Genomic DNA, 144,179 nt, shown 5'->3' on the forward strand with positions numbered 1-144,179 from the left:
AATCACGGGGGCTGGTCTTTCCCGTGCTATTTTCATGATAGTGAATAAGTCTCACAAGATCTGATGGGTTTATTAGGGGTTTCTGCTTTTGCTTCTTCCTCATTTTCTCTTGCTGCCGTCATGTAAGAAGTACCTTTTGCTTCCTGCCATGACTCTGAGGACTCCCCAGCCATGTGAAACTGTAAGTCCAATTAGACCTCTTTTTCTTCCCAGTCTTGGGTATGTCTTTATCAGCAGTGTAAAAACAGACTAATACAGTTAATTGGTACCAGTAGAGTGGGGAATTGCTAAAAAGATACCCAAAAATGTGGAAGCGACTTTGGAACTGGATAACAGGCGGAGGTTGGAACAGTTTGGAGGGCTCAGAAGAAGACAAGAAAATGTGGGAAAGTTTAGAAAGCCATAGAGACTTGTTGAATGGTTTTGCCCAAAATGCTGATAGTGATATGGACGATAAGGTCCAGGCTGAGGTGATCTCAGATGGAAATGAGGAACTTGTTGGGAACTGGAGTAAAGGTGACTCTTGTTATGTTTTATCAAAGAGACTGGCGGCATTTTACCTCTGCCCTAGAGATTTCTGAAACTTTGAACTTGAGAAAGATGATTTAGGGTGTCTGGCAGAAGAAATTTCTAAGCAGCAAAGAATTCAAGAGGTAACTTGGGTGCTGTTAAAGGCATTGAGTTTTATAAGGGAAGCAGAGCATAAAAGTTTGGAAAATGTGTAGCCTGACTATGCACTAGAAAAGAAAAACCAATTTTCTGAAATTCAAACTAGCTGCAGAAATTTGCAGAAGTAGCAAGGAGCCTAATGTTAATCCCCAAGACCATGGGGAAAATGTCTCTAGGCCATGTCAGAGACCTTCCTGGCAGCCACTCCCATCACAGGCCTGGAGGCCCAGGAGGAAAAAGTGGTTTTGTGGGCCAGATCCAGGGCCCCTGTGCTGTGTGCAGCCTAGGGACTTGGTGCCTTGTGTCCCAGCCGCTCTAGCTGTGGCTGAAAGGGGCGAACTTACAGCTTGGGCTGTGGCTTCAGAGATTGGAAGCCCCAAGCCTTGGCATATTCTATGTGGTATTGAGCCTGAAGGTGCACAGAAGTGAAGAATTGAGGTTTGGGAACCTCCACCTAGATTTCAGAAGATGTATGGAAATGCATGGATGCCCAGGCAAAAGTTTGCTACAGGCACAGGGCCCTCATGGAGAACATCTGCTAGGGCAGCATGAAAGGGAGATGTGGGGTAGAAGCCCCCACACAGAATCCCTGCTGGGGCACTGCCTAGTGGAGCTGTGAGAAGAGGGCCACTGTCCTCCAGATGCCAGAATGGTAGATCCACCTACAGATAGCACTGTGTGCCTGGAAAAGCTGCAGACACTCAATGCCAGCTTGTGAAAACAGCCGGGAGGGAGGATGTACCCTGCAAAGCCACAGGGGTAGAGCTGCCCAAGACCATGGGAACTAACCTCTTGCATCAGCATGATCTGAATGTTAGACATGGGGCAAGGGAGATCCTTTTGGAGCTTTAAGATTTGACTGCCCTACAGGATTTTGGACTTGCATGGATCTTGTAGTCCCTTTGTTTTGACCAATTTCTCCCATTTGGAATGGCTGTATTTACCCAATGCCTGTACCCCCATTGTATGTAGGAGGTAACTAACTTGCTTTTGATTTTACAGAATCATAGGTGGAAGGCACTTGCTTTGTCTGGGATGGATGAGACTTTAGGTTGTGGACTTTTGAGTTAATGCTGAAATGAGTTAAGACTTTGGAAGACTGTTGGGAAGCATGACTGATTTTGAAATGTGAGGACATGAGATTTGGGAGGGGCCGGGGTGAAATGATATTGTTTGGCTGTGTCCTCACCCAAATCTCAACTTGAATTTTATCTCCCAGAATTCCCACGTGTTGTGGGAGGGACACAGGGGAGGTAATTGAATCATGGGGGCTGGTCTTTCTGGCACTATTCTCGTGACAGTGAATAACTCTCATGAGATCTGATGGGTTTATTAGGGGTTTATACTTTTGCTTCTTCCTCATTTTCTCTTGCCGCCTCCATATAAGAAGTACCTTTTGCCTCCCGCCATGATTCTGAGGCCTCCTCAGCCATGTGGAACTGTAAGGCCAATTAAACCTCTTTTTCTTCCCAGTCTTGGGTATGTCTTCATCAACAGCATAAAAATGGACTAATACAATCTTCTTTATAAGGCTGCTGAGCCTTGAAAGCAGGGCCTGGCCTATGTGAAGCACCATCTAAGCACTCATCCCACTGTTGCTGCTGGGTGGGGTGGCAGGGCATATTTACATATGCTGAATGAAGAGCCCTAGTACCACACGTGTGTCCAGAGGGCAAGTCATTTGAGGGAAGTGTCAATGTCTACATTTTTTTTTATCTTTGCTCTTGCATTGCTTCTGTGCTTTCGTAACACTTCCTGTTACAGTTTGAACATGCACATTTCTTATGTCCACATCTCTGTAGCTCTCCCAGTTCCTGATACATGGTGGGCACACAGCAAACAAGTTTCAGGTTGAACTGAATTTAGATCTGTTGTAGGGTATTCAGCAACGTGCTCAGGTCTGGTCAAGGGCTTTCTGATGAGACTGATTGAAAAACAATCACAATGATTTATTAAAAGGCCTAAAATAATGTGGTTCCTTGGTCAAAAGGAAAGCAAGGTACAAAGAAAGTCATTACTATAAGGTCACATGGATATTTAGAGGCTGAGTCGACTTCCTGAGGTTTCCTGCTCAAAAGCCTCCAGGTTTGAGGAACCAACTAGAGCTTTCTTCAGAAAGAGCAGCCCAAGGCCAGAAGACCTTTGTCAAAGAATTCAAAGGAAGCCTGGGTTGCCTCTGGCCCAGATGTTGGGGAAGGGGGTCAGCTTTCGCAGTAAGCAGAGATTTCAGCGGGGACTGGATTTGTTAACTAGAATAGCTGATAAACTTTTCTTTTCCTCCTCCAGTCATAGCAAAGCATCTAGCCAAAGATGCTATTCTTCAATTCAGAGGGAGGAATTTCTGCAACTTTATGGCTTAACAGTTAACCGAGTATCCTTGTAACAGCTAAGTACCATTTGCTTAACAAATAAAAAAAATGAAATGTGTTTGGAAGGACAAAAGCTACATAGCAAGAGTCGACTTTCTGGATTAATATTACGACAACATCAGCAACAACCAACATTGATTGGACACTAGGTTCTGTGCTGGATTTGTTCAAGTGTCATTTCATTCAATCCTCACAGGAGTCCAAGGAGACACACTATTATTTTCTTCATCTCACAGATGAGGAAATGAGGATGAAGTTGTCAAGTGACTATTCCAAAGGTATAATAAGGAGTACCCAGCCTTTGAACCCTCCTTTCTGAATGGAAGTTTTTCTGTAATCATCCTTGCTAAATATAGCTTCAAAATTAAAGAATGGCCAAATTTGGCCACAAAGGAGTAGGAGTAAATAAAGATGATGACTGGAGCTAAAATATAGTCACTTATCTCTGAAATAATGGTCACAGTGAGTAAGAAGTTCAAAATCCACACTTTAACTTTTGTTGTTGCGGTTTAGTCTCTATCAAGGTTAAAATTATAGCATTTAAAATGCCAGTGTTAAGAGAAAAAAAAAGGAAAATGCCATGTGAAGTTAGCAAGAGCAAGCGGACCATTAAAACAGCAGGAATGAATAAAACTCAGAAAGCATGAAACAAGATGAGCTCAGTCAGCTCAAGCTTCCCAGTCAGGACTGCAGGGAGAGGCCAAGCTCTATTTCCGCATTTAACTGTAAATCCAGACAAAGTGACAGAGAAAGGTTAGAAGTAAAAGGTAGAGCAAGAGGTTACCTTAAAAATACAAATAAAAGAAGGCCAAGGACATGTTATCATTAATATCATATATTGTCGAAATCAAAGGAAAAACAAAGGGTTAAGCAGAGGACAGTTTTTAAGTGAAGGTTAGAGTCTCCAGTGAAGAGATGACAGGGGGCCCTTATGCACAATAGTAGCAAAACAAACGATTCTCTAGACTAGCCCAGCCTTGGAAACCACAGACCCTGCTGGTTTAGCAACAGTATTTTAGACACTTGGCCAACATATCCTCCTGCCCTGGGGCCCAAGCCCTACAAACAGTTCCAAGGGATTTCTTTATTTGCTTCCTTCCCTAACCCTTCTTGCGACGCCTGTAAATACACTGGACAATTACAAAGTCGAGCAGCCCGCAATATTGGAACAGAGACACCCTGTTAAATCTGTTCCTGACAGCTGCGAGCCCCTTTTATATTTCAATTATAAGATCAACAACTGTAACTCCTGGCAGACCATTACCACCCAGAGTTTGGGGAGTTCTGGGGACAGCACGGCTGTGCCCTGCTCACTGTGGAATCCCCTGAGGGAGGAGGACTGGCTGGGAGGGGCTCCCCATCTCCTCAGCTGGCCAAGCCCTGTGTCACACCTGAAGGACAAGCTCAAGAGCAAACATGAAAGGCTCAAGGCCGCAGCGACTGAGATCATGGGGCTGGAGGCTGCACCAGCAGCCCCACCAGAGCCCTAACTGTGCTTTGGTGTTCTTTCATTTCACCTTGCTCAAACTTGGACACTGAGATTCTCATACTGGATGTTAGGAAAGAAAAAGATATAGTATTCCCTCCTAGTTCTTAATTCAAAAGGACTCTAAAAATTCTGCTGGAAAGGCCAGACCCATGCTCTCCCTGTGTGAAGGCAAAGGGCCTCATGCTGCCGCAGCGGCCATGGCAGCCAGCAATTTCCCCACTCAGTCATGGGCTCTGGTCTGTGGTGTAGGGTCCTGTGGGCCTTCCTCCACAATGTCAGCAAATGGGGATATGCCGCCTGGTTCATGTGAGTCTCCACCTGTGCTCACACCTGCTGGATCATCAGCCAAATGGAGCTCCTGACAGTTCCAAAATAGATAGCGACAAGGCGGGTTTCCGTTGAAGGCCTTGCTTCCTAGAACCTCTGTTCCCATCCAAATCGCCCCTGTTCTTTACTTTTAAAACTTAAATTAAACTGACCCTCAACCCAAAAAGATTTCACTGAATTTTCTAGTTTAAATGTCATTTGAAATTAAGTCCAGTTAGCAAAGTTATTGAGCTTCTGCAAAGATCTGGTTTCTTCGTCTTCGAGGAGCTTAGAGCCAGTAGAAAGAAAATTTACTATCCATTACCTTACCTTTTGGTTATAAAGCACAGATGTATGTATCTTTTTTAGAAATTACACATTCAGAAGTGTTGCTTGCCAAAGGCCTCCTACGATTTCACCCAGAGCTCATTTAGCCATTTGCAGTATTTCCTAAAGAGAACAACCTGCGGTTGCTGCATTCACTTCAAAACCCTGGCCACCCGTATTCATTCCCTTGAGAACTCTGAAAAGCTACATTTCACAGAATAAGACTTTTATAAAGAAGCCCTACTAATTAGCTTGGCTCTCCAAACCTGGGTCCTAAAAAATCAGGCCTAGGAGGAATCAAAAAGTACATGAGATGTTTTTTAAAATCTCACATTCTTTACGGCATTCTTTTTAAAACTAACCATGTCCTTTGTGTACAGAAACACTCAGTGCTAACATTGGTTTTCATGTATGGGATAAACTGAAGAGAATATGGTCAGGGTGGTGTGTGTCTTTGAAATAGATTTGTGGAGAGCGCTTCGTTCGTATAACTTGGATTCTTTTCTTGCCAAATGTATGTTTATGGCAAAACACATGCAAATTTGAGTGTGTGTGTGTGTGTGTGGGGGGGGGGTCTTAGTCAGATGCATTATTACAGAGCCCTCCTTCAATGACCCAGGGAAACCTGCACAGTGTGTGAGAATGTGCGTGACACCCTGAGAAAACCATTTATATTCAAAAATCTGCTTTCACAGGAATCAAATATTTAAACCAATATCTTTTAGGTACTTAAATCATTGCCTGGAAAAAAGTGTCTTGTTCCACATACTAAATTCTTATTTGAATCTAGTCTGTATATCAGTATTTTGATGGTGAGCTTTTTTTTAAAAAAAGGAGTTTTTAAGGTAAACTTCTAATTTAAAAAAATTAGAAGTTTGTAAAGTGTTTTGGCAATAAAGATTTGAAATTTGAATTTGATAAAGATAGGCTGGAGAAAGATGATCTTCCACAATAATCAGGAGTTCTTTGTGTATTGGATAAGTAGCTATTAGTAATATAAGTCTGTATTAGTCTGTTCTCACACTGTTAATAAAGACATACCCAAGACCGGTAATTTATAAAGGAGAGAGGTTTAATTGACTCACAGTTCAGCATGGCTGGGGAAGACTTAGGAAACTTGCAATCATGGTGGAAGGGGAAGGAAACACATCCTTCTTCACACAGCAGCAGCAAGGAGAAGTGCTGAGCAAAAGGGAGAAAACCCCTTATAAAACCATCAGATCTCGTGAGAACTCACTATCATGAAAACAGCATGAGGGTAACTGTCCCCATGATTAAATTACCTCTCACTGGGTCCCTCCCAGGACGTGTGAGGATAATGGGAACTACAATTCAAGATGAGATTTGGGTGGGGTCACAGCCAAACCATATCAAGGTCCACTACAATTCTAAAACTCCAAAGCCTTAAACTTTTTGGAATGTATTTGGCAGCAAAATCTAAGCTAAACCAACATGACCCTACTTATAGCTTTATTTCTTCTACTTTGTGTAAAGAGTCATGTATTTCACTGCAGAAACATTAAGCGTTGATTCTGGAGTGCTGCCCCACACCCTGTCGGGTGTTACAGAAGTTCGTGCACGACATTACCTTTTTAGGCTCTAAATAATTCTAGATTCTGAAACACATCTGGCCAAAGGTTTCAGATGAATTTCAGTCCTATAAAATCATACTGTAGTGGACACTATTACATTTTTCTGTAGGGTTCTATCTCACTATTTGTTCTTACAGGGAGAGCCCATTTATGCATGGTAGTTACACACAATTTGCGCCTGGTTGCCCTGAGGATGGGGTTTATTTTCTGGAGATATTATTTCCTTACCAATTTCCTCATCAATTTTCCTCCATCTTTATAACTACTGGGTATTTTACCCACATCTTCAGTTCAGTTCAGCATGTGTTGCTTGCCTGGTCTGTCCAGGCACCATGCTTAGTGCCAGGAGGGATGCAGCCATGAGCAAGATACTGTGAACCATTTAAGAGCAACCTGGTGGCAGTTGTAGACATGAATAACATTCATCTTTTATGAAAGGTTAAATGTTATAAAGGGCAGAATTACAAACAAAATGCTGAGGGATCAAAGAGGAAGAATAATGCATGTCAAGGCAGGCTTCATAGAGGAGGTAACATTTGAGCTTAAGCATCCATGCCTTGAATGATCTTGAAATTTTCACATGAGAAGAAGGGAGAAGCCCTGGCCTTTATTATGTTTTTAAGGACACTTATATTAAAAAAGAAAAAGAAAACAGACATTTCAAAGCAGGGCTACAAAAACAGAGATATATTTTAATGTTTACTTTGAATGCTTTTTGCATAGAAAATGCAATGCAATAACATTGTAGTCGTGGCATAATTGGATTACCCCACGGCTATAATATCCCAAGTTGTTGGATTGCAGAAAAAAAATGTTTATGTCAAGTATTCTATAGAGTGATCTGGTTTAAAGTGATATAATGGACCCCATCTTTGAATCCCATCAGTTATCTCTATGACTGTATGTATTGACTTACTTGAAGATGAGATAAATGTCTAAGTTTAAATGTATCATTCAGGATATGCTGAATTATGTTACAAGCGAACTCCAAATTTCAGTGACATAACACAAAGTTTATTTCCTGCTCACATCACATGTCCATTGAAGGCAAAAGAAGGCCTCTGGTACTTGTCATCACCCAGGCATCGGGATGAGGGAGGCTTCATCTTGATGTGTGTTTCCAATGACCACCACAGCAGTGTGGCAAATCACACAATGCTTCTTAAACATCTTGCCCTTTGTCGCTTCCACTCATGTTGTATAGACCAAAGCAATTCACATGGCCACACTTCATTTTAGAGGAGGTAGGAAAGAACAATCCTAGAACAATCCTATTCTGGAAGTTCAGAGGCCAGAATGATCAGGTCAAGAGAACAAATGACAACTTCAGCAGGGAACAGGGAGTCATACAAAGTTCTTTTAAAAACAGAAAACTGGAAACATATGGTTGAGAATACAAATAAGGTGTGAAGGAGCACATAGATTACCTGAAATTGGGTGCTTGGGGAAAGAAAGCTGGGAGACACGTCGGACTCACAGAGAGCTAGGAGTTTAGGGATCTCTTAGCAGTCCTTGCATTGAACTGTGCCTTCACATTAAGCAAGATACTTATTCTGGCTTCGCTTCAGTACCTCCAAGGGAAAAAGAGATACAACAATGGTAATGTATACCGCCTTCCTGTTAGTCTGAGGGTTAATGAAAGTTGGGGGATGAGGCACTTAACTCCCCGTTTGCTATTCAATTCTGGAGAGAGCTGCCTCTTAAACAAAACGAGCCTTTTTCTTTGAGTCCATAGTACATTTCCACAGTGACAAATTCTGCCAAGCTCACCAAAATTTGAGCTAAACCTGAATAATAAGTTGACCATTTATTTTATGAATTGGATGATCATCCTGCCAAGTTTTCCAAGTGGTTATGACAACAGAATCCCTCACCTATAATATCCATCCACAGCTCTCATCTATAGCTCCCTTGTTTGTTCTGAAGATAATATATTGATTGTGTCTCTTTCGATGGCATTCCTTGCATGCTTCTCACATGAGGAAGAGTTACTGCTGTTTTCCCCAGGAGACCTAAAATGGCTGCATTTTTACATGTGTTATTTACTGTATACATTCTAATATCAAAATGGTCAATTCATTTATAATCTTTTTAACATGCCTTAGAGAATAAAGGGTCTGTTATTATGTTTTGCTTATATGGGGAGCTTTTTTCTTTTTTTGCATGTAAGTTTTACTTTACAACTCATAATTGATCTTGTGCCCATGAATAGTTAACATTAATTATGCACATGATATGTGCATAATTAGCATATGATAATGAATGACACACGTTTCGAGCAAATATTAGACAGCATAATTATGCTGAATATTATTGCGTTCAGCTATGCAGATTCACAAAATATGATGGATGATGTGTTCATCTCTACTGAATCAATTTACCTGGACTAAAGTGATGACTTAAAAATGAACACAGCAGAAAATAAATGCACGTAAGTCAAATACTGCTAAGCACTAAAGAATATTTCCAAGTGGCAAGAGCTGGAGGTCAGTAGACCAATTCTTTTGCTTGCAGCTAGCAGAATATTTTAGATGCACATTGTAGGATTTTGGAGCTCAGTTTAAAAATCCTTCAGAATTCAAGGGTTGTTTTATGTAAAGTGTTCTGACAGGCAAAATGATTTCTTTTTAAACATAATTTACCTCTGCTCTGCCGGACTCTTGTGGATAACAAAAACATCTATGCAGAGTAACAACTATTTTTGGCATGTGCAGAATTTAAGGTGCTTAAGAAGATGGGAAGCCCTACAACATTATGCCGTTGGTCTAAAAGCACCAGATGAAATCAAGCGAGAGAAATAAGGCTTGGAGAAATCCTCTCACTGGCTAGAATTATCAACAATAGTTTGCCTGTCTTTTCAAGTGTTCTTTCATTATGGCACTTACTTTTTTTTCAAGTAAAAACAGGTAAACAAGTAGGCTGTGATTGAACTTTGACTTTCTAGTTAAGAATTCGCTATTTGAAGAGTCTATTCGCCTCACAAAAATGAGACTTCCTTTATAAAGAACCACAAAAGCCCAAAGTAAAGATAACCTTATATTTCCCAGATTGTGAGCATAGAAAATTATTCCAAGTCATCACACAAACCAATTTTTGCACCTGGACTTGATCCAGGTACACGGCTGATAGAGGTACACACTCTGCCCTCCTCCTTCTCTCTTTTCTGTGTACTCACATTAACTTTGAGGAACCCATCTTGAGAGCTCTTGGCTGACTTCTATTTTAAGAACCTATTTCAGCCATTATAATTAGTCCCTAGTTTGTTTGGAATCCTCTCAGGCATTCAAAATGTTCCAAAGATCTTAAACGAGTCATTTTTCAAAAATTTCCACTGGAATATCCCTAACGGCAGAAGAAAGTCAACTTACCTTTGGGGGCCTGGGTCCCTAACTCAAAACGGAAAATGCTGTTGAAGTCCTTTCTTTTGCCATAAAGAAATACAAAGTTCTGTATACACTTTGTGTTTTTCCATATAATAGATCTGAATTGTATTTCATTTTTAAAAACCATTAATATTTTAAATTACTTACCATTGAGTAAAATGGATGGTCCAGGATGACACACTGTGCCTATAGCTTTCAGCAATCCCCAGCACACTGTTGAAGCATGTTCTGAGGTACCAGTTCTCAGAATGGAGGCCTAGTCTGTTTCGTGGAAAATCTTTTCATAAAACAAGCTAATCATTAAATGTTTGCAATTTCAAACAATACTGCAAAGCAAGTGTTCATCAATAGGGAACAGATGACATTTTTCATTGTGCCGCATCCAGAGAGTGAATGTCATACAACTGTTTAAAAGGATAAATACCACCTATTGTATTGTCAAGTAAAGATGTCCATAATGTAGTGTCAACGGAAAAAGTCACAGAATGATATTATAGGGTGATCCCATTAATATATTTGTATAGTGCTTTTAAAGTCTTTGTATGGAGTAGGGTCTGGGAAAATTTCACTCTCTGTGGGAATGCATTAATTATTTTGCAACAACTATGGATTATTGCAAATCTAAAACAATTTATGTAATCCCATTTTGAAAAAAAAGAAAAAGACTTTGCACAGATGGTACCTGTGGTAAACCTAAACAAACAAACTCTCTAGATTCAGTTTTTTTCATGCGAAATTTGTATAATCTTAACACTAGAAGAAAAGACAAATTCTAGTGTTCTGTACAAATTAGGATTTTTTTCTTTTGAGATGGGCTTACTCTGTTGTCCAGACTGGAGTGCATTGGCATCATCATGACTCACTCCTTTGGGGATCAAGTGATCCTCCCACCTCAGCCTCTGGACTAGCTGGGGCCACAGGTGAGTACTACCATCTCTGGCTATTTTTTTTTTTTAGAAGTTCGGCCTCACTATGTTACCCAGGTTGGTCTCGAACTCCTGGGCTCAAGCAATCCTCCTGCCTTGGCCTCCCAAAGTGTTGGGATTATAGGTGTGAGCCATTGCACCAAAGATAATTCCAGCCAGGAATTCTTTTTGTAGTACTCCTGATGAATTGCTATAAGGATTCATTTTGAATAATTCCATCTGATGCCTTGGTGCACTTTGTGATGGAACACTTAGGCCATGTAGAAGAGGACCAAGAAAAAAACAAAAATTGCCCATATTCCTACCATGCAAAGACAACTTAGAGGTCCTTTCTCACATTGAACCGAATCTGGGCTCCTCTTCTCAATGGTCCTGGTTCTCTGTTCTAAAGATGCATTTTTAAGAATGCTTCTGTGCTCCCTCTTCTGGGTAACAGCCTCTGAACAGGTAAAGGCAGATTGTACATTTCTCTTCGGTCTTCTCTAAATTAAGCAGAATTGACCTTCAAATATTCCTCAAAGCACACAGTTTCCTTTTGAGGCTTATAAATTTGACATTGCTCATCTTAAAGCCTGCTTCCAAATGATTGTGACCTTCTAACTAAGGTTTGACCGTCATGGAGAACAGCGATTGTCACTCTATATCTGTGGATCTAACTCAAAATGGAAAATTTCTTGGAAGTCTTATATTTTACCACAAAACTTCATATGCATTTTGTATTAGTCGGTTTAATTTAAAATTACCTAATGTATTAGTCTGTTCTCACACTGCTATAAAGACATACCTGAGACTAGGCAATTTATAAAGGAAAGAAGCTTAATTGACTCACAGTTCACTTCCATGTGGCTTGGGAGGCCTCATGAAACTTATGATCATGGTGGAAGGGGAAGAGGCACATCTTACATGGCAGCAGGTGACAGAGATCAAGCAAGAGCAGAGAAAACTGCTTAATAAAACCATCAGATCTCATGAGAACTCATTCACTATCACAAGAACAGCATGGGGGGAAACCACCTCCATGATCCAATCGCCTCCCACCTGGTTCCTCCTTCCACACATAGGGATTATGGGGATTACAATCCAAAATGAGATATGGGTGGGGACACAGAGCCAAACCTTATCGCTTACCTAGTAACATGGATGGTTTAGAAAGCCATACTGCACCTATGGTTCTGCATATCCCCTAACAAACTGCCACGATGCCATCCTAAATGGTGTGCTTTCAGAAGCAATTGCTGTATAATTTTGGCCATATTGTCACTAAAATAAAATTCTCTAAGTACAAATGTCATTCTTGTAATCATCCAGTCATTTAATACATATCAATTCTCTATTGCATACAGCTAGGCACTGGGATACCATGAGAACCTGACCACCTCAGCTTCTGCCTCCACAGATGCTCTTGTCAAGAGAGGGATACAGAAAAGCGAACAAGTAATTAATTACAAGGCAGAGTGTGAGACAGTATGATGGGCTGTAGGGGATCACCCATACACTATGATGATCTTGTAGGGGATCACCCAATAGGTGCTCAGGGCTCAGAGGCAGCTTCCTGGAGGAAGGGACACCTAAGTTCAGATTTGGAGGTCCAGGAAGAATTAGCCAGATCATTAAGGAGGGTGAGAAACGTGTTTGAGGGTGCTTTAGGTACAGACCAGCATCAGCACAACCCCAGGGGCAAAAGAAAGCTTGACATATTCAGGCAACTGAAAGAAATTGAATGTGATTGAGAGTGGAGCCTGAAGTGAGAAGTGGTAAGGTTTGCTGTTTGAGTGGATAATATTGGGGCCAGATCATGAAGGACCTTGAGAAACCTGGGAATGAGTTTAGACTTTGTTCTAAAGGTCAAGAGAATCCACTAAGGGTATCCAAGCTGGGGAACAGATTGGAGGTGGTCCACCAGACAGGAGGCAGAAAGGCCAGACTCAGACATTAATTTATTTGGATTTTCTGAGTTTCGATTTTCTCATCTTTGAAATAAGGACAATAGCACATATCTCAAGGACTGTTATGGAACTTAAATAGAATATTAGAAATCAAGAAGCTAAATCAGTGTTTGGCATGTTGGGAGGCCAAGAATATCTCCTGGCCCCTCATAAGTCTATGGTGTTGTATTTTTATTGGTATCTGATTTATTTTGTAACATATGATAATTAATATTGAATTACTGAATGATTCTTAACTATGATCAAAGGCCCACATGTTCGTATGTCCATGCAATGAATGACCATGCCTATCAGCAAAAGGGCAATCAATGTTCTTACAGAAGTTATTGGAATTGTGAACCACATGCTAGCTTTCATGAGTACTGGAAGCCACAATACTGGACATTTAAAAAAAGTCTTTTGTCCTCTTAATTAAGCAAATGTGTTACTCTCTGAAATTTAATTTTCTCTTCAGATTTCATACATTCTGTTTTTAAAATTGCCCAGTTGTTGCTAATACATCAAACCATATTTTTGGTAGAATGGAGAAGGGAGGAAAAGAAGGATTTGGGGAGGAAGAGGGACAGGAAATCGCTGAAGAATGGTACCTTGCTTTGGTTTATGTGACATAGATAACACTTGCTCTTTGGCTATGGAAGGCCTTACACCAGTCAGAAAGTTACACAAAACACTAACCTGTTGATCATTGCAATCTTATTAGCAATATGCATATTTGAAATGTACATTTTAAATGAAATTATCTTTGAGAATGTGATTTTCCCCAGAGCTGTGTAAGTAGATATCTATTTTCTTCATTATTTTACCAAGTAAGTTTGTTTAGAAAACCCATGCAATAGAAACTGTATTATTCTTGAGTATTACTTTAAGAAAATAATCTGGCTAGGGAATACAGTCTGAAATCCAATGTCAAAGTATTCTAACCAGCCTGGAATTCTGCATAACGTACCTGTGAAGAGTCATAACAAGATGTCCAGGAACAGAATGAATACTGTCTAATTCCAGTGGGGAAGTGGGGAAAACAGAATAGAAAGAAAATTCTGATATCTTCCTTTCCAAGTAATAGGCAAATTATGTAATAAAAGACTAGAGATTTAGCAGAAACCACCTGGACCTTAAAAACAAACTGATGTACAGAGAAAACTATTACTTTCTGTGTAGCTATAAGGTTAGTGATTGTGATTCAAGAGTTGACATTTATTTTATTTTTCACATTCCATGGGCAGAATTAGTACCATATGGCAACAAACCATTGGGTGGTTAAAAATCACAAGATGATAAATTTCTGCTTTTAAAATGTAAAGTAGATCAAATGTTTTAGGCTTCTTTTTGTTTTTATTTTATTCCACCTTGTTTTTTCCTTTCCTTTTCCTGGAAAGTTCACAATACAGTATCAGTCACCTAGAAAACATTTAATCATAATAACTGATGATGATAAATATTGTATGCATATGTAAGGCATGAGCTTCGGTTACTAGTGGAAGAAGGCCTTCGTGGAAATACTTCTTTATAAGGGATCATCTACTTTTTACTCACTCTCTCAAAACTTTAGCCAAGGAAAACCAAGCATTTATTTACTTTGAGCTTTAATATTTTCTTTATCATTATTAAAAAGTAATAATTCTACTTAAAGGTGCCCAAAATCTCCTATCACTTAGTGCTCCAAGTTAGACTATTAGAGTTTTATTCATTTAGCTGAATGCTAAATGCTTCTTAAAATACAAATATCCCCATAAGAAGGGTAGCAATTAGTCTTTTTGTACCATACTGGGACTTCAAAAATCTGATGTAGGAAAGGAATCTGAGTGCCTCAGTTTATTAGATTCACCACCACAGAAGGAAGATCTGAGTAAAAAAGTGTCAGAAGAGGGAGGCTGTAGCTAACACAGATAAGCTGTGGCCCAGGTGGTTTGGCTAAGCTTGGCTGCAGGTGCAGATGGTTCCAGGGAAGGTGATTCTTCTTATCTCCATGGTGTGACTATTTGTAGGCAACAATTCTGGAAGATCTGCATCTGAGTCCTGGGGGAGTCTTCCAGGCAGCAAGCGGTGGGAAAGCTTGCTTTGGCTGGCCCCCAAACTGACCCAGTGGGTAGTCATGGGTATTGCAGAAAAGTCACAGTGCAATTACTTGCTTGAATGCACTCACGCAGAAGCAACAAGAAACACTACTAAAGTAGCAGTAGCAAGAGCAAAAAAAAGTTATTGAATTTGTAGCTGAGGCATAACGTTTAAGCTTTAAGAAAACAACTTTGATTAATAAACCTAAAAAACTCTTTGCGGCTGGGCGCGGTGGCTCATGCCTATAATCCCAGCACTTTGGGAGGCCGAGGCGGGTGGATCACATAAGGTCAGGAGTTTGAGACCAGCCTGGCCAACATGGTGAAATTCCGTCTCTATTAAAAATACAAGAATTAGCCGAGCGTAGTAGCATGTGCCTGTAATCCCAGCTACCCAGCAAGCTGAAGCAGGAGAATTGCCGGAACCCAGGAGGCAGAGGCTGCAGTGAGCTGCGATCACGCCACTGCACTCCAGCCTGGGCAAAAGAACAACACTCCATCTCAAACAACAGCAACAACAACAACAACAACAACAACAAAACAGACAAAAAAGAAACACGCAAAAAAAAACAAACAACTCTTTGCAGCTGAAATCAAAACATAACTGAGGAGAACTCAAAAAACCTAGGTGAATATATTATCCAGCCAGCCCAATCTAAAGACCTCCCTAATACCTAGAGAGGCGGGCTCCAGAGTTAACATTTTACAAGCATATTTTAGTTATATGTCTACATGAATATTCAAAATGAGGCCAGGTAGGGTGACTCACATCTGTAATCCTAGCACTTTGGAAGGCCAAGGTGGGTGGATCACTTGAGGTCAGGAGTTTGAGACCAGCCTGGCCTACATGGAGAAACCCTGTCTCTACTAAAAATACAAAAATTAGCTGGGCATGGTGGCACACACTGTAATCTCAGCTACTCAGGAGGCTGAGGCAGGAGAATCGCTTGAACCCAGGAGGTGGAGGTTGCAGTGAGCCGAGATCACGCCATTGCACTTCAGCATGGGGGACAAGAGCGAAACTCTGTCTTTAAAAAAAAAAAAAAGATACTGCACGATTATGGCACTGTAGCAAGTATGTAGCAAGTACTTTATTAAGCTTCTCTCCGTTAATTCTCACAACAACCTGGGCATTAAAATTACCCTTATTTTACACAGGAGGACATTGAGGCTTAGAGGTAAGTAGTTTATCTCAAATTTCAGAGATAAGCAATTGTATTTGCTTGCTGGTATTAATGAGCCACAGTCTGACTGGCTTAAACAAGAGAAGTTTATTTCCTCACAGTTCTAGAGTATAGAAGTCCAAGGTCAAGGTCCAAGGTCAGCTGGGTTGTTTTTTTCTGAAGCCTCTCTCCTTATTGGCTGTCATTTCCCTGTGTCGTCATATAATATTGCCTGTGTGTGTGTCTGTGTCCTACTCTCCTCTTCTTATAAGGATACTTTAGGGTAGACTAAGGTACACCCTAATAACTTCATTTTACCTTTATTATCATTTTAAAGATCCTCTCTCCAAACACAGTCACATTCTGAGGTACCGGGTTTAGGATTTCAACATACGAATTTCAGGGAGACCCAATTCAATCCATAACAGCAATTCTTTTAAGTTATTTTAGGTAGCTATATATTTATTATAGATAACATGATTAAGTTATAATATTATACTCTTATGTCAGCCAATGAAATGAACTACCCTAGATACCTCGAAACAAGAAATCTGTCAAAAGAAAATAGTTTCACGGGTAAAGAAAGAGTTGAGAAACCCAACAGAAATAATCTAGAGGCAAACGAGTATGGAAATACATTTTTTCCTCTGGGGCTGGTAGGATGAAGAGAGGAAGGAGATGGTGTCACGGGAGTAGCATGTGATTAGAGGCCACCCAGTGGACCTGAACTGCCGTGGACCTGCCCCATGGCACCTGGGGCTGCAAAGGACAGGGCTGTTTGGCAAGACATGAAGCCATGTAGAAAATGGGCACCGAGGAGATGCCACCTGAAACAGAGAGGAGGACCAACACCTTGACCTCTTTCTCTGCCAGAGCCTACCCCCAGTTGATTCTCCGCCAAAACTGCAGGGCCCAGGTACCCCGGAAATGCAGTGCCCTTAGTTCCCTGTGAAAAGGAACAGAGCACGGGAAAGTCAAGACATGGCTCTAGGAGCAAAGATCTGAAAACCAATACCACTAACTTATATAGAGTTCATTTCACAAGTTGGAACACAGTGGTTCTTGACCAGTGGTTTTGTGGGCCTGGTGAAGTCATCAGTTCATTTCCTTTAAGAACCATGGAACAGAAATTCCTGAATTGCTTAGAACTGGTTTAAAGCCAGGATTTGGGTGTTTGCTTGTAGAAACCAGAGAAAACCAAAACCAAAACCAAACAAACAAAAAAGTCCACTTTGTACTGATGAGCTTTGTTTCTTTCACCGCCTTGTTTGGATATGCTTAGCCTCTAAGATTGTTCTCTAAATGAGCAAAGGCTTGTAAGCAGCTTTAAGACTGTAAAAATATGACTTACCTGACAATTGCTTGGTTCACTTGCTACCTGTCTTTTGCATATTTTCTCCTCTCATCTGTAGTTTTTTGAGACAGGAACATGTCTTTGAAGAAATCTGTGTCCCCCCGCAACCTTAGGACTGATGATCATAAAGCATCTGTGGAGCCCTTTGTTGGGAGAGGACCGGGAGAAGACCGGGAGAAGTGGGAGCACGTGTTTCATGTGGCCAGAATCCTCTGCAGCCACCAGCAGAAGAAGGGAGGCATGGGATGTCAGACATGTTAACAGAATCTTTTAGAGCAACTTGTTTTCTATGCAGAGACTTTTTCAAGACCAGGGCTATTTTTGCCGCTTAATGTGGTCTACATTTTCTGCAGTCAGATCCCACTGATGGTTAATGACATAAGATCCAGGAAGCTTGGGGATTGCGCCAGTAGACACCAGAGACGGTCAACCTTGTCAAAAAAGAAACAGATGACATACTTACAGCATGGTGAGACACTCAGTTCCTAAGCCCCTAAAGCAACTAGGAAGCAAGAGATTTGATGCAGACACACTAATTACACAGCCAGATTTCTCTGAAGACAGCATTTACCAATGCTCTCTCTTAAAAATGCAGATTGACAGAGGGATAATTCCAAGTAATTTAATGAAACAGCAGGTGATAGTGAGAATTATCCTAGGGGTGGGGCAAGCAAGTAGCCGTGTGCAGTCAGGCACATGCTAAGTTGCCTCCCATGCCCACATTCCTAGGCATAAAAGACCCATCAAAAGGATAGCTGGTGAACCACGACAAACAAGGTACATTGATTAGTATGTATCATTCAGCTGTTGGCACGCTGACACACCCATTGAGTGATATTGGACTCATGGGATTGATATCTGTGACTCAAAAAGCATAAGGATTTCAAACAGGTGACTCAGACATCGCATGTGTAGCTCTTTCCTTATTGGTAGCCTAGGCTGGGCAGGTGCTCAGCCTGCATCTCGCAGGTTCCCCTGTCAACTCTTGCTGTCATCATTGACTCTAAGCCACATTTTGGCAGGGTTCTTTCTACATTTGTGATTATTTTATCCTCAGCATTCAGCACATTGCCTGGCACATGGTGAGTCAAATTCATCTCTAGGACGGTCTTTGAGTTTGCACATAAAATGTTGGAAGTATTTTGCCATCGGTTTCAATGACTACTGTTCTTGAAGTTATTTTTTCTTTCTTAGCAAATGAAATCATAAAGTGAATAATCAGCTTCATTAAATCTATTCTCAAATTCTCTCCCAGATTTTTTTTGGGAAAGAGGAATTTAATTATAAACATGAATTTGGGTGAGAGGCTTTAAGATTAGGGTATCTCAGAGCTTTGTGGGGGCCACAGTGCCTTATTTAGGCCACAGTTTAGGACACCTGAGAGTGGTTGGTATTTAAAATGTTTCAAACCTGGCTGTTCATTGGAATCCTCCTGAGGCTTTAAAACCTTCTGATGCCTTGGTCTCAGGATTCTGGAAGAATCAGTCTGAGGTGTACCTTGGGCATTGGAATTTTTTAATCTTCCTGGATGATTCTAATGTGCAGCCAAGGTTGAAAACCAAAGTAAGAATCTTCTCTTACGCCAATGTGGATACTTAATGGTACTGATGATGAGTCTCAAGTGACCCCATGCCTTTATTTTTATCTCTTAAATTACAACACAGGGAAGTAAGTTTCATCCTCCGTGGAAGTCAGTGTCTTTTCCCACAACACCATGTGTGGCAGGGCGGTGACACGGATTCACCCAGCCTGCTTTCATTTCCTCTTTATGATGGACATCTCTCCCTTTCTGCTTTTGGGTTCTCTCCTCCCCTCCCTACTTATCCCTAGCCCTCTATTAGCTTTGGGGTGTAATAGACTCCCCTTTCTATCCCCCTTCTCAAGAATATTTGGTTTTAAGGAGCATCCTACATTATAATCACTGTGAGAAAACTGATATAGAGCAATGCAAACACAGGGAAGTTAGGAAGGTTCCAGAAATTCCTAACCATCTCAATAGTGACAATCTCTGTTTTGTAGCTCATGTCCCTCCTCTGAGCTGGTGACTGGAAGCTGTGACCCCCACCCAAACCCTTTCTCTGACTTTCAATTTATTTCTCTCTTAGATAAAGAACATGTAAAGGTTCAGCCACCAAAAACTGCTCACTTTTACCCACTGAGGCATCTGGGCAGATTAACAGGTGGATTCTGATCCTATGTGAGCTATTTGATTTGTCTGAGACCCTCTAGCCTAGGCAGGGATTCCCACTTCACTGCCTTTTATTGTGTTAGCCTGGGCACTTAACCTCTTTAAAAACATTACTTCTATGAAAAAATGTATTTCAAATTGTGACCCACATACAAATAAACTTTTTGGAATTCAACCTGTCTGTAAGTTGGAGATAGCTGATAAATCTTATTATAATTCAGTAAATATTATTCAGAAAAAGAAATCACAATATGAATTAATTCATTGTTTTGGTCTTAAGCAATAAAAAGTATAAGCAATAGAAACAAGGTACTGAAAAGTGTCAGAAGGTTTATTATGAGCAGCATTTGCGGTGTTATTGTGTCCTAGCATAAGCCATTGCTGACTGTTCAGGTAATTGTTAATGTCTGAGGAAGTGCCTGATCCTCAGAATTAGCTTAACTTTGGAATAACAATAGTTTACAAGAAGAGATCCCTTACCATAAGTCAAACCCATGCTAAGTATAATTTAATTCCCACAATGACCACATGAATCAGACTCTATTATTACTCACATTCTACAGATGGGTAAACTGAGACATAGAGAAGTTAAATAACTTTCTTACAGCATCCAGCACACAAATGTCTAAGCTATGGTTCTCACTGGGCAATGTGACCTCTGAGTCAGCACACTTAATCATGTGCAATCCGCAAGAGTCAGTAAAGGATATCATCTAAATCATATGTTACACCTAAGGATGAAAAAAAGAAGACATTGTCTTGGCCATAGTGGTAACTTGTATTGACACTGTTGACAGGAGGGAAGTCTTGTGTGTGTGGTATGTACTTGGAAATTTGCATTTTAAACATTTCTGAAGAATTGAGTTTTGAATGCCTTGTTGGTATGATTTTTCTAACATTAGTCTTGCTTGAGCCCGAGGGCCATGTTAGAGAAGCTCTGAGAGCCTACACCTTCTCATGGTCTTGAAAATAACTGATTTTTTTTCGTATTTAAGTATTCATGAGATGCTGTGAACCTTTTATAAATCTCCAAAATCAACTTTAACATTTCCCTCCTCCTCTGTAAAGAACATTCCTTTTAAGAAAAAGATGATCAGAACACTAACATTAACAAAAATTATATTTTGGAAGTATCTGCAATTTTACCTCAAATGAATTGCAAATAAATACTTTATAAGACTCTTGTATAATGAATGCCAGTTTTTAATTTTTGAAGTAGTTTTTATTATTGGTTAAGATTTGGCTATGCCTCTCCTAGGAATAGCTTGTATATTTCCATGGCCTCAGGGTAATTGGAGAATCACTGGTCTATTTAAATAAGTTTCATAAACTAGTGGAGTTTTTCCTGGAGATCAAGGAAAGAAGTGTGAGTAATGTGCACCATAGTGTGAATAAAATATATTAGGGACCAAGAAGTCATGGATTCAAATTTCCACACTTTAAAAAATTACAGCTCTAACATTTTAATCCACAATTCTATAATCCCAAATCCCTGAAAATAGTAAGCATCTCCATAACTCCTTCAGAAGCCAATTTGACCTGAACCTCTATGATATTATTTGTGGTCCTGAAAACTCCTTTTTGTGTGACTGTTCATGCATTTTAGTGCAGAAATGTTCATGTGTTTGATTATTGAGTTGTGCCCAGGCCCTGATGTAGATGTCATATGATATACAATATGTATAGAGTATTAACTTTCCAAAAATGAAAAAAAATTATGCATTCTGAAAAATTCTAAACTCCGAAATCAGACTTTCAGGATGCAGGTATGATTCAGATAAAATTTTTTTAAAAACAGCATTTGACTGACAAGTAACTTTAGCAAAACACATCAGTCTGCTTTTTAAAATTTGTTCATTGATCCATTTAATTAACAAGTATTTATTGAGTATTAAGGCTGGTGATATAGTTGTGATTGAAACTAGAAACAGTCTAATGGGGACGACAAAACATGAAATTGTCACTCAAATGAATATATACAAACTAAGTTAACTGCTCTAAAGGTATTTTGATATCACTCAGAGTGCAAAATAAATGTTTAATAAACTTTTAGGAGCAAGATGGCCGAATAGGAGCAGCTCCAGTCTCCAACTCCCAGCGCCAGCGACACAGAAGACCGGTGATTTCTGCATTTTCAACTGAGGTACTGGGTTCATCTCACTGGGGAGTGCCGGACGATCGGAGCTGGTCAGCTGCTGCAGCCCGACCAGCGAGAGCTGAAGCAGGGCGAGGCATTGCCTCACCTGGGAAGCGCAAGGGGGAAGGGAGTCCCTTTTCCTAGCCAGGGGAACTGAGACACACAACACCTGGAAAATCGGGTAACTCCCACCCTAATACTGCGCTTTAGGAAACAGGCACACCAGGAGATCATATCCCACACCTGGCCGGGAGGGTCCCACACCCACGGAGCCTCCCTCGTTGCTAGCGCAGCAGTCTGTGATCTACCGGCAAGGCAGCAGCGAGGCTGGGGGAGGGGCGCCCGCCATTGCTGAGGCTTAAGTAGGTAAACAAAGCTGCTGGGAAGCTCGAACTGGGTGGAGCTCAAGCAGCTCAAGGAAACCTGCCTGTCTCTGTAGACTCCACCTCTGGGGACAGGGCACAGTAAACTAAGACACACAGACACCTCTGCACAGACGCAAAGGACTCTGTCTGACAGCTTTGAAGAGAGCAGTGGATCTCCCAACACGGAGGTTGAGATCTGAGAAGGGACAGACTCCCTGCTCAAGCGGGTCCCTGACCCCAGAGTAGCCTATCTGGGAGACATCCCCCACTAGGGGCAGTCTGACACCCCACACCTCGCAGGGAAGAGTACACCCCTGAGAGGAAGCTTCCAAAGCAAGAATCAGACAGGTACACTCGCTGTTCAGAAATATTCTATCTTCTGCAGCCTCTGCTGCTGATACCCAGGCAAACAGGGTCTGGAGTGGACCTCAAGCAATCTCCAACAGACCTACAGCTGAGGGTCCTGACTGTTAGAAGGAAAACTATCAAACAGGAAGGACACCTACACCAAAACCCCATCAGTACATCACCATCATCAAAGACCAGAGGCAGATAAAACCACAAAGATGGGGAAAAAGCAGGGCAGAAAAGCTGGAAATTCAAAAAATAAGAGCGCATCTCCCCCGGCAAAGGAGCGCAGCTCATCGCCAGCAACGGATCAAAGCTGGACGGAGAATGACTTTGACGAGATGAGAGAAGAAGGCTTCAGTCCATCAAATTTCTCAGAGCTAAAGGAGGAATTACGTACCCAGCGCAAAGAAACTAAAAATCTTGAAAAAAAAGTGGAAGAATTGATGGCTAGAGTAATTAATGCAGAGAAGGTCCTAAACGAAATGAAAGAGATGAAAACCATGACACGAGAAATACGTGACAAATGCACAAGCTTCAGTAACCGACTCGATCAACTGGAAGAAAGAGTATCAGCGATTGAGGATCAAATGAATGAAATGAAGCGAGAAGAGAAACCAAAAGAAAAAAGAAGAAAAAGAAATGAAGAAAGCCTGCAAGAAGTATGGGATTATGTAAAAAGACCAAATCTACGTCTGATTGGGGTGCCTGAAAGTGAGGGGGAAAATGGAACCAAGTTGGAAAACACTCTTCAGGATATCATCCAGGAGAACTTCCCCAACCTAGTAGGGCAGGCCAACATTCAAATCCAGGAAATACAGAGAACGCCACAAAGATACTCCTCGAGAAGAGCAACTCCAAGACACATAATTGCCAGATTCACCAAAGTTGAAATGAAGGAAAAAATCTTAAGGGCAGCCAGAGAGAAAGGTCGGGTTACCCACAAAGGGAAGCCCATCAGACTAACAGCAGATCTCTCGGCAGAAACTCTCCAAGCCAGAAGAGAGTGGGGGCCAATATTCAACATTCTTAAAGAAAAGAATTTTAAACCCAGAATTTCATATCCAGCCAAACTAAGTTTCATAAGTGAAGGAGAAATAAAATCCTTTACAGATAAGCAAATGCTTAGAGATTTTGTCACCACTAGGCCTGCCTTACAAGAGATCCTGAAGGAAGCACTAAACATGGAAAGGAACAACCGGTACCAGCCATTGCAAAAACATGCCAAAATGTAAAGACCATTGAGGCTAGGAAGAAACTGCATCAACTAATGAGCAAAATAACCAGTTAATATCATAATGGCAGGATCAAGTTCACACATAACAATATTAACCTTAAATGTAAATGGACTAAATGCTCCAATTAAAAGACACAGACTGGCAAACTGGATAAAGAATCAAGACCCATCAGTCTGCTGTATTCAGGAGACCCATCTCACACGCAGAGACATACATAGGCTCAAAATAAAGGGATGGAGGAAGATTTACCAAGCAAATGGAGAACACAAAAAAGCAGGGGTTGCAATACTAGTCTCTGATAAAACAGACTTTAAACCATCAAAGATCAAAAGAGACAAAGAAGGCCATTACATAATGGTAAAGGGATCAATTCAACAGGAAGAGCTAACTATCCTAAATATATATGCACCCAATACAGGAGCACCCAGATTCATAAAGCAAGTCCTTAGAGACTTACAAAGAGACTTAGACTCCCATACAATAATAATGGGAGACTTCAACACTCCACTGTCAACATTAGACAGATCAACGAGACAGAAAGTTAACAAGGATATCCAGGAATTGAACTCATCTCTGCAGCAAGCAGACCTAATAGACATCTATAGAACTCTCCACCCCAAATCAACAGAATATACATTCTTCTCAGCACCACATCATACTTACTCCAAAATTGACCACGTAATTGGAAGTAAAGCACTCCTCAGCAAATGTACAAGAACAGAAATTATAACAAACTGTCTCTCAGACCACAGTGCAATCAAACTAGAACTCAGGACTAAGAAACTCAATCAAAACCGCTCAACTACATGGAAACTGAACAACCTGCTCCTGAATGACTACTGGGTACATAACGAAATGAAGGCAGAAATAAAGATGTTCTTTGAAACCAATGAGAACAAAGATACAACATACCAGAATCTCTGGGACACATTTAAAGCAGTGTGTAGAGGGAAATTTATAGCACTAAATGCCCACAAGAGAAAGCAGGAAAGATGTAAAATTGACACTCTAACATCGCAATTAAAAGAACTAGAGAAGCAAGAGCAAACACATTCGAAAGCTAGCAGAAGGCAAGAAATAACTAAGATCAGAGCAGAACTGAAGGAGATAGAAACACAAAAAACCCTCCAAAAAATCAATGAATCCAGGAGTTGGTTTTTTGAAAAGATCAACAAAATTGACAGACCACTAGCCAGACTAATAAAGAAGAAAAGAGAGAAGAATCAAATCGACGCAATTAAAAATGATCAAGGGGATATCACCACCGACCCCACAGAAATACAAACTACCATCAGAGAATACTATAAACACCTCTATGCAAATAAACTGGAAAATCTAGAAGAAATGGATAATTTCCTGGACACTTACACTCTTCCAAGACTAAACCAGGAAGAAGTTGAATCCCTGAATAGACCAATAGCAGGCTCTGAAATTGAGGCAACAATTAATAGCCTACCAACCAAAAAAAGTCCAGGACCAGATGGATTCACAGCTGAATTCTACCAGAGGTACAAAGAGGAGTTGGTACCATTCCTTCTGAAACTATTCCAATCAATAGAAAAAGAGGGAATCCTCCCTAACTCATTTTATGAGGCCAACATCATCCTGATACCAAAGCCTGGCAGAGACACAACAAAAAAAGAGAATTTTAGACCAATATCCCTGATGAACATCGATGCAAAAATCCTCAATAAAATACTGGCAAACCGGATTCAGCAACACATCAAAAAGCTTATCCACCATGATCAAGTGGGCTTCATCCCTGGGATGCAAGGCTGGTTCAACATTCGCAAATCAATAAACATAATCCAGCATATAAACAGAACCAAAGACAAGAACCACATGATTATCTCAATTGATGCAGAAAAGGCTTTTGACAAAATTCAACAGCCCTTCATGCTAAAAACGCTCAATAAATTCGGTATTGATGGAACGTACCTCAAAATAATAACAGCTATTTATGACAAACCCACAGCCAATATCATACTGAATGGGCAAAAACTGGAAAAATTCCCTTTGAAAACTGGCACAAGACAGGGATGCCCTCTCTCACCACTCCTATTCAACATAGTGTTGGAAGTTCTGGCTAGGGCAATCAGGCAAGAGAAAGAAATCAAGGGTATTCAGTTAGGAAAAGAAGAAGTCAAATTGTCCCTGTTTGCAGATGACATGATTGTATATTTAGAAAACCCCATTGTCTCAGCCCAAAATCTCCTTAAGCTGATAAGCAACTTCAGCAAAGTCTCAGGATACAAAATTAATGTGCAAAAATCACAAGCATTCTTATACACCAGTAACAGACAAACAGAGAGCCAAATCAGGAATGAACTTCCATTCACAATTGCTTCAAAGAGAATCAAATACCTAGGAATCCAACTAACAAGGGATGTAAAGGACCTCTTCAAGGAGAACTACAAACCACTGCTCAGTGAAATAAAAGAGGACACAAACAAATGGAAGAACATACCATGCTCATGGATAGGAAGAATCAATATTGTGAAAATGGCCATACTGCCCAAGGTAATTTATAGATTCAATGCCATCCCCATCAAGCTACCAATGAGTTTCTTCACAGAATTGGAAAAAACTGCTTTAAAGTTCATATGGAACCAAAAAAGAGCCCGCATCTCCAAGACAATCCTAAGTCAAAAGAACAAAGCTGGAGGCATCACGCTACCTGACTTCAAACTATACTACAAGGCTACAGTAACCAAAACAGCATGGTACTGGTACCAAAACAGAGATATAGACCAATGGAACAGAACAGAGTCCTCAGAAATAATACCACACATCTACAGCCATTTGATCTTTGACAAACCTGAGAGAAACAAGAAATGGGGAAAGGATTCCCTATTTAATAAATGGTGCTGGGAAAATTGGCTAGCCATAAGTAGAAAGCTGAAACTGGATCCTTTCCTTACTCCTTATACGAAAATTAATTCAAGATGGATTAGAGACTTAAATGTTAGACCTAATACCATAAAAATCCTAGAGGAAAACCTAGGTAGTACCATTCAGGACATAGGCATGGGCAAAGATTTCATGTCTAAAACACCAAAAGCAACGGCAGCAAAAGCCAAAATTGACAAATGGGATCTCATTAAACTAAAGAGCTTCTGCACAGCAAAAGACACTACCATCAGAGTGAACAGGCAACCTACAGAATGGGAGAAAATTTTTGCAATCTACTCATCTGACAAAGGGCTAATATCCAGAACCTACAAAGAACTCAAACAAATTTACAAGAAAAAAACAAACAACCCCATCAAAAAGTGGGCAAAGGACATGAACAGACATTTCTCAAAAGAAGACATTCATACAGCCAACAGACACATGAAAAAATGCTCATCATCACTGGCCATCAGAGAAATGCAAATCAAAACCACCATGAGATACCATCTCACACCAGTTAGAATGGCGATCATTAAAAAGTCAGGAAACAACAGGTGCTGGAGAGGATGTGGAGAAATAGGAACACTTTTACACTGTTGGTGGGATTGTAAACTAGTTCAACCATTATGGAAAACAGTATGGCGATTCCTCAAGGATCTAGAACTAGATGTACCATATGACCCAGCCATCCCATTACTGGGTATATACCCAAAGGATTATAAATTATGCTGCTATAAAGACACATGCACACGTATGTTTATTGCAGCACTATTCACAATAGCAAAGACTTGGAATCAACCCAAATGTCCATCAGTGACAGATTGGATTAAGAAAATGTGGCACATATACACCATGGAATACTATGCAGCCATCAAAAAGGATGAGTTTGAGTCCTTTGTAGGGACTTGGATGCAGCTGGAATCCATCATTCTTAGCAAACTATCACAAGAACAGAAAACCAAACACCGCATGTTCTCACTCATAGGTGGGAACTGAACAATGAGATCACTCGGACTCAGGAAGGGGAACATCACACACCGGGGCCTATCATGGGGAGGGGGGAGGGGGGAGGGATTGCATTGGGAGTTATACCTGATGTAAATGACGAGTTGATGGGTGCAGCACAGCAACATGGCACAAGTATACATATGTAACAAACCTGCACGTTATGCACATGTACCCTACAACTTAAAGTATAATAATAATAAATAAATTTAAAAAAAAAAAAAAAAAAAAAAAATAAACTTTTAAACTGATTGTGCTCGTGTCAAGTCACCACGGTTGTAGAGCTAAAGGATTCTTTCAATGCTTCAGTGTAAATGCATGTGAAACAAGAACATATTTGGCAGCTCAAAACATGAAATTATGAAACCGTTAATGAAAAAGTCATTTGCTTGAAAGAAAGAGGGCATTTAGGTTAAAGAAAATATACCAAACTCTACCTGTCATGGTTGGTATTTAGAGTACATGTTTATTTAAATATCTAGTTGAGAGAAGGGAAGAAATAACTTGTTTAACCATGATAACAGTCACATAAAATAGGTGATATTATTATTATTATCATCATCATTATAGTAGCCATTTTCTAGATAAAATAATTGAGGCACGGTATAATTGCCCAAGTTGCTTAACCAATCAGTGGCCAAGTCCTAAATTGAACACTATACTTCTCCTGAATGCTAACTGTGCTTAAAAAAGTAAAGCATGAGTCAGTGGGGCCTGAACTGTGGTAGACAGTGTGGTACAGTGAAAAGAACTTTGGGTTTGCAGGCTAGAGAACTGGGCTCACGTTTTGACTTTACAAGTTACATGATTTTGAGCCTTACCTGTAAAACTAGACAATAATTACTTCTGAGGGTGGTTGTTAAGGTTGAATTTACACCCACTAGATTGGCAAAATTATACGTCTGAAAATAATGTGTTGACAAGGATGTCAAATAATGAAAATGCTCTTCATACACTATTGGTGGGAGTGTAAATTGGTACAACCTTGGAAAATAGTTTAGCATTATCTTGCTCAACTGAATAAATATTTACCCCAGGACCAGAAATTTCACACCTAGAGAAAACGTGTGCATATGAACAATAGTATAAATGTACCAGAATATTCTTTGCAGCATTATTTGTATTAGCCCCAAACTGGAAACAAGTCAAATGTCTACAGACAGGAGAATGGATACACCAATTGTGGAATATTCACACCATGGAATATACTAAAATAGTAAAAGTGAATGAATTTCAGCCATGCACAGCAATGTGGTTAAAGTTTAAATGCATCGAGTGGAAAAAAAGCAAGTCTCATGAGAATACATGAAGTGTGATGCCACCATTTTTACAAAGGAATAAAACAAGCAAATTCACAAACATCTTGTTAGAAACAGAGCCATGTGAAGTTAAGTTCGTTTTGAATATTAAGGAAATGATAAAGTCAAAATTCAGAATGTGGTTATTTCTGCGTGGGGCAGGGTGTAGCTAGGTGAGGGGGGAGCTTTAGTATTATTTATCACATTCTAGTTCTTATATTGGGTCATAGATGTAAAATTTTAGGAAGTGCATGTTACATATAATCTTTTTGTAAGCATCGAATGTTACATAGTAATCATTACAATGCCCTATTTAAGACTACTGTACATTTCTGAGGAATTCCCCTCCTTGCTCCTGTTTCCCTAGCCTTGTGTCCAGAAGTAGACACACATAGTAGATTCCCAGGAAAGTTTTATTAAGGAAATTAACAGTAGTTGGCTAAAAAGAAGATTAAAAGACACAACATTCATGAAGAATACTTTGTAAATGAAAAACCCTATACAAACCATAGGTATTATTATTAAAAGAGAACACTTACTGTAATATGATTTAATTCTCGCTCCCTCAAGACTGAATTGCTTTAATTGATGTTCTTGTGAGGAAATGCCTGTCAACACTTTCCACGGTAGATGCATAATGCATTGAATCTCTGCCCTCACACCCACTAGTTTCTGAGAGAGCACCAAAGTAAGAGTTTATTTCCAGGGTGTTTCTTCTTTAGATTTTAAGAGTAATTGTTTTCCTTAGTAGCAGTTGGGTGTTCACAATCCAAGGAACACTTGTCAGTCTGAAAATACTGAAAATGATGAGGAAAGAAAAGAAATGGACACTTGCCTTCAAAAACACTTTTGTACATTCCTACGGGAAAAACCCATGGTGGCTGTTAACGCTATCAACATTTTTAAAGCCAAAGAGGAAAAATATAAATGCGCAGTGTACAAAGGTAAATAACATGTGTTGATAGTTTGTGGTCTGTGCCTAAACTTTCTCTTCACCGCCTACTGCAGAGTGCTCTAAGAAGACGGCCTTGAATCTTTTCACCTTTGGCCCACTCAACCAAACGTTATGTCTTTCACTTAGATTTTAAATGTGTTTTCAATTCGATCTCTTTATTTTTGACAATCTCTTTTCTTATGCATTGAGGCATCATTCCTTTCACAAGAATAAAGGGGAGGAACTAAGATAGAAATTCTTTGTTTAATTATCAAATAACAATTAGAATTCATTGTGTCTGTGCCTTTTAATACTCTACTGTATTTTCCTTCCTCAAAACAGAGGCAGCTCTGAAGTGTGGTTATAAGTCTGTTTACACCACCCAGATATGAAATTGACTTGCTAATGGTAACTCTTACTTGGTATCCATGGGTTACTGTGTCATGTGATTTGACATCAAGTACAGACAGTGCTGATTAGGAGCATCCAGCTCTGTCCATCTCCGTGCATCACTGAACCATCTGGTCATTTATTCACTAATAAGCCCCTAATGGCCCAAATATTCACCGGCCTGTCATTGTGACATGGCATAAAATGCCTACATCTTTCAACTTGCTTTGACATGTTGCTTGTTTCACATCAAAACCCGTCATTTACAGGAAAAGAGCTCAGAGGGGTAAAAACTTGACCTAATCTACAGTGTTAACACAAAGACAGGCTTGGTTATCTAGTAGCCTGACTGAAAGCATGTAAATGGGCAGGAATTCATTTTGTACATTTTTTTCCATTCTCATTTTACAACATTCTTTAAGTTTGGTATCATCCCTAATATGGGATTTTATGTGGGCTCTGCGTTGAAATATCTATCCTGTATCTGTTTAAATAGTAAAGAGCGCTTTAAAAGGAAAAAGCTTCCTGGAGACATGGGGCTTGCCTGTTTACATTTAAATGTGTCGGAAAAAAAATACAATATGGATCCAAAGAGCAGCTCTTCGCAATTCTCGGAAGACTCTTTACGGTTTGTTATTTTAACCCTCTCTCATTCTCTATTCTTCTTTTGCAGCCTAATATGATTTTCCTCCCCATTATATCTGCAGATTATAAAAATTGGAGATTATCCATGTTTGCAGCATTTGATATTATCACCAGAGCAATAATAAAAGGTTGGAATTCCTGTTTTGACTTATAAGCATTGGAAAAGAAAGGCCAAAACTCTGCAAATAGTCATATTGGCATAAGCAGAATTAAAATAATAAAGATTAGAAGGGAATAGGGAGGGGAGAATATAATATTCTATCATATTCAGTGCTGTTGAAATCTTCGTTCTTAAGTGGAATTAAAACATCATGTAACTGAGGGTCATTAATTGGTTTTAGGTGCTTCATATTTTATAGACACTACTGGTGAACATTAGAAAAAAATCTCCCTACCCCATGTGTCTCCTTCTATTGTCTTGGTCTTTCTTAAAAAAAAGATTATAAAAATCACGGCCGGGCGCGGTGGCTCAAGCCTGTAATCCCAGCACTTTGGGAGGCCGAGACGGGCGGATCACGAGGTCAGGAGATCGAGACCATCCTGGCTAACACGGTGAAACCCCGTCTCTACTAAAAAATACAAAAAACTAGCCGGGCGAGGTGGCGGGCGCCTGTAGTCCCAGCTACTCGGGAGGCTGAGGCAGGAGAATGGCGTAAACCCGGGAGGCGGAGCTTGCAGTGAGCCGAGATCGCGCCACTGCACTCCAGCCTGGGTGACAGAGCCAGACTCCGTCTCAAAAAAAAAAAAAAAAAAAAAAAAATCACATGCCGGCATAATTTAGGTTTAGAACTTCATTTTCCTGTTATCTTCCCCTGTGGTTCACCAGGGCCCAGTTCTGATAATTTCTTCCAGCTCCAACCCAGACACCCATGGAAACCAAACAAAAAGATGGTGGTAGCAGATGCAGGGCTTTCCTATTCATAGGTCAGCTCACACACCTGCGGGGCCAGCTGATCTACAGTTGAGCCGAAACCAACATCCTTTTGCTCCTTGTTGCTTCCAATGGGATGAAGCTAGAAATGGATCCTCCTTTGAAGGATGATGGGCCCCTCTGAAGAATGAGCCTGCTCTGAAGGGTGAACTGCAGGTAAGGTTCACCAAAGTATCTTCCCAAGTACTCTCCTCATTCAGGTTTTCTGATTAATTGATGTTAGAAGAGAGCAGCCCCTTTCTTCAGTGCTGATTTAAAGACAGTCAAAGTTCCCTACTGCCTAAGCAGCAGCTTTATAAACTTTATTTTTTTCTGTATTTAAAAAAAGTCTTCTGTGTTGATCATTAATATCTTCCTTTTCTTGTGACCACTCATTATCCACTTCTAGATGCATAAAAGTTTCAGCACATATACGAGTCAGTCTTTATCACTCCACAGGACTGCATCAAATCCTTGTCTCCTGTGTATGCTGTGAAACTAAATCACATAAACTTAACAGAAACTCTAAAGTCCCTTGTTTCTTTAGGATCTGATATTCCTGATTTCCAGAATATTCCTCATTTAAAATATTCCTTCCTTTCATGCACTGTCTTGTATGTTTTGTGTTGCTATGAAGGAATATTTGAGGTTAAGTAATTTGTAAAGAAAAAAGGTTTATTTGACTCACAGTTCTGCTGGCTGGAAAACTGGCTTCTGGTAAGGGCCTCAGGCTACTTCCACTTGTGGTAGAAGGCAAAGGGGAGCTGGCCTGTGTAGAGCTCACCTGGTGAAAGAGAGGGAGATGAGGGGAGGTGCCTGGCTCTTTGGACAACCAGCTGTCCTGAGAAGTAATAGAGTGAGAACTCACTCACCCACTTCCCCTAGCGGGAGGGAATTAATCGATTCATAAAGGATCTGCCGCCATTCCCCAGACACCTCCCATTAGGCCCCACCTCCAACACTGGAGATCAAATTTTAACATGAGATTTGGAAGGAACAAACATCTAAGCTATGGCATGCCTTTAATCATACTTGAATCACCACAGCCACATGGCTTGATACTTTGTAGAGAGAACTTACACTTATTTATTCACTCATTCAATTGACAAACGTTCAGTTGAGCAGCAGCAATGTTCCAGACACCAGGGATACAAAGATGATTAAGACATTACCCCAGCCCTTAAGGAGCTTAAAGTCCTTTCAGAATATGGGATTTTGTAGCAGGAGGGCAGAAATCAGCAATTGAGTGTATCGACAAAAATATGCTGAGAATTGCCAAAACTTGGTCATACAAAACAAGAAAAAAGTTGAAGGCAATATACAAATACAAAGGAGTGGGTGTGGTACCTATGTGTTCTTGTACCATATTCTTCTATTATAAACAAAGACCCACATAACCCACTAAGTCATCTCCTTCTTTCCTCTCCCTCCTATTCATACTGTCTTCTCTTAGCACCAGTAAGGGAAAGGTGCCTCCAAAGTATAAAAATACTCTAGCTTGGAATGGAAAGAGAAAGAAAGACAGAGGGAGAGAGAGAAGAAAAAGAAAAAGGAAGAGGAGGAGCAAAGGGAGGAGGAGAAGGAGAAAAAAGAACACAGAGAGGGAAGAAGAGAGGGAGGGAAAGATACTCTTGGAGTCCCAAGCCTTCCATACCCCAGAGCCTGTAAATTTAATGCCCAAAAGTCCCTGACTTTGTACAGCAATCAGTGGCTTTCCCCACAATGACTCATTGTCCAATTGTATGTTGTGTTCACCAGGAAAGGAGGAAGGCCCAAGGTAGCAAACCAGCTACTCCCTTCTCTGTCTCATGGTATGCACACTTTCATCTCTCCCTGTTATTTTCGGATACCTATGATGTCTTCACTTGTCTTCATTATGGCTTTTCTTTTTCTTTCTTTCTTTCTTTCTTTCTTTCTTTCTTTCTTTCTTTCTTTCTTTCTTTCTTCTTTCTTTCTTTCTTTTTTAACTGCTTCTCATTGTGTGTATTTTGAAGCAGCGATGGGATGGTATTTTACTATTGCTGTAAAGTTTTTTCTCTTACTGTATTATGAAATTTTCCCTCATGTTTTTATGTATTCTTTTGTTGTTGTTGTTTTGTTTTTGCTTTTTTTGTATTTATTTTATTTTATTTTACTTTAAGTTCTGGGATACATGTGCAGAACGTGCAGGTTTGTTACACAGGTACATGTGTACTGTGGTGGTTTGCTACACCCCTCTACCAGTCATCTACGTTTTAAGCCCTGCATGCATTAGCTATTTGTCCTGATGCTCTCATCCCCTCACTCCCCACCCCTCAACAGGCCTCAGTGTGTGATGTTCCCCTCCCTCTGTCCATGTGCTCTCACTGTTCAACTCCCACTTATGAGTGAGAACATTCAGTGTCTGGTTTTCTGTTCCTGTGTTAGTTTGCTGAGGATAATGGCTTCCAGCTTTATCCATGTCCCTGCAAACGACATGATTTCATTCCTTTTTTATGACTGCATAGTATTCCATGGTGTTTATGTGCCACATTTTCTTTATCCAGTCTATCATTGATGAGCATTTGGATTGGTTCCATGTCTTCACTGTTGTAAATGGTGCCACAATAAAGATATGTGTGCATGTGTCTTTATAGTAGAATGATTTACATTCCTTTGGGTATATACCCAGTAATGGGGTTGCTGGGTCAAATGGTATTTCTGGTTCTAGGTCCTTGAGGAATTGCCACACTGTCTTCCACAGTGGTTGAACTAATTTACATTCCTACCAACAGTGTAAAAGCATTCCTATTTCTCCACAGCCTCACCAGCATCTATTGTTTCTTGACATTTTAATAATCACCATTCTGACTGGCATAAGATGGTTTCTGATTGTGGTTTTGATTCATATTTGTCTAATTATCAGTGATGTTGAGCTTTTTTTCATATGTTTGTTGCCTGCATAAATGTCTTCTTTAGAGAGGTGTCTGTTCATATCCTTTGCTCACTTTTTGTTGGGGTTGTTTGTTTTTTTTCTTGTAAATTTGTTTAAGTTCCTTGTAGATTCTGGACATTAGCCCTTTGTCAGATGAGTAGATTGCAAAAATCTTCTCCCATTGTGTAGGTTGCCTGTTCAGTCTGATGATAGTTTCTTTTAGCTCTTTAGTTTAATTCAATTCCATTTGTCAATTTCAGCTTTTGTTGTAATTGCTTTTGGCATTTTCGTCATGAAATCTTTGCCTGTGCCTATGTCCTGAATGATATTGCCTAGGTTTTCTTCTAGGATTTTTATGATTTTGGGCTTTACATTTAAATCTTTACTCCATCTTGAGTTAATTTTTGTATAAGGTGTAAGGAAGGTATCCACTTTCAGTTTTCTGCATATGGCTAGCCAGTTTTCCCAGCACCATTTATTAAATAGGGAGTCTTTTCCTCATTGCTTGTTTTTGTTAGGTTTGTCGAAGATTAGATGGTTGTAGGTGTGTGGTGTTATTTCTGAGGTCTCTGTTATGTTCCATTGGTCTATATGTCTGTTTTGGTGTCAGTACCATCCTGTTTTGGTTACTGTAGCATTGTAGTATAGTTTGAAGTCAGGTAACTTGTTGCCTACAGCTTTGTTCTTTTTGCTTAGGATTGTCTTGGCTATACAGGCCCTTTTTTTGTTCCATCTGAAATTTAAAGTAGTTTTTTCTAATTCTCTGAAGCATGTCAATGGTAGTTTGATGGGAATAGCATTGAATTTATAAACTACTTTGGGCAGTATGGCCATTTTCGTGATATTGATTCTTCCTATCCATGAGGGTGGAATGTTTTTCTATTTGTTTGTGTCTTCTCTTATTTCCTTGAGCAGTGGTTTGTAGTTCTCCTTGAAGATGTTATGGCTTTTCTTTATCTCCCCTCTGTATTTTCCTCTATGATGTGTTTTCTATCCTTTTCTGAGAGGGAGAGGATGTGGTGAGATGGGTGCCAACAGTATTGGTTTTGTCTTTTACTCTGTTCTCCCAGCCAAGGGAAAGGGTTAGAGAGCCATTTATCTCCATGATTTCAAGATTCTGAAAAGATTGCCAGGGTTATGAAAATGTTTAGTAGAATGCACTCTTAGTTTGTTATTCCTGATATATATGATGGCCCATACTGGGAGTCAACTAGTTTTTTTCTGTAATCATCTAAATGTATGATTGTGAGAGGTTGACCATTGGGTCTCACACTGGACTTTCTGGATGCTTGGAAAACAATTACTGTAATATTTTAAATTTTTGTTATTTTTAATTTTTATGGGTACATAGTAGGTGTGTATATTTATGGGGTATAGGCATTGCATATCAAAGCATTACATTGATACAGGCATGCAATGCATAATAATCACATCATGGTAAATGGGGTATCCATCCCCTGAAGCATTTATTTGTTGTGTTACAAACAATCCTAGTATGACTCTAATTACTTTTAAATGTACAATTAAATTACAATGGACTAAAATCAGCCTGTTGTGTTATAAAATACTATATCTTATTTGCTCTTTCTAACTATTTTTTGTACCCATTAACTATCCCCACAACTCCATGTGCCCTTCCCATCCTCTGGTAACTATCCTTCTATTTTCTCTATTCTATGAGTTTGTTTTAATGTTTAGCTACAACAAAATAAGAGAGAACACATAGTTTGTCTTTCTATGTCTGGCTTGTTTCAGGACACAATGACCTTTAGCTCCACTCATGTTGGTGCAAATGACAGGATCTCATTGTTTTTAATGGTTGAATAGTACTCCATTGTATATATGTACCCCATTTTCTTTATCCACTTGTCTGTTGATGGACACTTAGGTTGCTTCCAAATCTTGGCTATTGTAAACAGTGCTGCAACAAACATGGCAGTGCAGATATCTCTTTAATATATTGATTTCCTTTCTTTGGGGTGTATACCCAGCAGTGGTATTGCTGAATCATATGATAGTTCTATTTTCAGTTTTTTGAGGCCCCTCCATACTGTTTTCCACAGTAGTTGCAGTAACTTACATTTCCACCAACAGTATATGAGGATTTCCTTTTCTCCACATCCTCACCAGCATTTGTTATCATCTGTCGTTTGGATACAAGCCATTTTAAGTGGGATGAGATGGTATCTCATTGTAGTTTTGATTTGCATTTTCCTGATGATCAATGATGTTGAGCATCTTTTCATATCCCTGTTTGCCATTTGTATGTCTCCTTTTGAGAAATGTCTATTCAGAACTTTTGCCCACTTTTAAATCACATTATTAGACTTTTTCCTATAGAGTTGTTTGAACTCCTTTTATATTCTGGTTATGAATCACTTGTCAGATGGGTCGTTTGCAAATATTTTCTCCCATCCTATGGGTTGTCTCTTCACTTTGTTGGTTGTTTCCTTTGCATGTAGAAGCTTTTTAACTTGATGTGATTCCATGTGTCCATTTTTGCTTTGGCTGTCTGTGCTTGTTGGGTATTACTTAAGAAATTTTTGCTCAGACCAGTATCGCGGAGAGTTTCCCCAGTGTTTTCTTGTAGTAGTTTTAGTTTGAGGTCTTAGACTTAGTCTTTAATCCATTTTGAATTGATTTTTGTATATGATGAGAGAGAAGGGTCAAGTTTCATTCTTCCGCATATCGATATCCAGTTTCCCGAACATCATTTGTTGAAGAGGTGGTTTTTTCCCCAACGTATGTTCTTGGCACCTTTGTCAACAGTAATTTCACTGTAAGTCCATGAATTTGTTTCTCAATTCTCGATTCTGTTTCATTGGTTTATGTGGCTGTTTTCATGCCAGTACCATTGTGTTTTGTTTACTATAGTTCTGTAATATAATTTGAAGTCAGGTGATGTGATCCCTCCAATTTTCTTTTTTCTCAGGATAGCTTTGGCTATTCTGAGTCTTTTGTGGTTCTGTATACATTTTAGCATTTTGTTTTATTTCTGTGAAGAATGTCATTGATGATTGAATCTGTAGTTTGCTTTGGGTAGTATGGACATTTTACCAATATTGATTCTTCCAATTCATGAACACGGAATATATTGCCATTTTTTTGTGTCCTCTTCAATTTCTTTCATTAGTATTTTATAGTTTTCATTGTAGAGATATTTCACTTCTTTGGTTAAGTTAATTCTTAGGTATTTAATTTTATTGTGGCTATTGTAAATGAGATTACTTTTTAAATTTCTTTTTCAGACTGTTCACTGTTGGCATATAGAAGTGCTACTGATTTTTGTATGTTGATTTTGTATCCTCCGACTTTACTGAATTTGTTTATCAGTTGTAATAGTTTTCTGGTGGAGCCTTTAGGTTTCTCTGAAGATAAGAACATAAAATCTGCAGACAAGTATATTTTAACTTGTTCCTTTCCAATTTGGATGTCCTTTATTTATTTCTCTTGTCTGATTGCCCTAGTTAGGGCTTCCAGTACTATGCTGAATAACAGTAGTGAAAATGGGCATCCTTGTTTTGTTATGGATCTTAGGAGAATGGTTTTCAGTTTTTCCTCATTCAGTATGATACTAGCTGTGGGTCTGTCATATATGGCTTTTATTATGTTGAGGTATATTCCTTCTATACCCAGTTTTTTAAGGGTTTTTATCATGAAGAGATGTTGAATTTTATCAAATGCTTTTCCAGCATCAGTTGAAATTATCATTTTCTCTTCATTCTGTTGATAAAATGTACCACACTGATTAATTTGTATATGTTGAACCACCCTTGTATCCCTGGGATAAATCCCACTTGGTCATGATGAATGATCTTTTTAATGTATTGTAGAATTAAGTTTGCTCATATTTTGCTGAGGATTTTTGCATAAATATTCATGAGAGATATTGGCCTGTAGTTTCCTTTTTTTGATGTGTCTTTGTCTAGTCTTGGTATCAGGGTAGTACTAGCCTCATAGGGTGAGTTTGGAAGTATTCTCTCCTCCTCTATTTTTCAGAGTAGTTAGAGTAGGATTAGTTCTTCTGCAAATGTTTGGTAGAATTTAGCAATGAAGCCATCAGGTCCTGGGATTTTCTTTACTGGGAGACTTTTTATTACGGCTTTGACCTTGCTAGTTGTTATTATTGACCTGTTCAGGTTTTGAATTTCTTCATGCTTCAATCTTGGTAGGTTGCATTTGTCTAGGAATTTATCGATTTCCTCTAGATTTTCCAATTTATTGGCATATAGTTGCTCATAGTAGCCACTAGTAATCCTTTGAATTTCCACAGTATCAATTACATTGTTTTCTTTTTCATCTCTAATTTTATCTATTTGAATGTTCTTTCTTTTTTTCTTAATTAGTCTGACTCGAGGTTTGTCAATTTTGTTTATCCTTGAAAGAAAACCAATATTTTGTTTCATTGATCTTTTGTATTTTTTGTTTCGATTTTATTTATTTCGGTTCTGATCTTTATTGTTTCTTTACTTCACTAATTTTGGGTTTGGACTTTTGCATCAATATTCATGAGAGATATTGGCCTGTAGTTTTCTTTCTTGATGTGTCTTTTGCCTGGTTTTGGTATCAGGGAAGTACTAGCCTCATAAGATGAGTTTGATTTTCTAGTTTTTTTAAGATTCTGTTATGTTTCTAGTTTTTAAAGATACATCATTAGGTTACTTATTTCAAGTTTTTCTTCTTTTTTGATGTAGGCACTTATAGCAATAAACTTTCCCCTTAGTACTGCTTTTGCTGTATTGCGTAAGTTTTGGTATGTCATGTTTCCATTGTCATTTGCTTCAAAACAATTTTTAAATTTCCTTCTTAATTTCTTCATTGACCCACTGGTCATTCAGAAGCATATTAATTTCCTTCTATTTGTATAGTTTCCAAAATTCCTCTTGTTATTGATTTCTGGTTTTATTCTATTGTGGTCAGAGAAGATGCTTGATATTATTTCACTTTTATTGCTGTTTTCAGACTTGTTTTGTGACCTAACATATGATCTATCCTTGAGAATGATCCAGGTGCTGAGTAAAAGATTGTGTATTCTGCAGCTGCTGCATGAAATGTTCTATAAACATCTATTAGGTCCATTTGGTCTAAGTGCAGACTAAGTCCAATGCTTTTTTGTTGATTTTCTATCTGGAAGATCTGTCCAATGCTGAAAGTGGGGTATTAAAGTCTGAACTATTATTGCATTGAGGCCTATCTTTCTTTTTAGCTGCTCTAATAATATTGGCTTTATATATCTGAGTGCTCCAGAGTTTGGTGCATATATATTTACAATTGTTATATCCTCTTGCTAAACTGGCCCCTTTATCATTATATAATGAGCTTCTTACAGTTTTTATCTTGAAATCTATTTTATCTGATATAAGTATAGCTACTTCTACTCTTTGTTGGTTTCCAATAACATGAAGCATCTTTTTCCATCCCTTTATTTTCAGTCTATATGCAGCTTCAGAGGTGAAGCATGTTTCTTGTAGGCAACAGATCACTGGCTTCTCTTTTTTAAAAAAAAAAAAAATCATTCAGCCAATCTATGTCTTTGAACTAGAGAGTTTAGTCCATTTATATTCAATGTCATTATTGTTAAGTAAGGACTAACTCCTGCCGTTTTGTTATTTGTTTGCTGGTTATTTTGTAGTGTTCTCTTCCTTCTTTCCTTCCTTTCTTCCTTTTAGTGAAGGTGATTTTCTCTGGTGGTATGATTGAATTTCTTGCTTTCTATTTTTTGTGTATCCATTGTATGTTTGTTGATTTGAGATCACCACAAGGCTTGCAAATACTGTCTTATAACCCATTATTTTAAGCTAATGAAATCACTAATTACATAAACAACTAAAAAGAAAACTAACAAAAACTCTACACTTTAACTTCATCACCCCATTTTTAAACTTTTTCTCTCTTTCTGTCTTATTGTATTATCTGTGTCTTGAAAAGTTGTTGTAGTTGTTATTTTTGATTGATTCATCATTTAGTGTTTCTACTTAAGAGTAGTTTACACACAACAATTACGATGTTATAATATTCTGTGTTTTTCTTTGTGCCTACTAGTACCAGTGAGTTTTGTACCATCAAATAATTTCTTATTGCTCATTAACAACGTTTTCTTTCAGATTGAAGAACTTCCTTTAGCATTTCTTATAGGACAGGTCTGGTGCTGATAAAAATCCCTCAGCTTTTGTTTGTCTGGGAAAGTGTTTATTTCTCCTTCATGCTTGAAGGATATTTTCACCAGATATACTATTCTAGGGCAAAGCTTTTTTCACTCAGCACTTTAAACATGTCATGCTACTCTTTTGTGGTCTGTAAGGTTTCCACTAAATGCTGCCAGACATACTGGAATGCTATTGTATTTCCTTTGTTTATTTTCTCTTGCTGCTTTTAGGATTATTTCTTTATCCTTGACCTTTGGGAGTTTGATTATTAAATGCTTGGAGGTAGTCTTCTTTGGGTTAAATCTGCTTGGTATTGTATAACCTCCTTGTACTTGAATGTTAATATCTTTCTCTAGATTTGGGAAATTCTCTGATATTATCCCTTTGAATAAACTTTCTATTCCTATATCTTTCTCTACTTCCTCTTTAAGGCCAATAACTCTTAGACTTGCCCTTTTAAGCCTGTTTTCTAGATCCTGTAGGTGTATCTTGTTCTTTTTTTTGTCTACTCTGACCGTATATTTTCAAATAGCCTGTCTTTAAGCTCACTAATTTTGTATTCTGCTTGATCAATTCTGCTATTAAGAGATTCTGATACATTCTTCAATATGTCAGTTGCATTTTCAACTCCAGGATTTCTGCTTGATTCTTTTAAATTATTTCAATCTTAAGTTAGTTATTGATTGAATGAACTTCTTACAGTTTTTATCTTGAAATCTATTTTCATTGGACTTAGTCTGCACTATAGACCAAATGAACCTAATAGATGTTTATAGACCATTTCATGCAACAGCTGCAGAATACACTAAATACAATAAATTTGTTAAGAATTTAACAAATTCAGAATACAATAAATTTGTTAAATTTATATCATAGAATTCTGAATTACTTCTCCTTGTTATCTTGAATTTCTTTGAGTTTCCTTAAAAGAACTATTTTGCATTCTCTATATAAAAGGTCACATATCTCTGTTTCTCCAGGATTGGTCCTGGTACCTTATTTAGTTTGTTTGTTAAGGTCATGTTTTCCTGGATGGTCTTGATACTTGTGGATGTTCTTTGATGTCTGGACATGGAAGAGTTATGTATTTATTGTGATCTTCACAGTCTGGGCTTGTTTATGCTCATTCTTCTTGGGAAGGCTTTCCAGGTATTCAAGTGGACTTGGGACCCAAGCCTGAGAATGCTGTGGTTCTTGCAGACTCATAGAAGTACTTCCTTGGTGGTCTTGCATAAGATCTGAAAGAATTCTCTGGATTACCAGGCAGAGATTCTTGTTCTTTTCCCTTACTCATTATATAATGAGCTTCCTCCCAAAGAAGTGGGGTCTTTCTCTCTATGTACTGAGCTGCCTGGAGCTGAGGGTGGGGTGTCACAAAAACCCCTGAGGCCACCATCACTAGGACTGTGCTGAGTCAGACCTGAAGCCAATACAGCACTGTGTCTTGCCTATGGCCTACTGTAACTACTGCCTGTCTACTGCCTATGTTCACTCAAGGCTTTAGGGCTCAACAATTAGCAGGTGGTGAAGTCAGCCAGGTTTGTGTTCTTCCCTTCAGGTTGGTGAGTTCCCCAGGCCCCAGGCAGGTCCAGAGATTCTGTTTGGGAACCAATGATTGGAATCAAAAGCCTTAGAAATCTGGTGTTCTATTCTAATGTGGTTAAGTTGGCACTCAAACCACAAAATGAAATCCTTCCCACTCTTTCCTCGCCTTTCCACAGGCAGAAGAGCCTTTCCCCATAGCCACCACCACCAGCAGCCCATGAGGAGTTCTGCCAGGTGCCTGCGACTCACCCTTCAGGGCAGTGGGCTCCCCTCTGGCCCAGGGCAGGTCCAGAAATGCTGTCCAAGTGCCTAGGCCAGAACTTGGGAATCCTAAGAGCCTGCTTGTTACTCTACCTCACTGTGGCCAAGTAGGTACTTAGGGCGGAAGACAAAAAGTCCTTTACTTTTCTCTCTGCTTTTCTCAAGCAGATGGAGTCTTTCACTGTAATCACCACAGTCTGAATGTGCTGAGTATCACCTGAAGCTAGCACATTTCAGAGCCTCACCCAAGGCCCACAGCATACTACCTGGGTATCACTGCTGGTTATTCAGGGTCCAAGGGTTCTTTACTCAGCAAATGGTGAATCCTGCCAGTACTGGGTCCTTTCTTTCAAAGATTCATGTTCCCTTCTCACACAGGATGTGTCTAGAAATGTTGTCTGGGAGCTAGGGCCTTGAGGTGGGGCCTTACATCTCTGCCTGGTGCCTTGTCCTATGTGTCTGAGCTGGCACCCAAGGTGGAAGACAAAGTCCTCTTTATTCTTTGCTCTCCTTTCCTCGAGTGGAAGGATAGAGTCACTTTTGTTGCTGCAAGCTGCACTGCCTGGGGTTGGAAGAGGGGTGACACAAGCCTTAGCTGCCCTTCCTGGTGTCTCCATAGGTTGTGTGCTGCCCTAGTTCACTGACTCTAAGCCCATAGCAATAGGACTTGCCTAGGAATTATAGTCCTTGTGTCCTAAACTGCCTTTCAAGTTTACCTGGGACCCCAGAGCACTGTAGCCCATGGTGGCAAGGCTAGCCAGGAAACTCAAGTTTTGACAACTAGGATGGGTGATTCCCCTCTGGCTAGGTCTGGTCCAAATGCTCCCTCCATGGTCAGGCACCAGCTGAGGCCAGCATAGCTTTGCTCTTTGCTGTGACAGGGCAGCACTGAGTTCAATGCAGATTCCACCAGTTGCTATGCTCTCCCTCCCCAAAGTGCACAGTTTCTCTCTCCATGCCATGTAGCTGCTGCTGGGAGATGGGGGAGGGGTGGAGTCCACAACTCAAGACTGTCTTTCCTACCTGCTTCAGTGCCTTTCAGTTATATGAAGAATATGAAAATAAAACCAGGTACTGTGATTGCTCACCTGATTTTTGGTTCTTATGATGGTGCTATTTTGTGTGAAGTTAGTTGTTAGAATTTGGTGTTGCAGCTGGAGGGACCATGAGTAGAGGCTTTTATTTGACTATTTTGCTCTGCCCTCTCAATTAATATAACATTAATGTGTCACCTATATTTTATTTCAAAAGCCTTACCTAAACAGATAAACTAAAAAATCATAGGTCCACTAAATAAAGTTTTCTAGATAAACCAAAAATCAATGTCTTTGTTTGTTTATTGTGGTAAATATATATAACATAACATTTGTCATTTAAACCAATTTTAAGTATACAATTCAGTGGCATTAGTGACGTGTACAATTTTATAGATCATTACCACTGTCTATTTCTAAAACTTTTTCATCACTTTAAACAGAAACTGTACTTATTAAGTCATAACTTCTCATTATCCTCTCCTCCCAGATTCTGATAACTTTCTATCTTGTTTCTGTCTGGATAAGTTTGCCCATTTTAGATACTTCATATAAATGGAATCATACAATATTCATACTTCTGCATCTAGCTTCTTTCACTTAGCAAAATGTTTTCAAAGTTCATCCATGTTGCGGCATGTATCAGAAATTCATTCCTTTTTTAAGCTAAATAATATTCTATCATATGTATGCATCACATTTTATTTTTCTCCTCATCTGCTGATGGAATCATGGGTTGTTTCCTTCCAATTTCTTTGAGTTTGATTGAAATGTATCAGATTATGCTAATTGAAACTCAGAAAAGAATAGTCATTACCTAATTAGAAAGGGAGTATTAGAGTATAATGATGAAGAGCAAAAATTCTAGTGATAGATGTGGGCTCAAATGCCAACTCTGCCTTTTGCTAGTAATTCCACCTTTTCTACCAAATCAGCTTCACCTCTCTGAATTTTCATTTCTTTGTCTCTAAAATGGGAGTAACACTGATTTCATTTGGTTCCTGACAGAATTAAACAATAATATAAAGCACTTTGAACATTTCCTACCTATAGTTAGCACTCAAAAAATATAAGCCATTTGTATTTATCAAACAAAATCTGAAAGACAAACATATTTCACAATCTGGGTTTTTTAGGGGGTAGTCAAAGAACAATTTGAAATGGGCATCAGTGATTAAAAGTTTGGGAATCATTGAGATTTGGTGGTCTCTAAGGCTACTTCCAAGCTCTAAAGTTCTATAATTTGATTAAGTTTTCAGCTTACTTCCAGTGATCTACAGGAGGGAAATAAAATGCCTTAGAAGTTGGAAAGGCAGGGATCTGTTCCAGGATGGCCAAACAGGAACAGCTCCAGTCTGCATCTCCCAGCTTGATCGATGCAGAAGACAGTTGATTTCTGCATTTCCAACTGAAGTACCTGGTTCATCTCATTGGAACTAGTTGGACAGTGGGTGCAGCCCATGGAGGGTGAGCCAAAATAGGGCGGGGCATCACCTCACCCAGGAAATGCAAGGGGTCAGGGGATTTCCTTTTCCTAGCCAAGGGAAGCCGTGACAGACTGTAACTGGAAAAACGGAACACTTTCACCCAAATACTGCACTTTTCCCATGGTCTTAGCAACTGGAAGACTAGGAGATTTTCTCCCGTGCCTGGCTTGGCAGGTCCCACACCCATGGAGCCTTGCTCACTGTTAGCGCAGCAGTCTGAGATCAACCCGTGACGCAGCAGCCTGGTGGGGGGAGGGGCATCCGCCATTGCTGAGGCTTGAGTAGGTAAACAAAGCGGCTGGGAAACTTGAACTGGGCAGAGCCCACTGGAGCTCAGCAAGGCCAGCTGCCTCTAGGGACTCCACCTCTGTGGGCAGGGCAAAACTGAAAAAAGGCAGCAGAAACTTCCACAGGCTTAAACATCCCTGACAGCTCTGAAGAGAGCAGTGTTCTCCCAGCACAGCATTTGAGCTCTGAGAACAGACAGACTGCCTCCTCAAGTGGGTCCCTGACCCCCATGTAGCCTAACTGGGAGACACCTCCCAGTAGGGGTCGACAGACACATCATACAGGAGGGTGCCCCTCTGGGACGAAGCTTCCAGAGGAAGGATCAGGCAGCAATATTTGCTTTTCTGCAATATTTGCTGTTCTGCAGCCTCTGTGGTGATATCCAGGCAAACAGGGTCTGGAGTGGACCTCCAGCAAACTCCAACAGACCTGCAGCTGAGGGACCTGACTGTTAGAAGGAAAACTAGCAAACAGAAAGGAATAACATAAATATCAACAAAAAGGACATCCACACTAAAACCCCATCTGTAGGTCACCAACAGCAAAGACCAAAAGTAGATAAAACCACAAAGAAGGGGGGAAACCAGGGCAGAAAAGCTCAAAATTCTAAGAACCAAAGTGCCTCTTCTCCTTCAAAGGATTGCAGCTCCTCGCCAGTAACAGAACAAAGCTGGACGGAGAATGACTTTGATGAGTTGAAGAAGTAGGCTTCAGAAGGTCGGTAATAACAAACTTCTCTGAGCTAAAGGAACATATTCCAACCCATCACAAAGAAGCTAAAAACTTTGAAAAAAGGTTAGATGAATAGCTAACTAGAATAAACAGTGTAAAGAAGATCTTACATGACCTGATGGAGCTGAAAACCATGGTACGAGAACTTTGTGACACATACACAAGCTTCAATAGCTGATTTGATCAAGTGGAAGAAAGGATATCAGTGATTGAAGATCAAATTAATGAAATAAAGCAAGAAGAGAATTTTAGAGAAAAAAGAGTAAAAAGAAATGAACAAAGCCTCCAAGAAATATGGGACTATGTGAAAAGACCAAACCTACATTTGATTGGTGTACCTGTAAGTGATGAGGAGAATGGAACCAAGCTGGAAAACACTCTTTAGGATATTATCCAGGAGAACCTACCCAGCAAGGCAGGCCAACATTCAAATTCAGGAAATACAGAGAACACCACAAAGATACTCCTTGAGAAGAGCAACCCCAAGACACATAATTGTCAGATTCACCAAAGTTGAAATGAAGGGGAAAATGTTAAGGGCAGCCAGAGAGAAAGGTTGGGTTACGCACAAAGGGACGCACAAAGGGAAGCCCATTAGACTAACAGTGGATCTCTTGGCAGAAACCTTACAAGCCAGAAGAGAGTGGGGGCCAATATTCAACATTCTTAAAGAAAAGAATTTTCAACCCAGAATTTCATATCCAGCCAAACTAAGTTTCATAAGTGAAGGAGAAATAAAATCCTTTACAAACAAGTAAATGCTGAGAGATTTTGTCACCACCACACCTGCCTTACAAGAGCTCCTGAAGGAAACCCTAAACATAGAAAGGAACAATCAGTACCAGCCACTGCAAAAACATGCCAAATTGTGAAGACCATCAATGCTAGGAAGAAACTGTGTCAATTAATGGGCAAAATGACCAGTGAACATCATTATGACAGGATCAAATTCACACATAACAATATTAACCTTAAATGTAAATGTAAATGGGCTAAATGCCCCAATTAAAAGACACAGACTGGTAAATTGGATAAACAGTCAAGACCCATTGGTATGCTGTAGTCGGGAGACCCATCTCACATGCAGAGACACACATAGGCTCAAAATAAAGGGATAGAGGAAGATCTACCAAGCAAATGGAAAGAATAAAACCAGGGGTTGCAATCCTAGTCTCTGATAAAACAGACATTAAACCAACAGAGATCAAAAGAGACAAAGCCATTACATAATGGTAAAGGGAGCAATGCAGCAAGAAGAGCTAAATATATATGCACCCAATACAGGGGCACCCAGATTCATAAAGCAAGTCCTTAGAGACCTACAAAGAGACTTAGACTCCCACACAATAATAATGGGAGACTTTAACACTCAACTGTCAGTATTAGACAGATCAACAAGACAGAAGGTTAACAAGGATATCCTGGACTTGAACTCAGCTCTGTACTAAGCAGACCTAATAGATATCTACAGAAATCTCACCCCAAATCAGCAGAATATACATTCTTCTCAGCACCACATCACACTTCTTCTGAAATTGACCACATAACTGGAAGTAAAGCATGCCTCAGCAAATGTAAAGGAACAGAAATCACAATAAACTTTCTCTCAGACCACAGTGCAATTAAATTAGAACTCAGGATTTAAAAACTCATTCAAAACTGCACAACTACGTGGAAACTGAGCAACCTGCTCCTGAATGACTACTGGGTAAATAATGAAATGAAGACAGAAATGAAGATGTTCTTTGAAACCAATGAGAACAAGGCACAATGTACCAGAATCTCTGGGACACATTTAAAGCAGTATGTAGAGGGACATTAATAGCACTAAATGCCCACAAGAGAAAGCAGGAAAGATCTAAAATCAACACTCTTACATCACAATTAAAAGAACTAGAGAAGCAAGAGCAAACAAATTCAAAAGCTAGCAGAAGGCAAGAAATAACTAAGATCAGAGCAGAACTGAAGGAGATAGAGATAAAAAAACCTTCAAAAAAAAATCAATGAATCCAGGAGCTGTTTTTTTGAAAAGATCAACAAAATAGATAGACTGCTAGCCAGACTAATAAAGAAGAAAAGCGGGAAGAATCAAATAGACACAATAAAAAATGATAAAGGGGATATCACCACTGATCTCACATAAATACAAACTACCATCAGAGACTACTGTAAACACCTCTACACAAATAAACTAGAAAATCTAGAAGAAATGGATAAATTCCTGGACACATACACCCTCCCAAGACTAAACCAGGAATGAGTTGAATCTCTGAATAGACCAATAACAGGCTCTGAAATTGAGGCAATAATTAATAGCCTACCACCCAAAAAAAACTCAGGACCAGACGGATTCACAGCTGAATTCTACCAGAGGTACAAAGAGAGCTTGTACCATTCCTTCTGAAGCTATTCCAATGGATAGAAAAAGAGGGAATCCTGCCTAACTCATTTAATGAGGCCAGCATCATCCTGATATCAAAGCCTGGCAGAGACACAACAAAAAAAGAGAATTTCAGACCAATATCCCTGATGAACGTCGATGCAAAAACCCTCAATAAAACACTGGCAAACCAAATCCAGTAGCACATCAAAAAGCTTATCCACCACTATCAAGTTGGCTTCATCCCTGGGATGCAAGGCTGGTTAAAGATATGCAAATCAATAAATGTAATCCATCACACAAACAGAACCAAAGACAAAAACCACATGATTATCTCAAGGGTTGCAGAAAAGGCCTTTGACAAAATTCAACAGCCCTTCATGCTAAAAACTCTCAATAAATTAGGTATTGATGGAACGTATCTCAAAATAATAAGAGCTATTTATGACAAACTCATAGCCAATATCATGCTGAATAGGCAAAAACTGGAAGCATTCCCTTTGAAAACTGGCACAAGACAAGGATGCCCTCTCTCACCACTCCTATTCAACATAGTGTTGGAAGTTCCGACCAGGGCAATCAGGCAAGAGAAAGAAATAAAGGTATTCAATTAGGAAAAGAGGAAGTCAAAGAAAAGAGGATTGTCAAAAAACAATCCCTGTTTGCAGATGACATGATTGTGTATTTAGAAAACCCATTGTCTCAGCCCAAAATCTCCTTAAGCTGATTAGCAACTTCAGCAAAGTCTCAGGATACAGAATCAATGTGCTAAAATCACAAGCATTCCTATACACCAATAACAGACAGAGAGCCAAATCATGAGTGAACTCCCATTCACAATTGCTTCAAAGAGAATAAAGTATCTAGGAATCCAACTTATAAGGGATGTGAAAGACCTCTTCAAGGAGAACTACAAACCACTGCTCAAAGAAATAAAAGAGGACACAAACAAATGGAAGAACATTCCATGCTCATGGATAGGAAGATAAGTAATTTATAGATTCAATGCCATCCCCATCAAGCTACAAATGATTTTCTTCATAGAATTGGAAAAAACTACTTTAAAGTTCATATAGAACCAAAAAAAAGCCCTCATTGCCAAGACAATCCTAAGGAAAAAGAACAAAGCTGGAGGCTTCAGAGTACCTGACTTCAAACTATACTACAAGGCTACAGTAACCAAAACAGCATGGTACTGGTACCAAAACAGAGATATAGACCAATGGAACAGAACAGAGGCCTCAGAAATAATACCACACATCTACAACTATCTGATCTTTGACAAACCTGACAAAAACAAGAAATAGGGAAAGTATCCCCTATTTAATAAGTGGTGCTGGGAAAACTGGCTAGCCATATGTAGAAAGCTGAAACTGGATTCCTTCCTTACATCTTATACAAAAAGTAACTCAAGATGGTTTAAAGACCTAATTATTAGACCTAAAACCATAAAAATTCTGGAAGAAAACTTAGGCATTACCATTTAGGACATAGGCATGGGCACGGACTTCATGACTAAAACACCAAAAGGAATGGCAACAAAAATAAAAATAAACAAGTGGGATCTAATTAAACTAAAGAGCCTCTGCACGGCAAAAGAAACTACCATCAGAGTGAACGGGCAACTTACAAAATGGGAGAAGATTTTTGCAAACTACCCATCTGACAAAGGGCTAATATCCAGAAATCTACAAAGAACTTAAACAAATTTACAAGGAGGAAAAAAAAAAAAAAAACAAAACAAACAACCCCGTCAAAAATAGGCAAAGGATATGAACAGGCACTTCTCAAAAGAAGACATTTATGCAGCCAACAGACACATGAAAAAAATGCTCTTCATCACTGGTCATCAGAGAAATGCAAATCAAAACCACAATGAGATCCTATCTCATGTCAGCTAGAATGGTGATCATTAAAAAGTCAGGAAACAACAGATGCTGGAGAGGATGTGGAGAAATAGGAACACTTTTACACTGTTGGTGGGCATGTAAATTAGTTCAACTATTGTGGAAGACAGTGTGGTGATTCCTCAAGGATCTAGAACTAGAAATTCCAGTTGACCCAGGGATCCCATTACTGGGTATATACCCAAAGGATTATAAATCATGCTACTGTAAAGACACATGCACATATATGTTTATTGCAGCACTATTGACAATAGCAAAGACTTGGAACCAACCCAAATGTCCATCCATGATAGACTGGATAAAGAAAATGTGGCACATATATACCATGGAATACTATGCAGTCATAAAAAGGAACACAGTCATGTCCTTTGCAGGGACGTGGACAAAGCTGGAAGCCATCATCCTCAGCAAACTAACACGGGAACAGAAAACCAGACACTGAATGTTCTCACTCATAAGTGGGAGTTGAACAATGAGAGCACATGGACAGAGAGGAAGGGGAACATCACACACTGAGGCCGGTTGGGGTTGGGGACCTGGGGGAGGGATAGCATTAGGAGAAATACCTAATGTAAATGACGAGTTGATGGGTGCAGCAAAGCAACATGGCACATGTATACCTATGTAACAAACTTGCATGTTGTGCACATGTACCCTAGAACTTGAAGTATAAAAAAAAAGAAAAAATTTACCTTGGGATAGCCTGATATGGTGGTTCACACCTGTAATCCCAGCACTTTGGGAGGCTGAGGCAGACCTGATCATGGGATCAGGAGTTCGAGACCTGCCTGGCCAATATGGTGAAACCCCATCTCTACTAAAAATCTCTACTAAAAATATATACAATATATTTTTTATATATTTATATATATATAAAATATGTGGTGGCACTCTCCTGTAGTCCCAGCTACTCGGAAGGCTGAGGCAGAAGAATCGCTTGAACCCAGAGGCAGAGGTAGCAGTGAACTGAGATCATGCCATTGCACTCCAGCCTTGGCGACAGAGCGAGACTGTGTCTCAAAAAAAAAAAAAAAAAAAAAAATGACCTTGGGATGAAATTTATGGGATTTAAGAGGTAGACCAAGCCATACTTAACCCAAATACATAAATGTGAAATAAAAAAAAAATTGAAATGCATGTTCTATTACATCATCTACAGCTGCCATTTGGGTATGAAGTAGAGGCAGTGGGCAGCAAATTATCTTGGCTTAAAATTAACATCATTAAGATAAATTCATGAGTGCCATCTATTTGTGTAGTTATTTCCACAACACTGTGGATTAAATTAGGAATTTTTAGAGTGCCATAGACTGGAATTCACAAATCAAATCTGTGTTGAATTTGTGAAAGGTTGATTCAAATATGTATTATTATTGCTGGAAATAAGAAATATTCACTAACTAGTGGTAGAATAGATGGCCAACTCTATGAACATCCATCCTTCTCCTTTTATAACACTGTTCCTATGGAGCTGCCCAGTCAGGGACTGCATTTCTCCGCTTCTTGCTGCTAGGAGGGACAATGTGATTAATTCTTTCCAGTGAAATGTGAGCCAAAGTAATATGTAACTTCAAAGCAAGGCAGATAGGAAGAAGGTGGGCCTTCTTTGCCCTCTTCTCTCCAGCTCCTGCCCACCATCTCCCACCCCAATCCCAGTTTTCAGGATATAAAATCGTAGGATAGAATTAGTAAGCAAAGGAAAGTCATCTACCTGCATTGGACTGCTAATTGAGCAAAAAATAAATTTCCATTGTGTTAAGCTGTTGAAATTCTGGGGTTCATCTGTTATGCTGTAACATTACCCTAACTATAGACTAATAGTCATAGAGAATGATTCAAATGTCAGAGAATCACTGACGGTTGTGAGCAAATTGCTTTCTCATTTTAGAAACTTTTGATTAACCTTCTTTGACATTCAAAGTTCCATTTACTTAATTCTGTACCAATTATTAGAAGTTAGCTCAAAGTCTCTGTTCTAGAAAAACTCATAATCTCACTTGGGTGAGAAAGCATACACAAAGTTAAAGAATAATGCAAAGCAAGATATGATGAAAATCAAATGAGTGGAAAAGAAAATAATTCCTATTGAAATTTAGTGAGAAGAACTTTTTGCTGGGAAAATATTTGAGAAGGATGCAAGGACTTTATGAATACTTTGAAAACAAGGTAGGATTGGAAAGACAGAGATGACAGCTGGATATGGTGGCTCATGCCTGTAATCCCAGCACATTGGGAGGCTGAAGTAGGAGGATCGTTTGAGGCCTGGAGTTTGAGGCCAGACTGGGCAACATAGTGAGACCCTGTCTCTACAAAACAAAAACAAAAACAAAAACCCCAAATTAGCGGGCCATGGTGGTTCATACCTACAGTCCTAGCTACTTGGGAGGCTCAGGCAGGAGGACTGTTTGAGGCCAGGAGTTCAGGGCTACAGTGAGCTATGATCATGTCACTGCATTACAGTGGCAGGGCAACAGACTGAGACCTTGTCTCAAATAGAAGAAAAATAAATTCTGTCTTTCTTTCAGGTCTGGAAAAAATAAAAAAGAGAGATGACAGTAAGAATATTCAAAATAAGGCTAACAGGGTGAAAAAAATGCCTAAAAGTGGGAATGAACGAAAAGATATTTAGAGGACTATAAGGCTAGGGGATTATAACAAGTAAGAGAATAGAATTTAAAATTTATTCAATGTTCATTTACAAAACATTTATTGATCACATGGGTCTGGCACTGAGCTAAGCATTGGAGAGAACAACAGCCCTTACTGCCATAGAATTTATAGCCTTTTGACATAGACAGAACTAAATTCAACTTGTATCTCCATCAATTACTAGTATTTGAACATGGGAAGTCACTTAACTTTTTGTATTTCTTGGTTTTCCTATGTACATAACGAGGATAACCCTACGACGTTGTTGAGAATTAAACGAAATGATGAATTTGAAGCATTTAACATAGTGCCTCACACATAGTAAACTCTCAATAAATGTTAGCTGCTCTTGTCTGTTGTGACAGTAGTGGTACTGATGATAGTGGTAGTAGCAATAGTGGTAGTGGTGAGTGGTGGTGGTGGTAGTGAGTATAGTACTAGCAATAGCAGTAGTTTATTTGGGCAAGACCAGAGAGATTGTTTGGATGATAATGGGCGCTGACATTGGAAAGAAGTTTTGAGCATTTGTGAAGTCTTTTGAATATCAGGACAAAGATTTTGGATTCCATCCTTAGGCAATGGACAACCATTGAGGTTTTTTGAGTAACATGGCAACACTGAATAGACTAGATTGGACTTAGGAGTTCAGAAAAAAAATGAAGACAAAGAAGCCTTTTAGGGTATCAACTAAAGTGACACTGGACAAGAGTAATGAAATGGAAATTGAGAGAATGTTCAAGGATAACACTAGGTTTTTCAAGTTTGATTAACAGCGTGATAGAGTAGGGTAGAAGAATAACATGTTTGATTTTAGAAATTGTTGAATTTGGATAACTCAAACAACATTCAATTGGAAATATCCAACAGATAGTTGACTATATGGATTTGAAATCTGGAAGAAACTAAGGCTAGGAATATTTTGTGAGTTTCTTAAATAGAAATAATAGCTAAACAGATGCTTCTCCAAAACACAGTGTATATGAATAAAAGATAAAAGCCTAATTAATCCTTGCAGAAGGTCCCCAGTTAAGTGTGAGAGGAGAAAGAAGAACTAGCATAAAAATGGTCAATGTAGGAAGAAAACCACCATCATAGATGTCAAGGGAAGATAAACTTTTAGGAAGGTAGAAGTGGGCAATAGTGCCAAATGATGAGAGACGGGTAATCTATTGTATCATAAATACAATAAGATAATCTTACTGTATTTAGCAAGCAGCATTGCAGTTTTAAGTCCAAAAATGACTGTAGAAAGAAGAGAAGGAGCCGACCATCTGGCTAACATGGTGAAACCCTGTCTCTACTAAAAATACAAAAAATTAGCTGGGCATGGTGTTGGGTGCCTGTAGTCCCAGCTACTCAGGAGGCTGAGGCAGAAGAATGGTGTGAACCCGGGAGGTGGAGCTTCCAGTGAGCAGAGATCGAGCCACTGCACCCCAGCCTGGGCTACAGAGCAAGACTCCATCTCAAAAAAAAAAAAAAAAAAAAAAAAAAAGAAAGAAGAGAAGAAGGAGCCATCAGGAACTCAGAATTCAGTCAAATGAAGGAGCGTCCAGCTGAAGTCAACGATATAGGCTCTTCTGTCTGGAGGTGCCACTTTCAGAGCTGCCTCTTGTTAATGGTGCTCTAATGAGAAAAACCAAATACGAATAACCATAATTAGGGATGGAGCCTTTGATATAGCCATCTCTACCTTCTGTGAAGGTCTGGATAAGACTGTGAGAGGAGTTGTGCAGAGAATACAGAATAAGATTAAAAACAAAACAAAAAAAAAGAAGGACTTGAGTTGTAAATAAAACTCAGCTTGTGAATTTGAGAATTTCTTAAGAAATGCACATCTATTGTTTTTCCACCATTATGGATATGGTCAGGGCAAATAAACTTTGTATAATGTACATTCAAGAATCTACATTGCCTAACTTGTACCACCTGGGAGCCAGTACTTCATGAATGCGGAACCCTCAGCTGGAAGTAATAGAGAGTCTGTGAATTAGCTTGACTTGGGAGCAGCTATGGGAGCTTGCTGTCTTCATCACTTTTTCTACCCCTTGCTGTGACAAGAAAAGTCAAGTTTACCAAAACGAATTAGCTTTGGGGAGTTGTTCTTAATTTTAGTGTGCATTGTCAAAACACAGATTTTTGAGTTCCACCCACCAGAGTTTCTGACTCAGTAGGTGTGGGGTGAGGCCCAAGAATCTACATTTCCAACAAGTTTCTAGGTGCTATTGTTGCTGCTGCTATTGGTCCTGGGATCAGACTTTGAAAACCACTGACTTAGGTAGAAGAAGGAGACAACATCTATGGCTGCGAAAAAGTCAGGGAGAATGAAGACTAACAAAGAGTCACCCATTGGCTTTAGTAATTGCTTTTTGGTAAGTTTTGAGATGGAGTTTACTAGAGTTATGAAAATTACAAAGGGCTTTGAGTATATACCTGGTGAAGAAATAAAAGCAACATGTATATACTATTTTAAAAAAAGAACCAGTTCCACACTGGGAAACATAATCCTAGTAGGAAATAAAAAATGTTAGCCTTTGAATAAAATTTGAATATGTAATTCAGTCATTCATTCATTCAACTTATTTATTTGGTATCCTATACATGCCAGGTACTGTGTTAGACTGAGAGATCACAGTAGACACTGTGCCTGATGTCTCACTGAATTTAGAGGGCATTTAGAAAACAAAGTAAACAAGTATAAATGTGTTTAAGTATGGTGATTGGGACGCTCATTGAAGGGACATCCAAAAAGTAAGATTCAGAAAGCTTCCTAGGGTAAGCGATAACTTAATGGCACATTGAAGATAAGTCAGATTATTCAGGTGAAAATTGAGGCAATTGGAGTGGAGAGGATGGCAGAAGGAGTAGCAAGTGCAAAACTCAGAGGTAAAACAGTGGATGCCAAGATTAAGGGGCCCAAAGAAATTCACATGGTAGAAGTGGGGCATGCCATGAATAAGGCTGGGGCTGAGGGTAGATCATTAAGATCATTACAGGCAATGTCAAAAATCTTTTTTATTTTTAATTTTTTATTATACTTTTAAGTTCTAGGGTACATGCGCACAACGTGCAGGTTTGTTACATATGTATACAAGTGCCATGTTGGTGTACTGCACCCATTAACTCATCATTTACATTAGGTATATCTCGTAATGCTATCCCTCCTTCCTCCCCCACCCCACAACAGGCTCCAGTGTGTGATGTTCCCCTTCCTGTGTCCAAGTGTTTTCATTGTTCAATTCCCACCTATGCATGAGAACATGCAGTGTTTGGTTGTTTTGTCCTTGCAATAGTTTGCTAAGAATGATGGTTTCCAGCTTCATCCATGTCCCTACAAAGCACATTAACTCATCCTTTTTTACAGCTGCTTGGTATTCCATGGTGTATATGTGCCACATTTTCTTAATCTAGTCTATCATTGTGGGACATTTGGGTTGGTTCCAAGTCTTTGCTATTGTCAATAGTGCCGCAATAAACATACATGTGCGTGTGTCTTTACAGCAGCAAGATTTATAATCCTTTGGGTATATACCCAGTAATGGGATGGCTGGGTCAAATGGTATTTCTAGTTGTAGATCCCTGAGGAATCGCCACACTGTCTTCCACAATGGTTGAACTAGTTTACAGTCCCACCAACAGTGTAAAAGTGTTCCTGTTTCTCCACATCCTCTCCAGCACCTGCTGTTTCCTGACTTTTTTTTTTTTTTTGAGAGAGTTTCGCTCTGTCGCCCAGGCTGGAGGGCAGCGGCATGATCTCCACTCACTGCAAGCTCTGCCTCCCAGGTTTATGCCATTCTCCTGCCTCAGCCTCCCATGTAGCTGGGACTACAGGTGCCCGCCACCATGCCCCACTAATTTTTGTGTTTTTAGTAGAGACGGGGTTTCACCGTGTTAGCCAGGATGGTCTCAATCTCCTGACCTCGTGATCCGCCCGTCTTGGCCTCCCAGAGTGCTGGGATTACAGGCGTGAGCCACCATGCCCGGCCGTTTCCTGACTTTTTAATGATAGCCTATCTAACTGGTGTGAGGTGGTATCTCATTGTGGTTTTGATTTGCATTTCTCTGAAGGCCAGTGATGATGAGATGCAATAAAAAAAAGATAAAGGGGATATCACCACCTATCCCATAGAAATACAAACTACCATCAGAGAATACTGTAAACATCTCTACGCAAATAAACTAGAAAATCTAGAAGAAACTGATAAATTCCTCAACACATACACCCTCCCAAGACTAATCCAGGAAGAAGTTGAATCTCTGAATAGACCAATAGGCTCTGAAATTGAGGCAATAATTAATAGCCTACCAACCAAAAAAGTCCAGGACCAGACGGATTGACAGCCGTATTCTACCAGAGGTACAAGGAGGAGCTGGTACCATTCCTTCTGAAACTATTCCAATCAGTAGAAAAAGAGAGAATCCTCTTTAACTCATTTTATGAGGCCAGCATCATCCTGATACCAAAGCCTGACAGAGATACAACGAAGAAAGAATTTTAGACCAATATCCCTGATGAACATCAGTGCAAAAATCCTCAATAAAATACGGGCAAACTGAATCCAGCAACACATCAAAAAGCTTATCCACCATGATCAAGTGGGCTTCATCCCTGGGATGCAAGGCTGGTTCAACATACACAAATCAATAAACGTAATCCAGCATATAAACAGAACCAAAGACAAAAACCACATGATTATCTCAAGGGTTGCAGAAAAGGCCTTTGACAAAATTCAACAGCCCTTCATGCTAAAAACTTTATAATAAATTAGGTATTGATGGAATGTATCTCAAAATAATAAGAGCTATTTATGACAAACCCACAGCCGATATCATACTGAATGGGCAAAAACTGGAAGCATTCCCTTTGAAAACTGGCACAAGACAGGGATGCCCTCTCTCACCACTCCTATTCAACATAGTGTTGGAAGTTCTGGCTAGGGCAATCAGGCAGGAGAAAGAAATAAAGCTATTCAATTAGGAAAAGAGGAAGTCAAATTGTCCCTGTTTGCAGATGACATGATTGTATATCTAGAAAACCCCATTGTCTCAGCCCAAAATCTCCGTAAACTGATAAGCAACTTCAGCAAAGTCTCAGGATAAAAATCAAGTGTGCAAAAATCGCAAGCATTCTTATACACCAATAACAGACAGAGAGCCAAATCATGAGTGAACTCCCATTCACAATTGCTTCAAAGAGAATAAAATACCTAGGAATCCAACTTGCAAGGGATGTGAAAGACCTCTTCAAGGAGAACTACAAACCACTGCTCAACGAAATAAAAGAGGATACAAACAAATGGAAGAACATTCCATGCTCATGGATAGGAAGAATCAATATCGCGAAAATGGCTATACTGCCCAACGTAATTCATAGACTCAATGCCATCTCCACCAAGCTACAAATGACTTTCTTCACAGGATTGGAAAAAACTACCTTAAAGTTCATATGGAACCAAAAAAGAGCCCTCATTACCAAGTCAATCCTAAGCCAAAAGAGCAAAGCTGGAGGCATCACACTACCTGACTTCAAACTATACTACAAGGCTACAGTAACCAAAACAGCATGGTACTGGTACCAAAATAGAGATATAGACCAATGGAACAGAACAGAGTCCTCAGAAATAATACCACACATCTGCAACTATCTGATCTTTGACAAACCTGACAAAAACAAGAAACGGGGAAAGGATTCCCTATTTAACAAATGGTACTGGGAAAACTGGCTAGCCACATGTTGAAAGCTGAAACTAGATCCCTTCCTTACACCTTATATAAAAATTAATTCAAGATGGATTAAAGACTTAAATGTTAGACCTAAAACCATAAAAACCTAAAAGAAAACCTAGGCAATACCATTCAGGACATAGGCATGGACAAGCACTTCACGTCTAAAACACCAAAAGCAATGGCAACAAAAGCCAAAATTGACAAATGAGATTTAATTAAACTAAAGAGCTTCTGCACAGCAAAAGAAACTACCATCAGCGTGAACGGGCAACCTACAGAATGGGAGAAAATGTTTGCAATCTACTCATCTGACAAAGGGCTAATATCCAGAATCTACAAAGAACTCAAACAAATTTACAAGAAAAAAAAAAACAACCCCATCAACAAGTGGACGAAGGATATGAACAGATACTTCTCAAAAGAAGACATTTATGCAGCCAACAGACACATGAAAAAATGCTCATCATCAAAAATCTTTATATGAAGATCATTGAGGAGCCATTGAAGAGGTATTTTTAAAAAATAACTGCTTTATGAAGACATAATTCACATTTCATATAATTCACCTACTTACAAGTACATAATTCAGTGGTTTTTAGTCTGTTCACAGAGTTCTGTAATCATTATCACAATCAATTTTAGAACATTTTTGTAACTCCCAAAAGAAACCGCATTCCCATTAGTAGTCACTCCCATTTCCCTCACCTCTTCTAGCCCTAGGCGGCCACTAATCTATGTGCTGTCTCTATAAATGGAATCATGAAATACGTGGTTTTTCATTAAGGAGTTTTAAGCTAGGAAGTAACACCATTAGATTTCCTTTACAGAAAGATCAATCTGGCTGACATACGTAACCTGGATTGGATGGGAGAGGGGTTGGTCAAAACAGAAGTAGAGAGACCCATTAGGGAGTTGTAGAAAGAGTCAGATGCGAGAATATGGTAGCCTAGACCAGAGTGATGGTTATGAGGATGGAAAGAAGAGGATATGTTAAAGAGATATTTAAGAGGTAGTCTTGGATGGGGCTGGTAATTAACAAGGTGCAGCATATGAATGAGAACGAACTAAGAAGGATGGCTCTCAAGTGTTATCCTTGGCAGTGGGGAGATGATGATGCTTGTCACTGAAGTGGGCTCCCCCACAGGAAGATCAGGCCTGTGATGAGATAAAGAAGATGAGGAGTCAGTATTTACTAGAATATACAACTGCCTGTACTTTGGCTGACATCAGTATGTCGTAATCATGGTGACACAGGTCCTTAGGAAAAGAGAAAGACTGTATTTTTTCCAGTCTCATAAGATCTCAGAAAGACCAAAACAGCGTGTATACAGATTTCATAGTGATTCAATACAATTAAAAGTTTATTTAAATTTTAATGAATGTCTATTGGTATCAAAGGGGAACATTTAACTGCATTGCCTTGAATAATTTTACTATGTCAATAATCTGTCACCTTTTAAAATCATAACCAAAGGTCCTTCAGGCCACAAGGGGCTTCCTGAAGTCATAGAGTGCCTGGCACTGCCCCTGGTGAGGAATGAGCCTGAATTAAATCAAAGAAATGGGGATTGATTACAGGGTCAATTTTCAATTACTTGTACTAATAGAGCAGTGGTATGAGTAATCCCAAACTGTGGCTAACCAAAAATCATTTATATTTGCTTTTGGATTGCATTATTTAAGCTATTTATAGCAGGTAGATTTCTAACTACATTTTTCTTTTGTGATTACTAGCATTAGTTTACACCCCCTGACTTCACGCTAATTTTTGGCAAATGGAAGTGGCCCAAATATGCTAAGTGAGAAAGATACCATTTTGGGATTTTATATATCCCACACATCATCTACAAACTTGACAACTCACATATACAGATTTTTAAAACGTCTTCAAGGACAGAGATTACAAATCTCCCTTGATAACTTGCTTCTCCATTTAAGAACGTTTACAATTGGGAAATAATTTTCCAACACTAATTTCAATCCTTGTTGAAACAGATCTTTCCTTCTTTTCTCAATGGGAAAAATAAATAAATAATCAGGCCCTGTCCTTTATGGACTTAACTCTGATAATGCTGAAAACTCCTCTTGAGTGTTTTCTATTTCAAGCGGAACCAGTGCCATTTTATTTGTCATCCTTATTTCCTAGGCAATCATTAGCTGCTCCCACAAATCAAAGATCAGAAAAAAACACAAAGAGCATAGCATTTTCTAAGAAACAAAATAATCTGCACTTTACCCATAAAAACCAAAAAGATTCTGCAGTAAGAAACAAGTTAAAGATTTTTGCCATTTTTTCCCAATTAAGAAGTAATACATGTTCATTATAGAAAATATGAAATATATATACAAAGGAGAAAATTAAATCTTTTATGATTCCAGAAGACAGGTGTAACTACTGAATCCTTGAATCACCAGACTTTTACTGTAGCCCTCCATTCCTGGAGGAGCTGGTTAGAGCAGTCACTCTAGGCAAAAACACTCTATTCAGTATTAGAATGCTTAAAAGCTACACGCTCATTTTGAACCCTTAGACCTGATGACTTATAAAGAATCACGTGGAAATTACAAAGACTCTTTTTGTGCCTTCAGTCCAATACACTAAATGCAAATGCAGCCTCCTCAGTCCATTTCCTCTGTGCACACATCCTCATCTCAGTTCTCAATCTTTGAGACTCCTCTAGGTGTTATTCACAGACCAGCTGTATTGGCATCCCTTGTAAGCTCATCAGAATTGCAGAATCTCAGGGCCCACCACAGATACACTGAATCAGAATCTGTTTCATCAAGTGTTGTGTTTTATCAAGATCCCCAGGAACAAGCTGATACTAATTCATTGGTACTGTTGCTCAGTTGAGATGCATTGCTAGAGTTTATCAATTGGCTGATGAATAAAGGTAAATAATAAACAAAGAAGAGCACAAGGAAGAACAAAACAAAGAGAAGAGAGATTCTTTTCAAGACCTAGAGCTGAACTGCTCCAGGTGGCTCTGGCCTGGGCCTTCCCTGCACAAGGTGCTTCCCATGGAGAAGGCATCTCTGGTCTTACTGCACCAACTGCATGTCAGAAAATGGAGACATAAATTCAAGATTCAGTCATGGTCAGCAGTAATTGTTTTAAACTGTTTCTTCCTTACATTGAAGAACAACTTCCTGGTACCATGGTGTAATCTTCCTACCTTTAATTTAGACTGATTTGAGAGGAGAAATGGTCCTGGGGTATAGAGGGAATCTTGGGCACCAGGTGAACAATGGGGTATATATAATCATTTTTCCCCCTTCAACTTTTATTTTAAGTTCAGGAGTACATGTGCCCTGTAGGTTTGTTACATAGGCAAATGTGTGCCATGGTAGTTTGCTGCACAGATCATCCCATTACCTAGGTATTAAGCTCAGCATTCATTAGCTATTCTTCCTGATGCTCTCACTTCCCTGACCCCACAGGCTCCAGTGTGTGTTATTAACCCTCCCACCCCATGTGTCCATGTGTTCTTATTATTCAGCTCCCACTTATAAGTGAGAACATGTTGTATTTGGTTTTCTGTACCTGCGTTAGTTTGCTGAGGATACTGACTTCCAACTCCATCCATGTCCCTGCAAAGGACATAGTCTTGTTCCTTTTTATAGATGCATAGTAGTATTCCATGGTGTATATGTACCACATTTTCTTTATCCAGTCTATCATTGATGAACATTTGGGTTGACTCCATGTCTTTGCTATTGTGAATAGTGCTGCAATGGACATACGTGTGCAAGTATCTTTATAATAGAATGATTTATATTCTTTTGGGTATATACTCAATAATGGGATTGCTGGGTCAAATGCTATTTTTGCTTCTAGATCTTTGAGTAATCACCACACTGTCTTACACAATAGTTGAACTAATTTATATTCCCACCAACACTGTAAAAGTGTTCCTTTTTCCCTGCAACCTTGCCAGCATCTGTTTTTTCTGAACTTTTTAATAAGCACCATTCTGATTGGCATGAGATGGTATCTCATTGTGGTTTTGTTTGGCATTTCTCTAATCATCAGTGGTGTTGAGCTTTTTTCATGCTTGTTGGCTGAATGGGTGTCTTCTTTAGAGAAGTGTCTGTTCGTGTTTTTTGCCTACTTTTAAATTTTTTTAAAATTTGTTTAAGTTCCTTGTAGACTCTGGATATTAGACTTGTCGATGGATAGATTGCAAAAACTTTCTCCCATTCTGTAGGTTGTCTGTTCACTCTGATGATAGTTTATTTTGTCCTGTAGAAGCTCTTTAGTTTAGGCTTTTGGGTGGCAAAAGGAACAGTCAGCAGAATAAACAGACCACCCACAGAATGGGAGAAAATCTTCACAATCTATACATCCAGCAAAGGACTAATGTCCAGATTCTACAACACACTCAAACAAGTTAGCAAGAAACAACAACAACAACAAACAGTCCCATCAAAAAGTGGGCCGAGGACATGAATAGAAAATCCTCAAAAGAAGATATACAAATGATCAACAAACATATGAAAAAATGTTCAGCATCACTAATGATCAGGGAAATGCAAATTAAAACCACAATGTAATACCACCTTATTCCTGCAAGAATGACCATAATCAAAAAATCAAAAAAATAATAGATGTTGGTGTGGATGTGGTGAAAAGGGAACATTTCTACACTGCTAGTGAGAATGTAGACTTGTACAACCACTATGGAAAATACTGTGGAGATTCCTTAAAGAACTAAAAGTAGAACTAACTACCATTTGATCCAGCAATCCCTCTACTGAGTATCTACTCAGAGGAAAAGAAGTCATTATATGAAAAAGATATTTGCACGTGCATATTTACAACAGCACAATTAACAATTGCAAGAATGTAGAGTCAGCCCAAATGCCCATCAATGAATAAGAAACTGTGGTTTCTTATACATATACATCATATACATATACATGATGTGTACATATATATAAACACACACATATATACACACACACACACACATATATATGTGATGGAATACTACTCAGCCATAAAAAGGAATGAATTAATGGTATTCACAGCAACCTGTATGGGATTGGAGACTATTATTCTAAGTGAAGTAACCCAGGAATGAAAAACCACACATTGTATGTTCTCATTCATAAGTGGGAACTAAGCTATGAAGATGCAAAGGCATAAGAATGATACAATGGACTTTGGGGACTCAGGGGGAAGGGATGGGAAGGGGGTAAGGAATAAAAGACTACAATTGGGTTCAGCACATACTGCTCAGGTGATGGATCCAACAAAATCTTACAAATCACCACTGAAGAATTTACTTATGTAACCAAATACCACCTGTTCCCCAAAAACCTATGGAAATAAATTTTTTTTTAAAAGGAAGCTCTTAAGTTTAATTAGATACCATTTCTCAATTTTTGCTTCTGTTGCAATTGCTTTTGGTGTTTTCATGATGAAATCTTTGCCTATGCTTATATTCTGAAGGGTATTGCCTAGATTTTCTTCTAGGGTTTTCATAGTTTTAGATTTTACATTTAAGTCTTTAATCCACCTTGAGTTAATCTTTGTATATGGAAGTAAGGAAGGGATCCAGTTTCAACTTTCTGTGTATGGCTAGCCAGTTCTCCCAGCACCATTTATGAATTAGGGAGTCATTTCCTCATTGCTTGGTTTTGTCAAGTTTGTCAAAGATCAGATGGTTATAGGTGTACAGTCTTATTTCTGAGTTCTCTATTCTGTTCTATTGGTCTATGTCTGTGTTCTTTTACCAGTACCATGCTGTTTTCGTTACTGTAGTCTTGTAGAACAGTTTGAAGTTGGGTAGTGTGATGCCTCCAGCTTTCTTCTTTTTGCTTAAGATTATCTTGGTTATTCAGGCTGTTTTTTTGATACCATATGAAGTTTAAAATTGTTTTTTTCTAATTCTGTGAAGAATGTCAACGGTCATGTAATGGAAATAGTATTGAATCGATAAATTATTTTGGGTTTCATGATATTGATTCTATGAGCATGGAATGTTTCATGATATTGATTCTATAAGCATGGAATGTCTTCTTCTTTGAGAAGTGGTTTGAAGTTCTCCTTGAAGAGGTCCTTCAGTTCCTTTGCTAGCTGTATTCCTAGGTATTTTATTCTTTTTGTAGCAATTGTGAATGAGAGTTCATTCATAATTTGACTCTGTGCTTGCTTGTTGTTGGGGTATAGTAATACTGTGATTTTGCACATTGATTTTGTATCCTGAGACTTTGCTGAAGTTGTTTATCAGCTTGAGAAACTTTAGGGCTGAGATGATGGGGTTTTCTAGATATAGGATCATGTCATCTGCAAACAAAGGTAATTTTACTTCCTCTCTTCCTATTTGAATACCCTATATTTCATTTGTTTGTCTGATTGCCCTGGCCAGAACTTCCAATACTATGTTGAATAGGAGTGATGAGAGGGGGCATCCGTGTCTTGTGCCGGTTTTCAAGGGGAATGCTTCCAGCTTTTGCCCATTCAGTATGATATTGGCTGTGAGTATGTCACATATGGCTCTTATTATTTTGAGGCATGCTCCTTCAATACCTAGTTTATTGACAGTTTTTTTCAATCTTCTGTTCATATCATACTTAGGAAATTATAATCCAAAGTTTCAGTCTATTGGGTTTTGCAATTAAGAAGCACAGTTTCTTGCAGATATAACTGGAAAATCAGAAAACAGATAAAGAATTTTAAAAAGAAGCATATTTTCAACAGCTCCATGTCTCTCTTCAGTCCTCTCCACTATCCTTTCTCCTTTCCCTTCTCTCTTCCCCAAATATGCAAATTAAATTACTATCTTAGCTAATTCCTCTCCTCTTCCTTTGTTCTTTCTTATATTACTTTTCTGACAACAGCAATTACAAAAAGACCTATTCTGGCAGGAAATGGAAATGCCACCGTGTGTGAGGGCGAAAGAAAGGTTGGAAAAAGGAAAGGTTAGGAAAACAAACCCTCTGTCATTCTCATACACACACGCATGTGTGCACACAATTACACTTTTCCTTCAAATTAGATCACACCATTCAAATAGTTTTATACTCATCTTTTTAAATTAACAATACTTTGTAAGCATTTACTCCAGGTTGGTAAATATTTATGCAAAACACGTTTAATAGCCTTATACTATTCCAAGGTATGAACATGCCACAAATAATTCAATGAGTCCCCTGTTGTTGGGCATTTAGGTTGTCTCGCATATTTTTTATGTTTGTAAATAATGCTGCAATGAACAACCTTGTACATAAATCTGTTTCCAAATTTTGGTTATTCTTTCAGGATAAATTTCATTTGACTTTCATGACAGCTTTACACAACCTGACCTTAAATTGAAATATCTTTGTCCCGTACTCGATTATACTGTGGCTTTTCTCCAAAAGAAAACACATTGTGGGCTTTGAATGTCAGGTTTTTAATTAAGCAGGTTCCACAAGATTGACTCTTTTGTAGCTACCTGAAATTTTAGCCTCAGTCAGTGAATTGCAATAGAAATGTCAGCATCCTAGCTCAGATAGGACAAATTTACCCCAATCCAAATTTACTCAGGATTGGGACATACTGCAAGATGGTGACTCTTAAGAGGTGACATTCCATATTATTTCACACACTCTGCTCTTATAGAAGACATAATGTTCATGATTGTAGCTAGCTCATTGTTTATATACTAGCAAAATGGCTAAAGGCTCTATGTGGTTTAAAATCTTTATTTGCAAGCCTAAATACAAGTAGAGTGATTAAATTATCACTGTGTAATCTTCATTTGCACAAAGCCATCAATAACTAGAATAAATAATAGCCATCATTTACAGAGAATATACTATGTGCCAGGTACCATGCTGAGCATTTTACAACCTGTATGTATGTATCTATTGCTATGTAACAAAATGCCCCAAATTTAGTAGCTTAAAACAACAAATGTTTGTTATCACACCATTTCTGCATGTCAGAAATCTTGATGTGCCTTAGCTAAGTCCTCTGACTCAGTATCTCTCCTAAGGCTAAAATCAAGGTATTCATTCACTTACCTTGAGGCTCAACTGAGAAGATCCTCATTCAAGCTCACTCATGTGGGGTTGGTGAGATTTAGTTCCTCCTGGACTGTTGGACCAAGGGCCTCAGTTCCTTGCTGGTGTTGGCTGGAGGCCTCCTTCAGTTCCTCACTACCTGGGTCTCTTTCCAAGGCAGCTCACACGGGGGAGCTAGCTTTTCTCAAAGCAAGCAATTAATAAGGCACGCAAGGGTAAGGAAGATAGAAGTCAGAGTCTTTTTGTAAATAAATCTTGGAAGTGACACCCATCATTTTTGATATATTCTGTGCAGTAGACATGAGTCACTAGGTTTAGCCCATCCCCAAGATGAGGGAATGGATACCAGGAGGTTGGGATTATTGGGAACCATGTTAGAGGTGGCCTACCACACAACCATTATCTCATTAAGCCAAAAAACACAGCTTTGAAGTAGATATCATTAACCCTCATTTACAGATAAGGAAACAGAGATGCTCACAGCCGGTAAGTGGGGCACTGGTATTCAAACCTGTTCCTCTGATTCCAATGCATACATGCTTGATCACTGCACTATACTTTCAGTAGAATAGTGTGTCTGTAAAGCCTACGAGGTACTGGAAACATCTTAGTAGAGATTCGAGTCAACTCTTAGTCTCTAGTTTACTTTGGCACCCTCAGTTTACTTCTCACTGTCTACCCCACATCTTCTGATGTTTAAGTGAAATTGCTTAGCTTAACCTGACGGTGTTAGGTTAGAGATAAAAGATCCAGGGCTGCTCAGTTGCCTGTATTTTTGGGGCTCTGGTGAAAGTTAACTGGCATCTACATCTCCACCCAGAATTCTTGTATGTCTTTCCTATTCTCAGATTACATTACATATTAGCATTGAAGATGATTTGTAAAATAAATATCATGGGGAGAAACCCGCATGGTTAAGAACTAAACACATAAGCACAGTTCTCAACATGTTCTCTAGGATATATCTATTCATTTTTCCTAACCAGCAGAACTATAAATCTGGCCTTTGCTTGGCACATTGTATGTGTTTTGCTTTATGAAGGCATAAATCACCAAGATACAATTTGTGTTTGATTTTTTGGACACTTAATTTGCTTAAATGTTCAGCAGTTCATAGACGTAAATTGTGCTGGGCATAGCTCCAAGTGGAATAAGCTGAGAGCAAGAAAGCTATACATATTAGGATGTAATTCAGAAGAAGAATCATCCTGGCCGGTCAAGTAAGTCCTCTTTATAAATTACTAATAAATAACTTTCCTCCATGAGCAATATAAACACTTAGTAAATACTTCTAGAAGAGGGAGCATTGTAGTAAATTTAGTTTAAAGAAACCTCCCATATAGTATGCTTCTGTATGTTGATAAGGGCGTAATGTGCAGAGGGTGTGCCATACATGTTTGATAAAGTAACTGTATTGATTATTGTTTAATACTAGAACAATGCCTCACTGAGAATCATGAGACATGGTTTTTTATTCTGCTTGCTGCCAATTTAATGTATGAACTGTTTAGTTTGTTTGTTTTGAGACAGGGTCTCACTCTGTCACCCAGGCTGGAGTGTAGTGGTACAATCACGGTTCACTGCAGCCCTGACCTCCTGGGCTCAAGCGATCCTCCCACTTCAGCCTTCCAAGTAGCTGGGACCACAGGCATGTGCTGCAAAGCCTGGCTAATTTTTTTTTTTTTTTTTTAGAGATAGAGTTTTACCATATTGTCCAGGCTGGTCTCAAACTCCTGGGCTCAAGTGATCCTCCACCCTGGGCCTCCCAGAGTGCTGGAATTACAGTTGTGAGCCACCACGCCAGGCCAATATATGAACATGAATGAGTCATTTAACTTTCTGTGTCTCAGTTTTCTCATTTGAAAATAAGTGGCTGGATTAAATGATCTCTTAATACCCTCCCAGTTCTAAGATTTTATGGTTCTAAATATTAATACTTACTGGGCACCTCCAAAACATGCACCTCAGTGCCATGGAGAAGACAAAGGAAAACACACAGGTGCTTGGGAACAAAATGCAAGGAAATTGTAAAAATTAAATACTAGTAGAAAGCTATTTGACAGTCTGAGTATAATGCCACAGAGAAAGTTATGCAAATTTACAGACGCCAGGGTTTCCCAAAATGTGCAGTGTGTACTTTTGCAATAGTACACTGGGCAGGAATTCCTAAAAGTGGCCCTGGGAGCTGTCTCAGAATGGTCTAGATGAGGAGACAGCTGCAATTATAGAACGCCCCCTTCTCCCCATGGAAGATGCTGCATCTGGCTTCCCATGGGAATGATGGCTGCTTCTCACTGGCAAGAATGGATGCAACTTCCCACATGTGCTGGACATCTGGTTTTCCTAGACAACTCCTGGAAATAGCTGGCACTCAAACCCAACTGCCTTGTCCCCCCACTGACAGGTTTGTGCTCATGCTTGCCCTTTTTCTTTTTCTCTTTCTTTCTTTCTTTCTTTCTTTCTTTCTTTCTTTCTTTCTTTCTTTCTTTCTTTCTTTCTTTTCTTTCTTTCTCTCTCTCTCTCTCTTTCTTTCTTTCTTTCTTTCTTTCTTTCTTTCTTTCTTTCTTTCTTTCTTTCTTTCTTTCTTTCTTTCTTTCTTTCTTTCTTTCTTTTTTTAGATGGTGTTTTGCTCTTGTTGCCCAGGCTGGAGTGCAATGGCGTGATGCCAGCTCACTGAAACCTCCGCCTCTCAGGTTTAAGCGATTCTCCTGCCTCAGCTTCCCAAGCAGCTGGGATTACAGGCATGTGCCACCATGCCCAGCTTATTTTTTTATTTTTAGTAGAGACGGGGTTTCACCATGTTGGTCAGGCTAGTCTCGAACTCCTGACCTCAGGTGATCCACCTGCTTTGGCCTCCCACAATGTTGGGATTACAGGTGTGAGCCACTGTGACTGGCCCATGCTTGCCTTTTAGGGAAGAAGAGCAAAAAAGGGGCACCGTCTCCCCAGCCACAGACTCACTTTGTGTCCAGCAGTATCTGGGCCAGGATATTTCTCTGTGACATAAAGGGAGTAACAGAGAATCCAGCCTTCCTATTGCTCACCTTTGGACTATGAATTTCCCCCCAAAAATCTATTCCTTAACCCAGCAGTTCTTAAACTTACCGATGCATCAGACTCATTTGGAGGACTTGTTAAAACATGGATGGCTGGGGTCCCTTTCCTAGAGTTTCTGATTCCATATCCCTGGGGTAAGCCTGAGGATTTGCATTTTTAAGAAGTTTTCACATGATGCCAATGCTCCTGCTCCAGGGCTCATGCTTTGAGAACTCATGCCACATTATGTTATTGAATTCATCCTGAACAAATTGTAAGACAACTGGTGGTAAGCAAGATGATTTAAAGTGTTACATGCAGGAATTATTTTTTACTTAAATAGTTATATAATTATTTTAATGTGTATTAAATATGTGCCTTCTATTTTTTAGGAAGTGCTAGTATTCCATTTATAGCTTCAAAATCAAGTTAGCTTTAAATACATTTATCTTAGCAAAAAGGGAGGTTAAAGAAAATTTCCAAGTATTCAAGTAAATAATAGAACAGATAGTATATCAAAACAACGTTGTAAAGGTGGCACAGGTAATACAAAATTAGCTGAAATGGGAAAAACAAGCATTGTGTTTATTGGTATAAGCAAGGCATGCAATAAAAATTCCTAAAGATGGAACTATTGTATGATATTAACTAGTAAGAGTGGTTTTGCAAAGGAGAGTTATTTGAGGTGAGTTTTAATGTGGATAGATTTAGATATGCCAAGAGGTGGTGAGAATGTGGTACAGGTAGATAAATAGGGTCTGGTAAGAGTCACATGCATGTGCTTGTGAGTGTCAATGATTTGAACAGAAAAAAAATCTTCTCAGCCCAGTGTTTGGTTTACATGATAATAAACAACCATTATAGTGGATTTCATTTTTGACTTGTAATTTTGGTGATGGATGTTGGCCATAATCAGTTTTAGTAATCAGCCTTCTCTTTGAGAGTTTAGGGCTTAGTTGGCATTTTGTTTGCTTTGTTTTCACCTGCCATTTGCTTATCTTTATCTGGTGAGTCTGCCAAGACAGAGTTTACTGCTCTAGGTTCCTTATACATTAGATCATTCTTTAGAGGTCAGCACCCCAAATGAAGACACTCTCAGACTGACAGCTCTGTCCAGCCAGTATTATAAACTATCAGATGCTACTTCAAAGATCTCATGGAAAGAGAATTGTTTTTCTGCTTTCAATTAGCTGAGTTTGCACATTTAAAAACTGCTGCTAGAAGATGATTTCACGAAAAAGTAACCATGTAGTTCATTTCATTTTGCTAGACTGTAATTTAATCTTTAGAAATAATAAGTTGTTGTTATAGCTGTATATAAACTAAAAGTATTATTTGCCATTTTCCACAAATTTGTCATATAAAGAGCAGTATAACCATTCGACCATTTATGCATCACGCAAATTCATTTTCTTCCCATGATATCGCACAATGAGAGAGTATTTTTAGGTCCCATGCAGGTCACAAACAGAAGTTTGGAAACCATTTATTCTGTTATGCCTTATACATGGTTATTGAATTGCTACTTTCAAAAGCAAATTCTGAAGACTAACAATCTAGTTAAAAGACTTCTGAGATTTTCTTTAAGAAAATTTCACCTTTCCGACAATCTAAGATAATATGCTCTAACAAGGCAATAGTACAGGAAGAAAAACTATAGAAACTTCCAAATGGACTATTCGTGACCTAGGCCAGCAGTTCTTAATTAGATTCATCTGGAGGACTTGTTAATACCCTGATTACTGGGCTCCATCCCAAAGTTTCGAAATCAAAAGGTCTGGGTAGGGATTAAGTATTCACAGTTCTATGATGTTTCAGGTGATGTTGATGCTGTTGGTCCAGGGACTACACTTTGGAAGTCACTGGCTTAGAGGCTACTATTTCTGGTTTGCCCTTTTCTCCTCCCCTCCTTGTACCACCTAGTACAGCCATGAAAAATATTTGCAGTTCATAAGCAACCCCATGCTTCATGCTTCTTTGGACTACCCTTCCCCATCTTTATCTGCATGCTAAATCCTTCTTGCTCTTCTAGGCTTAAGTGTCACATCCTCTGAGAAACCTCTTATCACTTCCAGTTAGAATAGACTGCACCCTTTCTGTGGTTTCTATATCTGGTATAACAGATATACTATAATATTGCCATTATTACTTTAGAATTGTAGGGTTTCTCCTATCATTATTTGTGAGCTCCTGGAGACCCCTTATCTCATTTTTTTTTTTTTTTTTTTTTTTTTTTTTTTTTTTTTTTTTTTTTTTTGAGATGGAGTCTCACCGTCACCCAGGCTGGAGTGCAGTGGTGTGATCTTGGCTCACTGCAACCTTCACCTCCCAGATTCAAGCGATTCTCCTGCCTCAGCCTCCCAAGAAGCTGGGACTACAGGCATGTGCCACCATGTCCAGCTAATTATTGTATTTTTAGTAGATATAGCATTTTCCCATGTTTTCCAGGTTGGTCTCGAACTCCTGAACTCAGGTGATCCGCCCACCTTGGCCTCCCAAAGTGCTGGGATTACAGTTGTGAGTCACCACGCACAGCCTATCTCATTTTTTTCAATCCCCGATTCTTGACACACAGTAGCCACTCAGTACAAGTCTTATGAATAAATGAATATGTGTAAAATATTTAATAGTGCATGATATATACTACAAATCCAATTGAGAGGGAATGCAGCCTCAGAGATAAGCATATGGGCTTTTGGGGTCAGGCAGACCTGGGTAGGTCACAGAACTGCAGAATATTAGGGTCCCAATGGCCTTATTTGTAAATTGATGACATATCACATGTTATGAGAATTTAATGAGATGACGTAGGTGAAGCACTGAGCACAGTGCCTGGATCACAAAAATGTCCCCAAATTATCATCAAAATTATAATAAATTATCAACATTATCACTAATAACAATCATTAGTGGTTAGCATACAAATCAAATTTACATGTTGAATTTCAGAGAAAACTGAAATTACATGTTGTTACTGCTTTATTCATCAACAGTGCACTTTCTAAGTACAGATATTTTTGCATGATATTTCTAGTAACATAGATAACTAGATAGCCATTCACACATGGAATTGCTTACTAGTCCCATTCTGACCAGGTCAAAGGCCAGAATTATCTATTCAGTGGAGTTTTTAAAGTGTCTGCAATGCGTCCAGCACACTGTGCTAGACCTAAAGTAGCACCTAGTCCCCTCCTCAGGAAGGTCACAGTTCAGCAGGGAGCCCGACACTGATCATGCACTTGATTAATGAATGAAATTCAGCCGTGATCAATACTGTAGAACAAAGGTAGTGAATGTTCAATCTGTATATTCTCCTCCTGCATAACTCACTACTCCTTTACGTTCTGAAGCTCCATCTATACCGAACTATATAGGTCAATTTCCTGATATGAATCTTCCAAATCATGGGAGGCTGACTCCAGGAAGTCAATTTTGTTGTTGTTGTTGTTGTTGTTCTTGTTCTTGTTTAACTAAGTACTGAAAAACCTGATGATTTTTACTTAGTCAGTGAATGACATGTTTTGGGCAAGGCTTTCCCAGGAATGTGCTGGCACATCTGGTTCACATGGCCATCAAGGGGAGACTTAAACAGCAGAATATCATAAAAGGCAGACTGAAAGAAAGAAGTGGGGAAGGTAGTCCCATCCTTTTGTCAAAAATAAAGACTTGGAGGCTTTTTTCTTTTGGTCTTTTTTTCTCTGCGGATAAGAACTTCAAGACTGATTTAGCACTAAGGAAGGATCTCTCTCCTTATTGCCTCCCAGATTTCTGCTCAGCACCAAGAAGATGTGCAGATCACCCTAAGAGCTGTAACTGCCAAGGAGTCCCTCCATGGTTGGTACAATCCATGTGGGAAAACCTGTCTTTCACAGATGGGACTATCCATGAGTTGATTGACAGAGAACCCTGTTCAGGTGACAAATAATTATCTAGGACTGTTTAAAATCAACTCATGAAAATAGACTGAACACCTCTCATTTGAATTAAGTTGAACAATGTTCCTTCCAACCAAGAACTTGACCTTTGCCAATCTGTGTCTTCCAAGTGACCCAATGTAACCCAAACAAAGTTGCAGTATATAAAATCGTCCCTCAGTATTCGTGGAGTGTTAGTGGCAGGATCCACCTTTTGGACACCAAACTCTGCAGATGCTCATGACCCATATATAAAATGGCATAGTATTTTCATATAACCAATGCACATCCTCCTGTATACTTTAAATAATATTGAGTACTTATAATACCTAATACAATGTAAATGTTATGTAAATAGTTACTATGCCTTTTTTATGTAATTTTTATTGTATTGACATTTTTATTCTCCTTTAAAAATATTTTTGATCCAAGATTGATGGGATCTACAGATACAGAACCCGTGAATATGGTGCACTGGTTGTATGTAATCTTATAGCCCCAGTGAAGTGCTACCATTGCTATGCTATGTGAAGTTCAAGTCTAAGGAAACTTGACTTTAGAATCTCTGTATGCCCCCTTTCAAAACACTGCTAATGCTTCTTTAGGGATTTTTCCCCCATACTAACCTTTGTGTGCATATTTAGATATGTATTTCATGTAGTGATAGCTCCCCATAGTACTGATGGTAATTGATTATAATAAGGGTTGGGTAAACTACATCAGTATTTTGACAAACTTTCTGACTATTATATGTTCTACATACAATTACTGGTAGATAGAAAACAGAAAAATTTTAAATCCTCTAGAATGCCAACTCCCAGAGCTAACCATTATAAATTATTCAAAATTGTTGGTAGAATTTATTTAATAGATTTTAGATAAAATTGCAATAATACAGTACATATAATGTGTGCATATTTGAGTATGGCTTTTTGTCTTTAAGTTTTCTTTAAAAAACATAATTTTTAATTGCTGAAAATAGTCCACTGTATGAAACTACTTGAGTATATCTGAAAGTAAAAATAAGCTGGAATTCAGCCAAACTTCTCTTTCTATAAGGCAGCAGCGAAAGTACTCCAGGTACAATTCACTGTGGAATCCTAGACTCATAGAGTTGGAAAGGACCTCCAAGGTCATGCATGAACATGAGAAGGCTCCAGAGAAACTCGTGAATTTTGTTATCTTTTTCTCAGTAGTATAACCATGATAGAAACCAACTTCATTTGAAAACTAAAGGTAATTAGCCCTAGCTATAGCCATAACTTTTTGTATTGTGAATGATGGGTGGCTGACTTTTAGTAGTTTATTCTAGATAAAAACCTAATGCAAAATTTTGCCTTAGGAAGTTCATATTTGTGAACATTTTACACTGAAAAGAGGTGCCATGGGTTATTTCTAATTAGACTTTTCTTTCAAAGTTAGAGACATTTTCTTTCACACAAAAATTTAATCTATAAATACTCAATAACTTTAGCTGTTTCTTTCTTTAACCAAAGAAACTGCCTGAGACTCTATTTTCATAAATATGCTAATAGTTCTCTATTAGCCCACAAGCCTTGCCATTACCTATTACACCCATTATATGGTTTGCTGAGGGAAAGGAAATGAAAGAAATAATTTCCATACAATCTTCAGAAACGGGTTCATTCTACCTCCTTGAAATCAGTCTGGTGTAAAGAGCTCTGAGGCCAAGGAGGTTTTTAAAAAAGAAAATCTTCAGTTGACTTATATGACAGTGATACAACATATTAATAATATTAAGTTGGTGCAAAAGTCATTGCAGGTTTGCCATTGAAGTACTGCCAAAAACTGCAATTACTTTTGTGCCAACCAAATAATATTAATTGAATCTATCTCAAGTATCTTAATTATTTTAGTAACATCACTAAGAATGGGCAGATATAAATGCCATTAAATAACAATGATCCACACAATATTATTTCTCAACAGTTCTAACTATTACCACATTTCCTATCATAACCAACCAGAGAGGTCTGGAATTTGTATTTGTCCAATTCGTCATGAAGAAAGCTAAGGCAAAGATGACGATAGAGTTTTAGATACACTTATTTAAGGTTCTATGAGGAAGAAGTATCAGTTTCCCAATCCCAATCAGACCATGTGACCTCACCGGTGGGATATATGAACAATTTTAATTTTTTTCTTCAAAAGCATGAAGTTTATTCAAAAACATTATCTGAGAACGTTCCTCATTACTTTTCAACAGTTTAATGTCAAATTCACTTTTAGAGGTAGTGTTTATATTTTTTCTACTGTGAAAATAAGGCAGAACAGATGACTGCATGTTACAGCTCAGACTTGTCATTGAATGGGAGGGGTGAGTAGCTTTCCTAAATTAAATGCACCAATGCCTATCTAATACCTGATGTCTATTTTCCACTGACTAAGTGCTTATCAATACATCAGTCTAAGTGGATGGAGGGAATTAGATTTTAACTCCTCAAACTGACTCCTCTTTGGGGGTGTTTTTCCTTTTTCCTTAGTGTTCTTCAAAGTTTTATGGTTGGACCCGTACTATCCTGTTTTGATTACTGTAGCTTTATAGTATAGTTTGAAGTCAGGTAGTGTGATTCCTTCTGCTTTGTTCTTTTTGCTTAGGATTGCTTTGGCTATTCAGGCTCTTTTTTGGTTCTATATGAATTTTAGAATGGTGTTTTTCTAATTCTGTGAAAAATGATGTTGGTCACTTGATAGAAATAGTATTGAATCTGTAGATTGCTTTTGAACCATATTTGAACCAGCTGAACCACACATTGTTTCTTCCAATCCATGAGCATGGAATGTTTTCCCATTGTTGATCTCTTTCAGATCATGCTATGATCTCTTTCAGCAGTGTTTTGTAGTTTTTCTTGGAGAGACCAATGAAACAGAATAGAGAACTCTGAAATAAAGTTGCACACCTACAGCCATCTGATTTTTGACAAAATAGACAAAAATAAGCAATATGGAAAGGACTTCCTGTTTAATAAATGGTGCTGAAATAGCTAGCTAGCCATATGTCGAAGAATGAAACTGAACTTCTATCTTTCACCACATACGAAAACTAACTCAAGATGGAGTAAAGACTTAAATGTAAGGTCTCAAACTGTAAGAATGCCAGAAGAAAACCTAAAACGCAGCATTCTAGATATCAGCCTTGGGAAAGAATTTATGACTCAGTCCTCAAAAGCAACTGCAACAAAAACAACAATTGACAAGTGGGAACTAATTAAACTAATGAGCTTCTGTACGGCAAAAGAAAGTACCAATAGAGTAAACAGACAACAACTTGCAGAAGGGGAGAAAATATTTGCAAATTACACATCTGAAAAGGGGCTAATACACAGAATCTCTAAGGTACTTACACAATTCAACGAGCAAAAACGGACATGCAAGAAGACATACAAGTGGCCAAGAAACATGAAAAAATACTCCACATCACCAGTCATCAGAGAAATGCAAATTTAAACCACAATGAGATACCATCTCACACCAGTCAGGATGGCTATGATTAAAAAGTCAGAAAAACAACAGGTGTTGGCAAGGCTGAGGGAAAAAAAAGGAATACTTACACACTGTTTGTGGGAGTGTAAAGTAATTCAACCACTGTGGAAAGCAGTTTGAAGATTTCTTAAAGAACTTAGAACAGATCTCATTCTGGGTTTATATCCAAAAGAAAATACAACATTTTACCAAAGAGACACATGCACTCACATGTTCATTGAAGCACAACATATAATAGCAAAGACATGGTACCAACATAGGTGCCCAACAACGATGGACTGGATAAAGAAAATGTGGTACATATACACCAAGGAATACTATGCAGCTATAAAAAGAACAAAATCATATCCTTTGCAGCAACATAGAAGAAGCTGTAGGCCATTATCCTAAGTGAATTCATATAGGAACAGAAAACCAAATATCCCATGTTCTCACTTAATATAAAGGCGCCAAACATTGGGTACTTATGGACATAAAGATGGTAACAATAGATGCTGAGGACTACTGGGGAAGGAGGGGGCAAAGGTTGAAAATGTAACTACTGGGTTAGTTAGATTTTGGTTAGTTAGATTTGCTCTTGGGTGACGGGATCATTCATACCCCAAAACATCAGCGTTATGCAATAGATTCATGTAACAAACCTATACATGTACCCCCTGACTCTAAAATAAAAGTCGAAATTAAACTTTAAAAGATTTTATGGTTGGTACTCTTTTTCCTTCCTACATTCCTACCTTGGTGAATCAACATCTCCCAAAGCATCAGTGATCCCCCTGATGCAGGTGATTCAGAAATCTATAATACTAAATGCTTAGAGAGAGTTCAGAGTTTGCCCCCAGCATTTTAATTCCATGTTTCCCACATTGAACTTTTCTTTCTTAAGCTTGCTCTTCTTCCTGACTTCTCCAGTTCTGCAAATGGCACTGCTGTTCTGCCATCACACATCACCACCTTATAAGAGGTCTTTCAGATCATTGACTCTTTTCTCTCCTTTGCCCCCTGCATCCACTCAGCCACCACATGCTGCCCCTCTGCTTCTGAAATCTCTACCATGTCTATCTCTTCCTTTTTTTGGCTACAGCCCCAGTTCAGCCACATGGGGATTCTCAACAGAGGCTATACATTAGATCATATGGTCAGCTTTAAAAAAGAATTTAAAAAACACAACCATTTCGGCTTCCCATTTCTGACCAACTGAGTCTGTGGCCCTGAGGCAAAAAACTAGATTGAGGAATTAAAAAAAATCTCTCCAGGGAAGTATAATGTGAAGAGATGCTTGATAACACCTGGGTTCGATTATGCGCAAAAAAAAAAAAAAAAAAAAAGTCCATGGTTTTCCCCACCTCCTGTCTGTCATCAACCCGATCTTTCGTCTACATTTCTGCCCTATTATTAACTTTCCTGTTATACTGCTTGGACAGGGGCATTAATTTGCTTCAGTGCCTTCAATGTCTCTCCACCACTGCGTTCAGGATAAATTCATGTTCCTCAGCCTAGCCATGAATTATTGTAGAACTGGTGCCAACTTTCCAACCTTCTTTTGTGGTTTGCTTCTTTGTAAACTATAAGCATCTGCAAAAGGAAGCATGCCCTACTTGGTCTCATTTCTTTGGTCATTATGTTCTCCTTGTCTGAATGGATTTCATAATCTTTGTGTATCGCTTAGGATGCATTCAGCTGCAGGTTATAGATATTCAACTAAAACTGGCTTGATAAATAAGCTCCTTTGCATATTTAAAATGCTTGAAAGTGAGTTCAAGGATGAAAACTGGTTTCTCTGTGATTATCTTGCTTTCCCTCTAGATACCAAGATAGTAGCCACAACTGCAAGCATCACAGTCTTGGATGACCATATTCAAGCTAGGAAGAAAACACAGTTGCTCGCTATTTATTTATTTATTTATTTATTTATTTATTATCAGGAAGGCAATCTTGCTGACCTCCCTTCAATGCCATTAGCCAGCATTGAATCAAAAGACCACGTTCTTGTCTCAAAGAAGGTTGGAAAAGTGAATATCTGGCATTGGCAGCTTCTATACTGGGAGGCTGGCTCTTCCAGGAAAGAAGTGAGTTGAGAAGGCAAACATTACATGGAGGCAAACAATGGGGTCTCTCACATTTTGTTTTGAAGTACAGTATTTGGTTTTTAACCAAATTCCATGCAAATGCCTCTCTAGGAAGCCTTGCTCAATCTACACCAGATAAATCCTGACGTTTTCTCTCTTTGCGTTGTCATGGTATTTTTGTTTAACTCTCTCTCATTGCTCTTGTGCGCTTCTGCTTTTGTTTATGTTATTTGTGTACATGTGCTATTTCCTATTGAATTATAAGCTCCTTCAGGGCAGGGATTATGTCTTAGTCATCTTTGTATATCCCATAGTAGCAAGTCAATATAAACATATTTTATTGCAAGAATAATATTCTGGCACTTACGGCCCTCATATTATTTGTTCTGCTGGTGTCATTTTCAAACATGTTTTCAAAATTTGTGTTAGGTGGCTGTTCAACCAAGGGACATGAAGTCATAGTGAGAGCAAGTCTTCAGTTACTGTGTTCTTCTTGGTTCTTGTCTTCTACCCAATCATCTGAAGGACATGGTCCTCCTTTCCCACCCCTGCCAGTTTCAGAAAGAACAGATTGAGGTGGTAATGGCACACCCTGACCACCTCCAACAGTTCTATCAAAATATTTGGGGTTCTCTGCTTTAAGCCTAAATGTGTTCAGGCTGGAATAGACGCTGCCAGCAGGGCTATTGAGAAAAGCCCCACCTGGTGGTAACTCATCCCCACTGGGCCTCTCCAGGAAGAGTCAGCCAAGCAGAGAAGGGTGCTATATCTTCCCTCCACTCGGGGAGACGCTGGCTTCAAAGGCCTGGTCTGACAGGAAAACGAATGGTAACTGGTAGAAGCAGGGGAGCGTTGAGGCAATGAGAACTTATTAAAAGAACAGTAGTTCACGAGGTCAGGAGATCGAGACCATCCTGGCTAACACGGTGAAACCCCGTCTCTACTAAAAATACAAAAAACTAGCCGGGCGAGGTGGCGGGCGCCTGTAGTCCCAGCTACTCAGGAGGCTGAGGCAGGAGAATGGCGTAAACCTGGGAGGTGGAGCTTGCAGTGAGCCGAGATCCGGCCACTGCACTCCAACCTGGGCGACAGAGCGAGACTCCGTCTCAAAAAAAAAAAAAAAAAAAGAACAGTAGTAACAATAATTTTCAAAGCATTATTTATTTGAGAGTGAAAGGACAGGGATTTCATCAGCCTGAAATGCCGGAGCTTGGTTGCGTTCAACTACCCGTGTGGTGATCCAGCAGAACCCACATGGGGTGTTACTTCATAGCAGATTCTGGGAGAGGAAAAAGTGCATTAGATCCTCGTTTTATTTTGCGTAGTGTGTGATGTATTGAGCAACAGTGACCCTGGAAAGTTATATTTCTGTCCTCTCTATTGCTTATAATCAAAGGGGGAGATACACTCTAGGTTGTTGAGTGTGTGTATCTCTGTGTGGGTGCTTGTGGTTTCATGAAGAGTCTATGTGGGGACGTCACTTGAACTTGGGTTCCCAGGCATTTTTCTGTCTTGGAGGAGAGGCTCATCTGGCGCAGCAAACACAGAGTTGTTAAATTGGATTTTCATGGAGTGGAGAGGGGGGTGATGCTAGCAGCTGGCAGAATTAAGTAAAGCAGTGGGGGGTTGCCTGTTTCCCTTAAGGGGGATGTGGTTTGTTGCCCAATTTTAAACTGTTGTGACTCAGTTAAGAGGAAATCAATTGGAAAACTTAAAATGACTTAATTGGCCGTTAGAACACTGCGACTCCACAACTATTTGATTTCCTCCACGTCCTGTCAGAGGATGCTGATGGGCCTTCTTCACTTCAACTTTCTTAGCAGCAATTCTTTGAGGCCCTTTCCTTTCCCATCTAGGGCCAGATGACTGCTCCCTCTACAGCACAAAGAGTGACTGCTGCCTGAAACCGGTGCTGTGCCCTGTGTAAGGACAAGGAAAGGGCCTAATAGGGTAAGCAGGATTCCAGGATTCAGGCTTGGCTTTGGTTGAGTTACAAGGACTTTGAAAGGATAGGGCTTATCTGGGGGAACTTAGAAACTTAGATGAAATCCAGTGCACCATAAGATGATGCCAATACCAGGAATACTTTCCAAAAGTTGCTGATCCAGCACGATGAAGTAAATCAAAATATAATATTTATCCTCCAATAATTGTACTGAGTAATTAATATATTTGAGGCTCTGGACTCACCACTACCCATATATTATCTAATTTCATATTTGAAACAGTGCTTTGAGTTTTCTACTGTTAGCTATAATTTGCAGACAAGGAAACTGAGGTTTGGAAGCATTGACCTCTGAACTTTAGCATGCATCAAAGTCACCTAGAAAGCTTGTTAAAACACAGATTGCTGGAATTCCTTTCTGCCTGACTACCCTTGAACTGGGACATCAGCTGTTTTTTGTATTCCGACTTGAACGGAAACATTAGTTTTTCCTGGTTTCCCAGCCTGCCAGCCTTTGTACTAGAACTGCACCATCAGCTCTCCTGGTTCTCCAGCTTGTCAATTCACCTGGCAGTTCTGGGGCCATGCCTGAGAATGTGCATTTCTGACAAGTCTCCAACTGATGCTGATGATGCTGGTTCAGAGACCACACTTCGTGAACCACTGCCTTACGCTAAGGAAACTCAAACCTTCCTTAATAATTCCCCCAAACCAGATCCTACTGCTCAGATTCTCCCAAGAGATTCAACTTCATTTAAACACACATTTAATTTAGTGCGTACATGAGATGAATAAGATACAGATCTTTCTTTCAAGGTGCTCACAGGCTAATGCTAGGAGTGGGGAAGATAGAATCTAATGTGTAAATAAATAATTTCACTAGAATGTAGTAAGTGTCTGTAGAGTTCAGTGAAGGCAAAAAGAAAGGTAGTGTAATCAGGTTTACCTGAGGACAAAGGATGTCTAAGGTCTCCATGGTGAAAGGAAGACTTACGGACTTACTCAGGAGACGAGAGATGCAAAGGGTCAAAGCTCAGATCAAGTGGCCAATCCCTCCTCAGGTCCTCATTTCTTTTGATTTGGCCTGGTTGCTTCTGGCTCTGTGTTTGGCCTGACTGCTGTGGTTGGTGCTCTCTACATCCACCCTGCAGTGCATTGGTTCTCTTCCTGCCAACTTGGTCACCCACACCTGGTCTGCCCGGGCCCATCCAAGAGACACTCAGGAGGAATGCATGCTGAACCCCTTCTCCCTCAATTGTTCTGGGGATTGAAAGAGGTTCCATGAGCTTTACAACCAGTGAAAATTGTCGCCAGCTTCGCAATTCTGGCCAACATGTCTATGCTTTGAAGTCTGGTTTCTGCCTTTTACAATTCTATTTTTAAAATGTATTAAAGATGTTTAAATGTGGCAGAGACTTCCAATAAAAGCCGTGCTGCTTGAGAATCAGGATGCTGGTCTCAATTTAAAGTGCCTGTTAAAAAATAAGATACCCATGTAAAAGGGGCTCTGAAGGACTGACCGAATAGCTCTTATGGAAATCAAGCTCACTCACCAATGGCTCTGAAAGGATTTCAGAAGTTAGTATGCCCTGTGTCTATCCCGTTTGTGCCCTGAAAGTGCCTTTTAATACAAAGTGATTGAATTTTTGTTTGACTCAGTCACTAACAAAAAACCATGAAACTAAAACAGGAAAACTTCTCTAACAAAATAGTTTGGCAAAAACTTTGGCTAAAAAAACCAAACAACGTCTAATAAGTAGTACCTATTTTTCTACCAGTACTGGCTCCCTGAAGAGGCGTCTGGGGTCATCCTGTGCTTCCACAGAATCACAGCTCTGAACATCATTTGGGGACCAATCTCTCTTGACAGTCTGTTTTGTCTTGATAACTTTATTAGACCCTTTAGGAAGCTACTGAAAAGATAAGATGTGGTTCCTCACCTATGCTCTCCCCATGACTACCCACGCTCAGTTACCCAAAAGCCATTACTGATTCTGGCTTAAGTCTTCTCCCTTTTTCTCCATCCTTACTTGTTACTTGTGTGCCAAATACTGTAGGTTAATTTATCCAACACCCGTTTGTATACATTTTTCTCAGGTCTCTCTCTCCTTTAAAATCTGGAAAGCTAAAATTGGCATTCTCAGACTCTCTCGAAGTTAGGAGTAGCCATGTGGCACAGTCTGGCCCATGAAATGTAAATCAAAGTTGGCTGGGGATTTCTGGGATGCTCTTGTTTTCCTGATAGAAGCAGTGACACTTTCTTTAACCATTCTTTCCTTCTTTCAGTTGCCTGAAATATGGTATGCCAGCGAAATCTGTCACTGCCATCTTGTGACTATGAGCGAAATGCCAGGAGAATTGTAGAGTTCTTGGCTTGGTCATTTTGAGCTGCTGAACCAATGTCTACAATTATCAACTTCTGGACTTCTCCTTACAAAAGAAAAAAAACCCCTCAATTTATTTAAACTATTATTTTTCAGTTCTTCATTACTTAAAGGCACAGATATCATCTAATTGAGTTATTACATGAGCTCAGAGTGATTAAGTAACATGCTTAAGCACACACAGCTAATAAATGGCAGAATCAGAATTAAATCTGATAGATTTGAAGCTAGCTCTAAAACTTGTATTCCATTGAATTTTCTTCTGTGAATCTGTTGCATAATATGGTGTCTAGTTGTTACATTAATGTTTTTCCTTTTTTTTTTCAGGAAAAGATACCTCCTAAAATCTGCCATAGCACATCCATCTTGGTGGATGTGGGTAGTTACCTTATGACATAACTTACTCTGAAAGAATCGATGGCAAGACCCTTTTCAATTATGTAGCTATCAGGCAATTGAGTTGTGGCTGCCCCAAAGAAAAAGTAATAGACCCTTTTTGTGGCTTAGCAAAACCAGTTTCTCCAAATAACAACTTGGTGTATAGAGGTGATTATTGCAGTAGAAAATGAGGACGTTCTCATAGCCATGAAGTCTTTTGGGAGGAAATGATGGCATTCATTAGCAATCCCACCACACCCTCACCTTCCATTTAAGATTCAGTATCTTTAGATGCCTCAGTGGGACTCAGTCTCAATTGTGGTCTAAAGGCAGGAAAAGAAAGTAAAGACCATCCATGAGGGAATTGCCCCATGAGGCAAAGCAGTGTAAAGTGGGCCCCCTGATTCAACTGCAACACCTAGATGGATGCAGAGAAGGGCTGGACCTGCTTTACGACTAAGAGCTGAGCATGTCAGTGTGAACCAGCTTTTATTGTTCCAAGCATGGTAAGCTCTGTCCACAGAGTTGAACCAGCAAGATCACCACTTCACAGTCAAAAATGCGTCAGTGTGCACGGAACCAGCAACAGTAAGTTGTTTGCAAACTGGGGTATCTGGCAGCCTGATCCAATTCTGCAGTTCACTCTCTGACAGGCATTTGGAAGTAAGACTGGACCTCTCTAGAATAAGGAAATACAGGGGTTCTTAGGTAATGTAGAAGTATGTCCTTTAAAATATCCTAGATTCCTGTTATTCTGACAAATGGAGGATCCAGCCATTTTAATTTGAAGAATATGAGATGTGGTCAAATCTGTCTCCTGAGCTGGTGAAGCAGGTAGTAACAGCTACATAAGTAAAAGGACTAATAGACAAAAACCAAGGGAAAATATTATAACTGAATTAATCAAAATATGGGTTAGCAGGCATTGTTCCTGAAATGTAATAATCTATTTGGATTTAGAGCATACTGAGTCAACTAACTCATATTTCAAAGGCTCCTTTTATGTTGAATTTTCCCCCAATGGTAGACAGTCTCTGGAATCAAGAGTTACACTGGAGACGGGGTGGGTCACTGGGAAAGTCTGTGTTACATTATTTTCAGTTCCATGTTATTCAACCTGACTTTATGTGCCAATAAATATGCATGCTGGCTAGAAGCAAAGATAGTATTAACCTCCATGCATCACGTGGGAGGGAAGCTTCAGCTTTAATGCTAATGACTTTTGCATTATTTTATCAGGATCTTTAAACCTTGGACCATTCTGAATCACAATATTGGAGAGTCAACATTATGTATAAATTACATATAGAAGATAGTAAAAGATAAATCCAACAAGGGTAGATTAGGTGGCTTAATTGGTGTTTGGCTTAATTGGTAATATGGGCAATATGAAGTGTTTAGGATTCTACTAACAGTGCAGTATTTAAAACTTCAGTTTTAAAAATCAAGTCCAGATTTGCAAGGAACAAAACATTAATGTCTACCTATCTTAAAATTCTCCAAAAGACCTTACATTTTTATGTCCAAGCCGGGGTCTTTATTAAAAACATATCATGTCAGTTTTCAGAATGCTTCCAGAATTAAGTTCGTGAGGAGGGACGTAATAGGTTTTGAACAGTTAAAAAGTTGCTCCAAGCACTCTGCTAAACACTTCATGTTCCTTCTTTTAATCTCCACAGTAGTCATATGAAGTAGGTATTCCTATGTCCCCGTTTCATAGATGAATAAACTGAGGCACAAAAGGACTCATGGATTGCCCCAAATTACACAGCCTACACTGAATTAGTAAGGGTTAAATTCTGATTGTCCTTGAAAATGTGTCTCCTTAAGTTATGCCTAGTACCATCCTCCACCTTCACTTTCCCAAGTCTCCCTCCCTTCAGATACTTCTCAATAGGGACTAAAGAATCATCCATAATCCACACTTTTAAGACTCAAATAGAAAGAATAATTTCCAAGTACATATCGTTTTTCTGGGATTCCTATTGTAGTGTCTCAAAGAAAATATCTGCTGAAATGTTAATGATTGGCCTTTATCATATGGTAGGAAATTTATATCTATATCTTCTGTTGTTGCAGCTTCCTTGACTAAGTTTGAATTTCCCTAAGATCTGACAATGGCCTTACTAGAAGACACTTAAATGTGTTGAATTGGATGATTGATATATAGTACAGGCAAAGCAGCAAATCAAGCTCATATGATTTTGGCTAGGTCCCTTCTCGGGCTGGAGGTCACAGCTAAACTCAGAACCTTAGCTGTGGGAGACATGCTAACGGTTGCTGCTATGTCCTCATGATGGGAAGCTAGCCATGCTTCAATCTTGATTTTTTTTTTTCTTTTGGAGATGGAGTTTCGATCTTGTCACCCAGGCTAGAGTGCAGTAGCACAATCTTGGCTTACTGCAACCTCCACCTCCTGGATTCAAGTGATTCTCCTGCCTCCGCCTCCTGAGTAGCTGCGATTACAGGCATGCGCCACCAAGCCCCACTAATTTTTGTATTATTAGTAGAGACGGGGTTTCACCATGTTGGCCAGGCTGGTCTCAAGCTCCTGACCTCAGGCGATCCACCTGCCTGGGCCTCCTAAAGTGCTGGGATTACAGGCACAAGCTACCGCACCTGGCATGATCTTGATTTTTATCATATGTAAATGAGAATTTGGAACTGTCTGAAGAGAGTGCATATTACTTCTACAAAATTAATTTTACTCAGTTATAACATACTGAGTATTAAATGGTTGCATAGAATAGTACTGTGACTTTAACCCATGTGTTTTCTCTTGTTGTCACAATGAATTCATTTTATATAAATAGAAATACAGAAACGTGGCATTTTGTGGCTGTTTCTTTTCACTTACCATAATGCTTTCAAGGTTCATCCATACTGTAGCATGTATCAATAGTTCATTCCTTTTATGTCCAAATAATATTCCATTGTATGGACATACCACATTTTATCCATTCATTAGTTGAAACATTTGGGTTGTTTCCATTTTTTTACTGTTATGAATAATGCTGCTATGAACATTGGTGTACACCTTTTTATGTGAACATATGTGTTCACATATATGAAGCTCTTGGATCCCTTATCAAAAAGTAATTATCCATATATTGGCTTATTTCTGGACCCTCAATTCTAGGCCATTGATCCATATGACTATCTTTATGCTAGTACCACATGGTCTTGATTATTGTACTTTACCAGTAAGTTTAGAAATCAAGAATTGCAGTAGCTCAATTTTGTTCATCTTTTTCAAAGTTGTTTTAGCTACATTGATCTTTTGCACATCCATATGAACTTTAGAATCAGATTTCAATTTCAGCAAAAAAAGGCAGCTAGAATTTTGATAGAGATTGCATCGAATCTGCAGGTAAAGTAAGTATTGCCTTATTAACATTATTAACTTTTCTGATTCATGAACATGGGAGGAAAGCATATATTTATATAGATCTTCTTTAATTTCTTTCAATGCAGTTTTATTTTTAGTTGTACAGGTCTTGATTTATCTTGTTAAATATATTTTATTCTGTTTGATGCTGTTATTAAAGGAATTGTTTACTTAATTTCATTTTTGGATTGTTATTGATGCATAAAAATACAACTAATTTTTTCATAATGATCTTGTATTATGCAACCTTGATGAATTTATTTTACTATAATAGTTTTGTTGATTCCTTAGAATTTTCTACATACAAATCATATCAACTGCAGATAGAGATGGTACTTCTTCCTTTACAATCTGGCTGCCTTTTAATTCCTTTTCTTGCCTAATTGGCTTAATTAGAACATCTAGCGCAATGTTGAATGGAAGTGGCAAGAGTGGACATGCTCTTCTTGTTCCTGGTCTTATGGTCTTTTAGTCCATTTTCATGCTGCTGATAAAGACATACCTGAGACTGGGTAATCTGTAAAGAAAAAGAGTTTAATGGACTCACAGTTCCATGTGGCTGGGGAGGCTTCACAATCAAGGCAGAAGGTGAAAGACATGTATTACATGGTGGCAGGTAAAAGAAATGAGAGACAAGCAAAAGGGGAAACACCTTATAAAACCATCAGATCTTATGAGATTTATTCACTACCATGAGAACAGTATGGGGGAAACTGCCCTCATGATCCAATTGTCTCCCACCAGCTTCCTCCCACAACACATGGGAAATATGGGAGCTACAATTCAAGATGAGATTTGGGTGGGGACACAGTCAAACCATATCATGGGGGAAAGTACTCAGTGTTTCTGCCATGGGTATAATGATAGCTGTGGGTTTTTTGTAAATGTATTTTTTCAAGCTGAGAAATTTTACTTCTATTCTTAGTTTGTTGAGTGTTTTTTTAATCATCAAAGAGTGCTAGACTTTTGTCAAATGCTTTTTCTGTGTCTATGAGATGATCGTGTGGTTTTTAAACCTTTATTCTATTAATACCATATGTTACATTGATTAACTTTCATATTTTAAACCAACCTTGCATTCCTGGGAAAATCCCACTTGGTTGTGGTGTACTATCCTCTTTATATGTTACTGAACCAGTTTCCAACTATTTGCTTGAGAATTCTTACGCCTATATTCTGTAGTTTCTGTTTTTTGTAATATGTTTGTCTGGCATCATAGAATGAGCTGGGAAGTATTCCCTCTCGTTCTATTTTTTGGAGCAGTTTGTGAAAAATTTGTGTTAATTCTTTAATGTTTGATGTAACTTACCAGGGAAGTCATCTAGTTTTGGGCTTTTATATGAGAAGCTTTTGGATTATCAATTTTTCTTACTTGTTATCATTCTGATCAGATTTTCCATTTCTTCTTGAATCCGTTTTATTAGTTTTTGTCTTTCTGGAAAATTGTTGACTTCATCTAGGTTACCTAGTTTGTTGGCATATAATTTGTCATAGTATTCCCTTATAATCCTTTTATTTCTATAAGGTTGATTGTAATGTTACTTCTTTCACCTCTGATTTTGTTAACTTAAGTCCTTTCCCTCTTTTTTTTTTTTGGTCTATCTAGTTAATGGTTTGTCAATTTTATTGATGTGTTCAAAGAACCCAGTTTTGGTTTCATTGATTCTATTATTTTCTAGTCTTAATTCATTCATTTCTATCTTAACTTTATTATTTCCTTTATTTCATTTGCTTTGGATTTTATTTTGCTCTTCTTTTTCTAGCTTCTTAAAGTAGAAGTTTAGGCTATTGGGTTAATGTATTTATTTATTTTTTTAAATAAGTGTTTACAGTTTTAAATTTTCCTCTAAGTACTGCTTTTTATGTATATCATAAATTTGGGTATGTTGTGTTTTTATTTTCATTCATCTCAAAGTACTTTCTAATTTCCACTATGATTTCTTGTTTCAGCCATTGATTGTTTAAAAGGGTATTAGTTAAGTTTTACATATATCTGAATTACTTAGATTTCCTTCTTCTATTGAGTTTTAGTTTCATTCTATTGTGGTCATAGAACACACAGTTTTTGTATGATTTAAATATTTTAAAATATACTGAGACTTGTTTTATGACATAATGCATTATTTATCCAGGGGAGTGTTTATGTGCACTTGAGAAGAATGAAGAATGTATAGTCTACTGTTGTTGGGTAGAGTGTTCTATCAGTGTCTGATCTAGTTGATTTATAGTGTTGTGCAAATCTTCTGTTTCCTTGCTGATTTTCTGACGGCTTGTTCTCGTTATTTAACGTGGGGTATTGAAATCTTCAACTATATTGTTGAATTGCCTGTTTCTCCCATCAATTCTGTGAGTTTTCAAAGGTTGAATATCCAGAGTCTACAAAGCACTTAAACAATTACAAGAAAAAACCAACCCCATTAAAAAGTGGGCAAAAGACATGAACAGACACTTCTCAAAAGAAGACATACATGCAGCCAACAAACATGAAAGAAAGCCCAATATTACTGATCATTAGAGAAATGCAAATCAAAACCACAATGAGATACCATCTCACACCAGTCAGAATAGCAATTATTAAAAAGTCCAAAAACAACAGGTGCTGGCAAGGTTGCAGAGAAAAACGAACACTTTTATACTGTTGGTGGAAGTGTAAATTAGTTCAACCATTGTGAAAGGCAGTGCTTCATATATTTTGGTGCTCTGTTGTTAGGTGCCTATATATTTATAATTATTATATCTCTTCAATGGGTTAATCTTTTTACATTATAAAATGTCATCATGTATCTCCAGTAATGATTTTCTGTCTTGAAATCTATTTCAAATAATATTAGTACAGTCACATGAGCTCTCTTAAGGTTATCTTTCTACCCTGTCATTTTTAACCTATTAGTGTCTTTGAAACTAAAGTGAGTCTCTTTGCTCTGCACTCCTATGTTTGTTTGCAGCACTGTTTACGATAGCTAAGATGTGGAAGCAACCTAAATGTCCATCAACAGATGAATGAATAAAGAAAATGTGGTACATATATACAATGGAGTACTATTCAGCCATACTAAAGAATGAGATCCAGTCATTTGGAACAGCATGAATGGAATTGGAGATCATTATGTTAAATGAAATGAGTTCAGCACAGAAAGACAAACATTGTGTGTTCTCACTTATCTGTGGGATCTAAAAATCAAAAGAATTGAACTCATGGACATAGAGAGTAGAAGCATGGTTACTAGAGGCTGGGAAGGGTAGTGGGAGGGTTGGGAAGAGGTGAGGATGGTTAATGGGTACAAAAACAAAATAGAAAGAATGAATAAGACCTATTTGATAGCACAAAAGGGTGACTATAGTCAATAATAACTTAATTGTATATTTTAAAATAACTTAAAGAGTATAATTGGATTGTTGGTAACTCAAAGGATAAATGCTTAAGGGGGTGGATACCCCATTCTCCATGATATGCTTATTTCACATTGTGTGCCTGTATCAAAGCAGCTCAAGTATCCCATAAATATATACACTTACTATGTACCAACAAAAATTAAAAAAAAATAAAATGGAGTCTTTCTTAGACAATATGTAGCTGGACCATGCTGTTTTCAATCTATTCATTCATTTCATCCAAAAGGCCAATATCTGCCATTTACTTGTAGTTATCTATTTATATTTAATGTAATTATTGATGACAAGATTTATGTTTGCCATTTTATTTGTTTTCTATATGTGTATGCCTTTTTTTCCCCTCTATTCATCCACTACTGCCCTTTCTTGTGTTAAATAGATATTTTCCACTATACCATTTTAACTACCTTTCCTTTGTTACTATATATTTAAGCATTTTTTGGTGGTTGCTCTAAGAATTACCATTAACATATTAATTTATAACAATCTAGATTAATACCAATTTAATTTAAATAATACATAAGGACTTTTCTTCTGTATAGCTCCATTACCCCTCTCCTTTATCCTGGTTTTGTCACAAATTACCTCTTTATATATATTGTGATCATCAACATAGACTTATAATAATTGCTTTATGATGTTGTCTTCTAAATTATATAGGAGAAAATAGGAGTTAGAAATGCAAAACGTACTTTTACCATTCTTTCTTTATATTTATCTATGCAATTACCTTTACCAGTGCTCTTTATTTCTTCATGTTGAGTGGAGTGTTGAGTCTAGTGTCCTTTTAATTCTGCCTGAAGATTTGCCTTTAGTATTTCTTTTTTTTTTTTTAATTTATTTATTATTATTATACTTTAAGTTGTAGGGTACATGTGCATAACGTGCAGGTTTGTTACATATGTATACTTGTGCCATGTTGCTGTGCTGCACCCATCAACTTGTCATTTACATCAGGTATAACTCCCAATGCAATCCCTCCCCCCTCCCCCCTCCCCATGACAGGCCCCTGTGTGTGATGTTCCCCTTCCTGAGTCCAAGTGATCTCATTGTTCAGTTCCCACCTATGAGTGAGAACATGCGGTGTTTGGTTTTCTGTTCTTGTGATAGATTGCTAAGAATGATGGTTTCCAGCGGCATCCATGTCCCTACAAAGGACACAAACTCATCCTTTTTGATGGCTGCATAGTATTCCATGGTGTATATGTGCCACATTTTCTTAATCCAATCTGTCACTGATGGACATTTGGGTTGATTCCAAGTCTTTGCTATTGTGAATAGTGCTGCAATAAACATACGTGTGCATGTGTCTTTATAGCAGCATAATTTATAATCCTTTGGGTATATACCCAGTAATGGGATGGCTGGGTCATATGGTACATCTAGTTCTAGATCCTTGAGGAATCGCCATACTGTTTTCCATAATGGTTGAACTAGTTTACAATCCCACCAACAGTGTAAAAGTGTTCCTATTTCTCCACATCCTCTCCAGCACCTGTTGTTTCCTGACTTTTTAATGATCGCCATTCTAACTGGTGTGAGATGGTATCTCATTGTGGTTTTGATTTGCATTTCTCTGATGGCCAGTGATGATGAGCATTTTTTCATGTGTCTGTTGGCTGTATGAATGTCTTCTTTTGAGAAATGTCTGTTCATATCCTTTGCCCACTTTTTGATGGGGTTGTTTGTTTTTTTCTTGTAAATTTGTTTGAGTTCTTTGTAGGTTCTGGATATTAGCCCTTTGTCAGATGAGTAGATTGCAAAAATTTTCTCCCATTCTGTAGGTTGCCTGTTCACTCTGATGGTAGTTTCTTTTGCTGTGCAGAAGCTCTTTAATTTAATGAGATCCCATTTGTCAATTTTGGCTTTTGCTGCCGTTGCTTTTGGTGTTTTAGACATGAAGTCTTTGCCCATGCCTATGTCCTGAATGGTACTACCTAGGTTTTCCTCTAGGATTTTTATGGTATTAGGTCTAACATTTAAGTCTCTAATCCATCTTGAATTAATTTTCGTATAAGGAGTAAGGAAAGGATCCAGTTTCAGCTTTCTACTTATGGCTAGCCAATTTTCCCAGCAGCATTTATTAAATAGGGAATCCTTTCCCCATTTCTTGTTTCTCTCAGGTTTGTCAAAGATCAGATGGCTGTAGATGTGTGGTATTATTTCTGAGGACTCTGTTCTGTTCCATTGGTCTATATCTCTGTTTTGGTACCAGTACCATGCTGTTTTGGTTACTGTAGCCTTGTAGTATAGTTTGAAGTCAGGTAGCGTGATGCCTCCAGCTTTGTTCTTTTGACTTAGGATTGTCTTGGAGATGCGGGCTCTTTTTTGGTTCCATATGAACTTTAAAGCAGTTTTTTCCAATTCTGTGAAGAAACTCATTGGTAGCTTGATGGGGATGGCATTGAATCTATAAATTACCTTGGGCAGTATGGCCATTTTCACGATATTGATTCTTCCTATCCATGAGCATGGTATGTTCTTCCATTTGTTTGTGTCCTCTTTTATTTCACTGAGCAGTGGTTTGTAGTTCTCCTTGAAGAGGTCCTTTACATCCCTTGTAAGTTGGATTCCTAGGTATTTGATTCTCTTTGAAGCAATTGTGAATGGAAGTTCATTCATGATTTGGCTCTCTGTTTGTCTGTTACTGGTGTATAAGAATGCTTGTGATTTTTGCACATTAATTTTGTATCCTGAGACTTTGCTGAAGTTGCTTATCAGCTTAAGGAGATTTTGGGCTGAGACAATGGGGTTTTCTAAATATACAATCATGTCATCTGCAAACAGGGACAGTTTGACTTCTTCTTTTCCTAACTGAATACCCTTGATTTCTTTCTCTTGCCTAATTGCCCTAGCCAGAACTTCCAACACTATGTTGAATAGGAGTGGTGAGAGAGGGCATCCCTGTCTTGTGCCAGTTTTCAAAGAGAATTTTTCCAGTTTTTGCCCATTCAGTATGATATTGGCTGTGGGTTTGTCATAAATAGCTCTTATTATTTTGAGGTACGTTCCATCAATACCAAATTTATTGAGCGTTTTTAGCATGAAGGGCTGTTGAATTTTGTCAAAAGCCTTTTCTGCATCTATTGAGATAATCATGTGGTTCTTGTCTTTAGTTCTGTTTATATGCTGGATTATGTTTATTGATTTGCGAATGTTGAACCAGCCTTGCATCCCAGGGATGAAGCCCACTTGATCATGGTGGATAAGCTTTTTGATGTGTTGCTGAATCCGGTTTGCCAGTATTTTATTGAGGATTTTTGCGTCGATGTTCATCAGGGATATTGGTCTAAAATTCTCTTTTTTTGTTGTGTCTCTGCCAGGCTTTGGTATCAGGATGATGTTGGCCTCATAAAATGAGTTAGGGAGGATTCCCTCTTTTTCTATTGATTGGAATAGTTTCAGAAGGAATGGTACCAACTCCTCCTTGTACCTCTGGTAGAATTCAGCTGTGAATCCATCTGGTCCTGGACTTTTTTTGGTTGGTAGGCTATTAATTATTGCCTCAATTTCAGAGCCTGCTATTGGTCTATTCAGGGATTCAACTTCTTCCTGGTTTAGTCTTGGAAGAGTGAAAGTGTCCAGGAAATTATCCATTTCTTCTAGATTTTCCAGTTTATTTGCATAGAGGTGTTTACAGTATTCTCTGATGGTAGTTTGTATTTCTGTGGGGTCGGTGGTGATATCCCCTTTATCATTTTTAATTGTGTCGATTTGATTCTTCTCTCTTTTCTTCTTTATTAGTCTTGCTAGTGGTCTGTCAATTTTGTTGATCTTTTCAAAAAACCAACTCCTGGATTCATTGATTTTTTGGAGAGTTTTTTGTGTCTCTATCTCCTTCAGTTCTGCTCTGATCTTAGTTATTTCTAGCCTTCTGCTAGCTTTCGAATGTGTTTGCTCTTGCTTCTCTAGTTCTTTTAATTGCGATGTTAGAGTGTCAATTTTAGATCTTTCCTGCTTTCTCTTGTGGGCATTTAGTGCTATAAATTTCCCTCTACACACTGCTTTAAATGTGTCCCAGAGATTTTGGTATGTTGTATCTTTGTTCTCATTGGTTTCAAAGAACATCTTTATTTCTGCCTTCATTTCGTTATGTACCCAGTAGTCATTCAGGAGCAGGTTGTTCAGTTTATGTAGTTGAGCGGTTTTGATTGAGTTTCTTAGTCCTGAGTTCTAGTTTGATTGCACTGTGGTCTGAGAGACAGTTTGTTATAATTTCTGTTCTTGTACATTTGCTGAGGAGTGCTTTACTTCCAATTACGTGGTCGATTTTGGAGTAAGTACAATGTGGTGCTGAGAAGAATGTATATTCTGTTGATTTGGGGTGGAGAGTTCTATAGATGTCTATTAGGTCTGCTTGCTGCAGAGATGAGTTCAATTCCTGGATATCCTTGTTAACTTTCTGTCTTGTTGATCTGTCTAATGTTGACAGTGGAGTGTTGAAGTCTCCCATTATTATTGTATGGGAGTCTAAGTCTCTTTGTAAGTCTCTAAGGACTTGCTTTATGAATCTGGGTGCTCCTGTATTGGGTGCATATATATTTAGGATAGTTAGCTCTTCCTGTTGAATTGATCCCTTTACCATTATGTAATGGCCTTCTTTGTCTCTTTTGATCTTTGATGGTTTAAAGTCTGTTTTATCAGAGACTAGTATTGCAACCCCCGCTTTTTTTTGTTCTCCATTTGCTTGGTAAATCTTCCTCCATCCCTTTATTTTGAGCCTATGTATGTCTCTGCGTGTGAGATGGGTCTCCTGAATACAGCAGACTGATGGGTCTTGACTCTTTATCCAGTTTGCCAGTCTGTGTCTTTTAATTGGAGCATTTAGTCCATTTACATTTAAGGTTAATATTGTTATGTGTGAACTTGATCCTGCCATTATGATATTAACTGGTTATTTTGCTCGTTAGTTGATGCAGTTTCTTCCTAGCCTCGATGGTCTTTACATTTTGGCATGTTTTTGCAATGGCTGGTACCGGTTGTTCCTTTCCATGTTTAGTGCTTCCTTCAGGGTCTCTTGTAAGGCAGGCCTAGTGGTGACAAAATCTCTAAGCATTTGCTTATCTGTAAAGGATTTTATTTTTCCTTCACTTATGAAACTTAGTTTGGCTGGATATGAAATTCTGGGTTTAAAATTCTTTTCTTTAAGAATGTTGAATATTGGCCCCCACTCTCTTCTGGCTTGGAGAGTTTCTGCCGAGAGATCTGCTGTTAGTCTGATGGGCTTCCCTTTGTGGGTAACCCGACCTTTCTCTCTGGCTGCCCTTAAGATTTTTTCCTTCATTTCAACTTTGGTGAATCTGGCAATTATGTGTCTTGGAGTTGCTCTTCTCGAGGAGTATCTTTGTGGCGTTCTCTGTATTTCCTGGATTTGAATGTTGGCCTGCCCTACTAGGTTGGGGAAGTTCTCCTGGATGATATCCTGAAGAGTGTTTTCCAACTTGGTTCCATTTTCCCCCTCACTTTCAGGCACCCCAATCAGACGTAGATTTGGTCTTTTTACATAATCCCATACTTCTTGCAGGCTTTGTTCATTTCTTTTTCTTCTTTTTTCTTTTGGTTTCTCTTCTCGCTTCATTTCATTCATTTGATCCTCAATCGCAGATACTCTTTCTTCCAGTTGATCGAGTCGGTTACTGAAGCTTGTGCATTTGTCACGTATTTCTCGTGTCATGGTTTTCATCTCTTTCATTTCGTTTATGACCTTCTCTGCATTAATTACTCTAGCCATCAATTCTTCCACTTTTTTTTCAAGATTTTTAGTTTCTTTGCGCTGGGTACGTAATTCCTCCTTTAGCTCTGAGAAATTTGATGGACTGAAGCCTTCTTCTCTCATCTCGTCAAAGTCATTCTCCGTCCAGCTTTGATCCGTTGCTGGCAATGAGCTGCGCTCCTTTGCCGGGGGAGATGCGCTCTTATTTTTTGAATTTCCAGCTTTTCTGCCCTGCTTTTTCCCCATCTTTGTGGTTTTATCTGCCTCTGGTCTTTGATGATGGTGATGTACTGATGGGGTTTTGGTGTAGGTGTCCTTCCTGTTTGATAGTTTTCCTTCTAACAGTCAGGACCCTCAGCTGTAGGTCTGTTGGAGATTGCTTGAGGTCCACTCCAGACCCTGTTTGCCTGGGTATCAGCAGCAGAGGCTGCAGAAGATAGAATATTTCTGAACAGCGAGTGTACCTGTCTGATTCTTGCTTTGGAAGCTTCCTCTCAGGGGTGTACTCCACCCTGTGAGGTGTGGGGTGTCAGACTGCCCCTAGTGGGGGATGTCTCCCAGTTAGGCTACTCAGGGGTCAGGTGAAAGGACACAAAGATAGATGTGTACCCGCCCCCCACCCGCTACACCCTTGTTCTGCTCTCTAATCTTTGCACGTACCAGAGGTTTCGTAAGTTCTGTAAGTACATGTTTCTCTTTCTGAGGCCAGGTCACAAGGAATGTTTAAGTAAGATAGCCAGGTCACAAGGTGTGTTTAAGCAAGATAGCCATAAACTGGTCGTGCAACCTGATGCAATATAATTAACTGCCTTTGTGTAAAACTGCTCTTCCGCCTCAAGGGTTGTACTGAAATATCAGAAATGGCAGGAACCAATCATAGTTTGCCAAATCGCTTTGTTCAAACTCCAGCCAATCATACCTCTAATTTGTATAATGATTCTATGCCTACTTTCCTTAGACTATATAACATTGTTCGGAGCTCAGTAGGGGAGCTCTCCTGCCCGTCTCGTTTCACGAGCAAGTGAGAGCTCCAGGTTCGAACCTGTAATAAAGATCCTTGCTGCTTAGCTTTGACTCTGGACTCTGGTGGTCTTCTTCGGGGAATAAACGGTCTGGGCATAACAAATGGGGGCTCGTCCGGGATTTCCCCCAAGCCCACCAGACCCCCAAGTCAACGGATCTTAATCTGTAGGTAAGCCGGCTTTGTCACTGTCTCTGTCTTTGTCTCTGTCTGTCTCCCTGAAATTTCGTGAAATCCGTAATCTGTAATCTGTATTGGTCTGTTCTGTAAGTGGCACGGTCTTGGCGGACGCGCTAGAAGACAGCCACTCGGGACTGGTGGGAGACGTTCCCCAGTGCCCATCTGGGGGCCTCCATCCTTGGTTGCCCCGTCTGACTCAGGTCGGAAGTCCGACACGCGCTCGCGAATGCTCATCGTTATTACTGTCTGTCCGTTATTGTTAAGTGTTAAGTGTAAGCCCAAAACGAAACATAAAACCTTTTCTTCCCCCTCCAGGACCGGACCTGTCGGATACTCCCCTCTGCTTCACACTCATTTTCGTCCCCCCTTCTCTTTGTAGGAGCAGTCCAAAGATGGGCAACAACCAGAGCACGCCGCTCTCACTCCTTGTTACCAATTTTAAGGATGTGAAGGCTTGGGGGCGTAACTTAAGCGTAGAACTAAAGAAGGGAAAGCTAGTTACTTTCTGCCGTTCAGAGTGGCCCTCTTTCGGCGTAGGGTGGCCCTCTGAAGGAACTTTCTGTCTCTCTATTATTACTAAGGTAAAAACTAAGATTTTCCTGCCAGGGCAGTCAGGACATCCTGATCAAATTCCTTATATTCTAGTGTGGCAGGATCTTGTGGAAAACCCACCACCCTGGATAACTCCATTCATCCTTGAGCCCTGCAAAGTCCTAGTAACGCGACCTACAAGACAAAAGACTCCCTCTGCTCCCTCGGCCCCTGTGCTGCCGGACAGCCAGGACCCCCTAACGTTAGAACCCACATTTCCCCCACCATATCAGCACCTTATCCCGCAGGACCCAGTCCCCCAGGGTGGTGCTTCCGTAGAGGGAAACCGAGAAGCGGAAGCAGCCGAGAGTGAAAGTAACCTGGGGGGGCCGGCCGGCCGAACACGAGGCCGCGTACAGCGGGACCAAGCTTCCCGACTCCCTGACTCCACTGTAGCCCTGCCTCTCAGAGAAATAGGATCGCTCGATGATACCGGGCTCTCCCGTCTCATGTATTGGCCTTTTTCCACCAGTGATTTATACAATTGGAAGTCCCAAAATGCTCGGTTCTCAGATAATCCCAAAGATCTAACCTCGTTGTTAGACAGTGTCATGTTTACTCACCAGCCGACCTGGGATGACTGTCAACAGCTCCTCCGAATCCTGTTCACAACGGAGGAGCGGGAAAGAATCCAAGTTGAGGCCAGAAAACTGGTTCCAGGAGATGACGGCCAGCCAACTGCAAATCCTGACCTCATTAATGCGGCTTTCCCTTTGACCCGGCCCAGATGGGACTACAACACGGCAGAAGGTAGGGGACGACTGCTCATTTATCACCAGACTCTAATGGCGGGTCTCCGGGCTGCAGCTCGCAAGCCCACCAATTTGGCTAAAGTATATTCTGTGTTACAAGGTAAGACAGAAAGCCCCGCTGTGTATTTAGAGAGATTAATGGAAGCCTTCAGACAGTTTACCCCTATGGACCCGGAAGCACCGGAAAATCAGGCAGCGGTAGTAATGTCCTTTGTAAACCAGGAAACACCAGATATTAAAAGAAAACTCCAGAAATTAGAAGGTTTAGAGGGAAAGCAGATTCAGGACCTCCTTCAGATGGCCCAGCGAGTTTATAATAATAGGGATACTCCAGAAGAAAAACAGTTCAAGGCAACCAAAGAAATGACCAAAGTCTTAGTAGCAGCTTTCCCCCAGGCAGGAAATGGCCAAAACAGAAAGCAGAAAAAGCAAGGCCCTAGGCAAGGATTAGAAAAAGATCAGTGTGCTTATTGCAAGGAACGTGGCCACTGGATTAAAGACTGCCCAAAGAAACGGAGACCAGCTAACCCTACCTCCGTACTCGTTACCCAGGACTCTGACTAGGGAGGACGGGGTTCGGACCCCCTCCCCGAACCCAGGGTAACTTTGCAAGTGGAGGGGTCCCCAGTTCGCTTCTTGGTCGATACTGGGGCGGAACGCTCAGTCCTAACCAAACCAATTGGAAAAATGTCTAAGAAAACATCCTGGGTGCACGGGGCCACAGGCATCAAAAAATACCCCTGGACAACCCAGAGGACTGTAGACTTAGGAACGGGAAAAGTCTCCCATTCCTTCCTAGTCATCCCAGAGAGCCCCTGCCCTCTACTAGGGAGGGACTTGCTGACAAAGATGGGGGCCCAAATCCACTTTGAGCCAGAAGGGCCCAAGATAACTGATTCCCAAAACAGGCCAATATCTATCCTGACTGTCACCTTAGAAGATGAGTACCGACTCCATCAAGAGCAAAAGCCCCCCGATCAGGGAATTGACTCTTGGCTCCAGCGTTTCCCTGAAGCGTGGGCAGAAACTGGGGGCTTGGGGCTAGCTAAACATCGACCTGCCATATTTGTGGAAGTTAAGCCAGGGACGGACCCCGTTCAGGTTCGGCAATATCCTATGCCCCTGGAGGCAAGAGAAGGAATTACGCCCCATATCCCGCCGACTCCTAGACCAGGGAGTCCTACGGGCTTGCCACTCATCCTGGAATACTCCACTGTTACCTGTTCGTAAACCCAACAGTACGGACTACAGGCCAGTACAGGATTTAAGAGAAGTTAATAAAAGGGTCATGGACATACATCCCACTGTGCCCAATCCATACACCCTTCTGAGTGCCTTACATCCCAAAAAACAGTGGTATACCGTTCTTGATCTAAAAGACGCTTTCTTCAGCCTTCCTCTGGCTCCCAAAAGTCAAGAACTCTTTGCATTTCAATGGACGGATCCTGAGAGGGGCATCAACGGTCAGCTAACATGGACCAGACTGCCACAAGGGTTCAAGAACTCGCCAACTCTGTTCGATGAAGCCCTTCATGAAGATCTGGGTGAGTACCGGCGGCAACACCCTGAAATAACTCTTTTGCAATATGTTGATGATCTCTTAATAGCGGCCAGGTCCCCGGAAACTTGTGTTCGAGGGACTGAGGACCTCCTGAAGACTCTGGGGGAGCTAGGCTACCGAGCCTCAGCAACAAAGGCTCAGATCTGCAAGTCGGAGGTAACTTATCTGGGGTACCTATTAAAAGGGGGGCAACGCTGGCTAACCAAAGCCCGAAAGGAAACAGTCCTACGCATCCCTAGACCCCAGTCAACACGGCAAGTGAGAGAATTCCTGGGGTCGGCAGGGTTCTGTAGGTTATGGATACCCGGATTTGCTGAGTTAGCCAAGCCCCTATACCAGGCAACAAAGGAACGGCAGCCCTTCAATTGGACGGAAGAGGCTGAGCTGGCCTTTCAGCAAATCAAAACTGCCTTGTTATCAGCCCCCGCGCTGGGGCTCCCTGATGTCTCCAAACCCTTCCACTTATACGTGGATGAAAGTAAGGGTGTTGCAAAAGCCGTGTTAACACAGTACCTAGGCCCCTGGCAGAGGCCAGTTGCCTATTTGTCAAAAAAATTAGATTCAGTGGCTGCTGGCTGGCCACCCTGCCTCCAGATAATCGCGGCGACCGCCCTAATGGTCCGAGACGCTGATAAACTTATCATGGGGCAAGAGTTGCGCGTTATAACCCCGCATGCCATTGAAGGCGTCCTCCGGCAGCCGCCGGACCGATGGATGAGTAACGCCCGGCTCACCCACTATCAAGGACTGCTGTTAAACCCCCTCAGAATAACTTTTCTGCCCCCAACCTCTTTAAACCCTGCTTCACTGCTGCCAAATCCAGACTTGGACGCCCCGTCCCATGAGTGCACTGAGATACTGGCTCAGGTGCATGGGGTGCGGGAGGACCTGCAAGATCGTCCGCTCCCCGACACAGAACTCACCTGGTTCACTGATGGCAGCAGCTATGTCCACCAAGGCCAGCGGTATGCAGGAGCGGCTGTAACGTCAGAGACTGAGGTAATCTGGGCGGAACCCTTGCCTCCAGGGACATCGGCCCAAAGAGCCGAACTGATAGCCCTTACACAGGCCCTCACCCTAGGGGCAGAGAAAAAACTAACAGTATACACGGATAGCCGCTATGCTTTCGCTACTGCGCACATACATGGGGCCATCTACAGAGAAAGGGGACTATTAACAGCCGAAGGCAAAGAAATAAAAAACAAGCAAGAGATCCTAGCTCTATTAACTGCTTTGTGGAAACCAAAGAAATTGGCTATTGTACATTGCCCTGGGCATCAGAAACCAACTACGCCAATTGCTCGAGGCAACTTCTTAGCCGACCAAACCGCAAGGAGCATAGCAAAAGCTCCCAGTCAGCTCCTCGCGCTCCAGCTCCCCGATCCTGGCCCGTGAAATTTGCCATGTTTTCCCGACTATACCGAACAGGATCGCGAATGGATGAACACGCTTCCACTAAAACAGGTTAAAAATGGGTGGTGGACTGATATAAATGACCAAACCATCCTACCAGAAAAATTAGGACGGCAGGTGTTGGAACACATCCACCGGACAACCCACCTGGGTGCCCGGCGAATGATGGACTTAATCAGGCACGCCAAGTTTAGAATCAGGCGCATAGCTGAACTGGCCAGCGATGTCACAACAAATTGCAAAGCCTGCCAACTAAACAACGCTTGCCCCCAAACCCAGACCACCACAGGAATTAGGTGTAGAGGAACTAGGCCTGGTATCTATTGGGAAATAGACTTTACTGAGATAAAGCCTGGAAAATATGGGTATCAGTACTTACTTGTCTTTGTAGATACTTTTTCAGGATGGACAGAAGCATTCCCAACTAAGAGAGAAACTGCTCAGGTTGTAGCAAAGAAAATTTTGGAAGAAATCCTCCCCAGGTATGGCTTTCCCGTCCAAATAGGGTCAGACAATGGACCAGCCTTCGTTGCTAAGGTAAGTCAGGATTTGGCTTCCATTCTGGGGGCAAATTGGAAATTACATTGTGCTTATAGGCCCCAAAGCTCAGGACAGGTAGAAAGGATGAATCGGACTCTGAAGGAGACCTTAACTAAATTGACCATGGAGACTGGCGCTAATTGGGTAGTACTTCTCCCCTACGCTCTGTTCCGGGCCCGAAATACCCCTTACAGACTAGGCCTCACACCATATGAAATCATGTATGGCAGACCCCCACCCCTGGTCCCCAGTCTAAAAGATGACTTACTCAAACCTGAAACTGAAAATGTCTCTGAGCTCCTGTTCTCCTTACAAGCCTTACAGAAAATTCACCAGGAAATTTGGCCCAGACTACGAGAACTGTACGAGGCAGGACCTCCGCCGACGCCTCATCCGTTCCAGCCGGGAGACTGGGTCCTAGTCAAGCGCCACCGGCAAGAAACTCTTCAACCCAGGTGGAAAGGACCACTGCAAGTACTCCTGACTACTCCCACCGCTCTCAAAGTAGAAGGCATCGCTTCGTGGATCCACTACACACACGTCAAACCAGTGGACCCAACATCCGACCTTCTCGAGCCGTCTGGAGCACCGGTTACATGGACTGTAGACAAAGCTAAGAACAATCCCTTAAAGCTAACCCTGCGCCGTCATCCCCATAGCCGTAACCATGTCTAGCTTACCTATGCTTTTATGCCTTATGCATCTGACTCTCCTCACTGCTGCGCCGTCTAATCCCTATGTCTGGAGGTTCTGGCTCTATGAAAACAAAACTCACCCCGGGGAAACCCCCCAAGCGGGTAAACTGCTAGCTAGCACAGACTGCCCCCCCTCAGGGTGTAATACTATAGTTTACCTCAATTTCACTAGGTTCCAGATTGCCCAACCAGCAACACCCATGATCTGTTTTGAATATGATCAAACTGAATATAATTGTAAAAATTATTGGTGGCACCAGAGTGCAGGTTGCCCATATAGCTACTGTAAGACGCACTCTGTCCGATACTGGAGAGAACGACAAGGGTGGTATTTTTACAAAACTGAGTCTCCCGTCACTTACACTTGGATAATTAGAGACCCATGGGACTCTCGGTGGACAACCCCACAACATGGGGGAGTATATTACTCATCAACTAGTACCTGGCCCAGTAGCCATTTATATCTGTGGAGAAGTCTAGTCCAGATTCAACCCTTAATCCACACACAAATCCACAGGCAAGAAACCAAGTTATCACAAGACTTGCAGCCCTTCTCCTGGCTAACTCTATTACGGGAAGGGCTAGCATTCGCCAACCTCACTGGTTTAGGCGACCTGTCCTCTTGCTTTATGTGTGCAACCCTAGGAAGACCACCATTAACGGCTGTTCCTCTATCCTCCCCTCCCACAAACTATACAGGTTTTAACTCATCGATAGTCACGATACCCGATGTAGCCCTGTACCGTGACCCATACCAAGAGAAATACCCCTATTGTTATTCGGCATTTAGCAACAGCCTCTGCAACCAATCGGCTACATACCCTAATAGTCCCATATATGCTCCCCCTGGTGTGTTCTTCTGGTGTAATATGACTCTGTTAAAAACTCTGTCCAAAAGCATCTCTGACGGACAGTTGTGTATCCCTGTTACCCTAGTTCCCCGACTGACACTGCTAACCCCGGCAGAGTTCATAGGCTGGGCAGGGACCGCCCCAACTAAAACTGCGCGACATAGACGAGCAGTTTTTCTACCACTAATTGCCGGAATATCCTTAACCACCTCTGTCGTCGCAGCGGGGTTAGCAGGAGGGGCCCTAAAACACTCCATGATAGAAAACGACAAGCTGTTACAACAATTCTCTGTTGCTATGGAAGACTCCGCCTATTCCCTAGCCTCCCTTCAGCGGCAGCTCACCTCCCTAGCACAGGTCACCCTTCAAAACCGCAGAGCCTTAGACTTACTCACGGCTGAGAAAGGAGGTACCTGTATGTTCCTCAAAGAAGAATGCTGTTTCTATATAAATGAGTCAGGGTTAGTTGAGGAAAGAGTCCAACGCCTACACGAACTAAGCTTAGAAATGAAAAAGCAACAATTCACTACAGCCGCTAACAATTGGTGGAGCTCTTCAATGTTTTCCCTTCTGGCACCCCTTTTAGGCCCCCTAATGTCTTTACTACTTCTATTCACTATAGGCCCCTGTGTGGTAAATAAAATTTTACAATTTGTCAGAGAAAGGTTTGATACCATCCAACTAATGGTCCTCCGTAGCCATCACCAGCCTCTCCTGCACCCAGAAAGTGAGGCTATATTATAAGACTCTGGAAATCCAAGATTGGACATCCAGTTACTTATGAGAAGGGAGAAATGAAAGGACACAAAGATAGATGTGTACCCGCCCCCCACCCGCTACACCCTTGTTCTGCTCTCTAATCTTTGCACGTACCAGAGGTTTCGTAAGTTCTGTAAGTACATGTTTCTCTTTCTGAGGCCAGGTCACAAGGAATGTTTAAGTAAGATAGCCAGGTCACAAGGTGTGTTTAAGCAAGATAGCCATAAACTGGTCGTGCAACCTGATGCAATATAATTAACTGCCTTTGTGTAAAACTGCTCTTCCGCCTCAAGGGTTGTACTGAAATATCAGAAATGGCGGGAACCAATCATAGTTTGCCAAATCGCTTTGTTCAAACTCCAGCCAATCATACCTCTAATTTGTATAATGATTCTATGCCTACTTTCCTTAGACTATATAACATTGTTCGGAGCTCAGTAGGGGAGCTCTCCTGCCCGTCTCGTTTCACGAGCAAGTGAGAGCTCCAGGTTCGAACCTGTAATAAAGATCCTTGCTGCTTAGCTTTGACTCTGGACTCTGGTGGTCTTCTTCGGGGAATAAACGGTCTGGGCATAACACAGGGACCCACTTGAGCAGGGAGTCTGTCCCTTCTCAGATCTCAACCTCCGTGTTGGGAGATCCACTGCTCTCTTCAAAGCTGTCAGACAGAGTCATTTGCGTCTGCAGAGGTTTCGGCTGTGTTTGTTATTGCCCTGTCCCCAGAGGTGGAGTCTACAGAGACAGGCAGGTTTCCTTGAGCTGCTGTGAGCTCCACCCAGTTCGAGCTTCCCAGCAGCTTTGTTTACCTACTTAAGCCTCAGCAATGGCGGGCGCCCCTCCCCCAGCCTCGCTGCTGCCTTGCCGGTAGATCACAGACTGCTGTGCTAGCAATGAAGGAGGCTCCGTGGGTGTGGGACCCTCCCGGCCAGGTGTGGGATATGATCTCCTGGTGTGCCTGTTTGCTTAAAGCGCAGTATTGGGGTGGGAGTTACCCGATTTTCCAGGTGTTGTGTGTCTCAGTTCCCCTGGCTAGGAAAAGGGATTCCCTTCCCCCTTGCGCTTCCCAGGTGAGGCAATGCCTCGCCCTGCTTCAGCTCTCGCTGGTCGGGCTGCAGCAGCTGACCAGCACCGATCCTCCGGCACTCCCCAGTGAGATGAACCCAGTACCTCAGTTGAAAATGCAGAAATCACCGGTCTTCTGTGTCGCTCGCGCTGGGAGTTGGAGACTGGAGCTGTTCCTATTCGGCCATCTTGCTCCGCCCCTGCCTTTAGTATTTCTTATGAGGCAGGTCTGTTAGCAACAAACTCTCTGTTTTTGTTTACAGTAATGAAATCTCTGAGTTATTTGTTTTTAGGAAAACTCTGTTTTGGTTTGTCTATTTTGTTTATCTCTATTAAATCTTATTTTTGCCTTCATTTTTAAAGAACAGTTCTACTGGTTATGAAATTATTGACTGACAGCTTTTTGAATTCAGCATTACATATGTCATCCTGCTGTCTTGTGGATTCTATTTTTTGATGAGAAATAAGTTGTTAATCATACTGATGATCTTGATCATACTTAATCATACTGATGTTAATCATACTGATGATCTCTTGTACATACTGATTCTCTCTTGCTGCTTTCAAGATTGTGTCTTTGTTTTTAACAATTTGATTTTAATGTTTCCATATGTCACTCTCTTTGAATTTATTTTATGTGGAGTTTTTTTTAGCTTAGATGTTTAGATTCATGTTTTTCATCAAATGTGGGAAGTATTTTGTCATTTTTCTTCATATGTTCTTTCTACCCCTTTCTCTCTCTTCATCCTCTTCTGGAACTCCCATTGTGTGTATATGTATATTTCTGTGCTTGATGGTGCTCCATGAATCTCCAGGCTGCATTTATTTCTCTTAATTTATTTTTCTTTCTGTTCTTCAGGCTGAATAATCTCTATCAACCTATCTTCAGGTTTGTGAATTCTTCTGTTAGCTCAAATCTAATCTTGAGCCCTCCTGGTGAATTTTTCATTTCAGCTGATGTCTTTTGAAACCCAGATTTTCTACTTTTTAAATTTTTATAATTTCTGTCTCTTTATCAATGTTTCTGTTTTTGATGGGACATTGTTCTCATATTTTCCCTCAGTTCTTTAGACATAATTTCATCTAGTTCTTTGAATGTAGTTAAAATACTCTATTTAAAGTTTTTGTCTAAAAACTTGGATTTCTTCAGAGATTATTTCTATTGATTGGGTTTTTTTTCTGTGTATGGTCATAATTTAGTTTCTTTGCATGTCTTATAATTTCTAGTTGAAAATGGGATATTTAGAATACAACAATGTGTGCAACTGCTTTGTACAACCCTACAAATCAGGTTTTCCCCTCTTTCCAGGGCCTACTGATGTTGCTGCTTGTTATAGTTGTAGTTATCTGCTTAGTAACATCTAAACTAAGTCTGTAAAGTTTGCATTATTCATCGTGGGTGGCCCCTGAAATCTCTGCTTGGTTAGTTTAGTGGTCAGCTAATGAGTGGACATATTTTCTTAAATTTTAGAACAATAAACCTCCCAGTCTTTGACAAGGGGTGCTGAATGTGTGTGTGAGCACATCTTCAACACTGAGCCAGGCAGTTGACAATTATTCTTTTGCCTTTCCTTCCTGCTTATGCAGACCCTTAAAGGCAGCCAGAGATAAGAGGTTAGGGTCTTGTCAGGTCTTCCTGAACATGTGAACAGTCCTGTGTATATACATGGACTTTTAGATTTCCAGGAATATGTTGGAAATTTTCAGAATCCTCACTGACATTTCATTCTTCAATTCTTTATTGTAAGCTTTTTGGTTAGTCTATTGTTTACAGTGACTGTAACCCACTTCTTCAGGCAGTTATGAAGTCAAACAACTGCCTGCAACTATTTTCAACACTCATCTCCATGGAAAAGGCTTTTTGCATAGAGGGAGCTGATTCAGGTCAAATAATGACACCCTTGCAAAAGTGGGCTTCCAGGGAACCACGAGAAAGGTTAAATAATGACTGTACTCTGGCAATGTGGCTTTGAAGAAACTAAGTTCTGCCCACTGCAGTAACTGCAGGTTTTTTATTTTAAGGCTGCCACTGAGCTGAAAATCGGAACTGGGACTAGAGAAAGTTAAGAACACTTCAAAGCTCATGGTTATTACCAAGATTCAGCTGTTTTTCTTGCTGCAAGCTTTTGCTTAATTCTCAGAGTTTTTAAAAAGTTGAGTTTGACCATTTGCCAGTTTTCAATTTGCTTTCATGGAGAAGAGAATTTTCAGTGTTTTTTTTTTTTTTTTCCTCTGCCATTTTGGCTGACATTACAGTTTTTTAAAAATATATTTTAACATATATATTTGTTTACTTCTGGAATTTCTATTGGATTTCTTTGAATTCTACCTGTTCAAATCTGTCTATTTTGTTTTTAATAATTTCTTGGGTTTTTTTTTTTCCTTAGTACATTTCAGAATCTTAAATATATTGTTTTTGAAATTTATCTTCAGATTACTATATTGATCTGAGATAAATTCCTCTTTTGATTTATCTGAAATAAATTCCTCTTCTGATTGTTGATTTAGATGTTCTCTTTCTTAACTGGCTTACTGACCTTAATGTGTTTTGTAATTTTATCTTGGAGGGCCAAGTCGAGTTTGCATCTCATCCTCTCCTTCTGCTTCTACCTTCTCCTCTCTCTGGTGCTCATGCTCATGCATATGTATTCCTCTCTGTCACCTCCATCTAGTTCTCCAGGTGTTGAAGTCCAGAACCAGATCTTATATTGCAGGCTTAGTTTTTCTGTCCCATAGGGATATTAAAGTTATAACAGATACATCCAGTAGGGATGGTTAACCCAGGTCCCATTTGTCTCTCTCTTTCCCCTTACCTTTTTTTCTCATCTTTCTTTTATGGCTTGGTATTATCTTCTCAGTTTCCACTTTCCACAATGAGACAGGCTCTGTTCTTTCTGAGATATAAGCCAGTTGCCTCTGCCTTCTCCGAGACTTTATCCCCAGTAAACTTGTGCCTTCAGCCTGCTGACTGCATTGTGTTTCTGTTTAGTTTTGTTCTGCGAATACTTATCTTGCTTTTAAGTATAGCATATTTTGTACACCTGTCATTTTAAATATTTTATCTGTTATTACTATGTTTGGGGTATTGGCAGGGAAAGAAAAGGGACAAAAGATGATCTTGTGATATCATATTGACTGGAAATTCTCTGAGAGAGTTTTTCATGTTTGTCTCCTGTAGCTGTGATTTAATGTTCTACAGGTCATTTTCCTTTACTATCTTCAAATGAGATTTTAATTTTGGCATTGCTCTTTTAATTTTCATGAAATCAATTATTATTTTATCATCTCCTCTTAACATGTTCTCTATTCCTGTTTCATAGATGATATTTCTCTTTCCTCTTCTTCCTCTGTCTTTCCTCTTCCTGTTTACTTTTGTTTTTTCTTTCTCCTCATCATCATTCTTCTACTTTTTTTTAAAAAACTTGAAGGTAAAGTGAATCTACTTCTGACTCTCAGAGTAAGATATTTTTATAGATCTGCTGTTCACCTTGATCATCCAGACAATATTCTTTTTTCCCGATTTATAATAATATTTTCAATGGCCTTGTGTTGCTTTGTTTTTCTGTTCATTCAACCTCAAACAAGAAGAACTATTCCAGATTTGGTGTATGTTAACAGTTTGATTACTTGGATTGCTCTTGGCTCCGTTGTTAGTTTTCTTAAAGCTCAATATGTACAACTCCTAGACCGATCACTAATGATAAGCAGGTTTTCATCTCATCTGGCAATGTGGAAAGATAGAGGGTCTTCTAGCTCCATTTCCTAATTATCTTGTACTCTTAAGCTATTTAGCAAATTGAAAATTATTATTATTATTATTATTTTTTTTTTTGAGACGGAGTCTGGCTCTGTTGCCCAGGCTGGAGTGCAGTGGCCGGATCTCAGCTCACTGCAAGCCCCACCTCCCGGGTTCACGCCATTCTCCTGCCTCAGCCTCCCGAGTAGCTGGGACTACAGGCGCCCGCCACCTCGCCCGGCTAATTTTTTTTTTTTGTATTTTAGTAGAGACGGGGTTTCACCGTGTTAGCCAGGATGGTCTCGATCTCCTGAACTCGTGATTCGCCCGTCTCGGCCTCCCAAAGTGCTGGGATTACAGGCTTGAGCCACCACGCCCGGCCTGAAAATTATTTTTATTATTTGTTTATTTGATACTGAGTCTTGCTCTGTCACCCAGGCTGGAGTGCAGTGGCGTGATCTTGGCTCACTGCAACCTCCGCCTCCCGGGTTCAAGCAATTCTCGTGCCTCAGCCTCCCTGAGTAGCTGAGATTATAGGCACCTGCCACCACGCCTGGCTAATTTTTGTATTTTTAGTAGAGACGGGTTTCCCCATGTTGACCAGGCTGGTTTCCAGCTCCTAACCTGAGGTAATCCACCTGCCTCGGCCTCCCAAAGTGCTAGGATTACAGGTGTGAGTCATTGTGCTCCACCCTATATCTATCTATCTATCAATCATCTCTCTCTCTCCCTATATATATATAATATAAAATATAGATATAGATATATATTTTGAAACAGAATCTCACTCTGTTACCAGGCTGGAGTGCAGTGGCGCGATCTTGTCTCACTGCAACCTCTGCCTGCCTGATTCAAGCAATTCTCCTGCCTCAGCCTCCCAAATATCTGGAACTACAGAGGCGTGCCACCACGCCCAACTAATTTTTATATATTTAGTAGAGACAGGGTTTCATGATGTTGGCCAGGATGGTCTCGATCTCTTGACCTTATGATCTACCTGCCTTGGTCTCCCAAAGTGCTGGGATTACAGGAGTGAGCCACTGCACCCGGCCGATGCCTGGCCCTATTTTTTTAAAAAAACCTTTTCCACACTTCTCCCAGTATTTCCCTTCTTGGATCTATACACTTTATTTTTTTTGTATTATGTCCTCGAAGATGCAAAGCACCACCTTCAGTATCCCCACGATGGCTACTGAGTGTTTCAACTGGTATAGTTTTCATGTTTCTCAACCATGGGACAGCCTGATGAAGGGGAATATATCATGTCCCTATTTACTTTTTTTGATGGCAGGTGTCATTGGTTTTCTGCTGCATAGACCTGCCATATCTTAAGTTTGCTTTTCATTTTATTGCCATTGGGGGAGCCACAGTTTTGAGGCTATTACCACATGTGCTAGAAATAATAATCACTCTCCGTCTTAATATTTGGGAACATTAATATATTTTAGTCTTTTTTGTATCTTCATGGAGAATCATAGAGAAAAAAATGGAGAAACAAAATCAGACCTGAAGCCATTTAAATTGGAAGTCATATAGACAAATCCATATTTCTAACAGCAAATTCTATTTTCTTGGTGGTGGTGCTGGGGTTTTGTTTGCTTTCAAATTTTAAAGATTCTTATTACCTATGCATACTCAAACTTCAACTCTCCTTATGTATAGAACTCCCAAGGAAGTTCTATGTGTGAAAACTTTGAGAAGTTATCCTTTGGAGAAGAATTTTGGAAGCGTAAACTTGGGAAAGTTTACTCATCTAGAAAGTTTGGACATTTTTCATAATTTTTACGAGCGCTACCAGTGGTGGTGTTTAAACCCTTTCAAAACTGGTAGACTTAAAATTCAGAATGGATGCTGGACATCATGCTGGAAGGGGGACCTGTTATTCCAGGCATTCACTCTTTCATGCTAGATCATGGCGAACTTAAAGGAGTCATGAAGGGGAAGCCAGCGAAGCAGATGGGGGAGGGAGGTTAGGATCCACTTGGGACTCAGCACAGCAACTCTTTGCCTGCAGAAGTATGTCAATACATTAATAGCTAATATGCTGGTAGCTGAACATCAGTCCCAGCCCTGGATTCTAACCACCTACCTAAGTACCTGTCTTATAATAAGCACAAAATATGTGTGGAATAAAGGAATGGACAACAAATAGATATACACATAAGGGTGTGCCTAACCCAAATGGGAGTGCACGGTGACACTAGAAGACGGTTTTCTATCAATAAAACAAGAGTATGATACTTGCCCTTTCTCTATTTCATAAAGAGAACTATGAAAAGACACTTAGAGAAACAATTCATTTTGCTGCTGTTAAGAGAAAAACGCCTGCTGAATCAATTCTGAGTGCTGTTGTTGACGAAGTGTGTGGCACCCTGTGGGAGCCAGTTCAGTCAAGAACAGCAGTGATGCTAATCATAGTCATATCATTGCAGGCCTAATTGACTTTTCAGTCAGAGTTAATAAGCAAAGTGGTAGTCTGAAAATTACCATTCATTTTCTTCTGGAAAATGTTTTCAATGCCTCTTGATGAAGAGTGAACCAAAGGCAGGCAAATGTTTGTTTCAGGTAGTTTGTACCCAGTTCTCCAGAGCTGCTTACTGTTCACCCCACCTGCCATGCAAATACAATTAATATGCAACGTTGAGAAGCCCCCCCGCCCCCCAACACCTAAGTGAACACACCACCAAAGGAAATTCCTTGAATGGTTGCACACTGGCCTTGGAGAATCAGCTTCTGCGTGCTCCTGCTTGGCTTTCCCGATTCGCCTCCAGTCTTCCCAGCCCATATGGGCAATCATCGCACTTCATTGTCCAGTACCATCATTACAATATTGTTATCATCTGAGCTGGAGTCTGACACTTTCTCTAAGACCTTTCAAATAACCCCTTTACTAGGCTTCAGTACCAAACCATTCAGGGCAAATCTCTGCTTTGTGCTTGTCAGCCTTAATAGACTGGATGTCACTTGAGCCTGTAAAAAGTGCCTGCTCCTCAGCTGTCAGTCAGTCCTGGTGGTGTCAGCTGAGAGCGTGGCTGGAGCTGGCTGGATTAGAGGGTAGTTACCATAGCTGTCAAATTACTGACAGCCTGACACCCACACTCCCAACTTCCTCTTACTGTATTTGGTTTCTATCGAGCTCTCTGGACCTTTCTTAAGGTGGATCTCTCTGTTGGAAACAGATCATAATTTGGTTAGCATCTTCAGAAGTTGGGCTCTTTTCTTGCCTGCTCTGGTTTTTAGAAAGACCCTTACTTTGAGCAGCTTTTATATTTCGGTGAATATTTTTAACCTCATTTCAGCAAAGAGTACCACCTCCCTACACTTTCCATGTTAAGGGAAACTCTGTGTGTGTGTATTTCAGTTTCATCATCCTAATTCAAGAATATATAGCCCATGCCCAAAATGTTTCCTCTTATCTCTTTTACATCTATAGTATTTTCATCCTCCTCTTTGGTCATATCTTTGCTCTGGGCGTTTGTGTTAGATGTGAAGCTCAGTTTGTGTGTGTGTGTGCATGTGTGTGTGTGTTTACATGTGCATTGTGGGGTGTGGGTATATATAGAACTGTTGACTTATCTATGAATGTTTGTGAATATGTATATTCATACCTAATGAAAGGCAGTCAGCTAACAGCCAAGGCAGGAAGAACAAATTGGCACCTTTCCAAACTGTGCCTTAGTTAATATTCACCTTCCATACAGCCAATTAGTGAATGAAGTTTACCACTCTCTCCTTCCTATTCTCCTTCTTCCTACTTTTCATTCACACCTTTTCTTTCTCCCTCCTTTCTGTTTTCCCCCTTTCACTCCTTTTCACATTTGATACATTTGATATGGGTTTACTATCTTGTAGTCCCCAGGCTGGACAGCAGGCAAACAAAAATGAATGTGACTATATCCTTGTACACAAGTTCACAGTTGCCTGCTCACATTCCTCAGGTATGTTTGAATTTCACAGCCTTTTATTTCTGACCAGGGAGCTGAGCTTAATTAACACTTTCATTTACTTAGCCAATAATCAAGGCTGATTTGCTTTTATTAAACCAGGCTTTGGGACCAGAAATGCAACTATTGCACAATCTTAAATTTGCTTACTGTTCTAAACTGCCACAGAATTAAACTTGAGTCTGCATTCTGAGCACAGCTTTCAGCACACACAGGTACATGCACGTTTAGTATTGTATGGCTGTAGGGGAGAGAAAGTACTAGGCCTCAGATAACCTACTTGTACCATGGGAAAGTCCCTATATCTTGCTGAAACTCAGTTACCTTTTCTCTACATTGGGGATGATTCTTACCTGCCAAACTTACAGTTTTGATCTATGGTCCAAGTAAGACTGACCATATATATAAGAAAAACACTTTCTAAAATGCAAGGTATCACAAATGCAAATTGTGATAATAATAAGCATTACTCTATATGGTTATATATAGGATTGAAATCAGTGCTAGATTATTTGGGCTGTTTTACTGTTCTTATTTCCTTGGCCACACATACTTTGCTTTTATTTTCCTAGCACGCAACCACATAGCTGAAAAATATGCTCCCCAGTAAAAGTAATGTTACATATTGCTTAAACTTATGAACTCACACTCAAATCAGGAGCCTTTAGAGGTCTTCTCTGGTCCCTACAATGTGTTTTAGAATGTTGTGGCTTTTTAAGACCATTGTTTTTCAATGAGTCTAGCAAATGGTTCAAATTTAAATGAGCTAGTATCTACCTCGATTGCTCAGTAATTTTGTATTCCTTATAATTCCGGAAACTTGACAGAAAAAAAGTTCAAACCAGAGACTGAAAAATGTAATAAACATATTAGAAAAGGTGGAGGGGTGGGTGGGAGAGGAGGCACAAGAACTTTATGTTTTCAGTGCCAAGGCCAAAGACATATTTTTTCCAGCACTTCCTCCCCATTCCAAAAAAATTTTTTTAAATAAAAAGACCCTTATATTTCACTCAATTAAATGCTAGGAAATAGTCTTTCAATATTATTTACAAGCATTCAGCAGTTTCAAATTCAACCAACTCTCCCACATTCTCGCTTTCCTCTAACACACATTCTTTATACTGTTTGCTGTTGAGCTTGTCTACTCAGCACCACAATAACCATAGGAAAATTATTCAACTAATTTAGTGAAAAGCATCATATTGAACAAATAATAAGTGGGTTGTGAAAATGTTTATCTGCAAACCAAGTGTTCTGGCCACATTTTTGCTGAACTTCCTGGGCAAGGGTTCCACTCTGCATTAGTGATTTACATGCTGTTTCAAACCCGATTCCTTCCTGAGTCCGACTGATGAATGAAGGCTTGCATTTTGCAAGGGAACTGTCATAGTTGAGGGATGCATCTGTGGCCCTAGGGCTGAGAACGATGGAGAAATAGAATCTCCAGCATAGCTGGGCACCATAATTAGCTGAGGTAATAGATTGGCCAGCTTTTAGGAAAAACCTCCATCTGTTTTTTTCTTTCTTTCTTTTTTTTTTTTTTGAAACAGAATCTCACTCTGTCACCCAGGCTGGAGTGCAGTGGCACAGTTTCGGCTCACTGCAATCTCTGCCTCCTGGGTTCAAGCGATTCTTCTGCCTCAGCCTCTCGAGTAGCTGGGACTACAGGCACATGCCACCACGCCTGGCTAATTTTTGTATTTTTAGTACAATATGGTGGAACCCCATCTCCTGACCTCATGATCTGCCCGCCTCGGCCTCCCAAAGTGCTGGGATTACAGGCGTGAGCCACGGTGCCTGGCCCTCCATCTGATTTTTACCTATAAAGTAGTAAGGTGTTTTTCATACCTCCTTTTCGTGCACTACTTTGGCCTAAATTCCCAAAGTGCGAAATTCCCAAGACTGTAGACAATGTAGGCAGTGTGAGCCTGGTGTTTTCTACCACAGACTTGGAAATAAGGCAGGCATTCCTGGGTTCATATCCTGACTCCATGACTCACTAGCTGTGGGACCTTAACTGTCAATTTCTTCATCTGTAAAACAGATTAAATTATACTTATCAGATTCCTATTGATTAAATGGGTTAATTTATGTAAATTTGGCATGATGTCTGGCACAAGTGCCTAATGAATTGTGGTTATTACTATTATTATTATTACTACTACTATTTGCAATCTCACCCTGATATAGTCTCTCAGTTCCCTAAGACTTTGTGAAAAGCTAAAGAAACCTTCAAGATGTTAGTTGTCTTCCTACCTGACCCTATGCAATGGTACATTCTTATTTATTCATTCATTCACTCATTCATTCATTTATTCTTGAATTTATTTATTCATTCAGTTAATAAATGTTTAAAGGTCTTCTGTGTGCCAGGCACTAGGCCAGGTAAAGATTTGCAAAGATGAACATTACTTGTCCTCCAGAGACTCCCAGTCAGGGGAAATAGACATATACGTTAACATTCATAGAAATGTAATTAGAGGCCAGGTGCAGTGGCTCACACCTGTAATCCCAACTCCTCGGGAGGCCGAGGCTGGAGGATCTCTTGAGGCCAGGAGTTTGAGGTTACAGTGAGCTATGATCATGCCACTGCACTCCAGCCTGAGTTACAGAGTGAGACCCTATTTTTTTTAAAAAATAATGTAATTAGAGTTCTAACCAAAATGTGAAAATGGGACTCAAAGCATTTAGGAAGCAGCACTTTCTTCTGCTAGGAAAGAGTTGCCAGAAAAATAAGACTTGTGAGCTGTGTCTGGAAAGCGGGACTTACCTGCCAGTCTTTCCTTAAAGTTTAGCTATCTCTTCAGGTTCTGAGCAAGGGAACAGTAAGATAAGCTTTTCATTCTAGAAAGATCACTCATAGGATACTGGATATTTTTTGTAGCAAGAATTAGCCAAGCAGGGAGATAACAAAAGCTTTTAATAAGGCAGAGACTGCTGAAATGGAGTGGAGGGAATGAATCCAGGGATACAAAGAACACAACCAAGCTTCCTGAGAGCCAGTGTTTGGGAGCCAAGGAAAGCAGGGGTCCCGGGTGGCTTCAGGGTTTTTGTTTGTTTGTTTGTTTGTTTTGTGAGACGGAGTCTTGCTCTGTCACTCAGGTTGGAATGCAGTGGCGCAATCTTGGCTCACTGCAAGCTCCGCCTCCTGGGTTCATGCCATTCTCCTGCCTAAGCCTCCTGAGTAGCTGGGACTACAGGCGCCCGCCACCACGCTCAGCTAATTTTTTATATTTTTAGTAGAGACAGGGTTTCACCATGTTAGCCAGGATGGTCTCGATCTCCTGACCTCGTGATCCTCCCGCCTCGGCCTCCCAAAGTGCTGGGAGCCACTGCGCCCGACCAGTTTCAGGTTTTTGACTTAGGTAACTCAAGTGGAGAGTGAAGTCCTCTCAGAGTTGGCAAATACAAAGGAAGACTTGGGTTAGAGGGAGTTCCTAAGAGTGAGAAGGGCTGGGACACAGGTGAATTTATAATTTGGGGCAAGTTAAATAGAAGATGTCCCTGGGATAGTTGGAGAAAATGCTCGATAAACATGTGGAGCTTAGGAGAGCCCTGGAAGAAGATTTATGTGTGTCAAGAGAGGGCTTGGTGGAGAAGAGATAGGTGTGGATGAGGTTATGCAGGAGATGGTAGCTGAGAAGGACCCTAAACGAGGACTGGGAATGGAACTCTCAGCATCGAATGTTAGGACAACACACGGAAGAAGAGCCTGGGCAGATCCCAAGAAAGAGCAGCTGGGGGAGCCGAGAGGATGCTGGAGAAGCCATGGTGTGGGTGTTTGGAAATGGCGGTGGGGTTCGGGGGAGGGCAATTTTTATTTATGAGAGAAGTCAAATGAGCTGAAAGTCCTTCAGAGAGGAGGATTACCAGCAACCCAGCGACAAAGTTCAGTTACTCCTGAGGGATAACAGGGTGCTAGGTAGAAGGGCCAGCGAATAGAGGGTTTCTAAGTCTGTGGGGCGGAGCAAGAGGCCTAGATGAGAGAGAGAGGTTGAGGATTATTGGGTTATCAGATTCCCACTTTAGGGCTCAAGTCACACCTCTTTGCATGCTGCTTTATCTTCCTTACCACATCTTTGACTGTGGCTTGTAAATTTTTAACCCTGTTCCTTTAGCCCTCTCAGACACCCAGTTGAAAAATATGTGATGAATTAGAAGAATTAGCATTTGTCATCTCCAAGAATCCCAGGTGGCTCAGAAAAGTCCTGAGTAGCTTCAGTTACATGTTTTTGTTCTGATACCTCTGTTTTCAAACTGATTGCATCACTGCCTCCTGGAAAACTCGACAGGTATGATACCCCCCTTGCCTAACCCTGCGTTCTTCCTCTCAGTAGGCAGGAGTGACGAGCTGCCTGGAACCAGCAGCTGAGGCACCCAAAGACCGGGTGTCTCTGAACAGCTTTTAGTGCTTCCTTCCCTAAACTGCACCAGTGCCTGCCTGGGCTGAGCAGCAAGAGAGACATCTGTGATATCTGATGACAATCATCTCTGATTAGAGTGTCACTACATAGCACAGGCGAGCAGGGGCCACAGCTAATTAGCTATGTGAGGCTAGCACTCTGTTTACTGGAACTGTACTAACAAGTTGCAGCTTTTTCCAACGCAGAAGAGTCATCGCACAAATGCCAGCCGGGACCCCTTTACTCCAACAGTTTAGGGACAGAGGTGCTACTTCCTTACTACACTAAAACCATGAGACATGAATATCTTTGTGCTGAGAGCCACTTTTAGTCTATGTTTCCACCTTTTGTAAGCTGTCACTTCAAGAGATAGTAATATAAGTTGCTTTATAGAATCTGATATTACTCTAAGTGGATTTGCACTTTTAAATGAGTATTTCTTTTTTCTTTTTTAGCAGTCCTTGGGTTGTATCAGGGAATCAGCTAAGTCTGAGAAACATAGCTAAGATAGGCCTTCTCATTTGAGTTAAAAGGGTGAAAGAAGCAGAGGAAAAGACTAGAAGTTTAGTAGGAATAAAAAAACAAGATCTGTCTTATCCCATTGATATTTGATAGATTTTATTTGTTGTTCACAGACATAACGTGTTGAATGATATATTTTCAGCTTTTGCTATAGAATCAGCATGGTTGAAATAATTTTAAAGATATTCTAAGCTTTTTTCAACATAAGGGAAAATTTCCATGTAAATTTTTATCCACCTATTAGAAGACCTTCTCCGATAACTTCAAGAAGTGATAGGCCATTTTGTAGCTTTCATTTCCTTTAGAAACAAATGCAGACATTTCATGACAAATGAATTGGGCACATTTAGGGGAGCAGTTAATGCTGATATGTCTCTTATTATTGTTTGAGCATGATCTCAAATACTTTTGCACCTTAGGAATTGAGAAAACTGTGGAGTACTTTGCAAAGTTAATGAAAATTAGCAGTATCATCCTCTGAATTACTTCTGCCAGAAGCCTAAATTTCCACAAATGGACCCATCTTTTCATATAGCAAATCCGCCGTCTACTCTTACACAGTCCCCAGTTTTTCGGTCACAGACCAGTATTTTGCTGAGTTCCTACTCTCTTAGTCAAAATCAGTTTGCTCAGAGACTTTCAGGAAACAGGATTTCAAAATAATTCTAAAAGCCTGTATATTGTTATATAAGTGGATGACTTTTCATGGGCTCTTACACTTGGAATTGATAAATATTTTTATTCATTTTCCAGTGAAAACTATGGATTATACATCTTGAAAATATGTGCAGTGCTCCTAGCACCATTGGATGAAATGCAACCTATTAGGAATATAAATATTTTCAATAAAGTCTATTATGAATGTCGTATTTAATTTTGGTGCTGTTTAAAATTCATTTATTTATATTTATCATCAAAAGCACATTTCAGAGTAGATTTCAATAAACATCCATATTTAGAAATTCAAAAATGTATTACACATGTTCATTCATTTCTCGTTGGTAATTTAAAACAAGCAAACTTTTTTTCTTAATGAAAGTGTTGGGTTTTTTTTTTTTTTAATTTCTTTAACTTTAAACAAAATTCTCTCTCCAGGTGGAAAGTTGATTACCAACCTTCGGTCTGGAGGTAAATTTTACAGCTGTTTTAAACCCAGGAAAGTGAGTCTTATGTGGGAAGTGCTGACACAGCCTTATCCACCGCGGATCGGCATGAACTATACCGCTGTAATAAGGAGTTATTATGTATGTGTAAAAATAACGAGAGGCCGTGTCTGAAGAGAGCTAATGTAAAATGCTAAGCAATTATAGTTGGTTACACAGTATAGGTTAATATTCCTTCATATAGCTGCACTTTTTTCTTCTTTTGTCCTCCAGAACTCCTAATGAAAATTTTGAGACCTGACTGTAATGATAAGCAGCCATTCACACGTCCTTTGTGTCAAGGCTGTTGCATTAATGCTTCCCTTCATATAACATTTTGCATAGCCTAAAGCATCTATTAAAATCCTTTGTAAAATTCATGAAACAAAAGTGGTGGGTTGAGTCTAGGGGGAGAGAAAGTAAGCTGCTTATTAGCAAAAAGTCAAAAACACAGGGCCAATTACAGATCTGAACAAGAAGGGCTAAAGAACAGCGTGGGGAGTAATTCTTTCTGCAGCCCAATGGGCTCAAGCGAGGGGCAGGTTAGATGAAAATAGAGCAACAGTCTGAGCAGTAATTAAACGGAAATGTTTGGAGTTAGAAATAGCTCTATAACAACGGCAAGAAATGCTCAACTAAAACAATTGTCTAGCCTCACGAACATGCTAAATTGGAAGGATTTAGGGGTTGTTCCCTAAAGGAGACACTGGGGGTAGTGAAGGGGAGCAGGGGCTCAAGAGATATGTAAAGAATCTGTTTGGTATTTCAAATGTTATAAATTAGATTTATAAAGAGACAGAGAGACAGAGAGAGAGAGAGAGAGAGTATGCCTTCCTACTGAACCAGCAACATAAAACTGAATAAACCACAATAAGATTGCCCTTTTTCTGTTATAAACTTGGCATTAAGCTTGTCATGTTCAATGACAGCCTACTAGGCCTCATGCTTTACCCTTTGGTATTTGAAAGATTGGCAGGTGTCATGATTTCCCTAACATAAAAGACCTTGCAGATAATGTTCACCATGCACATTTATACTTCCATAACTCCACTTCCCTCGTTTCGGTATCGTCGGGTGAGCTTTCCACACAGGCTGTTGGTGCTGGGGCTGCTCAGAAGCCTATCTGGCCTGAGGACAATGCTTACTGCAAAAGGAGCTTGCAGTACAGGCCGTACTTTTATGATTCTCCTTAGCAGTCTAAACATGCCCCACATTTACAATAATGAGCTGCTTTGTAGAGAGCGGCTCTCTGAGAGCACTATTACTTTTCTTTGAAATGTTGAATGCAACCAGAATGACTCTTGTCTGACTTAAGGCTAGAAATAGGGTCCCGTTTAAACAATAATCTCCTCTCTTTGCAACCACCCACCCCAGCCAGATCCTTCCAATAACTCCAAGAGAAAAAAGTAAAACCAATGTTAAGGGAAATACAAACTCCATTGAAGGCTAAGAGTTCCATTTCAATTGGTATCACCTAAGGGCACCTGTTTGCTACCAACTAATGCCACTTGAAAATAAACAAATGGATCTTTTCAGAAGAATTAGTGTCAAGAATGAGAATCTTACATTTTTTCCAACCCAAAGAGAGAGTATGAGTAGTTGGCTAGGCACTAACCATTTACAAAATAGTTTCATATGGGATTTCGATAAATCTGGCCCCACACATTTTAATCTTTTTATTATGGAAGAAATACGTATATAAAAGAGACAGAATAACATAATAACTCCACGTATACTCATCATTCAGCGTTGACGAATATCATCTCATGCTCATGGTCATTCTGGTCTCACTAATGCCCTGTCTACTCCCCAGGGAGTAGTTTTGAAGCAAACCCTAGGCATCATTTAATTTATCACAACAATACACATTTCAGGGCCTAGGTCTAAAAGAAAAGAATTCCTTTGCTTTTTGTTTTAACAGATCAAGGAAATATTTTGAACCTCCAACCCTTTGACAGTTTTGTGGGCATCTTTTTCCATGAGCTGCATTTCTCAAAATAATATAATCATATCATATATTAGAAATATAAAGAAAATCTCAAGAGCATCACTGGTCTCTGGTTTGCTTTGGAGGAGTGTTTTCTCACTTATTTCAGAGATTTGGGTAACTGAACTTTTCTTCTGTGAGCCACTGTCACGTTATTTGTAAATTTTCACTTTTGACATTCAAATCAATAACGTATTTTAATATATCTATCTTCTTAGAAATTGGTTTCACAAAAATCTTGACTCAAAAGCATGTATTGGGCACTTACTGTGTGCCAAGTTCTGCATTAGGTACAGGAAGCCAGGCAACCAGGCAAGGGAAGCAAGACACAGAAAATTAATCTCCCCTCTCACTGATCCCCAAAATTTGCTGGACATCTTACAGGGACTGTGGCATTTGATTGCCTTCTATATTGGTAGATGTTGCTAGATAAGAAATAAATATGTTTTTCGAAAAAGGAATAGGAAATTTGTCCTTTTCCATCCTAATACTACTGTTGTTTCCTTAATGGTCCCAAAAGATAAATGTTTTACTCAGATGTAAACCACGTGAACTCCCCAGTCATTGGTACGAAGGTTACCCAAGTCTTACAAAGAAAAATATCCCTATCCTTATGAATACACTGTAAACATACAAGAGTGAATTATTATATTTTAAAAAATCTAAATAGATTTCTTTTTTAATTAAAGAAATGATTTTTTTCTTTAGTTTCTTACATTGATATTTTCAATAAGTGGCAAAAAATATATAGCAATTTCAAAATGGCAACATTTTTTCTCTGATTTCTTTAGAACACCAAAGGGGTAAGACTTGATCATTTGACTGGACAAGATGATGTACTTTTTTTTAAGGAGTGGATGGTACTGATTCTTTAAAACATTTTTATTGTAATGTACAAAAGACTATTTGCAACATAAATTTGAATTACAAAGCATAATATTAAAATGAACAGTGTGAATTTCCACCCAATTCAAAACTACGACACCACCAAAGCCTTTGACAGCTCCACTGTGCCTCCATTCCAGCTCTTGAGGTAATTTTATCCTGCATTTTCTATTTATACTATTTTATAGACTTTAAAAAATAAATTTGCTATATATGTGTATATAACTACAATTGTTTAGTTTGGTTTGTTTTGAGGCTTTATAAAGTAGTGCCATATCCTATGTGGTCTTTTAAAACTTGCTTTTCTCATTTCACATTATTTCTCTGAGATTCATTCAGAACATACGTTTTTATGTGTCCTTCATTTTCTCTACTATATAATACTCCATTCTGTGAACAGAAGATAATTATTTGTCCATTACCTTGTCAATGGGCATTGAGTGGGCTCTGGTGTGTTGGCTTGTTCGTTTGCTATTATTACAGACAATGGTGCTGTGAACATTCTTGATTTTGTCTCCTGGTGCGTATAAGCAAGAATTTCTCTAATTCTGATTTTTTTTTCCTTCTAAAAATTTCACAAATGGCAGTGGGGGATATATTGGTACTCTTTTTCTATTAATAAAGACCTATTAATTTCCACAAATTAAATTAATTTAAAGTGAAAATGATAGTTTTAAAAGTATAGTTTTTATGCACATAGGACAATGGGATCATGACTCAACAGCAGGAAGATATAGCATGGATTGGCTCATGAAGCCCTTGAACTGGGAGGGTGAACCAAGATAAAAATGTCAGAAGTTTCTGAACTGAAGGACCCAAAAAACTGCTCAAGGAAACCATGCTGAAAATGGCTTAGTTCCATTTGCTAAAAGAGGTTCAGTTAATAAGAAGGGACCATAAAAGGAAACAGAGTCATTTGAAGCCAAATGATTGTGGGAACTACATTTAAGCTACTCTTTTTATTTTCCAAGACAGCTTCATAAACAAAACAAAACAAAACAACAGGGAAAAAAAATACTCACATGGCGTAAATCTCTGGAATATTAAATGAAAACGCGTGTTTGGCAAAATACCTCAGGATTTTCTAAACTATTATCTCCCTATAGTTTCACTAACATGTTAACCTACTTAGAGCAATTAGTGCTTCATTAGTAAGGCTAACTAACTGTTGCCGGGCCCTGTAATGATTTGCCAGGCTTTCCAGATACAAGTGCATAATCAATGTTTTCCAATTACTTCTATAGTGCAACCACTATTTCAAATAAACTAGATAATAATACAAACCCATTACTGGAGCCGAAGTAGCAGAGGCATTTAATTGCAAGGCAGTTCTTCTCAGCTTTTAAAATTTTTCACACTAATGAAGTGTCATACAAAAAAGTTGTATTGATTTTTCCACCACATGGCTTCAACCACAAATATGTAATTATCCCTTTTATATCTAGCTAGGGGATTAAAATAATCTATAGTATATAGCCTTTACTTATCCCTGATGGGTTTAGTAGTACTTTTACCCTTTTCAAAATATGCAGCCCTTTGATGAATGAACTTTAGGCAAAATGTTGCTTTATCCGTTTCAAATCTTTGCTTTCTAAAGTCAGTTTGTGTGCAGGCATTAAAGTCTGAAATCTTGAGCTTCTGAAACCTCCTAAAGAACACATTCTGATATAATTTAATTTACTGAGTGCATCATAGATATTTTTTCCACTAAAGAAATCAACATGAGTATACAGTATTACACATTAGCCATGCCTACATTTGCATTTCACTGTACTTACATTTTTATTTATAGCTAACATTTTATTAACCATGTTATATTTTCACACAAATAAAGTGTTCTCGGCATTAATTGGAGCCAATTCTTTCCCAGGTTTTCAGAAAAAAAAAAGAAGTAAGAATAATCCACTGGCATTAAATTTCTTATTTTCTCATCACAGTTTGGTCAATAAACGAGGGGAAAAAAACATTTTCTTTATGAAAAGAGAAAGTCATTATAAGTATAAAATGAATTTTGCAGAGATCAGATATTAATGCTGGAAGCATAGGGCTTTTTAAAAATTAGCTTGTCTTTCTTGATCTTTTTACACATAAATTGGTTCCTTTCAACATTTTTGCTGAAAATTCTTTTGGTAACACTTTAACATTATTTCAATTATAGTCAGTGTAAAAGTAGATTCAAAAGGGTAAAAAATACAGCTTAAATGTCTGCAAGACCTTGTTCGTAACATTCATATGTCAAAAACTGTATCTCCCTATAGTTTCAGTAACATGTTAACCTACTTACCACCCTGAGTTTTCCCAGATGCAAGGATTTTTTAGATTTCTTGCCTTTCTGTGTTTTGTGGTTTGAGGAAACATTCACAGTCAAATTATATTCCAAAGTCTGAAAATTCTGTCAAGGTGACTGTAGATATTTTTAAAAATAAGTCAACACTGGAAAATGGCAAAAATTTAGTGGTATAGAGATATAAACTTAATTTTTTGGGTGACATTTTAAACCTAGGTATTTCATGTTAACTTTAAAATTTTTCCAAGCAGAGGATTTATGGAAAAATAAGTGACTATAAAGAACTGCTTCATACCAAGAAGAACAGGCTAAAAGTAAAGACATCCAAAGTTACCATGGATATGTAGATCTCAATAATAATTATAGTATGTTTAATCTGTTTTCATAAATGTTGCAAACATTCCTTTTTTTAAGTATCACTTTTATATATTGTGCTATAGTACCAGATTGTAAAAGAAGCAAACATATACAAGTATATTTTTAAAATAAATAAAACTATGATTTAAAGGCCAGTTATGTATGACATTTGCATCTAACATCTATGAAAAATATCCTTCATGGTAGAGGTGATATCTGCAGATGAAGGGTAAAGGCAAATGAAAAATGGGTAAAGTAGGGCAGCTTGGATACTAAGGAAAGCTACAGTTTATTTTTAAATTAATTCACGCACAAAATGTTTTAATATTGATTTCTTTTTAAAAATGCCCTTGAGATTTATTCTACATGATTCTTCCTATATGGAGGATTAGTGTCCCTGGCCATCTGTTGTTTGCTTTTCTTATATTTTAAAACATTGTTTTAATCATCTTTAGGGATCCAGGGAAGCAGTGATCATGTCCGCGCTGGAACAGGTTGAGAGGTGAAATATTCTTTCTAATGTAACATACAGCATTAGTTTCAACACCGATTTCCACATGCTACGTACGGTATACATGCAGCCTTATGTGGTGGTAAAATACAAGTAAGAAATATGACTGTATCAAAAACAGATTATCATCAGGAATTGTGAGAAAGATAAAAAGTGGAATTTCTGTCAAGAAGAAAGAATGAGATGAGCTCCGCACTATGGATTTCAACTCTCCAGTCTGCATGTGACTGGGAGTGGTGCATGTTTCCAAGATACTAAAACGCCATTACCTTGACCGTCGACATGAAGCGATCAGAGTCATATTTATTGATGAAACTCTCAGCTCCCAACCTGCCGCACTGAGTGTGCATCATACAGCTGTCAGCAGAGCCAGGGCAACACAGCGATGAGTGCTTGTGACATTTCCCTTTCATAATTTATGAAAACAAAAGATCTTGAAGTTTGTAGGACACCAGAGTAATTTTAAAATAGTCTTCACGAAGGCTATATTGTGGTCCGTAAAATAAGCACTTTTCTGGCTTATGGTTTTTAGGAGAAGCAATTGCAAACCAAATTAGAACCATAAACACGGCCATTATTTAAAGGATTCTAATCCTGACACGAGGGTTACAAGTACAACCAGCTATTTAGGGTGGTGGTAAATTACCATCATACCAGAGCATAATTCTCTTCATAGTGTGTGATGGTTTCACCTACACGTGATTTCACAGGGGTTTTATGAGTTTAAGACCCTAAAAATCCACTTAAGTATTTTACTTCTTCAAGGTAATATTTTTCATCTGTGACACTGCTTGGTCGCTAAAAGAGAAAGCATTATTTAAAACTAAAAACGTTAAACAAAGAGCAAAAGGATTGAGTCTTCCATGCTAACTATTATATTAGATTTGATTGAACAGGTCAATAATGACCATGAACTGTAATGTTGAGGGGGGAGATCTCCCCAGTAAGAAATTACCCCTGAATGAAGAGTAGCAGATTGTGCCATACTGTGAGATTTTTTTTAAAAGTACATATATGTTTTTAACAAGTAGAAAAAACACCATATGTGACACATATGGATACATGCATTTTGGAATCAAGTGACCTCTATGCTCAAGTTGTTCAAGTTCAAACTTAACCAAGAAAACATCTTACAGAAATGCTAATCAATTGCTTGTTTTTTGTTCATTTTGTGATGTTTAGGTGGAGGAGAATGGGAAAGAAGACTGGGGAGAAAGATCACTGGACATGTCCCACATTTAGACATACATGATTTAAAAAGTATGATTTTCACATCATCATTTCATTCTGCCTAGAATACTTATGCACCTACCTATGAAATAGAATGTGGCTTATAACTATAGAATAACAAAATTACATCAAATAGGAATATGCTATCCATATATACATAAAATAATTTCATCATTAACATTAGTTTTATCTTAGTATTTTCCATCATCTTTCCAAACAGGAAGCAATTTATTTTTCTATTCTACCCACTAAGGTAGAAATGCAACGTACACTTCTAAAGCTAATTATTCAAACATATGAGAATTCCTGAAAATGACCTTGAAGCAATTAAGGGCATGTGTATTATATGTTTAAGGCTAGTATATCTTCCCCGGAAAAGGCCTCAATCCTTATTCAAGGGGAGATGCTGGGGAAAAGATAGTCTTGCATTATGTGTATGGAAAGTGGGGGCACACTGGCACTAGGGTCTCAAACTGATGTAAGCAGGTCTTCCTATTATTTGACAGGCAGCCCAGAAAACATGGGGTGATGCCTCCCAGGCTGCCAGATCAGGAAAAAAATGCCCAGAACCACCCCTCCTCCCGTGCATTGGCATCCCTGATGGAAAGGCAGTCCTTCTGTTCCCACACTCTTAGCCCAAGGCCACAGTTTGTATCCCCCTCACCAATACCCACCTGGAAGAAGATGCAGGAATGGAGAGAAGCCTTTTGGACCTGAGTGTGAGCAATGCTGGTCCTCACACCTGAAACACAACCCCAGCAGGGGCTACTGGTCCCTATGTGACTCCTCCTAAACTTCCACTGCTGACAGTCAGTGTTGAGAGAGGATTACAGATTGTAGATATGACTGAGATAAAGAGAAACTGAAAGCAGGGACATTTTGACCTGGAGGCCTATGGCCTCTGAGATTGAGTTCTTTTTTATTCCTAGCTGTGACTTAGATCAGCTTCCTGATCTCTACAATGAGCCTCACAGAGATGATTTGAGGATTAATTGAGATAATGCACAGACCATAGTGACTGGCACATAGCCCTCAATAAGTAACAGCTACTACTATATTATTGTTGTTGTTCAATGCGTGAGATATAAGTGCCTCTGTGAGTGTATGTGTGTGCGTCTCTGTGTGTGTACATATGCATGCGTGTGTGTGTGTGTGTGCACCTACTATATTTTCTCCTGGATGCAAAGTGTGCATGCCTATTATCCAAAGGAGGATACGAAGGAGATAACTGGGTTTAAAACTGGAGAGCGGGGAGAGAGAGAGAGAGGAGGAGGAAGAGACAGAAAAGAGGAAGAGAGGGAAAGAGAATGGAAGAAGAAGGGAAGGAAAAAAGGTATAAGAAAGAAAAAGAAAAAAATATAAAAAGTCTTAGCACCTGACCCTCCTCCATGACGTGGGCATTCTTTCAAACTCTTCCCCTTCAGACCCTCCAAACTGGGGCATCAATCCCAATAGGTAGGTGAGATCCCATCCAATTTATGCTGTCAGTTCATGTTCCAGATCCCCTCCCCCTTATTTGTATCTCGCAGTGTTGAAGCCAGAGGAGCAGTGTAGCACGGGGGTTGAGATGAAGCCTGTCAGACAGCATCAGAGCTGAAAATTACAGCTGATTAAAGGAATAAAAAACCTCCAGGATCATTTGGTATTCTCAAAATTGACAAGTTAAGGTGCTACCCCTTTAAATGTCTGGTTGGTCTCTCAGCTCTGAGATGGAGCTTTTTCTGGACCCCTGTTTATAACCCTGAGAAACAGAAAGGAGTGAACTCCCCACCTTTTATGAAGCTTTAAAAGCTTTGTTTTCACTCTCCAGTGTTTTTTAATCTTAAAAACAAAACACCAGGAAACTTCAGTTTGAGCATAAACAGCCCATTTTCCTAACAGGAGTAAAGCTTCAAAAGCCTAGGAAGCGGGTGAATGTGAATACTGGCAGCTGCAGTTTATTTTCCAGGAGGTTAAAAAAGCTGCAAAGCCCTGTTTCCCCTTCTAAAGGAACATAGGAAACGACCTCCTTTGCAGTGAAAATAAAAACGTGAAGTTGGTACTTACCGACGGTCACACTAATATAATGCCCTCTAAAAAGCCTGCGATAACCGTATTCACAGCCATTAAATTCAGGGATGCAATGGAAGCTCGTAGTAATGCCGGCCTTATGGAGACTAGTGGTGCACGGCCTCAAATCTTCCTACTACTTACTGTTTTTCTGTTTGCTGCTCTTTATGGGAGCGTACATTTTTATTTTTTTTATGGATGTTAAAACATTTATAACTGTGCAAGGTCAATGTAGAGAGCCTTGCATAGAAACTGAAACTGTACAAGTAGCCACAAGGGATGGATTAAACCTAGAAGAAGCTAAAGTGAACATTGCAAATGTGTAATGGCCATTTTAGGATGCTCGTATCAAAATGGCAGGCTGGAATAGAAAAGTCAACGACCATCAAGACTGTCATAGGGATCAACCTGTGTCCGTGGCCAAGGTGGTGAGGAGAAGTTCTTAGGGCCTGGCCTGGTGACCTATGAGGGCCTCCATTCTGCCTCTTTCTAGCCCGTTCTACCGTCAGTTTCTCTATCCCACCCGCATTTCTTCACAGGCTACCCAAACACCCCTACCTCCCTATATGGTGTTTGCCTTGTCCCCGGACTCCTACCTAGGACCCCAACTGGCCACTTGCCTTAAAGATGCATGGATTTTTAACTTAAAGACAGCTACTCTGAGTCTCCTATCGTCTGGTATGTGTTTGATAATTAATAGATTTCTCATGAAAAGATGAGAACACCCATTGCAATTCTTTTCCTCACACATGGGAAAGAATCAGCTTATAAACCAGCTGCATACGGTTATCTCTGATTAGCCTTCAACCCTATTTCACAGGATGTAGGGCCTCAGTTGTTGCAAGTTACGTCTCTCAGAGAAAATCAACAAACCCAATGAGTTAACTGACAGGTTTATTTGGAGTCATGAGATTGCAGGGAGCTGAATAGGAGGACGGGGAGCAGGATTGTTTAATATGCCAGATTTTCGTGGCCAACGCACATGAAGAAGGCTCTTGGGAAGAGCAAGAGGTTCTGTCTGTGAATCCCACCATTTACTAACTGTGCAACCACAGACAATTCACTTTACCTCTCAGGTCATTAGTCTTCTCCTCTATAAAGTGAGGATAAGTGTACCTGCCCTGCTGTCCAACTGTAATAGGCAGCACTACACGAATGTTAGATTTTACCTATTTAGCCAACAGAAAAATAAGCAAACATCTAGAAAGAAGACTGGTCAAACAAGCAAAAGACCATCACTCTAATATCTGCTTCTTCACTGATTGAGGTCATCTGTCTCCATTCCTTTGTCTGTAAAATGGAGTAATAAACCAGGCTTTTTACTTTGTAAAAGATAGCATAAAGTACTATTTATGAAAATGCTTTGAAAAATGTCAAATGTTGTATAAACATGCAGTATTATTATTTCTGTTTTGCAATAGAAGCACTTTAAAAAAGTGTTCTCCTGATGTCTACATCTAATCTTTTCAGGCATGATTCTGTTTAAAACCTGATATTTCAATCAAATAAATACATAAACATTTAACACATTCCCATGAAACATACAAAGTCTCAAAACATTGTTATTAATTCACAGATTTCTTTTTTCACAAGGGCATATCCTCCCATAGTCTTCCTTCTGATTAGTCACAGACTTCAAAGCAATGTCTAGACCATGCCAACATACATTCAAAAAGTAAGAAGTTCAGATTTTTGTCTATGTGACGGGAAACAATGTGCTTGGCTGGTTGTAGTTATTAACATAGTGAATTCAGTAAGTTAACTGAACCAATGACTGGTTCCTTTACTGAAAATCAAAATGCATGGCCTCTCAAATCATAGCAATGCTTATGCCCTCAGGAGGATTTCAGTCTAGTTGGACAGAAGGACATGCACACAAAGAAGAAATTCAACATCTCTGTCATGTGTACAGGAGTGGCCTTCTGCTGGATTTCTTTTTTTTTTTTCTTTTTACTACAAACCACTTTCAGAAGGATAAATTTGTTTCAGCCCTCATGATAATTATTGGCAGTATTTCTAAATCCTCTAACCTTTACCTGTTGCATGGGTAGATACATAAGATCTTGAGTATAATAATTTATGCCCAGCATTTTTCCTCTTTTGACTTTAGTTTTGATATCACATCATGATTCAAAGCTTGGTGCACCATAAATTTTCTCCAAATGTGTAGTAATTCCTATGTGCAGTCCAAAGTTATGATTCATTTATACTGGAGTGACAGCATAATACCTAGGTGTCAGAATCCATTAAAACTGTTCAATGTCTTCTGTTTATTTTTAGAACCAATTGAGACTTAACTGATGGTGAAAAATATACAGTCAAGTGTGTTTACTTCACCTTTACAAAGAATCCGTTATAGTCCCAATTAATTTGTTATTCCTGTCACAACAGGTACTGGAAATTTCAAAACTGTCATTACTGTTTCTGCTTTTCTTTCGAGGCCTTGTGTTTATTTTTAACCCATTCAGAGATGTCTGTCTGTTGTGAGCTAAGGATTTCTCTATGCATGTGTGATGTGTGTGCATGTGTGTATGAGAGAGAGAGAGACAGAGAGAGAGAGAGAGAGAGAGAGAGAGAGAAAAGAATGATAGGATATAAGATAGGTAAGGCTGCATGTTATTTTCATTTGGTTGAAATCACCGAGTATGTACTCAGAACAGTATAACTTGATACAGATTCAGCACGAGAAATCCCTTTCCTTCTTCCAGAGTGTGATGTTCTTTCTATTAACATTAAACATTTCTTTCAGAGTATATGGAGACTCAATCCTGGTAGAATAGACAATAGCAAAATTTGAAATGTTCTAAATGTAATCACCATTGCCATTGAGGTATATTTCTTCCTGCATAATAAATATGGTTCTTACTTATTTCTGAACATTTTATATATGTTGCTTCTAATGGGAAAGTCTGCAGTGCATGGAGAGGAATGGCTGTTAGTTCTTCCAGGCAAAAACCAAGTTTCATTCACTACTTTTTGCAGGCATGAATTCTCATTTGTAAGGAATTATTTTTGGTAACCTGAAAATATAAACACACAAAATTGGGCCTCATAATAAGCATGGAAATTATCAGAAAAAGTGTGCATAAGACAATTTCATCACAAAAAATTCCGTCTGTACTCAAGTCAATAATGACAAAATAATCAAAAGTAATTTAGACATAGGCGAATGAGAAAGCAACCCATCTCTTCCCTGTTACTGTTTCAGGAAGCTGATGGTATACTGACATTACCAAGCAGTGAGGATCGGAATTCGCTATGCTCACTCCTTCGCATGGCATGTACCTGAGAGTAAAGAATGCTGTGAGGCTTAGAAGTAGGCACGCAAGAATCAGACTGCCTTGGTTTAAACCCCAGTTCAACTTCTGGCTTGAATTCAAACTGACTTAGTGATGTGTTCTTAAATAGGCTACTTAACCTCTCCGAGTTGCAGGTTTTTCTTTGAAAATGTGAATTATAATATTTCTAAGTTCCCATGCCTGCAGTATGAATTAAATAGCATAGTGTATCGGAAGCACTTGGCACAATTCCAGGCATGTGATAAGTTCATAATATGTGCTGGTTTTAATGTAACACTTAGTGAGGAAAGGCAAGATCTAAGTAACCCGGTCTGGAAAGGTTTGAGGATTCACTGGGCTCAGAGGAAGCCCAGTTCTAAAAGACAAACAGAACTAGAGAGATCTTTTAGGATGGAAATGGCAACTAGGAGATGGAGCTGTTACGTGGGCTTAGAGCAGGGAGCAGAGGCACCTTCAACTGGCTGAGAGGGGCACTAAGGCAAGGTCAAGAGGGAGAGGCTGCCACCTCCAAGGACCCACAAGCCCTGGTTATGGCCAAGTTTCTGCACCAGAGTGGACCCACCTTTAAGCTTTTACAGTGAATGTACCATAGGCAGACTGAATCAGACAGGAACCTGAACGACTGTAAGGCAAGGAATGGTGCCCAATAACTCGTTTCAGGCAGGCAAGTCAATGTACACCGTGAGTTCAGCTGGTAAGAATTTATTATGGAGAATTTACACATAGCCCACTTCTCTGAAAGGATTTAAGACGACACATCATAAGCTTTAAAAAACAAATTTTTAAAAAGGGACTGAAGGAAAGGGGAAATTGGAGTATAGAAAACCAGAGTAAGCTCTAACATTTGTTACACTGAGTGCAAAATTTGTCTATGAGCTTCTTGATAACCAGAGTAAAAAGTGTAGCCAGTCACACGTTGAGAGAGATGATAGCACAGTCATTCTTCCAGGAAGCCAAAATATTTTGATATTAAATTCTGGAAGCTATGCCTTACATAAGGAAAGCTATGGGGCTACTTCTTATTGATATACAACAAGAAATCTGTCCTCTGTCAAGTTGCTTTTGAAATTTCCAAACTTAACCAAACTAAGGAGGTAAGAGAATTATTAATCCCAAATCCAGAAAAGAAAAGTAGAGAATATCCCTAAAAGCAGCTAGAGAAAGATAGGAGGGAGGAATGGGGAGCTGCTGAAGATAGATTCAGGCTGCTACAGAATTAGAGACAGCTTTGACTGTTGATCTCTACTGGCCTGTTTCTTACAACAGTAATGGAACTAAGAAAAGTCTAAAGAAATGCATACATGAATCTCAAATATAATAGGAGGTAAACTACTCAACAATCCAGTAACTATGGTCAGTTCACATTGGCAACTGGAGAGCTCTGCATGTGAAGAACAATCTAATTGTATGGTTGTTTTGTTTTGTTTTGTTTTGTTTTTTTGAGACGGAGTCTCACTCTGTTGCCCAGGCTGGAGTACAATGATGCGATCTTGGTTCACTGCAACCTCCACCTTCCAGGTTCAAACGATTCTGCTGCCTCAACCTCCTGAGTAGCTGGGATTACAAGCACCCACCATAGCGCCAGGCTAATGTTTTGTAATTTTAGTAGAGACTGGGTTTCACCATGTTGGCCAGACTGGTCTCAAACTCCTGACCTCAGGTGATCCGCCCACCTTGGCCTCCAAAAATGCTGGGATTACAGGCGTGAGCCACCGTAACCAGTCCTAATTGAATAATTTTTGATAAAGAAAAATATCTAAAGAGTATCTATCATAAGCTAGTAGGGAAAATAATTGCTTAATGTTTTTCAAGAGGTTGTATTTACATATAACCGGATAATGCAGAGCAAATTTCAGTTGTTATTTTCTGGTACTGTACCACTGGATTTACCTCTTAAGTTTTGATTATAAATATCGAGACTGCACTGTGACTTCTCCATCTCCATACTTGATGCTTGAGTTCCGGTTCCCAGCATTTCTGTTCAGATCTACAATAGTAATTCCCAGTCTTCAACCTGCTGATTCAAATTTCTGGCCTTCCTACCATTATCCTTCAGAGATACAAATCTTGTCATGTTGTTCCTGGGCTTACAGTCCTGCAGGCAGCATTTCTCAGAAAGGCAAACAAAGCTCTGCATGTCTTGAGCTTTGGCCCCTTTCCCAAATAAGACTTTAGGTTCTGTCTTGCTGCGGTTCCCCAACCTGCCCCCTTTAGCCCAGCTACTTGGAACCCCTTGCAATACCCCTTGTGGACGATAGCTTCTAATGTCACTATGTCCTCCCAGCACAAGCCTGGAAGGCCCTTCCTGCAGGGCTTTCTGGTCAATTGACATTTATCCTTCAAGACTCGAGATTTCAACACCACCTCTTCTCTAATAGTCTCTGTCACTTTCCAAGCTCCTGGATCCAACTTTCTATAGTAGTCATATAGTATTACAAACGAATATGAGACTGTGCATTTGAATTGAGCTTTCAGTTCATTGTGAAGAGACAGGATATAAATACTGAATATTTCCAATATAGCTCTCCTAATCATGGGTGTCAGAGCTTATTAGCTGTTCAAAGTCCTCAGGTAACTTGACATAGCCAAGAGGACTTATTCTGTAAGGATTACAGAAAGTATCAGCAGCACTTCCAGTCTGGTCATTTCTTGGTATACTCGATACTTCAAAGAGATTAGTTACAGCTATGTGACATTGGGCAGGTTGTTAACCTCTTGAGTCTCAGTTTCGCCTCTTGTAAAATGGGGATAATTAGAGTACCTTCCTCATAGGATTGTGAGGATTAAACTATCTAACATCTACAAAGTTCTTAAAACAATGCAAGCATATAGTAAGAGCTATGGACTGAATTATGTCCCACCAAAATTCTGATGTTGATTCCCTAACTCCCAGTGTTGACTGAATTCGGAGATTTTATCCTATTAGGAAGTAAAAAAGGTTAAGTGAGGTTATAAGAGTGCCACCTCGATCTGATGGGATTAGTGTCCTTAGAAAAGACCACTTTTTCTTTCTCTCTCCTCACCTCTCTCCCTCTCTTTTTTTTTCTCCCTCCATCTCTCTCTCTCATACACACTCCTCTCTCTCTCTCTCCATCCCTCCCTCCCTCTCCATGTGAAGACACAGGGAAAAGACAGCCATCTATAAGCCAAGAAGAGACCCCTCACCAGAAACCAAATCAGCTGGCACTTTGAACTCCAGAACTGTGAGAACTAAGTCTCTGTTGTTTAAGCCACCCAGTCCATAGTATTTTGTTATCACAGTCTGAGCAGACTAAGGCAGTAAGCACCTGGCAAATCTAGTCACTCTTGCTGTTATTTTTATTGTTCACTATCATATGTCTCCCACCAAAAGTGTCTCAAGCTCTTCTAATGGTCTTTGGGTGTTTTTTCTTTGCTTTAACTACCAAAGCGAAAAAAAAAAAAAAAAAAAAGTCAATCAGGCCTTTTCATTGCTATGGTTTCAAAGCGAAATTTAACATTGGGGTTTCTAATAGTGGAAATGACCATATGCAGAACAGTCTATGTCATGCTTCTTTCTTGAGGTTTCCAGCTTAAGACCTTCGGGGTGATGAAGGTTTTGGTTTCCTGTGCAGAGCAAAGTGCCCCAGCTGACGGCAGACTATTCTTTCAATTTTGAATAAAATGAGTGGAAGATATCTGAGAAATTCTGCTCTTTCTGCTTGAGTGAATACCTGTCATGCTTCTTACATCTACTGAAGCAATTAACACACACAAAGCTATATTTGCTAAGCCAGTGCTCCCCAACGGGAGTGTTAGCTTATACCGGTGAATAGCAAAGACCTCTCTGAAAATTTTTCAGCAAGTTAGCTTTTCCCTGAGCTCCTGTTCAGCCAGCCATGGGGCAACTTCTGCATATTTGCTTGGCACCCTCCGCCCTGCTCTCTTCTCTTTCATGTTATTTTCCCCACAGTTGGAGCTTTCGGTTTTCACCTGTAAACCCAACCAGATCCTGGCTCTGCTATAGACTTTACCCCCAACCCCACCTCCAACAGAGGCTTTGAGTAGCCCAGGGGCTCCCAACCCTGGCTGTGCATTAACATCACCTGATGGAGCCTTTATTTTTTTGAAACAGGGTTGCTTGCTCTGTAACCCAGGGTGTAGTACAGTGGCTCGATCTTGGCTCACTGCAGCCTCTATCTCCTGGGCTTAAGCAAGCCTCCCACCCCAGGCTCTGTGGTAGCTGGGACTACAGGTACACACCACCAGGGCCAGTTAATTTTTGTATTTTTTGTAGAGACAGGGTTTCACCTGTTGCCCAGGCTGGTCTTGAACTCTTGGGCTCAAGTGATCCACCTCCCTCAGCCTTCCAAAGTGATCTGGTAGAGCTTTAAAAAAACCGCTGTAGCCTAGGACCAACCCCATGACAATTATAGGAGAATCCAGTGGCTCAACATGGACAGTGATGATTCAAATATGTGGACCAAAGTTTTGAGCCCCGGGAGCAGGCCGAGTTGAGAAGCTCAGCTCCACTCTGATCTCGCATTCCATTTCTACTCTGGAACCTCATCTTGTTTCCCAGTTTGAGTAACTGCTTCTTAGTCTCATACCTCTGTGCCTGATTTATCAGCCTGCTAACCAGGATTTTGTTCACAGTTCTTTTAGAATGGGCCCTTTCTTATTATTCTTACCAGCCATCAGTCTCCCCCTCTCCAGGACCAACGGGGTATTCTTGAACCCCCGTCCTTATTGAGATAATGTCCAGCTGCCAAATCTTTCTTGTTCTGGCCCTCGGCCTGCCTGCTGGCTTAGCCACAGTTGCTTTCTCTGGGTGCCTGCTGTTCCCCTCGCCTCCACCCCCACTGACTCAGCAGCAGAGTTGTCTGTCTCTGGCTGGACTGCTGTAATGCAGGCTGCTTGCCTGGGCCCTCCAGGGCCACCTGCTCACCTATCATCTGGACACCATACTGTGTCTACACCCGATGGAGTTCCTTCTATTAGCTGTGGGTTTTCCTATCACTAACCTGAGTGCATTCAAAGAATTGTCTTTTATTCTGAGATTATGTTATTCCTCACTTTTTGGTGTAATAACGTCCTTTCTTTAAGAAATCATAGCCATAGTAGAGGACAACTGCATCTTGACAAAATAAAAAAAAAATTTAAGTGAGCAATCCTATGACTGCTCAAGGTTTTTTTCGTTTTTTTGTTTTGTTTTGTTTTTATTTTTCATGCATTGAACCAAAAAATCCCCAGACTTGAGAACCACTGGGCTAGATGATCTCAAGCTATCTCCGCCTCCAAATGGGAGTTCAAGCATGACGGACAGGTCTTGTTTCAAGATCTCCAGATCTCTCTCTGCTTATCAAGGTCAGTGCCCCTTTGCTGACACACAAGCTCCTCAACTTCCCTTTCTCAGACTATACCTCCCTGAATTACAACTCCTTCTGTAGGTTGTCTTGGATAAAATTCTCATTTCAACAAACAACCTAAGAGCAAAAATATTATCAGTGATCTCCAAGGGGCCAGGGGTTTTATGGCTAAGAGGCACTTGATACCATCTAGCTCTGTGGGTCCCAAGTCTGGGGATTTTATGGTCCAATAAGTTAAAAAAACACACAACTTTGGGGTAGTTATAAGGTTGCTTGCTTTCTGTATCTTGCCAAGATGCAGTTGCCATCAACTATTGCCATCATTTCTTTTTTTAAGAAAGGGCATTATAACACTAAAAAGTCAGAATGGACATAATCTCAGATTAAAAACAATCCTTTGAATGTAATTAGTTTAGTATTGTAAAGAAACTGCCTATACTGTTCTTAGTTTACTAGTTTGATGTACATCAGTGAAAACCTGGTCAGAGACTAGCATTAGTTCTCAGAAAGCTGATGGAGAACATAAATTTAGTTCAACACCTACATTTTACTGGTTGAGAAACTGAGACAAATAATTTTCCCTAGGTCACCCGGAGGTCAGCAGCAGAATCTGGACTAAAACCCAGCTCTCTTGACTGCCAAACTAGGCTGGGCCAATGTCCATGTACTCTGAATCTCTCAGATGCTGGGCCCTTCTCTCTCTTTTTTCTTCCTCTTTCTCTTCTTTTCTTTTGTTTTCTTTTCCTTCTTTCTTTCTTTCTTTCCTTCTTTCTTTCTTTCTTTCTTTCTTTCTTTCTTTCTTTCTTTCTTTCTTTCATCTTTCTTCTTTCTTTCATTCTTTTTTTTTTTTTGAGACAGGGTCTCTCTCTGTCACCCAGGCTATAGTGCAGTGGCACAATCTCGGCTCACTGCAGCCTCTGCCTCCCAGATTCAAGCAGTTCTCCTAAATCAGCCTCCTGAGTAGCTGGGATTACAGGCATGTACCACTACAGCCGATTAATTTTTGTTGTTTTTTTTTTTTTTTTTAGCAGAGACGGGGTTCCAGCCTGTTAACTAGGCTGCTCTTAAATGCCTAACCTCAAGTGATCCACCTAACTCAACCTCCCAAAGTGCTCGGATTACAGGCGTGAGCCACCGTGCTTGGCCCCCATTTTCTTTATAGAGTCTACCCTGCCACTGGCTCCTACCTTTCTGGTGCTAGCAAAATTGTCCTTCTGACACCTCTGATGCCCTGCTGCTTCAATTAAAACAACAGATGGGAATAAGAAAGGAAATGATCATGACACTTTTCATTCATTAACTGACCACTAAGTGCCAGGCACTGTGCTAGACATATTACAAATGTTAGGTCAAAGCTTTTAATAAGCCTGAAAGGTCAGTAGTAGTGTCTCAATTTGTCAGGTTAGAAAAATGAAGCACGGAGCTCACTTCCCCCCAGTTGTGTGATAGTAAAATGTCAGAGCCCTGATTTAAATCCCACTCAGCTCTGTTCCAAAGCCCTCTCTTCTTTGCATCACTTCCCCCCTCAGCACAGAAATAGACAGCCTGAATCAAAGATGCAGGTCTAGATTTAAAAAATACAGAATCACAGGCACACTTCTAGATCTCTGACTTTTTGCCTTTCTTCTTGTTGTCAATATAGAGCACCAAACAATCACACTCATAACTCCTGTCCCATGATCGTAAGTGTATCTTGAAGATTCAACAAGATGCAGCTTGCCACTTAAACCCAGCCCTCACAGTGCACTCGATAAATTATGTAAGTGGCTAAGGAAATCAAATCTGTGTTTGAACTTAATGATCTCAGTGATCTCTGAAGGTTCCCATGGATAATCCTAGAATTGCTCTAATCTGCATTTGTGTACATTGATTAGTACTTGTTATCTGGGCTAGTCCAGCCAACACAGCCTAATTACTACAAAATGAGTTCTAGGACATGCTTTAATTCCCAGGTTATCTTATTATCCAGAGGTATTGGCCCTTATTATTGTTATTCTGGGGAGTTGGTGTCAAGAAACAGGGAATAATTTGACAATCTTGGGAAGAAAGATTGAAAACTGGGCTAGCATAAAAGCCATTGAAATTTCTTGGTTCAAATTTGTATAGAAATTATTCTGCTGGATCAGGAAAGAGGCACCAAAAAGAGATCCATATGGAATCCCAATTCAAATGTAAACCAAAAAACACATGACTATCTATTTACATAAATGAACTTCCCTTTCTCAGAACTTCCCTTTGTCTCAACTCTCCCTTCCTCAGAAAGGGAAGCTACATTTATGTATATATGGGTACATCATTTCTTTAAGGGAAAGGACAGTGTCTTATTTATATTTGCTTCCTAGCACATCTAGCAAGTTTTCAATAAATGTTTATAAAATTAAATGAAATATTTCTGAGAAAAAGTAAGTAGCATAGAAAGGTAATTGACAAATATCACATAGAAACCAAAGTATTTATTGACCACTCATGAAGTTTGTAATCAAAGGATTGTGGCTGGGGAAACCAGTTTGACATCATCTCATGTATTAATCTTCCTAGGGCTGCTGTAACAAATTACCAAGAAATGGGTGGCTTAAAACAATGGAAATTTATTCCCTCACACTTTTGAATTCAAAGTTGGAAATGAAGACATGAGGATGTCACACCCCCTCCAGAGGCTGTAGAGGAGATTCATTCCCTGCCTTTTCTAGCTTCTGGTGGTTGTTGGCATTCCTTGATTTGTGGCCACTGTCTTCCATTTTTGCCTTCATCTTCATGTGGCCTGCTCTTCTTCTGCATGTCTTCCCTCCTCCGTCCACCTAGATAATCCAGGATGCTCCCCCATCTTGAGATCCTTAATTATATCTGCAAAAGTCCTTTCCCTACATAAGGTCACATTTACTGTTTCCAGGATGTGAACATACCTTTGGTGGCGGTGGCATGGTTCGGGGGCAGTCCACCATCCCAACCACTGCACCTACTGTGATGCCAAACTTTATATGGAACCAGAAACCCAGGTTCCAGCATTGACTTGGCTGTGTATTACTGAAGTATAGAGAAAAAATATTGCAGCTGGAGAGAAGAGGCGAGCATAAAGGGGATAATATTTGAAAAATTGTTAAGTTTATTATTCCTCTTCCCTTAAGTTGTGCTCTCAACCACTGTTTCACAGACCCAGGGATGAAAGGAAAGGAGATGACACACTGAGAAAGATGATTAAGTATAACTAAGGAGAAGTCCCATGCCCAGAGGAGGGAATAAATGGCCCTCATCTTTCAGGCTTTGAGGGCTTGTTGGGAAAGAGGTTAGAGGTGAGATGATAAGCTGTGTATCTTCCCCCACTCTGTGCTGAAGTCCTGGAGGGAAGAAGCATGTTAGGTAGGTCTGGGGAAGCCAAGAGCAGAGGGGTTTTCTCAGCAACTTAAGTGAGAATTGGGAAGGCAATAGCCTCACGGGTTGGAACCTTCAAAACAACCAGAGCTGCTACAAGGCCAAGCAAAGAAAGTGCCCAAGCTAGCACTCCTAAGCTGCGGGACTGTGGGGAGCCCGACAAGATCTCTTCCATTCTGCAAGAGGGCATGTGCCAATAGCAGGGATCCAATCTAATGGATTCCCACAGTGCAGGCAGAGGAGCCCTCGAAGGCAGGCTGCCTAAGCTGGGAATAAATGGGACCCAGAGCTAGACTTCAGGGAGCATGGACAGATCTGCAAGAACCAAGGCAAAGCCAACTCACCAGACACAGATGGAGCCAGGAGCACAGGCCACAAGCCATGACCAGTCATACAAGTCAGTATCAGATGCCCCTAGGGGCTTGGAGAACATGAAATATCAATTTCTCAGAAACTAGAGGACAGTACAAAGGCACGCGCCTGTCAGCCAAGGACCCTTTTTCCCAGCCCCAAAAGTTTGTGTAAATCTTCCCCTCCCGACATCCCCAGAGCTGTACTGGAAAGGCACAGGAGAGTAGAAAATCGAAGTCTGCCATACCTAAATCATCTATTGACATTGTTGGCTGGAACTACATTTAACAATTTGCACTGAGTTAGGTGTCCCCCACATTCACCTTACCCTGGCTACACAGTAGGTTTGGAGTACACAAAGAAGTTTCCATCAGTCATGGAAAATGGAAAAGCTGAATTTTCTTTGCACATTTGTGAGGGTTGGTTGCCATGCAAACATAAACAACCAAAAAATGAGTTGAACTTTACATCTTAAACGTTAGAAAAAAATTATCTTGCAGCATTCAGACTGGACATCAGTAGTTTAAGATCATTAGTACAGTACTGCATAGCCTAATCCTCCACACTGGGAAGATAGAACGCTAGAACCTTGCAGAGTTGGAAAGGCATCTGTTCTCTTACTCCCAGGTGTGTCCCCAAACCATCCTCGACTTTACTTCATTCTCTACTTCATTCCATTCGTTATATACGTACTTACAGAGGACCTTCTTAGCATGAGGCAATGTGTTAGGTCCTGGGATAGAGAGAGGAATAAATTAGGGGCTCTGCTCAAAGAATGCAACTATTCACAGCCCTAAATACACAGACCAAAGTCTTGGTAAACTAACAATACTTCTGAAAATCCAATCATACCTTCATATTTGTTAGATAATTGTTATGTAATGAAATATTTAATAAGGCCCTTTGATTCTGTGTAGAGTCTGTCTGAGCCCAACATTTACACTTTTGATTATTTTCTTGACAATATTCGATGGTCTATTTATTTACAGAGAAACTGCCTTCATTTATAACAGACAGAATATTTAGGTCGTGCCAAGCATTTTTATTTTTTCTTTGTCTGATTACTAAAAAAAGGATTGTACTGAACAGGAAATAGCTAGATAAATAATGCACCGAAACTTCTTGCAGGACAACCATTTTTGGACTTATTCAGGCTTTATAGTGTTATATTTCAGACAATGGTGAATGAGTTCTTAGTGTCACATTCAATAATTATTTAAATATTAATTTCTCCTTCATGTTAGTGAGTGTTATCCTGCTAAATCCATACTTAGCATTCTGAGTAGTTACTCCCTCAATGATGAAGACATTATTAATGATCCATTTTGATAAAGTTAATCATAATTTCCCACTCATTTTTCCCTTGCTGCCCTGAAGTCATGTTAAAGCAAAGGGTGGGAAGAAAGCGGAAGGACAATGTGAAGACATGGTTTGCAAAGAGCAGCTGCCTTGTCTGAGAAGGAAAAAGAGAAAGCTTCATTTACTGCTTCTCTCCTGCCTTTTCCATTTTAAACCAAAAACCACCACTTTCAAACTTCTTTCTAGAATAATACCAATCCTTCTATACCTCCAGCCCAGAAGATTCACAAACAAGCGACATGAATTTTTGTGCGAGTGCAGTTATGGCCCATCATTATTAAATGTCTCTTGGTGGACGGAAGAGGCACTTCATCACCAGCAGCCATTCATCAGCTCTTGCCAAACCACTCACATCTCTGACCTCAGCAGCAATAATGCCACATCAAATAGGCCAACTACCCAGTTTAGCAGCAGAGCAGAGAGCACAAGCTGGCTTCAAGATTAAGCACGCTGCTGCAGGCTTCCATTCCCAGGAGCTCCTTGGGCTGATGTTGTATTGATTGAGAAACTTTACCAGTACGTATCACAAACAATAGCCAGGTCAACAATCGGTGATGCCTGAATATGAATTCCCCATGGGGCTGCACTCTGGGCCAAGGTGCAGCTATCATGACGTCTGAGCACAGGTTGAATAAGGTTTCCCAGGAAGGAAAGAGTGAGAACTTACAGTCTGAAATGACATTTAAGCAAGTCCATATGGGAACAGAATGAGAGACAATGATGTAATTATCTATTCCCCAGCTTCCAACTGCCACAAAAACCTGTCATCTCTCTGTGTTTACATGTTCTCCAAATCTTCTACTTCTGTCTTTTAATGCTTTTTGGGGTCTACTAAGCCGAATATGTAAACTCAGGTAGTGTTCAGATTAAACAACAACAACAAAATTCCCATATAGCAATATCCATCCCATTTTCACTTAAGAAATCAGAAGATAACTTTTTGGTATATGTTCCCCTATCTTCTAAAAAAGTGCATTTAATTTTACTTCATATCAGGTGAGCGCCAAATAAGAGAATGGGCATATATCTTTCAAGCATATTTTTATATACAAATTGTATTTTTTGACAAGGTAATTCTTGTGAAAATGGTCCTTATGATTGGGAGAAGTGTTTGCAGCAAGGTAATTGCACATAATATCAACTGCAGGCAGTAATATTCAGACTCGTAGAGGGCAGTGGTATAGTTTCCAGGTGCTGATGTGTGCATACACATACACATGCATGCATGTGCACGTACACTCCCACCCATTGTGTATGATCGTTCTCACAATCTCATATTCCAGTGCAT

General features: G+C 39.7%; 1 protein-coding gene across 1 annotated transcript; it reads left to right on the top strand.

Moving 5' to 3' along the window:
- The first annotated feature begins 12,530 nt into the window (after positions 1-12,530).
- Positions 12,531-105,597, top strand: LOC144333278 (uncharacterized). The gene is made up of 3 exons (XM_077956522.1): positions 12,531-12,680; positions 98,353-99,250; positions 100,860-105,597. The coding sequence occupies exons 1-3, from the start codon at positions 12,531-12,533 to the stop codon at positions 102,206-102,208; spliced, it is 2,397 nt and encodes a 798-aa protein (XP_077812648.1). The 3' UTR covers positions 102,209-105,597.
- Positions 105,598-144,179: the final 38,582 nt, after the last annotated feature.

The sequence above is a fragment of the Macaca mulatta genome, chromosome 12 (genome assembly GCF_049350105.2).
Source record: "Macaca mulatta isolate MMU2019108-1 chromosome 12, T2T-MMU8v2.0, whole genome shotgun sequence".
In the NCBI taxonomy this organism is placed as follows: domain Eukaryota; kingdom Metazoa; phylum Chordata; class Mammalia; order Primates; family Cercopithecidae; genus Macaca; species Macaca mulatta.

Excerpts from the sequence above, each read along its gene's own strand:
- LOC144333278 (XM_077956522.1), top strand. The coding sequence starts at position 12,531 with ATGGGCTGTAGGGGATCACCCATACACTATGATGATCTTGTAGGGGAT. Across the intron at positions 12,681-98,352 it reads TAGCCAGATCATTAAGGAGG|GATGTGAAGGCTTGGGGGCG; the intron begins GTGAGAAACGTG and ends ACCAATTTTAAG. Across the intron at positions 99,251-100,859 it reads GGACTACAACACGGCAGAAG|CGGCCAGGTCCCCGGAAACT; the intron begins GTAGGGGACGAC and ends ATCTCTTAATAG.